General features: G+C 40.6%; 5 protein-coding genes across 7 annotated transcripts; 3 read left to right on the top strand and 2 right to left on the bottom strand.

Moving 5' to 3' along the window:
• Positions 1–23,704: 23,704 nt before the first annotated feature.
• On the top strand, positions 23,705–24,659 carry dio3a (iodothyronine deiodinase 3a; the record flags this gene model as incomplete). The annotated part of the gene is made up of 1 exon (XM_083997541.1): positions 23,705–24,659. The coding sequence occupies exon 1, from the start codon at positions 23,868–23,870 to the stop codon at positions 24,657–24,659; it is 792 nt and encodes a 263-aa protein (XP_083853667.1). The 5' UTR covers positions 23,705–23,867.
• Positions 24,660–32,252: 7,593 nt separating this feature from the next.
• dlk1 (delta like non-canonical Notch ligand 1) lies at positions 32,253–40,189 on the bottom strand (the record flags this gene model as incomplete). The annotated part of the gene is given in 7 exon segments (XM_083998664.1): positions 32,253–33,045; positions 37,830–37,971; positions 38,675–38,805; positions 39,324–39,387; positions 39,610–39,673; positions 39,679–39,689; positions 40,159–40,189. Coding segments are annotated over 7 exon segments (1,236 nt in total).
• A 46,306-nt stretch (positions 40,190–86,495) lies between these two features.
• Positions 86,496–110,653, top strand: begain (brain-enriched guanylate kinase-associated; the record flags this gene model as incomplete). Its single annotated transcript, XM_083998256.1, has 6 exons — positions 86,496–86,566; positions 89,942–90,103; positions 91,873–91,939; positions 103,228–103,335; positions 105,716–105,799; positions 109,115–110,653. The coding sequence occupies 6 exons, from the start codon at positions 86,496–86,498 to the stop codon at positions 110,651–110,653; spliced, it is 2,031 nt and encodes a 676-aa protein (XP_083854382.1).
• A 3,850-nt stretch (positions 110,654–114,503) lies between these two features.
• wdr25 (WD repeat domain 25) lies at positions 114,504–131,794 on the bottom strand. Its single transcript, XM_083997875.1, has 7 exons — positions 131,704–131,794; positions 130,271–131,109; positions 126,156–126,303; positions 118,563–118,693; positions 116,905–117,075; positions 116,058–116,198; positions 114,504–114,834 (listed from the first exon to the last, which is right to left on the bottom strand). The coding sequence occupies exons 2-7, from the start codon at positions 130,991–130,993 to the stop codon at positions 114,613–114,615; spliced, it is 1,536 nt and encodes a 511-aa protein (XP_083854001.1). The 5' UTR covers positions 130,994–131,109; positions 131,704–131,794; the 3' UTR covers positions 114,504–114,612.
• A 391-nt stretch (positions 131,795–132,185) lies between these two features.
• wars1 (tryptophanyl-tRNA synthetase 1) lies at positions 132,186–143,919 on the top strand. Of its 3 annotated transcripts, none has more exons than XM_083998232.1 (12): positions 132,186–132,238; positions 133,401–133,524; positions 138,986–139,009; positions 139,418–139,610; positions 139,958–140,066; positions 140,233–140,352; positions 140,464–140,646; positions 140,804–140,904; positions 141,857–141,969; positions 142,056–142,229; positions 142,328–142,468; positions 143,049–143,919. In XM_083998232.1, the coding sequence occupies exons 2-12, from the start codon at positions 133,411–133,413 to the stop codon at positions 143,205–143,207; spliced, it is 1,431 nt and encodes a 476-aa protein (XP_083854358.1). In that variant the 5' UTR covers positions 132,186–132,238; positions 133,401–133,410; the 3' UTR covers positions 143,208–143,919. The 3 variants fall into 3 exon arrangements, with proteins under 3 accessions (XP_083854358.1, XP_083854360.1, XP_083854359.1); XM_083998234.1 differs by lacking the exon at positions 138,986–139,009 and adding an exon at positions 133,836–133,860 and having other exon boundaries at positions 139,419–139,610; XM_083998233.1 differs by lacking the exons at positions 138,986–139,009; positions 139,418–139,610; positions 139,958–140,066; ... (5 more) ...; positions 142,328–142,468; positions 143,049–143,919 and adding exons at positions 133,836–134,052; positions 134,326–134,434; positions 134,606–134,725; ... (4 more) ...; positions 135,933–136,073; positions 136,753–137,549.
• Positions 143,920–144,179: the final 260 nt, after the last annotated feature.

Here is a 144,179-nt window from a genome sequence, read left to right as displayed (position 1 = left end):
TTGTAACAATAGCTAAAACACATTGTGACCATACCATAAACACATTTTCTGTTTTGCACTTTATTTACAATTCTTAAGCACAGTTTTTGCAGAACATTACACACAGTTTCCTACATTTGACACTTCACTCAAAAATGTTGTTATCATTTATTTAAAACGTAAAACACATCTGGTAATTGGAAACAGTTACATGCAATAAATCTCCTTAAAGGGATAGTTCAACATTTTGGCAAATTGGCCCATTGCCATAATCGCTAGTCATAGTAGGTTCGTTACCTTGTCGGTGTAAGCTGTTTTTAGAACGGCGGAGCGGAGCAGCAGGCTGCTCAGAGCTAAACTATGGACGCTAAATGAATTTCTTGGTTTCCCTCATCAAACTCATCAAATACACAATCCAACAACTCCAAAACGCTCTGGTGGACAAGTTGTGACCTGCACATACACCACGCTATGAGATAATAACGGAACGTTACAAGACAGAGTTGTTTTAGAGGTAAATTCATGCAAAACCGCTGATGCGAATTGATATGATCACCAACCACATGTCCACATGCCTCTTCTGCAATGTAAGAGGCATGGGAGCATATTGAGGTCTGGTCAATTCAAGGTTGGATTTGGTGATATTTTCCCTGTTTAAGCCAGGAACCATCTACATTTCTTTGCAATGTAAATGAGGTCTTGTGGCCAGATCGACATAGAAGGATCCATAACCATCCGTAACCAAAACAAAATTTACATTTCCCAGGAATAATTTTCTCTATTACTGTAATTGTTTCGGACACTGTTACTTACAGTATTCTATTGTTAAAAAAAGAAAAGGGGGAAAAAGTTTGTTGCAAAAAAAAAAACAAAAAAAACCCTGTCAGCTGATTACTGTAGAAATTCTACTTTTGAGCTCGACACAGAATTGTTTGAGAAAATAGTTAAAAAATAGCAAAGACTTGCGTGTTTTGTGTATGTACGTACATCAGTTTGAAAGTGATTTGAAATGGTGCATGTGTGTATCATTTTGTTGCTAGAATTACATTTTTGGAAAACGTGTTTAAGCAATTGGCAAAAACTGTATCTATTAATACATTTTTGTTTGTTTTTTCAGTGTCTGTTTCCAGAAACTGATCACTGAGATCTAGAGATGAGCAATTAGAAAAACACATCAGTGGTTTCATCATCGGTTTCATCTGTGTATTTTTCTCTCTTCTGACCTCAATACAATCTAAACAGTGAACCTCTCTTCTTCATGAAGTCATCCTATAAACGTCCTGATCTCACCTCGTTCAGTTGTGACTGAAACAGAGTGCAGTCTGTGCTGCAGGTGCTGGAAGTGTTTTGTTTGGATTTGTGTTTTGTTTGCATTTTCTTCTCCCCGCTTTTCTTTTTTTCTCTCTTTTTTTTCTCATCTTAAAAGTGATCTGGAGCTCATTTATGGGTTTCACTTCTCCCCCAACACCAACTGGCAAGATGGTAAGACAATAACAGACAACATGGCACCAAATAAATTTCAAACTGTGTTGAACACAAGCAGTTTGTTCTCCTTTTGAATCCTTAACTCACAAACACAGACGGTTGTCACATCAATTTTCACATTTTATTTAGGTTTGTTACAAATTCAATTTTTTCTTTTTCTCCAACCAATTTATCACATGACCATTAAATCAAATACCTAGCGAGATCAGCCCAGTTTGAATGATGGTAAACAGGAAAACCATGGTGATATTTGATTGGAAGTTGCCTTTGTCCCTCAGTTAACTGACTCAATCATTTCCCAGTATGACCCAGTATGAATTAGTCAATTGGTGAAAGTGAGACATCAACAGTATTTATTGTATTCATTGAAATACTTCACAGATGACCCTTTGAACCACTGACTTCCACTGAATTTGTTAATAGAGTTTATCGACAAATTCGCATGGATTAAAGCAAAAAAAATCTTTTGACTGAAATGTTCTTTCAACGCTGCCGTGTAGTCGGCAGTAGTCGAGGCGGTGTGTTTCAAAACTTTCAATGCTTCCTTTCTCCCGACTGTCCGACGATATGCGATGGAGCTGTCGGATGGCCGTCGGTTCGCGTCGGGGCGGTGTGTGGGGGACTTTAAAGGGGAACTATTCAGACCCGGTCACTTTTTTTCCCTGCTGTTTTAGTCGCTTTTTTTTCTCTACGGAGCTTCCCCTACAGTTTCAGAGTGCATGTTTTCACTGTTGTAAAAACTCACTGCTAACCCTCCTCCCTCCCCTCGTGGCCATGTGCATTTGTTTTCAACGAAGCTGTCAAAAAGGAAATCCATGGAGCGATGTCTACTGAGGAGGGTAACGTTAACAAGCGACCACAGATCACTGTGCGTGTTTGTGTAAAGCAGTCCATGTTTCTCGCGAGACGAGATCTGGGACACTGAGTCGGAGGCACTGATCGTGCAAGGTTGGTTTTTGGCCAAGAGATGCTAGGTGGGAAGGAAAGTGTCCATCCTCAGTCTAACAAGTAATTTAACCATCACAATTACTCCTGTTTAATTAAGGGGCAAATCGTGCACAGTTCCTCTTCAAGTACGTATAATAGTTTGATTTTATAACACTAAAACTGTAGCGTGTCGTTTAAAGTAACTGAAAGGGGACCTTAAGTAGAGGGCATCCTGTGTCTGATAGTTAAACTTTTAAATTAAATATTATTTGCATATTCATAACTTTTTTCGATTAGGCTCAATTAAGGCGAATGAGTGGGTGTAATTAAACATCTTCTGGAGAAAAAAAGAGCATCAGACAAAGGTCAGTGTCAAGCAGTGAGTTTCAAGGGTCTGGAGTGGACTGTAGATCCGCGCTTTCAAGGTAGTGCAAGAAGAGGCCCCAAATTTCATAGAATTCACCAAGTCTATGTTTGATACTATAAGTTAGCTTCTCCAAAGCTAGGCATAATGATAATTCTTTAAGCCAATGACTAATAGGGGGACATGATGTATTCTTCCAGTACATGGCAATGAGCCGTTTTGAATGGGAAAGGCAAAGATTAATCAATTTAATTTCATGGGATTTTAAGGAAAGATCTTCCGGATAGAGGCCTAAAATACAGAGTTTAGGGGAGACAGGAATAGGTCTGGAAATTATTTGGGAAATGATATGTAATACTTCCTTCCAAAATGTTTGCATTTTCTCACATTCCCAGATACAATGGAAAAAAGTGCCTTTATGAGTATTACATTTTACACAAGTGTCTGGAATATCTGGATTAAATTTATTTAGTTTTACTGGGGTAAAACTAAATAATATTATCAATAAGCTCCTCAGGAGGGAGGCGTTTTGGATTTACACCCTCAACAGTGGAACCACTCGGACTGAATGAAGAACTCAGTCTCTCATGTTTTCTTTAATTTTCTCTAATAGCCTATGTGTCTTGTATCAGGCTATTGTGTGTTTTTTGTTGCGTCTTCGTTTTGATCTTGCTATGTGCCACTTGCCCGTGCCGATTTATTGCTTAATGAAAGTGTAAATATTGTATACAGCGGGGAAAATAAGTATTGAACACGTCAACATTTTTCTCAGAAAATATATTTCTAATAGAGCTATTGACATGAAATTTTCACCAGATGTTGGCATCAACCCAAGTAATGCACACATACAAAGAAATCCGAACATTAATGTCCATAAATTAAGTTATGTGTAATAAAGTGAAATGACACAGGGAATAAGTATTGAACACATGAAGAAAAGGAGGGGCAAAAAGGTATGGAAAGCCAAGAAAACAGCTGGAGTTTGTCAGTATTTAGAATGTAATCCTGTCTCCTATCAGTGCAAAGTAATATCTGCTGGTTTAGTCCTGATTGATGCCTTTTAAAAAGGTTTCTCACCACCAAGGTGTCAGACAATAAGAATTGCATGGTGGGCAATGGCAAAGGGCTGTCTAAGAGCTGTCTAAAGACCTACACAACCTTACTATTGCAAAACAGGAGTCAAAACAATAATCAGAAGGGTTCCCTAACAGTCCAGGACACTGGTGGAGAGCTTCAGACAGACCTGGGATCAGCAGGTACAGTTGTTTCAGAGAAAACAATAAGTAATGCACTCAACTGCCATGGCTTGCATGGTGTGTGTGCATGGAGGCCATGATGGTTGAGTGCATTACTTATTGTTTTCTCTGAAACAACTGTACCTGCTGATTCCAGGTCTTTCTGAAGCTCTCCACCAGTGTCCTGGACTGTTAGGGAACCCTTCTGATTATTGTTTTGACTCTTCTGTTTGAAATCTTTGGCTGCGTAGGTCTTTAGACAGCTCTTAGACAGCTCTTTGCCATTGCCCACCATGCAATTCTTATTGTCTGACACCTTGGTGGTGAGAACCTTTTTAAAAGGCATCAATCAGGACTAAACCAGCAGATATTACTTTGTACTGATAGGAGACAGGATTACATTCTAAATACTGACAAACTCCAGCTGTTTTCTTGGCTTTCCATACCTTTTTGCCCCTCCTTTTCTTCATGTGTTCAATACTTATTCCCTGTGTCATTTCACTGTATTACACATAACTTAATTTATGGACATTAATGTTCGGATTTCTTTGTATGTGTGCATTACTTGGGTTGATGCCGACATCTGGTGAAAATTTCATGTCAATAGCTCTTTTAGAAATATATTTTCTGAGAAAAATGTTGACGTGTTCAATACTTATTTTCCCCGCTGTATATTGATGTTTGTATAGTTGTATATTTTGTAACAAATGAGCACTTTTGATTGGTTCGGAAATGATGTATGCAGCCACTCCCACCCTCCTTAACCAATCACAGTCGGGAGGATATTTAAATGCCTCGTATTCCGCACCAGAACCATTTGACCCTGATGAAGACGTTGTACGTCGAAACGTTGGTCTTGTTTCTTTGCACCAAGTAAACTTCTCGCATCACCAGTGACTCGTGTGCTCCAGGTTCCCTTTTTCGTTTCCTAAGTTGCTGGTCCTTCCTGAGAGCACCGACCTCCACCTGTGGAGTGGCTGCAGCGCACAGATACTCCTTTCTCTTGTTGATTTAAGATGTTTAAGTCTCGTCATAACCTGATTTAATTTAGATAGTTTCCCTAAGCCTCTTACGTTCCAAGTAGTTGTCTTTATACTTGAGTCACTATCCATCAATTATCATCTGAGTAAAAAACATCCAAAAAGAATATTCTTCCTCTAGTTGTCATGTTGTTTCCATAGGGCGTAAAGAGAGGAGGTAAAAGTAAATAAAGTATTTTCACTCAGACCTCGATCTCAGTCGTTATGTCCGTCATGGTGTAATACTGAGAAAAAAAAGAGGAAAGAAAAAGGAGATACGGATTCTCTGGTCATAGTTCTCACCTTCACCTTCACTCGGGGGACTATCAGTGAAAGTTACACATCATGTCAGTCATTGGAGAGACTTCGAACGAACGCCGCAGCATCCTCGGGGTGTCAAAGATCTGGGACCGACCTGCGTGTGTCACCCGGAGCCGGGCTGGGTGTAGGATTCCGTATTGGATGTTCCGGGCTTTAAGTTGCTGCTTCACTTCATCACTTCTTCCTTTTGATGTGTGTCTCCCTGGCAACATCTTGGAAGAATTTCACCTCCTGGTCCTTATACATCACTTTTCCTTTTGCCCTGGCTGCGCAGATCACTCTCTCTTTATCTTTAAAGTTGAGGAAGCGCATTATTAGCGCTCTGGGAATGTTGCGATCTTGGCGACCCTGCAGACGATGAGCTCGCTCGATGAAGAGCGGGTAAGGGAAGGAGCCAGACCCAAGTGTCTCAGGAAGCCATGTCTCCAAAAAAGTAACAGCGTCTCGTCCCTCCGCTCCCTCCGGCAGGTTGATGAGGCGCAGGTTGTTCCGCCGGCTGCGGTTCTCTTGGTCTTCCGTCTTGTCAGTGAGGGATATTACCTGCTTCTGGAGCACGGCAACTTTTTTTTGCAAAGTAGAAACGTCGTCTTCAGTGTCTCCAATACGCTGTTCAGCCTCTTCGAGTCTGGTGGAGAACTCATTGAAGTTGCTTTTGAGGTCTTTTACAGCTGTTAGGATACCTAGGCTGTAAAGTTTGCCGTAAACTCATCTCTCATGCTGGTTAAAGCTTTCATGATCACGTTTTCCCCGTCAGTTTCCATGTTAGCTGCGCTGGGTGTTAGCATAAATGGAGAGACAGAGGAACGACTTGGATCCGCTTCGGTGGGAATAACAAGATGGCTTGACTCCTTTTTTTGTTTTCTCGTTTCCATTACAGGTGCGGAAGTTGTAGCGAATCTAGTGGGATGTTTTTGGGGTTTTTAATGAGCATCTAGGATAGAGACTGTAGGATTAGCCGTTAGCTTTGGGGGAGCAACCGTTGACGTGTGTGTTCAGCTCGCCGCCATGTTGAATCCTCCCCATAAAACATTTCTTTGCTGTAAATTTAACAAATAATAATTAACTAAAATAATTAGTCGGCAACAAAAGAAAAAGTCATTTGACTCACGAGCTGAATCTGTCCTCAGATGGTCGCCTGTCATGGAAATTGACAAGAATAAATGTAACTTTAGTAACTTGTGATGTGGGATAGAATCTGGTTAGACTGAACTCTAACACACATCTTAGACTTGGCTGTGAAACAACCAGTGCACTTCACCAGAACCATTGTTATTTCAGCTGAGCGTTAGTGACTCACTGCGTTGTCAACCGTTCTTTGATGCTTCCAGTAAAAGTCTCTTGACTGATCCCAAGCCTCTACTGGAAATGCACTGCTTCTTCTACAATGTAAGCTGAGACGTGACTGATGCAACAGCAAATCACAAAAGCATGCATGTTTTCAAAAAGCCTCAGTCCAGCCTTCCAAATCCTGATAATTTCCTCTAAAACGGTTAGTCACAACTTTGCTCTTTATGTGAAATTACTGTTAATCGTTCCAAAAAAGCACATGATTAAACCAGGGTCAACCAAGTTACCTCTGAGGGTGAGTAATTATTTTTAGCACCATATGTCTGTGTAGGCTTTTCTGTCAGGAGTGTAGAAGTGTATTCTTTCTTTTACCACACTGGCTGTTTGAAAATGTTTTTGCAGAGCTCTGTTGGTCCTTCCTCAGACTCTTGTATTTATCTAAACTCACCTCACAAATGAAAACCTGCAGATTTTGGGTGAAAGGCTAATGTGGAAATCAACCGTGGGCTCTCATTCACTCGGGCTCTTTGCTGGTTATTTCAAGGAGCTGCTGGGCTGACATTCAAAGGTTGTTTTTTTGGCAAGGGAAAGCTGTTTTAGGTTAACGGCCACCCCCCTCCTGTTTCTTGGAGGGGTCCATACTGTAGGCTATATAGAAAGAGGGCCTCACTGCATAGTTTATAGAAACCTTAGGGGAATAGCTCAAAGTAAATGCGAGAGACATGACAGAGAACATTGGCCGGAATGCAGAAAGGCAATTTTCTGTCAATTTGTATTGAGTGTCAACATTTGGGAGCACAGTGATTGGAGTGTTTAGTGCTTTTGAAGCAACGTCTGATGAAAAAAATATGAGCAAAGACATTAATCTGTAGGAAGAGTACAAGGTCTAACATAAGCAACTTCACAAATATGCCGAGCCCTCACATATGCCGAGCACGTAGGAACCCTCCACATATGTTCTGCTTCTCATTACGCTCACTTACATGCTTCTCATTATGTCCAGGCCGTCCTCCCCCCATGCCTATAGCCTTTTCGCTATTTATGTGTCAAAGGAATTACCACGGAGAAGCGTCTCTGTCTCAGACCAACGTTTTCTCCCCCTTCAGCCCTTTGTTCTGCTCTGATGTGTAACTCTATATGTGATCCTCCCCTGATCTTCCATGAGCCCTAAAGATCCGCCTATAGGGCCGCCTATACATCCATTGTAAAGCTTAAACAGATGACAGCATAGAGTAGTCAGAAAAAAAGATCAGGGTTGAATTTTCTTTTGGCTCGTGTATTGCGTGTAAAAATAGCAAAAAATTTGTTTCATATTAAAGATGGGATGCATTTTATACGGTTGAAATTCAGCCCTGTCTGCTCCCTACTGAAAAAACTGTGGCTAATCTCAAGGCAGCGAGTGTACGAGTCTGTCCTCAGCTGAACTTTGGGTGGATGAAATGGCGAATACACAGCTGAGTCCTGCCGCTGCACAGCCTCTCTTTCTCTCTCTCCCTCCCTCTCCCTCTCTCTCTCTCTCTCTCTGCTCAGCATTAGCTTGCTTTGCTCCATTGCCTCCCGCCTGCTCACAGCATGTCAACAAGTAAGATTTGAGATGCGACTGTGTCAAGTTGGACTGTGTATCAGGTCTAAATATGTGAGAGAAATGTCATTAGGAATTCACAGCAGAGGAAGGAGAGACAGAGCTGCAGACAGAGATGAGCAGTCACACAGTCAGTCAAGAGACACGCATGTTAGATACTGATGCACACACACACACACACACACACACACACACACACACACACACACACACACACACACACACACACACACACACACACACAACCCCACACACACACACAGACACACACACACAAAGACTGACGTATGCCCATGTTGTATAAACAGCGGGCAAAGTTATCGGTCATCTCACTCCTAATGAGAAGTGCACCGATAACCTGGATGCACAAAAGGGGCTTTATTTCCGTGGCAACCGGTGCAATGGAAGGAGCAGGACGACCAAAAATACTGCATTGCGTCATAGCGTTAAATCCCAGTGACTTGTGTTTTCACGGCCACAGCCATCTTCACACTGCTCCTGAACCAAGTCCAAAACGAGGATGATGATACTGACGATCCCACAAAAAAAAAAATGATTTGGCCGGCGGCTTCGCAGGCCACCAGCAACATCAAAATAATCTGTTCAAGTCCCTCGAGTGCAACAAGGCCACAGTGACACATCACAGCGCAGGGAGTCGATGCTTCTCATCAGTGATTTGCAGCTTTCACTGTGTAATTCTTGAGGAACAAACTGGTCCAGCTCCAGATGTTTTATACACACAACAAGAGGAGAGTGTGTCTGCACCATCTTTCTAAAAGGAGAGTTTAATGCATCTATCAACAAATAATATAAATACTGATACATAATCTAAATAACAGGTGATTAAAAATATAATATTTACATCTTTATATCATGACAAACCAGAGTTTTTGTTTAGTTTACTCTGTTTGAATGTAGATCTTCCAACAAGTGATTAAAGGACAGCTGCCGTACGGCTGATTATTAAAACAATGTTTCAATAATCAGCCATTTTGAATACAAATTTGTGATTAGACTTTCATACACAGCACTGTCAACGCTCTTCAGAACAATATCAAACAGCCCTCAGGTCTTGCACAATACATGAGGTTAGCCGACCCTTTGCGTGAAATGAATGCGAGAAATTAAACACAACAAAAATGGCAAAGCACCAAACAATGGAGCAGACGGTGAACAACCCTCAAAGTGAAGTGTGTTTCTATCGGCTGATTTCTGTTCCACATTTGTTTGTGCAGAACAGGAAAACAAGAGGAGAGGTGGTCCGAAATCAAGGCTTTTCTTTTTAACGTATTCACTATCCTTGGAATGCAATAGTTTAATCAGTAATGTGCAGGGAATTTAGATTTTGAACATTTATTATTCTGTGTTATCGCTGTGAGGTATTAAGATTAAAATTAAGAGGCTGATGACTTTTTCTGACTTGTCTTTGTCTATGTGTGAATGTGGCATCGATGCATCATTCCTTTTTCTGGAATATCAAACCTGTTATGATTGATGCAGTATAAAGACTGCAACTTCAGAATTACATGAAGTATTGCAGCCGTAGTGGCCACAGCATGCATGTATTTGGTTGCCAGAGTGTCTCGACACTCGGCTACAAACAGACTCTGCTGGCTACCTCAGAAACACAGGAGGTCAGCGGACATTATTTTGTATAGCTTGTATCTGCCTTTCCACGAGAGAGGGTTTTTTATGACTCCTGCAGAAGGCAGCAGAAACAATGAAAAGTAATTTGTTACCACAACAATGTTTGCAGCTGCGACTCCTTCACCATGGATAAGCAATGTAAGGTCTGAGGGGAGTTTAAAAAAAAGCTTCAAAAATGATTTATGACTGATCTACTTACTTTGTTACAAATGTAAGAAACATATTGAATGTATCGTATTAAATTACACCTGACAGACTTTGGCTGAGATGTGATTAGTGTGAGCCAGACAGACTACCTCTGGAGGTCTGGCAGGCCTGATGACACTCTGATCACACGTTTAATTCCAATAGTACTTTAATACCAGGTGTAACTGTGGTCAAGTCAGGTCTCTCCCTTCTTCTTCTTCTTCTTCTCCTCTGTGGTTGAACGTACTCTATATCACAGCTGTTTGTCAAAATATATGGCTTTTCTTTGTTTCAGTTTAATAACAAATAGGTAACACTTTATTTGACGCCTATCTCTATAACTCATTATAAGCATACTTATGAGTTGTAGTGATGGCAGTGATAGCACTGTATAACTATAGTTATAAACACTCATAAATGATCATAATGCTTTATAACAATAATCGTAACGCACTATAAAGCTTTCTATCATGACTTATAAGGTTAGGTATAAGTTATAATTGTTACTAACTCGCTGACAATGACCACATCGATAATGCATTATAAATATACTTGTAATGTGTTATAATTGACTTATAAACGTGTATAACTATCATTATAAACACTCATAAATTATCATAATGCTTTATAACAATAAGCATAACACATTATAGAGCATTTTATAATGGCTTATAAGATCAAGTATTATAATAGAGTTATAATGTGTTGTGCTTATTGTTATGAAGCATTATCATCATTTGAGTGTTTATAATGATTGTTATACATGTTTATAAGCCAATTATAACACATTATAACTACATTTATAATGCATTATCGATGTGGGCATTGTCAGCGAGTTACTAACAATTATAACGTATTATAATACCTGACCTTATAAGTCATGATAAAATGCTATATAGTGTGTTATGATTATTGTTGTAAAGCATTATGATAATTTATGAGTGTTTATACCTATAGTTATACAGTGCTATAACTGCATTATAACTCATGATAAATATGTTTATAATGCGATATAGAGATAGGCGTCAAATAAAGTGTTACCCAAATATCATTTCTTGTTCCTTCTCTAACATAGATGATCTTATGCAAAGTGTGCAGTTTATGTGATACATCATCAGGATATTGATGCACAATCAGCACTCCACTGTAGAAATATACAATATATCATGTGTATATCACACTAAGAGACTTGATACTCTTCCCTCCACTACAACAACTTATGACAACAAATGCTCAGTAATTATGACAAAACTCAGTTTTGATGGGGCACATACAGCAGTTGTTAATATTACCTCTGAATTTCAGCATCTTTAAGAATGAGGAATTGTTGAGATTGCTATTTGCAAACTTTCTCACTTCCCAGAAACAAAAAATCTTTATTTTCAAGGCTTGATAAGTTTGGAAAAAGCCGTGTTTGATTATGTTTTCGACTGTTCCTTGCTGTGAATCCACTAATCCTCAATTGTTCAGTATTGTGCACTTTAGACTTCTTAGTTTGCATGTTTCCTTATGGCTCTTTTTTTCCTCCTTCCAGACAGCTCTAACACATTGGCTGGTACGTAGGTAGGTGTTTACTCCTTAAAAAACCTCTCACCTCCCCCACAAACACATTAAATATGGAATCACAAATTGAAAGTGAACTTGTGTTGACTCCTTATGTAACCAGACTGTCAGGATGTGATGATCTGAACAAAAAGTTTCTCTGTACTGTGTAGGAGGCTGAGGACATCGACAACAGCTTTTGCCAGACTGAAACTCATGTTTGGAGAAGTTTTTTTTCTCTCTCTCTCTTTCCGTTTTGTAAGGGAAGTCTAGTCATTTAGACATGTACAATATACGTTGTCGTCGTTCAGCTCATGTAGGTCAGTGGACCGGGTGGTCATTGTGCTTTTGTATGTGTGTTTTTCGAGTGGCAATCACAGATGCAATGTTGGTGATAACAGGGAGATAATGGTTCATGCTGTCATAGATGAGCACTGAAACGTTGAGCTCCTTATTTTGACCAGTGACTGTTCTCACAGTCTCCATGTGGTCTCTTAACAGCTGTGTGTAACCCTTATAAATCCCCGTGTAGTACGACCTGTGTTTATCTTTTCCTGACCAGTAATCTCTTGCGTATCTGTGACTAATGACTTCTCCTCCAAACATTATTATGCTGCAACATCTAAAATCAAACCATTCATATAACCATCACCTACCAGCATCACAATAAAATGTAACTAAAATTGTAAAACTAAAACATATCTAAACCTAACCAATCAATACAAACATACTTTTGGCAGATTGTAGTTTAGATACATTAACTTCTTTTCATCTGATAAATTAGATATGTGGAATAATTACCTTCACCTGACTGTTTTATTTAAGTTGGAAGATGCAAGTCATTTTTATTACATTTTGGGGCAGAGAAAGATAAAAAAAAAAAAAAAAAAAACTGCACTGCACTTACTAATACTTTATTTTTAGGATCCTGTGCTAATTTTCTCTGGGATTTGTGTGTCCAGCACCTCCTTCCCTCTTGCCCATACAAACATCTTTTCGTTGGCTCTTTGCTTTTTTCTCTCCTCTCAAAGCCTCAGCTGAACTTCATTTTTATTGCTCCAAAGCCTTTATTCAAAACACCTCGTCCTTTGCCTTATTGGTAAATATTATTCAAACAAAACATGTTCCACTCCTGCTCAAGGTCCTGAACGTAATGCTCTCTTTTTTTCTTTATTTCTTACTTTTTATTTTTGATGAATCGAGCTCTGGTCCCATTTATTCCATGTAGATATCTACCAAAGCTTTCTAACTGATGCTATCTATCTTATGCTTGGATGTCCCTCTTTTACTATAGTGGTCAGTAGATCACAGCCCCCCTAATGAGGGCACACTGTGTCCTTAGAAAACAAGAACACCAGTTCAACTTTAATGCAGTGTCCTCAAAAAACGTGCCACAGCCTCTCTCTCTCTCGTTTCAGTGTCTCTGTCACTCTCATATTTGCTCCAACTCTAATCTCTCCTTCTCTCTCTCTCTCTCTCTCTCTCTCTCTCTCTCTCTCTCTCTCTCTCTCTCTCTATCTATCTCTTTGCCTCCCTCTTTTACTTGTCTGAAACGGGACCTGAAATGACCAGCACACGTTCCCACTGGGGGGCTCAGACTGATTCATGTGGGAGCTGCTGCAGCGCTTCGTATTTCTTGTCTTAATATGTCCAGGCAGATGAAAGGGGGGAGCAGAGCAAACTGATGGCATAGACCAGTGCTGCATTTTCATTCCTTTGAAACCGGAGTGTGATGCCAGGATTCACCAGGGGGTCTTACAAAGCCAAGGCAATAATGAAGAGGAGAGGGAGGAGGTGTGTAGTTTGCAGAATGGGGAGGGAGAGGTGAAAATAAGGAAAGTGAGACGGATAGAAAAAAAATAAAGGGACTGCAGATGACGCTAAATGAAGTAATGCGCAACAACAGTCTGTTATGTGAAAATCCTTCATAATCCCATTTTATTTTATAGCCCTTTAAAACGGCATCATGAAATCTTGAGGAGGAGACGATTTCTCTCACTCCACAACTGAGGGTAAATAGATTTGAATTAAACACCTGCGATGAGACAGTTCAAAATCAGCTGGAGTCACTGTAAATCATCTCATTTCGTGGTTGGTCATTAAATGCTGCTATGTAGTTGGACCAAAAATTAGCCGAGCGCTCCAAATGCAACATGTAAAACACACCTTCTTGCGATCCCTCCACCCACACACCATCATGTTATAGCAAGCCTCACTTCTGTCAGACTTGAAACCTATTATTATTATTTCCAGCTTGCTTGCATTCATTCATCCAGATGAGCTTTGCGGACAGATTCATTTGTCAGGCGTGTGTGCAATGCAGGACTGAACTTACTGACTGACTAATCTCTCATATGTTTGTGCTTTCTTTTCTTCATTTTGTTGACAGAAACTAATGAGCTAATAAGGGACAGACAACAGCATGCTTTGACTGACATAAGGAATCATGTGCATCTCACCTAATAAAGTTATCGCTGAAGAGATCTAGAGAAGTCCAGTTACATGCACAGCAACAGTTTAACCTTTTATCTAGATTTCATCAGTGTTGACCATAAAGGAAATCACATTTAGTTTAATAAAAATCCCAAAGCACATTTTTATTACAATTGGTGCTTTTGTAATAAAAACTAATTGTGGGTTTTCATCTTGAAGTTGGAATAAACTGCGCACAGCTGGACTGTCTAACTGACAAACACTTGCACAAACAAGCTCGCTGACGTCGTTCATATTTTTGACTTAATTTAGATTCTCATGAACTTTAAATTAGTCATGACTTTTGCAATAAATGTCAGCGGTTGACGTTACTCACATCCGGCACAATGAAAATAATAGATAGCTAAAGTTAAAGAATCTGATTAGTTTCCTGTAAATCTTACCTGACATGATTATTTGTGGTTTTGTATCAAGTCTGTACAGCTTCCCTGCCAACAATAGCTGCTTAAAGGGTGCAGTCAGTTCAAGATTGTGCAATCAACAATAGAATAAACAAAAAATCCAAGTAGATAAAAAAAACTGGACTTCCTGTACTTAACTACTAGATATTTGTCACCAAATATGACAAAAAAAATTAGCTGAGCTGAAATGGATTATCATGGAGCATGATACCTAAAGTACAATTAAGTGGTTTTTAATAACCTCATAAAACAGTGTTTACAGAACTTTTCAAACATTTATTAGATATCCAATTGGTTGGAGTTCAAAATGCAAAGAATGTCACAATATTGCAAAAATAAATCCTTGAAACTGTACTGATTGATTGATTTATTGATTGATTACAAATGTTTATCAGGGGAAAAAAAAAAAGTTTTACCAATGACAGCCTTTCAGTTAATGATCCAGACAGACCTATAATCTGCAAACCGCCTCTAGAAGAAAAGCCTCCACGAGCTAATCACGTTTTACAGAGCATCTTAGTTAATGCTATCCTTGAGTTCTTTAACCCCCTGTGCCCACGGCTTGCCTGTAGATCTCAGCCATCACTGTTGTGCTTCACCTTCCTCTCCAGCATCACAAATGCTGCCAGTTGATGTTTGTCCCACTGCTTTAGCGGTATCCCGCAGAGACAACTCAGGGCAGAAAACACATCCTATTAAACACTGTTGAGTGCACAATGACCTTATGAGGACAGCACTGCTTTGATTCTCCTCCTAGGGATTTGGTGTTTGGTCAACACACAGACCTCACATTAACCTTTTCTGCTCTTCAAACGTGTACACACAACAAACTTGGCAAATATAGAGCGGTTCAATAACGAAACGAACCTCACATCTGGCTGGTATACATGACTGGCAAACAGATTAGACTGTGCTGTTGCTGTTGCTGCAGCGTGTCTGCAAACAGATTCATTTGTAAAGCCCTTTGCACTGCTGCAGGATCTCCTACAAATAGTTCAAACTTTGCAATATCAATGGTGAAATCGAATTATATCCTGTGATGTGGACAACATTTAGTTTCAAAGACCCCAGCTACTTTCAGTGCATTGTCAAAAATACAGCTCACAAATTAACAAGCACCGCACAATAGACCGTTCACAGCAGCTGTGGACAATTCAGCAGGAGAGAGACAGAGAGAATGAGAGAGATAGAGAGAGAGAGGTACCGTGTGTATGTGTGTGTGTGTGTCTCTCTCTCTCTCTCTCTCTCTATGTGTGTGTGTGTGTGTGTGCGTCAGAGGTTTTCTCACTCACCCTATCTTGCCACCATCTGTCCTGAGGACTGGCATCAATGACTGTACAGACGGGCACTCTCTAATAAGCTCAAACAGGCAGCATTGAAAGAAGCCACATGAGGACATCCTCCGACACGCTTACCATCATCATTACTCAGAGAGTGCAAATAAGGGCAGGGGCAACTGGAGACGTTAAGTTTGTGTGAAGATTTGCCAGGAACCCCCTGCAAACTACAGACAGTATATCAAGACAAGTTTTTGTGAATATTTTTGCAAGTATTTTTGCTTCTTTTTTTTTTCAACCCCCAAGAGAAATTAAACGGGATGATCATTCATTTATTCTTGCTCCTTTTGACACCATGCCTGCCCAAAAGTGTGTGATTCTGCAGAAAAGTTTAGAAAAAAAAGAGTTATCCTACTTTTGAGTTTTCCGATATTGTCCTTTTATTGAGAGGATGCAATAATTAGAGCATTATTTCGCTTTTCAGTTCCTATATTAAAAATCATAAATGAGTAAATCACACCGGATATGAATCAGCAAAAATGAGGTCAAGTCAAAATTGTGAGAGTTTCAGACCTACAGCTACTGTCCAACCTGCGCCACCTACAGGCCTGACGGGCAGATAGTTTTACCTGTCATAGCAGGAAATGCATATAGGTGTTATTTAACGAAGGCGTTAATTAACTCTTCCTCCCACATTGAATTCACAAGTCCTGCTAATCTGTGACCGTGAGAATGGGAACATTGCCCCAGAAACAGAAGCACCAAAATGAAATTCATCCTTTCTTCATTTGTCATTTATTTGCACTCGTGCTTTTCCCGCTGTGACTTGTCAAAACAGCAGCAGAAATTTAGAGTTGCTGGTGTTGACATGCAAGATGTGCACCATCTAAAGGCAAGGATGGTTATTGTCCCCACAGTTTTTGACAGTCATGCGCTAATTGTGGTGAGTTCAGACTGTGCAGGAAGCTGATTTTCATCTCATGTTATTCAAAAAAAAAAAAATTGGTTGCTGGAGGTTTTGTTCGGTCGCGGTTTATTCACTCCAGACAGCCGATAGAGCAGCTGTGCAGCTGTGCTGTAGCTAACTAGCAGCGTGTGCACCGACTTCAGCACAGACTGACAGATCTCAGAACAGACTCCAGCTCTGCTCGCCGTTTCCCTCCAGTGTTTCCTGTTTTCTTCCTGTCCGTGACCTAGACTCATAAAAACCCAGAGATAAGCAGAACATTTCCAAAATAATTTCAGTCCACATCAATTGGAGGAAATTTGCATCAATTAGTGCATCACTTGTGATTTTCAGTACATGCCACACCTCAAGTTAGCTTTGGGTTTTTATTTAAATGACTCTCAAAGCTGCAGAATCTCTTTAGCTCTTTAGTCTTCTCTTCTCTTCTCTTCTCTTCTCTTCTCTTCTCTTCTCTTCTCTTTTCTCTTTCTTCTTCCTGTTTTTATCTTTTAAATTTGCAAATATTATAGCTATCTATTGTTATTATGTATTAGTATGTATGTATTATGTGTTGTTATCCAGTGAAATAGAAATGTAATGCTCTGTCATGCCAATAGATCACAGATCAGTTTCTTTCTTGAGATTTGGCTCAGATGTGTGTTGTTTTGTTGACAGATGGTTAAACTTACACTTTGTCGTTCTCCACTTCTCCGGGTCTTACTTCTGACGTTATCGTGAACCCTTCAGCTGCACCACACACATCATAATGCCGCCAAAGTCACAGACTGTATTGTGTGCCAGTACAAGTGACACCTTGTGTTGTCGTGGAGAAGATGCAGCTCTTGGACTCCCCTCGCACTGGTCGGATAATTGGCAGCATTTACAGATTTTCAAACTCCTTCACTCTCTTTCAAAATACTCTTTCAACAAATTCCTCCCGAGGAATTGTGTAGAAACGGTGATTTGGCGTTTAACAGCTCCACATCCTGCTGTTTGTCATGCAGGTCTCAATCAGTTGTGCCTTGAAAGCAATGTCCGAGCTAAGATGCTACTTTGAATTCTCCCTCGCTATAGCGATGTGACTCGCAAGATGAAACAGATTGTTATAACATGTTAGTCCACCTCTTATTGGCTCGCCAGTTGCTGAGATACAAACAGCCCACAGGGCATGCAACGGCAATTCATTCAAGTTGAGCGTGAACACTAGTGCTCTTTGATTTAGTCGGGGTCGTGGAAGGTGAAGCGGAGGATGGGGAAGAGGTAGATTTTTATCCTCCATTCTATTCAGCGCAAGGAAAAAGATATCAGTGACTTGAAAGAGAGGGAGCCAGCATTGAAACTTATCATAAATCTGTTTTGTGGGTTAGTCTTTATGATATTCCATCAGTTGCGGTCTCTGGAAGCCCGCCACCTCAATAAGTAAGCAGCAGAAAAAGGGCTGTTTTCCCAGATCTGCATTGTCCTCAGATGAACCTGCAGCTGCTGCCAAGAATCCAGCAGAGTTTATAGGAGGTAAAAGTAAGCAGGTTAGAATACAACTCTGGTTTTCAGCCGCAACAACAAAAGAGTTATTCCTCAAAGCAAATTTAGGCACAGCGGGTGAGCCTCTCTTTTTTTTCCATCAAAACACTTCTGTTTTCTTGCTGTGAGAAAGTAAAGAGGGTTTAGATAATAGAGTGTTAATACAGTTTCAGTGCAGGCGAAAAAAAAAGAAAAGAAAGGAGAGGAGAGGAGAGGAGGAGCGAGGAAGGAGGAGGGAAAAGCTGCCTCAAAGTGAAAGAACGGCAGGACAAACAGATGACATATACGTTACAAAACGTCTGCCGCAGAAAGAAAATGGCAAAATGAGGAATGATGAGTCAGCTGTGGAACTCATTACAGCTCCAACAGTCATGTCTCTAAATGAGCTGCCCTCATAAAGACGCCTGTCTGTCATCACATGCAGGAATAGCAATAATGAAGCATACCAGACACATTGTAAAGTCAAATATGTTCGTATGAAGCCTGTTCAGAGAGGGGTGTTTTACACATATTTGAACAAGCTGAACAATATTTGAGTTGCATGTAAATGAGGTTATAGTACTTATCAAAATGTCTGTAAAAGGTCAGAAAATAGAGAAAAATGTCAGTGACAGTTTCCCAGAGCCTTAACTGACATCTTTAAATAGTTTGTTTTGATCCTTCAATCAAAACCCCAAAACTTACAATGATATAAAACAGTAATATGCATCAATCTCTCAGATTTTAGAAACTTAAGTAACTTTGACTTGATGCTTAAATGACCGATTATTGTCAAATTGTAAATGTCTGTCCATTGACTACAGTAATTGATTAACTAACAAATTATGCAATAATTAGTACTAAAACTAATAATTAAATGTGAGATTTTTATCCAAATGTTGATCAAACTTTACCCAGATTTCCAAAGCCAGGTATCACTGAAACTAGTAAAGAAGGACACCACAAAATTAAATATGTTTGTATTTTAGTTTGAGAAACATCTCGTTGTTATCACTAATCTGGTGTTTTTTTCCGTCACAGTTTCTTCAAGTTTGTGTTCAGCACACACTCTAACTTCTGCATGTCAGCCAAGTGGAAAAGTGCTTCTTTTTATGCATAGATTGAAAACGTGCCTAAAAACACATAGATGGAAATGCATTTATTGATGATAGATAGAGTAGAAGATAATAAAACAATGAGAATATAGGGCCTGTTGGACCAAAATCTCAGTAAGTTGTTTGTGTTTTATTACCGGTGCATATGATGTCATGGGAAATGTATTGGTTTAGTTTTGCATTTTGGGTTCCTTTGTGAATCCATGTGTTGGCAGATGAAGCGAGACAAATATAAACTTTCTGTTGGTCTCCTCGTCGTCTGTTTTCTGACTCATCATGACGACTGTGGGCCTTAGACAAATGACACCTCCTCTGCGTGTCTGGTTTACGGCCGTGCTGCAGTCAAATCTGACATGGATTTACTGTAACAGGAGATTAGGGTTTAACCAATATACTGTATGCTCACTGGAAACCCTTTGTTGAATAAGCACACCAGACCAGTGAATGGCATTTGGCCAGTAACGTCCAAAATGTGTGACCAGATGTTGACTCCCCACAGAGACAGATGCTGAACAGAACAATCTCCAAAACACAAGACTAGGCTTGTTAACATACACACTTTCAGTTTTCATAACATTAATCTTAATTAGTTTGTATAAGATCCATATTTATCACTATTATAATCTAATCTGTATACTGCCAGTTACTTATGAGAGCTGTATTATCTCTATTGTTATGATACTAAATACCACATAAAACTTTCAAATTATAAAATAAAGCTGTAATATCATTGTCAAAGAGGCAGCAGGAATAGAAGTAATGACTTTTCATCTTAGAAGTTTAGATTTGGTTTGAATTTATTGTAATTAAAAGTGTTGTCTTAAACAATTGAAGCCAAAGTGGTTCCGTTTCTTTCTTTTATTTGAGTTTCTATTCGGTTATAAAAAAGTCTCACGTTAATGTGGATGAATCTCCACTACCCACACTTGTTAATGGGCCCATTTTCGATAAATATATCGTTCTGTCTCTATCGTTATTTTGTTATTATTAGTGGTGGCGGAGATGCTGGTCGAGCCGACCAGCGTTTTTTACTTTCGGTTTCGCAACGAGTCATGAGAATAACGCAGCTGAATCGCCGTTTATGGTCGGAACTACGACGGTATGTGAACCTCTTTGAACCTCTGACTTTAATTCTTGATGAATGAAAACATGAGTCCGTCTTGCGCCGGTCAAAAGAATTTTACGGTGCGCGCGGAGGCTCATAAATGTAGTGTGAAAACGCTTCGCTTTTCCAAAACTCCTCGTTGTCCCTTTAATATAATAATTCAATCTTTACACCCTCTCTTTACACTTCCTTTGGTGTCCTCTGTTTTTGTTGTGTTTTTTTTTACACCATTTAAAGTTAAAGCAGATATCAGCTTCACGGCCGTTTCGGCTAATGCTGCGTTCAAGGCAGGCTTTTGAAACCGTAAGTTACAGCTTCAAGTCACAACTACGACTTGGTAGCGTTCCAGGTAACCCGTAGCTCGTGTTTTTACCATCCTGTTGTCTGTGAAAGTTCCCTATAACGGCCACTCGTAACTTCCGACCCGTGAACTCGTACCAGATCGAACTGGTATGACTTCACAGGAAGGAAAAACACAAAGTACGAGTTTCTTTGAACGCACCATGAGTTAGCAGCCCCCGCCCTTGTCAGGCATCAATTGGTCCTCGTGCTACGTCACCACATTCACGCGCATCCCTTGGCTGCACACACAGCCCTTCATGCCGTTCTCTCTCCTCATTGGATAACACTTGTATCCCACAAGGAAAATTTTCTCCTCGGGTTACAGCAGAGCAGAGTGACGGAGAGACTCGTGTTTAGGCTGAAATACTTCATGTAAGTGATTGCTGACGGAAAATAGGACTATTTAGGACTTATATTAACAAAAACATTCCACTGATATCTGCTTTAAATTTTTTCATTTCTCAGTCCAGTTCCACAGTTTAGGCAGAAAGAGTTTATATGCTACTGTGAAGCTCCCTGAGGCAAGGCTGTGATATTGGGCTGTGTAAGTCAAACTGAAAGTGAAGGTTGTTTCTCAGTTACTATCTCCTGTCTGTGAATGAACTTTGCACCTTTCACACCAGATGTGTCAAAAGTGTGACTAACAACAATCAATACACTATTACCCGTTTCCGGTATGATCATGTGTCAGGCCAGCCACTCTTCAGTATCCTGGGAGAAATCAATTTGGAGAACAGTGGGACTGAGCTGCGATAAATAAGTTTACAATGAGAGACATGTGTCTGTCAGCACTGCATATTATTGTTTTATTTCTCAAATACTTAAAGTCTTGTAACCCTGAACAACGTCTAAAGACTGATTTGATCCAGACTCTTAAAAGGACAACAGCCCAGTCAGTTATACTAATATTCATATGTGGTCAGTCATTTGTACAGTTACAGTAATCCAATACAGCAGATGAATGGATGGATGAAATGTCTTTATGATTGTTGTTTCCCAGGAACAAAAAAAGCAGGTGGCATGGTGGTGCAGTGGTTAGCACTGTCACCTTACAGCAAGAGGGTTCTGGGTTCGAACCCGCCAGCTGGCTGGGGGGCCTTCTGTATGGAGTTTGCATGTTCTCCCTGTGCATGCGTTGGTTCTCCAGCTTCCTCACACAGCTTAGGTTAATTGGCGACTGTAAATTGCCCATAGGTGTGAATGGTTGTCTGTCTATGTCAGCCCTACGACTGGCGACTGTACCCCGCCTCTCACCCGAGGTTAACTGAGATATAAGCGGTCTAGAAAATGAATGAAAAAATGTTTCTGTGTAATAATAATGAAAAGATTTGGACTTGAACAACCGCAAACAAGTGATTAATAGAACGTAACCCAACCTTTACCACATGTAAGATAAAAGTCATAATTAGGCATTATTTGTGCGTGTTGCACTGGAGGAGGACATGGACCCACGACCTATTTTATCTTGATTTGTGCGACCTGTGCGACAGGCGTGGTGTCAAGCTCCCAAACATTATTAATGTGTTGTATAGAATGAACTGTTCGCCAGTTGAGAGTTATGGAAATCCCATTAAGTCCAGACATCAGTTTAAAATATGAAGACAGCAGCTGGTCAAAGAGAAATTCAAACGTATAGGCTACTTTTGAGTTGCAGGTACAGCTACTTCTTCTTTCTTTTTTTTCATTGTTTGTTTTGGGGCTCTGTCTGAGTGGTTTACAGGAAAGTATTTTGAGAGTTTGTATAAAGAAAGCAGCTCTTCAAACACCTCGGAGACTGTTTTGAACATTGTGTAAAGTTTTATGAGCCTTCAGACACAAGCCAGGACACATTTAAAATGATCCTGGGCCCTTTTTTACAGACAAGTATAAATCTGGGAGATTCCTGACCACCGCAGAAGATAATGTTTTGTTACTCTGGACCCTAAAAGTTACTCATTGTGATTCATGCCCTGATGTGTTTTAGTGCTACATGAGCCCTTGTTGCTGCACATCTCCTCAGACGGGAAGCTCAGTGTGTGTGCGTCTGTGTTTTGAGGGATTTTTTTCAACACAGTAGAGCACCTGAGGAAGAGGATTATGGCCACATGAAGAAGTCGTTGAAAGGCTGAGATTAATTTGACGTCTCGGACCTCACAATTCTGAGAAACACAATCGTTCTTGTTTTTTTGGAACCTCTGCATCTGCAAATTCTCACTTTTATTTTCACTATGACTTTATGGCTCTAGCATTTTCTGGAATGAGCAACTTGTTTCTCTGAAGTCAGAACTGTTTTCTCAGAATTTCCTGAAAGTTGTGACACAATTTTTTGGGGGGGAAGATTTTTTTTTTTACACTTCTTATTCCAGATTGGTGTCTTTATGGGGATTTATTATTCTCACAGATTTCTCTGATTTGTTTTCCTCAATTTCTCCCCAAGTCTAATTTCTATCATGTGGCATCAACAGTGTTTCGTAACAGATCCCGTTCTGGTAAGACATTATTTACGATGAGCCAGACGCATGTGTTAATATACTACATCATCTGAGAGATAAATGAACCTCGTTAGATTGTGAGGTCAAGTGAGCTCACGCTGATCATATGGCCTGACTTGACATCAACACACACAGTGGACCGCTCACGTGCGCTGGTGTCCTGCTATTAGTTAAGGGGCAGAACAGGTCAGACTTGTAAGTGAAGTGCGTTATGAACCAGGCAGCATCTGCAGGAATGCGCTGCAGCAAAAACCGCTCATTGTCACTGCAGCCACACCAACTTCAGGCTGTGACCACACGACCCGTGTTGGTAGGATTTCCCTGGTCACACATCATAATGAGCGATTGGATTTTAACGCGAACTTTAACCACATGATGGTTTTCAAAAATGGTGAGTGACTCCCTCCAGACTGCGCACTGCTGTGGCGCACCCTTTCCTGCACCCTTGGCTTTTGGCTGAGATTCAAAGCTGTGGAGTTGACAGAAGGTAATCCCCACCATGTGAGGCCTCGGCCCCGGTTTGGAGGCGGGGTGTGATTCATTCAAATCTGCCGGTGCTATAAAAAGAAGGGAAGTTGCAAGTAACCCAACTTAAACCCACAAGATCGTGGCACAGCGCAAGACCATTCGGGTTGTTATTCTAATGATAATGAATACTATTAAAGCCATTAAAAATGCAATAGTCTGTCTCGTCCTGCTGCCTCGTTTTCTGATGGCAGCAGTCATGTTCTGGCTGCTTGACTTCATTTGCATTAGGAAAAAGGTCTTCTTCAGGATGAAGGAGCAGGAGGGCGATGCCATCGATCCTCCTCTCTGCATATCGGACTCCAACCGTCTCTTCAGCATGGAGTCGCTCAAAGCAGTGTGGCACGGACACAAACTGGACTTTCTGAAAGCAGCGCATCTCGGACAGGGAGCGCCCAACACCGAAGTTGTCCAGCTGGAGGATCAGCGGCGCAGTCGGATCCTCGATTACGCAAAAGACAAGAGACCGCTCATCCTCAACTTTGGCAGTTGCACCTGACCACCGTTCATGGCGCGCCTCAAGGCTTTCCAGGGAGTTGTGCAGCAAAACGCGGACATAGCAGACTCTGTAGTTGTGTACATTGAGGAAGCGCACCCCTCCGACGGCTGGATGAGCACTGACGCGCCTTATCAGATCCCCAAGCACCGGTGTCTGGAGGATAGGCTGAACGCTGCGCAGCTGATGCACCTGGAGGTGCCCGGATGCGTGGTGGTCGTCGACAGCATGGAAAACTCCTCCAACGCCGCGTACGGAGCTTATTTCGACAGACTTTATATACTGCAGGAGGGGAAGATAGTTTACCAGGGTGGCAGAGGACCCGAGCGGTACAGGATCTCCGAGCTCAGAGACTGGCTGGATCAATACAGAGGAAGGCTGGAGAAATCCAAGAATCTAGTTATTCACGTGTAGATTAATTTCCATCTTTCTAGAGCTGCTGTGACGACAACAAAAACAATGCTGCACTTTTTTCAGTATTATAACCCCAGTTAGACATATGCTCTCCCTCATTAATGGTTTGTATTTATTTTATTTTTTATATGGTTGGATCAAAGTAATTCGTTCAACATTGTATGTACTACAGTAGGCTCTTTCATTTCATATTGGACATATAGCCTGCGTCCTGTTAGGATCCTCTTTCTCACAAAAAAGGTTAGTTTGTTTGGACCTTGATTGTTTGTGAACAAAAAAAAAAAGTATTTTGTGTGTCAAAAGTTCTGTTTTTATTCCTTCTCCTTGTGTAAATGCGCCTTTGACGAGTCCGCCAGGATGCTGAGAAATGCGCATCACTGTGCTCCTCAGTGTTGTTGTGAAGTTCGGTTTTTAAACGGGATGAATCCGGAGGACCGACACTGATGTTGTTAACACTGAGGATCACAGTGAAGGTGCTGCTCTCTGCACTGCATGGCGCGGCTGTTTTGTAAATATTGCTCCGTTTTATGGATATATTTTTTCATACAATAAAATTCTTTGATCTACTTTGCCCCCTTTTTTATTATCTTAAACAAAATGCTTTTATTACTATGTGTGCATGTCTTTTTGCTGTAGATTTTGCTCTTTGTACTAAGAGGACAAAAAGGATAAATGTTCAATTTCCTGCACAGTAAAGCACAACAGACCTCCCCTGGATTCCTTGAAACATCCCTCCTTTTTTTTCAAGTGCCTCTAAAACAGTGGAGAAGCAGAAAATATAAAACATCTTCAAAATGGATAAGATCTCACCTAAACTCCAAGCTGAGAAAATCTGCGTAAAACTGCAAATATTGCATCATTCCAAGATAATTATTGGTTATCCCCAATTCAAGACCAGTTTATTCTCTCAGTGAAATGTGTTTTTTATTCAGCAGCGTTGTCTCAATTTGGCAGAGCCTCTTAAATTTTTCACTTTTCTCCCCTATTGTTTTTTAGGGTAATTTGCACACAGTGGATGCTCAGGTTCTTCATGTGACATTATGAAGACTTGAGCATCAGGTCTGTTCTCTGCAATAAAGATGAAACAGCTCCTGTCTAATTAATGGTCAGTCACCTTTAAAACTGTATAGATGGTGATTACTGTACAAGCCTTTGCCTTATGCTGCAGTGAACAATCTGTGCTTTTCTCTCCGCAGCCCCTTCCTAAGCTTTTGACCTCTCACAATTAAATGAGGATAATCACACTTAAACCTATTATGCTGAGTGATACATCCACCTATAAGGGTCTAAACACAAATGTTTTCAGGGCTTAGCACACGAGTTACAGAGCGGTAACAGTGTTAGAAGTGGAGGCATTTAACTGAATTCTCCTGGAAACTAACACAATTAACATAGCCCACTGAAATACCTGTAACTCTCTGAAGTGGTTTAATGCTGAATTATTGCTCCCATGAGGCTTTGACGTGGCTGAAAATGAGAAATCAACACCTTGAAGTCACCAAAATGAAAAAGAAGTGTGTGGGGGTTTTTTTTAAACAAAAATACTGGAGGAAAATCCCTTCAGAGGCTTCAGATACAGGTCGTGATGCAGTGAACATACAAGAGGGCAATGCCTCAGACACAGCCGAGCCAGCGAAACCACACAATGATGCTGACACAACCGGTGTGAGGAGCAAAATCTCCTCAGATGCCCCGGTTTCCTCCTGTGACCACAGTCCCATTATTCACAGTCAGCTCTGGAGACCAGAGCTGTTACCTCCAGCACGGACACAAAGTAATAAACAAGACAGAAATTATAGGGTTCAAGGCTCTCGCACACAGTGACAACACAAGGATGCTCATTGTTGGTAAAGTGGGTGATTTGTGATTTTCTTTTTCTCTTTTACCAGAAAACACAGCTTATGAATCACAGCTTTGAGACAAATTTGAGTCAGGTTGTCTTCTATAAATATCACTTGATGTTTGAAATTATTGGCTGTAATGAAGTTGACTGAAATGAGAGAAAGCTTTTGTTAAGGGTCACGGAAACAGGATTTGTGTTCCTCTTCAGATCTCAGATGAAAAGAGAAAAATAGATGACATCCTTTCAGCTTCCAGTCTCTGCTCATCAGGACTCTTGTCTCTGCGGTGGCAGGGGTTGAAATCTCAGCTGCTTCTGCGGGTAATTCAAGTCCAAGGTGGCAGAGTTGTTAAATAATGTTGTTTAACAGCAGACTGATATAACGTCTCGGCTTAGGCTCGTCATTAATTCATTTGTCCGTCTACCAAAAATTGTAGAGAAAACACCAAGATAACACCAAAGATAGGAAAGCTGAACTTCCATTCATTGTATTTCCCAGACATCTGTCAAGTCTTTTCTGCTTTTCCTGTAGATTTATAGATAATTTGACCCCCTCTGGGCTTTTAACATTACTCGGATAAAACAGGGGGAAATTCACCTCAGTTGACCTGATCGTAAACAACAGATATCCAGTTTGTATCTGGCCATGAGCTGGTGTTGCTTTCAGAAAAGTAGAACAAGTCCAACAAAGGAAAAAAAATGTTACTGGTTTGACTGCAGGGGTTTCACTGTGACCTTACTTTACAGCTCATCTGGAACTCATTTAACGCACAAATGCATGCGTATTTATATGGAGCTGTCAGCTGACAGAGGGGTATCTGCCTAAATGAAATATAACTTGCAGTGTATTCAGTGTGCACCCCTGAAAAGAAACCCTGACTGGAATGGTTTGAATCTGGATTCTTTCCATGTGCAATTTTCCATGGATGTCTGTCAGCGGAGAGGCAGACAGGAACAAAGGGTTAAGGGTCTCAGGCTTGGGGGAGAGATTTAACTTTTGCTGTTCTGTTTTGTTTTATGACTTGGAGGGAGCAGAGTGGGCCCTGCTGAGGTGGAGGTTTTTTTTCAGCTTTTCTGGTCAGCTTTGAAGGTGAGGGCCCCTCTTTCCCCTGGGTCAAAACTCCACAAATGAATGTCTGGTGGTGGGGAGCCGGGGGCCTCAGCACACAAAAAAGGTTTTCAGTGAAACCTGTGTGATTCAGCATGTTAACAGTTAACCATGCTCCAAACAGTCTTCTTTATTCTGGTACAAATAAACTTCTGAAGCTCAGGAGACAAGAGCACTTTAACACTGCGCAGCACATATACTGTTACAGAATGAAAGTTTATTCACAAAACTTTATTGGAGTCACAGTATTGACTGAATTAGCTGTGGTATAGAAGGCATTTGGGGTCAAGTTGCAGCATCGGGAGAAGACGGTAGTTAATACCCAATCCATGCTGATTAAATAACCAACATGCAGTTGAACTCTTAAGTGCTTTTACTTAGAGGGCTGCTGCCAGTCATGCAGATCTGTGGGCCTGTCAAAGATGTTTAAGGATGCAACACAGCAGGAGTCCCTGAGACATTTTCCAGTAATGTTCAGTCCAGAGTGGGAAATTGTTGGATGGAGCATGGGGGGAAAAAACAAACAAACAAAAACACAACAACAGTGAATGTCACCCAATCAGTGAACTGAAATAAGCTCAGCAACAGAGAGGAAAAATGATCTGTTATGTGGGACGGACAGCCGCTTGACTCCTGCAGGGGTCTCTGCACTTTTCAGACGCAGAGAAGTGAAACAGAAACTGGGAAATGTCTCTGATTTGTTTTCATAACGTTACAATGAACTATTGTTCTCATGAATTATAATCAAATTTTTCAGAACATGATGCTGGGAGCAAATGATAGTAACTAGAGACATTAAAACTCAGCAAACCTGAAACCAGAGTTCTGTTCAGGCATGTGTCTGTTAACTCCAAGTATGTAAAAACACTAAATTATACTTCAAATCAACTCGTAAAAACAAAATCCTTTGTTTTTAGAGTGATGATGCTCAGCTGCTGGCTACAGCCTCTCTCTCCTCTGTCCTCTTTTAGATTGATGACACCTTGTGGTCACAGTCTGACACTACAGTACATGATTTCTTTAGGAGCTGCATAAAGCGACAGGAAAGCAAAACCGCTGAGTCGTGTCTGCAAACTGGAAATATGCAAGTTGAAATCTGCCTGTGAGGTCACTGGAACTGTTTTACATTCAGTTTAATTTAGTGACTAGAGAAAACGCAAAACCATCAGCATCTTTTTTTCATGTAAACATACGATCAATGACCAGCACTAGCAGGATTTTTTTGGATCATTAAAATACATTTGATCAGAGGTGGTCTGGTACGCCTGTGTCCCAAAATGGCAGCCAGAGGAAACTTGCAGTGTTCCCGTAGTCCAACTGCACAGATGTTCTCACCTGTTGAGGCATCTGTCAGGACAGTGTGGCTGTACTTGATGGACATCTCCGTCACCTTTCTCCTAGTTTCGTTGCAGTCACAGTAGATTTCAGGTCAACAGAGAGTTCCCTTTGTGCAATGTCACATTTCTTTTTCTTTTTCTTACTTTTTTTTTTTTTTTCATTTTTCCACAAAACAAAACATTCACTGACATAGGACCCTATGAATTGAAATACAGGTAAATAAAATGCAGTAAAAATACCATAAAGAGAAATCGCACAGAGAATAGATATTTGCACCAAAGGGAGTAACAGCAGTAGGCTACAATATCAATCCTAGAGATACATGACAGTCTTATAATAACCCATGTTCCTCCATTAGTCCTCCAAATAGAGAGTAATACAGTTCCACCTTTGTTCAAAAGTGTCCATTTTCAGTTGTAGACTTGCAGTCATTCGCTCCATTGTGTACACCCTTTTCAGTGGTTTTGGATCCTTCCGATCAATTTTCTTAGCAATCAGTAAAAGTATCCGTAACATGTATCTTTGATCTTAACTATATGTTTCCTGAGGTATAGCTTCCAGCAGGAATATCAATGGGTCCAATGGGGAATTCACTTGTAAGATCTTGTCAGTTTCTTCCTTGCAATGTCACATTTCTAATGCACATGAGTGGACCCCAGTGATCTATAGTTTAGTAGTGTGATGCCTTAGGCTGGTGATCGCCCTTTCTCACACTGGATGTAGAAGAATCATGCAAATTGGTGTGTGTTAAAATTCAGTCGAACTGAATTTGCATGAAGAGAAACAGGTGGGTAATTTTCTCACCCTGCTCATCATGGAAACAAATTGGGAAGAATAATCCTGTTTGACTGTGGCCTTTTCCTTCTTATTAGTGCATGATTTAGTTCATACCACCAGACTAGACATCTAATCATCTCAGCGAATAAACACACCTGTGGAAGTGAGTAGAGCCTTGAATACTCATTATCATAATGCCATGTTGCTAAATTTATTGCAAGTCACAGTTTCAAGCACACTTCATGTAATATGCATGTCTGGGTTTTCAAGCTGGAATGCTTCATTTCCCTAGATACTTAAGAAAAAAGAGCCAATTAAGATTATTTTGTATCCCCCCTTTTTAGTTTCATCCACAGACAATATCAGACTTTTAATGCACATTGAAGGATGAAACTGAAGGTTATCTCTCAGGGAAACAATGTAGTCCTTTGACTTCATTGTGTTTCTGCGCAGAGATACTTGCTGCAGAGAACTGTAGCTCATGTCTTGGTGGTGTAGATAACTGGCACCACAAGGTGGAGACAGAGACTGTTATCTGAGGATGTCTTACCTTTGGGGACAGTGGAGGAGTGCTGATAAGAGTCGCTGCTATCATCCAGGTGATTATCATAGAGTTGGCCCAGGATGTTTGGGGTGGGTGGGGAATGGGTTATTAAGCTGCACAAAGTAGGGAAGCAGATGTTCCACTGATTTCGATGGTGCTCGTGAATTGGACGGATTCCACGATGTGAAGCAGTGGATGTGTTGTGTTGCCAAGGATCAGATCTTGTCCTAAACCTGTGTGTAGCTGTGTCAACAACAGCAACAGCAGAGGGAGATAGCCTCCGTATGAACCCGGTGTTCTTTTGCATCCTAAAGGAGATACAGTTGATGGTGATAGTAAATCAAACACAAGACTAAAGTCACCTTTGGGTACACAGATATGTATCGCTTAACGCATTTTTGTCAAGTGGACACTTTATGTATTTTATTAAAAGAAACAAATCGACAATAAAAGTCAAAGTACAACAACAAATAATCTCAGACTGGAACAAATACTGATAAAAGCTGCACAGTCACAGCTGCTCACCCCCAGTAGAAATGCTACTTGTAAATCTTTTTTTTTTTGTGACTTCTACATTATGCCATTGATGTCAATGTCAATTATGATAAACAAAGCCCTCCACAGTAATTGCATCTCCTCATTGGTTGGATGCTTCAGAAAGCCTCATATCAGCAATGAATGAATTTGAATATTTTTACATTATGAAAAATGCTTCACGTTTAACCACAGTTTATCATTGCTGGGTGACAAACATATGTGTTTTCTTGTTTTCCATATTCTCGTCATCTCCCGTGTGTGGCCATCTCATGCATGATGAAACAAACCAATAACACTTAGTAGACGTTACAGTATTGATTTCAGGGCTCACAGAAGCGTGATGCGTTCATGTGAATTTGCTACTCTAGAAGTGAAAAACAATATTAGAAATGTCACTGACAAATTAGTTTTAAACAAATTAATAATAGGCGTAAAAATGTGTCCATGGCATGAAATGGAAAGTGGCATTTCTGGAGAAACTGTGAAATAGCTCACATTTTTGAAAGAGAGTGTACATCTATATACCTTTTAAAACCAACATCTCAAGTGATACATCTACAGAGAGAGAAAATTTAATGCTGTTTGGGAAATGAAATTACTTTCAGGTACATGGAGTAAAGCCTTTACAAGAAAATGAACCAATTCTGTAGAGTGATGACTGGCAGGATTTGAAAGTACAGCTGTTTTGGTGGAACATAGTCATATCTATTCAAACAATTTAACTGCACATCTTGTACAAACTCACTATATGCATTTTTGCATCAATTGTGAAATGGCAAATTCACATTATGTTGTATATGAGGATGTTCAGGCTGCAACTAACTATTTTTTATTTTGTCATGATCACTCAGACGTTTTACCACTATCACAATTATTTCACCAATATCACGATTTTACCTTGTTTTATTTCCGAAAAACAACAACAAAAAAACTCAGTTTATTATCAGATATGACAAAGAAAATCCTAAAATCCTCACATCAAATTTTTGGCAGTTTTTCTTGTAAATTCCCTCTGTAATTGTTGTGATAGTTCTACAATCTCAGTGCAGTTAGTAAGTTAAAAACATACTGATAGAAGTGTGGTCCTGTTTGCTGCCTATTTCCAAATAATACCTCTCTTTTTTTGTAAATATTAACACCATTACTGTATTCCAAATCAGCTCGGGACAAAGTGTTTCTTATCAAACACCACACGATGACATCTTTAGCCATCGAGATGCTATTTGGTCGAAGGTGTTTCCAACATCTTCAACATTTCTAACCAGTAGCTGTTACAATCCATTGTCATTGTTTGTCCACTTCATCATGTAAACTATACATTCAAATATGTCCCAAGGTAAAACTTTATAAATACAACTGTACAACAGTCATAGTAAATCCTTCGCTGCTATTTTTGGACATTCATATTAGTAAACTCCTCCCAGAAGGAGCGAGGAAGAGGCAATTTAATCAGATGGAGGTGTAGTGTCTCCCAAAGCTGGTGAGTCTAATCTTCTCAGGCAGGATGATGTTTACCGAATGCTCAGACTCCTCCTGGTTAGCGGCGCCGGCTTCTCTCAGCAGGTGTTCCCTTTGCTGCCGAACAAGCTGGCTGTACTTGGCATTAGCCAGCCATGTCTCACAGCGGCCAAAGAACACAATGCCTGTGGTGCCGAGGATGACCAGGCAGGTGAGCAGGGCCAGTATGCCGAAACAGACGAGCTGACCCTGGGTGACGAGGACACCGGGGGAGTGGACGGTCTCCTTCAGGGTGATCTTTAGCAGGTCTCTCTCGGGCGGTCTGAGGAGCTTGTGAAAGGCGTGAGCGGGGAGGGAGTAGTGCTGCGGGGTCAGAGCGAACACCCTGTGGTCCACAGGCCTGGCTCCCACCGGCTTGGACCTGGCCTTCGGTCTGTGCTGCAGGGAACACGTTGGACCTGTAAACCATTTCTGGCAAAGGCACCGAAACGTCCCGTCGTTCTGACCAACGCACGTGCTCCCGTTGGCACAGGGCCGGCCGGCGCACGGAGAGAGGGTGGTGGTTTCGTTACAAGTGAAACCGCTGAAGCCGTGCGGACAGGCACACGTGAAGGCCAGCCCGTGGTTTGTACAGTTGCCACCGTTCAGACAGGGGTTAGGCTGGCAGCTGTCGACGACGCTGATCTCACAGAAGTCTCCAGAAAATCCAGGGGGACATGAGCAGGAAGAGTAGGCCGTTGAGCCATCGACATCCGCGCACGTGCCTCCATTCTGACAGGGCGAGCTGGAGGACAGAGCAGCGCAGCGTGACAATAGAGCAGGGAGAACAGGACCTGCTATCATGTTCACAGTTTACTGCAGAATATTCCACCCTGTGGTTACAAAGCAGCCATCAGAGTTTAATCCTCTTTTACAGCTAGATTTCAAAGGTGAGGAGATGATCTCTGCAGTGTACCTTGGCCATTATCGGAGAGAATTAAGATCGACCTGCTTATGCAGAAGATGCTTCATTGATAATGTCATTAAGACTGACATGCAGAGAACCACAGAGAACCACCACATGCTATTAATGTCGGTGATTTTTTATTTTTAATCTTATTAGAAAAGGTGAAGGGTTAAATGTCCTTTTATAAGAATTCCCGTAAATCCAAATAAACCAGGTAAGAGCCCAATGGATTAGTGCAGAGCAATAAATGGCTTAGCTGCTACAGAGCACTGCAACATGGCTCTCCAATGATTAACTTTCAGAAAATCCAAGGGTAATCTTTTTGGATCTCAAATCTTTTTTTCACTTTGGGTATGTCACACTGCAATTGCATCAAAAGTTACTCTTAATTATTTAGGTTTGTTTTGAGATCTTAGCTCTCAGAGGAAGATGTGGCACTAAAAGCACTTAATTTGTCAGGACTAAATTCAAACTCAAAAGTCGCTCTGCGAGATTGCACAAAAATTAATCTGTGGTACCAGTGGTACCTCTGCTTCAAGGCTTAAAATTATCTTATTGGATACACATCAGCAGTGTAAACCTTGGCACACTCCTCTATACTGTCGTTTCTGTCTGGACCAGTGATACAGTAAAGGAGACATCAGACTGATACAGGTTTCAATCATGGTAACAACCTAGACAGAAATGATCTATTTCATACATAACAGTGTACTGAACAGGTATAAGATGCATGTACATATTCAATATATTTGCATTATATCCTGAAAATATTAATATGGGATGAATATAGGCCTTATTAATCTGTATTCCTAATAAATTAGTTGTTCTTTTTCTCTGTTTCTCTTTAAAATATCATATGAAGCTTAAAATCATGTTATGTAATTGCTTGTTTTAACCAACCCAATACCTTAAATATTCAGTTTACTGTATCATGTGATAAAGAAAAGCAGCAGAACCGAGAGGCTGAAACAAGAGACGCTCCTGCTTGATCAGTTATCTAAATACTTAGCAGCAATCAATTCATCTACTAATTGTTTCAGCTGAAGAAATATTCTTATTAATATTCTGGTATTGGATTTTGTCGTATCGCCCGACACTAATGAAAAGCAGGGTGGCTCATTTTCAACAAATTAAAAACCTGTGCCAGTAATAAGATATGAAGGGACTCTTGGCTTCGTTTCTGCCATCATCTTCCCGCACCCACACGTGCAGCATGTGATCTGAGCAGCTGTGCTTCACCGAGTGAGCACACTGATAAAAACCCAGGATAAAACCAATCAATATCTCTTATAGTTGCTCATGTAATTACACAAGTTCTTAGCTTTCTGTCTCCGAGAGTCAAAAGAATAATAGCTCTGGCATAGTTTGCAGACATGTCCAGTGCCTAGTAGAACAGCTGATTAATGAAGCCTCATGCAGGTCTTTTTAATAGAGCTGAATTCCCCTGACATACGAGTGAGGCTCCAGTCATCTTATTGTGAGAATTATAAAAAAGACTTAAATGATAATTTTTTTTTTATGAGGGAGGAGAGCTGTCAGTTCGCTGACAATGAGCTGTGGGCTATTGAATTTTAGGTGTGTCGTCCAAGTCAATAACAAGGCTTCCTGACAGAATAAACATGGTGCAGTTCAGAGTCTGGAGGGGCTGTGTCAGCTCGCTTTGTCTCCAGAGACTCGTATATTTATCTGATGGGTAGGAGGAGGATTCCTGCACGGATCAGTCCTGTCAGTGGTCTAGCAGTGAAAAGGCTGACAAGAAGGTGATATCTAGAGGTCAAACCAATGTGTGGCTGTTTTTGTTGTGAGAATTGAGTCAATCTTGAATATTATGTGAAAGCAAATATTCCAGCTGGAGGATTTTCTTTTTTTAAAGTATAATTTTTTGGAGTGTTGCTCTTATAGCAGAGCATCTATTGTATTGGCTGTATTCAGAGGCTCTGTCACACTTCAGCAGTGTGCCACTTCTAGCGAGGCAAAGGAGGCGACCCATGAAGGTGGGTCCTTTTCAGAAGGACTCACTGTAGCCTACCTCCCCTCTTCAAATGAGAACAAAACTGATGGTGCATTCAGGTGATTCATAAAATCAAAACATGTCCATGAACCTCAGTGACTTCAGTAGTGCTACATGCCAACAATAAAAACTGTGATTTCATGATTACAGATACATTATGAGATTTAATCTTTAAATTTTACACAGAATATAGGAATTTCCCATGATGTTCTTGGTACAAATTCCTGTTCTAGAGTATCTCCCTGTGATGTACTTTGCACAGCCCATATCATATACATCAGGTGTGTGCTCCATACAGTAGCATAGGCAGAGGAAAGGCTGAGTTTCTGGTCACATACTGCAAAGAGGAGCTGGTGGTTGAAATGTGACAACCTTACTCAGAGATTATGATGTATTCAGTCTTGACTTCAAAGGATGTAGCCCCTGAACTTGGAGGCAGCTTATGATGCTGCCCAGGTACACACTGTCGGCTACTGTGTAAAAATGTGCACTCGACAGCAACAAGGAGCGCAACCTCATTCATGGCAGTTCATGAAATAGTTACAACATTTAACATCAGGACAGGAGAGTAAAATATCAACTTCATGTTTAGACTCACAGTCCTTGGAAAAACTGTGGTGTAGTTTATTGTCGACAAGGGTCAAAGTGTTTATTTATCTTTAACAAAACCACAATCCAATTATCCATAACCACAATTATCCACAGTGCAATTGCTGTTTAAACCTATAATAGCTACAGACAATGCTCTGGATATAAACTCTGGTTTCTGACAGTGTGTGTCTACCATCCATCACAACCACCACCAACTGCGGCTCCGCTGCTGTTAATGAATAAAGCATTTCATCGATCCCAAAGATATGTTTTCAGTTGACATACATTAGTCTGAAAGTCGTGATGAGTGTCAAGAAAAACTGAAAAAAAAATCATAATCATATAGCTAAATGTGTTGACTAATTCATGAGCATGATGCCAAGGCTAAACCTCTGCGATCATCTTAACCACCCCACAACTTAACAGCTTTGATTCACTCTAACTATTCTGCATTCATTTCAACTGCAAAAATCTCTAGAAATCAACTCTACACTAGCTGCTTAGCCAGAATGTCACAACAGCCAATAGCAAGTCAATGCCAAAATCCTGAAAATGTGACAGTGCTTAATTGTAACCAGTGAGATTGAAGGTGCCATAGCTGTCGTGGGTACTGGAGACACGATTCTTCTGGTACTGACAGAGGCAGTCTAATAACCCTACAAGCCTTCTGGCCTGACATCAAATTCTAAGGAGAAGGCAGCCACCGTAAACAATAACAACAGTACGTGGGATGACAACAGCATGTGTGGGTGCAGCAACAGGTCTGATGGAAAAAAAGAAGAAAATAACATGCAAAGGCTGGTGTGTGGAGATATACTGTATTTGCATTTGACACAGAAATGCAGGGACCAGAAATAGCTTGCATGAAAACACAAACCACGCAGAATTTCAAACACCTCTAACTCGTAAGAATTGCACAGATTTAGGGCTGAGTGAAATTTGTTGACTTTACAACATCATGTTCATGTCCTCAAATGTGACTGTTAAAGTCTGTAAACTGTGACAGCTGGAATGCTCCACACATTATGTTAGCTTGTTTAGGTTAAGGTAGCAGTGCTAAGCTCATATCACGAGCTTGGTGACACACCATAGATACTGTAAAATGATTTTTTTTATGACAGACCACTGCTCTACTTGTTAGTCAGTACGTGGAGGTGTGTGCACGCGTGTTAGCCTACTGGAGGTGCTTCTGTTTTCTATTTTCTCTGTGCAACTAAATTTAATATCAAGAATCTCGTAGGCTACAGACTGACACATTTAATGAGTATAGCTACCCAGTAGCGCAGAGAACCAGAAATTTCCCTCAGGAGTTGGTGGGCTTAAGAGAGTGAAAACTGGTTTTACATTTGCTCAGTGAACTGAAACGTGACTCCATATGAATGCTAATGTTGCTCCCTTTTGCGGATGTAGCTGTAAATGCTAACATATTCGCCATACTCACTGTTTGTTTCTGCTGCCCCCTAGTGGCGAAAGAGTAAATGCAGCTTTAATTCCATGATGCTGGAGTTTTTGTTGCTTGTTCACTACACGCACCATAGCTATTATAATTTTCCCTTTATAGAGGAGTCAGTCCTCAAAATAGAGACGTTGACTCACTGACTCAGAATAATGAGCTGAAGTTTTCTTTATGTGGAGTTTTTCTTCACAGACGTGCTCATATTTGTGGTGGAAGTGAAGGGAAGCGGCTGTTTGTGTTTGACTTGCGAATGCATAATCAACATACTGCCTGTTACAAATCACAACAACCAAACTCAAGCCCTCATTTTTCAAAGAACATCTGATATTCTCTCTCTCTCTCGCTCTCTCTCTCTCCCTGTAACCACCTATTACCACTGGCTGAGTTGTGGGTTGGTTTCAATTGGCTGCCTTGGCGACACAGAGGAAGCTGACAGACTTTGCACCACATTGCAATGCATGTATTGATTATTGCACCTAACGATAAACAAATGGAGACAAGGCTGTAAAGCACTGGAGTTTCTCCTTTGCTTAAAATAGAAACTCTGATTAAAGATGCTGGTACCTATTTGTGAAGCAAGCCCCTCGCTTCAGGTGGCAGTTTTCTCCAGCGTATCCATGGGGACAGATGCACAGGTATCCCCCCTCTCCTGTCTCTATGCAGGTGGCATTACCAGCACATGGCCTGGATGAGCACAGGCGAGTATCTGTTGTGAAAAAAAGCAAAACACATCATGCTGTTTTTAGCTCTGTGTGTGTTTCTATGTCTCTCTGACTGTTTTTCCCTCTCTCCTTTGTTTCCACTTTCTCACTCACACTCCCCACTGCAGCATCTTGTCACCAAGAGCAAAACTGAGAACATAACCAACAACGTTACACAAGGGCGAGCAACTCATATGCTCCACCACAGTAAGAGATGTACAGTGAGAGATGATGTGAGCCAGAAGCCAATAAATTTCTCTCTCTCTTTTTCTCCCCTCAAGGGAGCACAAGTAATTTTAAAGCCATAATATTCATTGAAGATATTAGAGGACTTATTACATAAGTTCTTAATTTAAATAGGGGCAACTACTGAAATGGAAATGGCCTTTTCTGAAGCTTTAACATTTGGATTTTCACAACCACAGCACAATACTTTCAAGGTTTTCTATATGCGTCATGCTACAAAGAATGCTAATGAGAATTTGTGCATTCATTTCGTGACCCAGATTTCTCCATCATTCTTTCCTCTACCTTTTCCCAGAAGTTTTCTCCTCCAGCTTTGCTCATCTAACAATACTACTAATCTCAAGAGTCCTGCCTTGTTTAGTAGCAACCTTTGTGTCCCTGAGGTTCTGTGACTCACCCTCACCTCTGGTATGTCAGCCCGTGTAGAGATAGTGAGCGTCTGGGGAGCTTAATGAGACTCACCTTGGTCACATAGGCTGCCCACCCAGCCTTCCTTGCAGAGACACTGCCATGCCTTCTCGCACGCGCCATGCAGACAGCCAGGAAAGGGCAGACACTGGTCACAGTTGTCTCCTTGCCACCCTGGTTTGCACCTGAAGGAGGGGAATAAGGAACAATCCAGACCTATTTATAAACCACCCACAGAGCTTTGTAGTCAGGTGCACTGTCCCCACAATGTCTGCAGGATTTACTCTCTATGTAAAAGTGAAATGGCAGATTGAAGTTATCTTTGATTGTCCAGTAATTGGCTAAATTCTCAAGCATTTTGACTCAGGAGCACACACAACAGCCTTTGCCAGAAAATCCCTTCACACATGGGCGGGGTATGTAACCAAAAGCTTTTGAGCTATCAGTTAGGATAACAGTGCTTTTTACTGTTCAAACAAAGGGCTGATTTGGCTCTCAACACAATACAAGCGCCTCACAAAGCTAGAAAAAACAGAAGGATCCAGCTGGCTGGATTGTGATTGCATTTCTCTGAGCGAGGAACATTTACAGCTCCAGCGATTTTTTTTTTTGATTTTGATTTTAATTTTTTTTTAAATGAGCTTGCAAAAGCCCACAGGACGTGGTCTATGATGCACACAGGAATCCGGGGTGGTTTCATTACCTGCACTTCCCTGGCTTCTCACAAAACCCATTTTCCGTGTTGCACCCTGCACTGCATTCCCAACCTTTGAGACAGAAAGAAAGGGACAGCAGCGTGTTTGCATCCCCCCCAAAAAATCAAAAAGACACATAAAACATTTACAGCAATAAAATATTCATCCTTTACACTTTCTTTCCACGGAGAGAGCAAATCCGTTCAAAAGAAGAAGACAAGAAAGAGTTTGTGTTTTGAGTTGATTCAAATCTCTTTGTCTCAGCAGACTGATCTAAATCTCTGATTACTGTACCTTTGGCGATGCCTGTCACGGCGAGAATAGAGACCACCGCTGTGAGATGCATCGTAATTCCAAGCTTGACCCTCCTCGTCCTGTAAAAACATGAAGAGAGTTAAGTCGCACAAAGATCGTCTGTGGTGGCGAGGAAACGATGTTGGTAATTCTAACAGAGAGCTCTCACAACTCAAAAGTTCATTTTTTTTACGAAAACAACTGACAGAACTGAGAGAGAGGCTTCGCAAACGTGGCTAATTTTGGATGAAGCTCTGGGATACATGATGATGTGAGATTAATAACTAGGAGGTTATCAGAGGGATATCACACTCAAACACTCTACAAGCCTGATCATAACAGGGATATTTGGTTTCTTTCTTAGGCAATTCAATGTGATTAGCGCACCTGAACCACATGCGTCTGCTCCCAAAGGTTTCCATTACGCACGATCATAGAGGAAAAGAGAAAACCCATTTAATTCCCAAACCAACACATTTATCCTATCAAAAACCTCATCAACTTGAATTATCTCATGGCACGCAGAAAATTGCCTTACCTATGTCGCACCCGCGCTGAGTTTCCAGGTGGCTTCGGTCATATTTAATAGGTTTGATTTGACCTCTTTTTTTTTTCTTTTTCTTTTATAATCCAAGCGACTGCGAAAGTGACACTACAGGTGCACCGGTGGTCCGGCTGCTGGTGCTTCTGGACCTGCAGGTTTTTGACGGGACTGCTGGATCGTGCAGCGTCCCAGTGCATCACGCTCCTCCCACTTTATGAAGGAGAAATGTGTGTCTGCTCTGACCCCCACGAGAGAAGTGATGTAGTTGTTCAATAGCCCACAGTATAGGTGCGTGGATTTTCACAAATGCATTACACAACGCTTTTGGAAAAACCTCCCATGGAAGTATAGGGAGGTCCCTGCAGGGAATTAACACAACAAAGCTCAGTTTCTGCTTATATTCCTGTTTTGTTTACCCATAATTCTCCACATAAGCACAATCCAATTAACTTCAGCCTCTCAGTCTTTCTCAGTGTGTTCACATCCTTTATTTCAGTTAAATTATCAGCACAATAGCTGACATATACTCAGTCGAAAGATTATTTTACTATAGACACATCAGGTAAATTAATTTTTAGTATTAAAACTAAAATTTCTCAGAATTAATCAGAACTTGCCCATTCAGCATCACATTATTATGTAACCACTGCTAAAATGTACACAAATGCATGAACATGCAGCTTTTACTGTAGTAGCTGTTATAGATGGAGCTACCACCTACTGCAGCAACACATGTGCAAATGTTCTACACAGTAATTATAAGCTATTGATTTCAGATACATGTAAGGGAGTAAAAAGTCCAATATTTGCCAGCGCAATGTTATGAAAGAGGAGTATTAAGTGACTGAGAGTGCCTGGGAAGTACAGTCATCCTACTTGTGGAAATGTGGTTATTAACCTCTGCTGGCCGTCAACCACTGCTCTCACTAAACACTTAAGGAATAGTAATTGACAAACTAGACCTTAACACAGGAATTCAGGATTGGTCCCTCCTCCTATTTTAAAATATTGAATGGCTTCCTTTACTCTGCCTACCTGTCATACATACAGTAATACTGCCTTATTCTATTCTTAGTCCACTTATTGCTATCCACAATCCCCCTCTATCCTTCCCAAGGGCAGCGGATGATATTTTCCTTCCCATAAAGCGTATGCCTCAGTGTAAAGGTCTAATTATGAGTTTTGCTTCACTCAGACATTATTACATCCGCAATAAAGATCCTGAAAATGGTGCACGAGCAACCATCAGGGGAAATCTGCTCCTCTGTCTCATTAATCCTCCTCTGTGATCAGTTGTAAGATGCAGCCTGTGCCACAACCAGACTGTGGTTTCAGAGAGCGAAATCCAAACTGAATATGTTTTTTATGATAAATGACGGCACTGTGAAACACTCATAACACCAGCCACTGTGAGCCTCGTAGCTCTACTTACTTTTTTTTTTTAATATAAATACAGTATATCATCTTGAGGAGACATTTGTGGATAAAACAGGTGTGCAGTTTTGCAGTCTAGACAGCAAGAACAAGGGATACATATATAAATGCAAATAAGCAGTAAATCAATGTTTCTTTTTTCTTCTCCTGGAACAGAACGGCACAAAGAAGCTCCCATCTTGCACAGAAAATGAGTCTAAAATGAGGACACGCTATAAACAGACAGGCCCGGGCAGATGTGAGTGGAGTAGAAATGGCTAAGTCTTGTGATATAATCTTTTGACAGGTCCCTCGTCTCATATCCACTGGTTCAGTTTTGATCGTGTGTTTATTTTCAAACCTCCAGAGATTGAGCTCGTAGTCCGGGCGTAGCTTTTTCAGCAGCAGTGTGATTCTCTCAGATCCACATCAGTCAGCCTTTTTTAATAAAATGTCTCAGGTTTGTGTGTGCTTGAAGATTAAAGTGAAGGAGTCATCCATCGATTTATTTCTTTTTCCTTCCCCAGTACTCGCCTCGTATCTGATCTTTCATCTGCTCCAGTCCAGCTCCAGGTTTGAACTGCACATTGTCACACACTGAATATTTTTGGCTTGGATGTGACCGTTAGAGCTGAAAGGATTAATCAGCTCGTCATTAGTCCTGAATTAATCAGCAGTCAGTGAGATATAAGTGAAGCTGAAGGGAGCGTCAAGGGAGCGCCAAAGACATTAGGATTCAGGCTCTGTGCTCATGGCACACATCCAATTATTGTTGCACCGTGTCAGTCTGGACCAAAGAGGTGAGCTGACCAAAGCCACATTGCTAGCATGGCTTTAAATGCAGCTTTTATTATTCTCTATGACAGTAAACTCATCATCTTATGGATCTGAGTCACAGCTGTCTGATATTCACACACCAGACATTCAATTAATGAATCAAGAGGTTGATCAATAATGCAAATAATAAGTTGCAACAGGTAAAGGTTAAATCTCACTGCAGCCAGACCTCAGTTCAAGTAATTATGAATGCGCAGGGATTGTGCATTTCACCTGAACTCAGTAATACTGCGTGCGGTTTTGCCTCTAATATCCGTGAAGGTTAGTCCCACTCTGAGCAAGTTCCTCCTCTATGCACAGGTGAGGCAACATTACATGCCACAGAGGCGCCATTAGATCTGAATATTATCGCGGTGTAGATATGTAATTTCAAGTCCACTATGGTTGGAAATAATTGCACCTGAATTCTCACGGCACAGATTCAACACAGTCTGTGATGAAAGAAAAAAAAATCTCCATGCTGTGGGTTTAGATACAGATCATTTCATTCAGACTCTAAGCTGGCACACCGCGGCTCACAGGAAATGAACCTTGAGTATTGAATTGTAAAAACACAATTAGCTGGATAATAACGCGTGGAGCTGCTGCCCACTTCCTCCTCCCTGTCCGGTGGCTTTTGGGCTGATCATTAGACAGGATGGATCATTAGTCAGGAGATGATGCCAGGAGGTGCGTGATGGGGTTATAGACACTTACGGGCATGATATACAACAATGAATCTGCCACTCCACCAAGTGAGAAAGTCCATCACAGACAGAGACAGGAAGTGACTGCTTTTTAAATACTGATTACAACATCTTGTTACTTTGGATTACACAACTACAAATGGTGTAAAGATATTCAACACACAGACTACCAGCAGGATACCTACACCACAATTACTCTTTAAATGACCCCAGTGCAAATTATGTAATTGCAGGCTGCAGAGGCAACTAACAGTATGTTGCCTTTAATTGTGCTTGCCTTCCTATTCTTTGTACCTCAAAAGATGTATTTACCTTTGTAATTGTTAATGATCTGAAGACGTGACTGGACATAAAGACTTGTCTTCTCCTCTCACCGGGGTTTTAATTGTGAGCGTGTTAACTTTTCCATTTTGCCTATGACAAATTTCATTGCAATTTGAGAATTGTTAATCCATTTCCCAAAGTTAATATAACCTGTAATTTAGTCATTTAATCATTTGATAGGTACTCATTTAAAAAACATAAGAAAAATGTGATTTGGTTCCACATCCCTTTTCAGCATGGATGTTACCTCATTTATTACTTTTTGCTATCCTATTTTCACTGATCCCTAATATGTAGTACTGTAAATGAAGAATGGTAATTTATAGTATTATAAAGCAGCGTATCACACCACTAGTGGAGATCATCCCATGTAGATTGAGTAAGATATAAATTGTACAAAAGACCTGGAACCACTGTACCAGAGAATCAGAGAGGCAGACATGTAACGCCTCATCACTTCAAAGGACTCAGAATCAGACGTAGAAATCTTCCACACTTGATAGGCTGAGGCAATTCCTTCAGTCAATTTGGTCTCTTGACACAATTTCCATTGTTGTGAAGATTTCATAATACCCCATGATTGCAGGACAGCATCATTACGCCAGCTCTCGCTTCTCCCGTCTCTGTGTGTGACAGGCAGAGAGGGAGGGATGTGTGTGACATGTCAGCTAATTCTATTTTCTGGCTTTTCGACTTCCAAATACATGCCGTAATTAGTCACAAAGGAGAAACCTGCCTCTGACTTCGGGGATGATTGCCTTATTTAATTGCATAGCTCGGTGATAGGTGAAAGATAAAAATGGCAGCGTCACTTTCTCAGCAATTTGGCTCCTCATTTTTTTCCTTTCTGCACTCGGAGCCCCATTAATTTAACTTCTACAGCTGCCATACCTATGATTGTTAGACAGGGAGTCATTGTATCTCCTTCAGTGATGCCCTTTAGGTAGTTCTGATACATTACTTGTGACTACAAAACACCATCCGCTCTGGACGAACAGTGATTTTAGCACCAAATACCAGTGAAAACATAGACACCACAGTCCAGATGCACTTGGACAATACATCAGACTTTTTATTCTCAGTATGCTGAGGAGAGGAAAAATACTTTTTCTTCTTAGCCTGAGTAACCCTGCAGAAATCTGGGAGAGCACATTTCTCTCTTTCAAATATACCAATTATATGGAAGGTGGAGGAGAGACGATCTGTTTCCCGCTGACTGGCGGCATACCATGTATTTTCCTGGCACTATCCTAAGGGCTAACTGCTCTGCCTCGGCCTCCGGGGTGCTGGCAGAACTTCAAGCACCTTCAGAGTCGGCTTTCATGCCTGTGTAAAAATCTACTCCAGAATATCCTCGAGAAAAAAAAAGGTGAGAGAGACCTTGGAGGGCAAAATATTAGCTTCAGCACTGGCCTCATTTCCAGTTCCTGCTTGTATCAGCAATTAAAAAGTCAAATGATAGCAAACCGATGGTGTTGATACCATTAGCAAATTAGGTGGCTCATCAGCCGTTTGAAGGTAATGGGCTATTTAATTGTTATATATGGATCTCAGGGGTCATGGAGGATGATTGATGTCATTTCAAATGTCATTTCTTTCACCATCTCTCTCTTGTGTTGTGCTAATTGTTAGAATCGCCTCATTTTACCTTAGTGTAGGCTACCTCAGCACATACAGTACATCTCTCTTCTATTCCTGTAGGACACAATGAACCTGGCTCGTGCCACTGTCTTGCACTGTTGTTACATCAACTCCGAGCTTTATTCTGTGCCAAAAAGGGTGCGATTATTCTTTTTATAAAAGGAACGTTTTTTTTAAATCTTTTCTTTTTTTAATGTCCCGAACAAGCTGCTTCTCTAGCTCCAAACTCTGTAAAGCAAACTATCTTTGATTTTCTGCTGCAACACTTTCTCTTAATCTCCTCCCATTTATCCCCAAAAAGCACTCTTCCACTTCAGATACATGCAGACACTTCACGGGCTGCTGAGCATCCTTAGTAAATAAGAGTGCTCCATTGATTAGTGGTGTGTCACTTGATATATATTCTGCTGAGAGTAAACATATCGACATGATGGGTCTAATGTCAGATTTGCAGAAACCACTGATGTACTTGTGAATGAGAATTTATCCTCAGGCAACCTCAGCGAGAACCTTGATCTTTAATATTAGCATAATTGTATATTATTAGGCGGGAGAAACTTTCAACTTTCAACACTGCAGAGCATAATTTTTCAATTTCTTAGAAGTACATTTATTGGATATATGTAATATAACATGGCCACAGTTAAAGTTGTCCAAGCACATCACGATATTGATCACTGCAACAAATCAGTCCAAGGCATTTATGCTTCTATACATCACATAGCTGCAGACTTCAAACACCACAGGAGGCAGAGCCCAAATGATGATTTTTGTGGAATTTGCCATCTGCTCAGACGGTGAACCAATGTGTAGAGATGTTGACTTAATTTCATTAATGGAGATAGTGTGGTCGTTATCTCCATAGCAACTGTAGCCTCTCATTGTCGGGAAAGCACGAAGGTCGCAGGGTGGAGGGGGGGGCAGATGCACAAGACTGATAGTTTAAAAGGGAGAGACTGGAGAGAGGAGTGGGGAGTGGGGGTTGGGGGGTAAATGTAGAGGAATGACTTCACCTGATGCCACCTTCACCTGCCATGCCAGTTATTCCCGTCCTGCTGTTACTATGGTAACAGGAGGACGATATTGGGGGGGTTGTTGCACCTTGCTGATGGCTTGCATCACCAGGATATAACAATCCAATCACCTTTTCACCCTGAGATAAAAGAAACTATGTAATATCCAAAAAGTGACAGATGCAGAGGGTCATCACAGGGTGAGGTCATATCCGATCAAATAAGGCAGAAAACTGTTGCTGCGCTCCTCTGTGAGTAAAAAGTAAGCATAGTGAGACTTAGTCACAGCGCAAATTGATGTCCTGTTAGCAGTTATTTAACGCTTCACTGAATCTGAATTAAGAAACGGACTCCCTGAGCACTGATGCGCAGATCAGGTTTTGCTCTGCTGTTAATGGATCTATCTGTGTGAAATCCTCCCTGAGCATCTGAATAACACAACATGTTTACTGAGGAGCTTACTTCCTTGATTTCTTTCTCAAACATCTGCTTTGGCGTCACCAGACAGATGTGTGTTTGTGCACATTTCTGCACACCTGTTTTTTGGTTTTACGGTCTGTACGTGAGTGTCCTCACGAAGAGACATCATGTATGTTAAAGCGTTTGTCTTCTTAACTGATCCCCGAGGCCCTTTTTCGCAGAGCTATCTTGGCTGAGAGCAAAATTGCACTGTTGAGAGCTGATAGCCAGGTATTGAAGAAAACAAATGTCAGAGCTGACAGACAAAATTGGTAAACCGTCCTACCAACACTTCGCTGACTTAAATCTGCCTCTGCTATAGACAAGTTTTACACAGACGCAGATTAAAGACAGCCAGCAGCATTTTATTCTGTGATTAATGTCACATGATCGATGGAAATGCGCAAATTTGTCTGTGAATTGTATTAAAGGTTTTTGTGCAGCTTAATGCAACAATACAATAACTCTACCTCTGTCTATACAGCTGGCACTCCTTCAGTTTTATTGTATTAATTTGAAGCCTGGGAGCTGCTCCGCTGCCACAGTTGTATATGTGTTTGCCTCAGAATGTAATGGAGATTAATGGTCTTGTTATAGCGCCTGGTTTGTTCTCCACCACTCTTTGTCTTCTTCTGCACAGCATCAGACGGCATCCTATTGTGCAACACATATGAAAAGTATTAACTGACACAGTGTGGTGTGTGGGATGAGAGCAGACAAACAGAACAAAAACAGGAAGCCTTCTCGACGATCTTTAAAGCACCAATCACTCATCCGACCTGTTCACCCGCTTTCCTGGTGTGACTCATCTAAAATGCGCCAACACCTTCTCTAAAGCAGCAAATAAAAGCAATCATTGTTCAGCCTGACAAAATCTTATTGCTGTTTAGTGCATCCTCGGGCATTTGAAGCTATATTTAAAATTGCAATAATGGACAGCAGCTTCTCTGGCTCCTTCAAGAAAGAAACTATAATGTACATCCTGCCCTCCTCTCTGTCACCAGATCCTGTCCAAGGCCCAGCAGCTGTCACTCATCATGATGAGATGTATATTTCTAAACAGCATCCCATTTCCAGTGGCTGATTTAATAGCATCTATAAAAGCCACCTGCAGCTGCGGGAGAAGTGGGCGAAAAAACGTGGGCAATCAGGAGGAAACTGTGCGCTCGGGGTTGCTGATGGCTGCGGGATCACCAGTTGTTTGGTCTGAGAAGCTGATCAGTAACAGCTGAAACTGTCAAACTGAATTATATGTTGCATTATTTCCAGTACGTCTTAACAAGCAGGCTGAGATGAAGAAGTGACCTGACAAGAGGAGGAAATCCTCATCCTTAAACTCTGTCATTTGTTAGATCAAATTATAGCCACAATAAGGAGACAATTAGCTGTGCTCGTATGAAAATAACCCCAGAAAAAGCCCAGGAAGTTTCATCCTACACACACGGCTGCTCTGTGATGTCTCCTCAGCAGGCTATTTAAGGCCTAATTGTCATTGCCTAAAGGTGCAATCAGAAATCAGTTAAGTATTTTATTGGCTCTCTGCACAAATTGGCCATAATATCCCAGCAGGGCTTCACAAGTGCCGCTCATCAATGCCTGTCATCGCTCTGTTACCTCAGTGTCTTCTGAGCTCAGCAACAGGCACAAGTGACTGGACACACATAGTGGTTTTACTGGAAATCCTGTCACTGCACCGGCATCCCTCAGTGTCCTACAGCGGCTTCATGGGAGAATAATTTGACACCAAACGATACAGAAGTGATTGACTTCTTTTTTTTTTTTTTTAACCCTCTGATGCATGAATTATGTTAGCCTCAGTCAAGATTTTTTTCTTAAGTGTTTTTTATCCTTCTTAGGGCATGAAAAAAAAGTAAAAAAAAAAATTTTTTTCAAACATGATTTTTTCAGAGAGTTACAGACATGTCCACTCCAGTGGACTACATGCGCCTAAGCACTCACATAAAACAATATGAATTTAATGTAAAAAAAAAATAATAATTTTTCATATTTTTTACACATTTTAACGTTGTATACAACGTTATACAACGTTAAATAGGCCTATTGTGTATAGGCCTGAATAAGAGAACAAACGACTCTCACAACTCTGAAGCTTACACCTAAACCAATTCTTTGTTTCAAAACATCCCCAACAAGAAGAACATTGTTATTATTAGTTACCATACTTCTTTAAGGATGCAGGACTGGTATTACCATGCCATTATACTAGAATTAATATGTTTTCGGCAACAAGAACTGAAATATTTGTCTCTTCATCTCCAAACACGTCTTTTGCAATAATCCTCACCTCAGTAATATGCTCAGTTCATCAAATCTATGCTTTATGAAAGGTGGCAAAGCATCCAGGGCACACTGGCACACAGCATTGCATGCAGATGTATTTGGTCTTGAGTGTGGCCAGGTTAACAGTATACATCTTCCACAGCTCCTTCGTCCTACCTCTGCTATCTGGCCCTACAAATTACAGCTAATCTGCACAGAAGTGTATATTTTTAAATGAGTAGCCTATAAATAGAGCAAAAGAATGTATTTTTATATTTATAATATAATTTACAACCAGAACAGTCACAAGAAAAGGTAACGCAATTACATGACTTGTGTTGGACTTGATGCATGATGTCCACTTCAGTGGAATGACTTTTAAACAGCCGTCCACTGTAGTGACCACTATATACCAGAGGGTTAAAGTATATTTTTGGGCTTTTTTGCCTTTATTTGATAGTACATAGTGAGATAGACAGGGAAGGGGGAGGCAGAGAGAGGGGGAATGACATGCAGGAAAGGTCTGCCCGACACGGGATTCGAACCGGGGACGCCTGCGTTGAGGACCATAGCCTCTACATGGGGTGGCCGCCTCAACCACTGCGCCACGCACCGCCCCGAAGTGATTGACTTCTAAATTGATTTTGGCAACTGAACCAGTCCGTCTGTAAAATGTCGATCAGATTCACATTCACGTGTTGCTTTCTGTGCTTTTAATGGTGATGTATTTCTGAGTATGCATCATTATTTATAATTGATTATCTGCTGCCACTGTAACCCTCTCTCATGGCAGCCACCTCTACTCCTCTAAGCCACAGTGGCGGAGAATTCATACAGGAGCAGGAGGGGGATAAGATATTCCTCCACTCGTCTAATTGAATGTCACCTTTCAGCAGAAACCTGTGGCTGCCTGCTCAAGGTTAAGGCCGGGTTGATATTGCCTCTCTGCCCGCTCTCATTCACTACAGTCCCTCGCTATGAATAATTCACATGGGCACAGTCACAGCTGAAAAGAGGCCATCGCAAAGGCAAGATAAACTCAGGCCGTGTATAGAAAACATTCTTCAGAGATGCACATACGCCTGTAGCATTTAGGATGTACTTGGTACTCGTAGATGATGCCCATTTCAGACAGTTTTACGCCCAAACCGTTGCGGTTCACTGACATTTAAAGATCGCAGTCATGACCTTCCTGAAATTTTCCATCAGTTTCCTCCCTCACACAGACTGGATCCAGATAATGAAAGTGTCACTGCTCCTCCGACTGTAACCAACACGATGGACCTAATTTCCTCGGTCATTTCCCATCTCCCATAATGCAACAGGACAGCCATTCTGTCAGCCCAGCTGAGCAAGAGTTATCATTTTTGGCGGAAACGACACAAACAGTGAAAATTATGGGACAACACGCAGCCCTTGATTCATTTCTCAACATCACCTTAGCGAAGAGGAAACATGCTGCCAACAAGGTTTTCAGACAGAATAAAAAAACAAAACACAATGAAACAAACCCATTAGAGTAGAGGAGAGGTGTTGAGAAACAGCTTTTAGAGCAGGTTTATTTTAACTGAATTAGAGAATCCATCTGTCCAATTGGGAATAATGTGAAACCAAGCTTTAAATGTAAATTGCCAACGCAATGTGAACACTGCACTAATTTGAAAGCAAACAAGAGACATATAATAGTGGAGGCACAGTTTGACCATGCACTGCTTATTCTGTTTTGGTCACTTGCTGTCTCTCTCTCGCTCTCTGGTTTTGTTTTCTTTCACTAACGATTTCTTTCACCTCTGTTGAAAAGGGAAGATGTGAGAAAAGACCAAGTGAATGGACAGAAGCTGAGAAAGGAGGCGAGGACGAGGAGGGACAGGATGAATCTGTTGTTCCGTGACACCACAGAGGGAAGAGGTTGTTGATGTAAAAATTAGGATGATGAAAAGAGACGGAGGGATGAATAGAGGAGAGGTAGTGAGGGAGGGATGGAGAGAGGCGGCTTTTACTACAGAGCTTGTTTAGTGGAGAGTGGTCAGAAAGCGCAGTCACAAATCCCCTGGGAAAAAAAACCCAATCAGGGGCAACAGTGCAGACGGGGGAACTCACCTCTAGCATGGACACACTAAGAGAGAGGAAAACAAGATGTGAGGGGAATTAACAATTACTCCTGTGCTTGTAAACATGCCCATTTAACTGACTAATTTTGCTGAATAATTTTACGATTATTCAATTAGTTTTTGGTTGAAGGAATCACACTGAAATCCCTGAGATATCTTAAAAACACAGCTCTGTAACTTCTATATCTCTCAGCTCAATAGTGGCCTACTGTATGTGCTCCTTTTTCTTATAAAATGAAAAAGGATATAGTTAATCACACCTTTGACATAAGATTTTATGTAATAAGTGCCTGTTGTAAAGACAAAAATGCATGAGGTCTGCTTTGCATCTGCTGCATGTATTTGTGAAACAGCAGTTCATTTAAATTTTTTGTTGCATTGCGCACTTGCACTTTCACTGCATACTGGATGATCTAATTAAAGAGGACCATTTGGACCTCAGATAACCTTTGACTATTTTCCCCTTAATAACAGCTGCAAGAGAACATTTTTGGAAGCTGCAATGCTGTTAAAAATGTTCCACAATATAAACTCCACAGCTCTGGAAGCAAAGCAATACGATGATATGTCCAAGTAATAGAGAACAGCAGCAAATCCTCATGATATACAGTAAATGAGAACCTGGAAAATGATCAGTTGAAATAATTGCCTTTTTTTCTGTTGTATTCTTCCTTGATTAATTGACTTATCATTACAGACAGCAGTAGTAAATGTCAGAGTAATGTGGTGCAAATAGAAATGATGAATTACTTCCCATCATTTCAGTATGCCTCTGGGCTCTGTAATAGAAACACAATCGTTCTTGACAATATTACAACATCATGAAATGCCAGTAAAGCAGGACAATGTTATCAGGACATAATTAACATCCTCCACATTTACAGCCTAAAAGGAGTATTACAAACATTTAGATGAAGAACTGTTATGAATGCCTATAGCAATCTTCTGGAGCTCTCCGCATGCGCGCTGCAGTTCAGGAACACATTTTATATTCATTAGGCCAAAAAGGCATGTTAAGACATGTTTTTCACAGTTTAAAGTCAATGTCACAAAAATTTACTTTCCTAGATCTCGAAACACAACACAGTGCAGAAAGTGCAGGATGTAATATTCAACATCACAGGTTTGTTATTTTCTATGAGTTTCAGTGAAAAGAATATGTCATTTCTGCCTCATCAAATTTAAAGCAGAAGTGAGTGATCCGGTCGTTTTCGCTAATGCTGCGTTCCAGGCAGGCTTTTGAAATCATAAATTACAGCTTCAAGTCACAACTTACGACTTTGTAGCGTTCCAGGCAACCCACTCGTGTTTTTCCGACCTGTTTTACCGGTGAAAGTCACTATAACGGCCACTCGTAACTTCCGACCCGTGAACTCGTACCAGTATGTCTTTTTGTACAGTCTATGTACCAGATCGAACTGGTACGACTTCACAGGTCGGAAAAAAACGAGTTTCCTTGAACGCACCATAACAGTCCTCGTCCCTACGTCGCCACATTCACGGCGTCCCTTGGCTGCACACACAGCCCTGCATGCCGTTCTCTCTCCTCATTGGATAAAAACTGTAGGATACGATAAATGTTTTCTCTTCGGCTCAGAGCAGAGCAGAGTGACTGACAGACCCGTGTTTCAGACCAAACACTCTATGTAAGTGATTGCTGTCGGAAGATATAACTATTTAAGACTTATATTAACACAAATATATCACTTACTTCTGCTTTAAGTTAAAGGGACATTGTGTAACTTCTCCTGTTATCTATTCACGAAAATCGCTTATTTCGTTCAAAAGTATGTTTTTCATTAATCAGTAATCACCCCCATCAACAAACTGAAGTGTTCCTGTAAGCTCTGAATTAGCCGTTCATATCCTACATTGAGCGGGTAAGCTCGGTGCTGGCTGCCATGTCGTGTCGCCATGTTTTTACGTTCAGTGGCAGCGTGACGGTAGGAAACCACGGAAACTCACCGGAGACACCGGAGCTGTCGGCTCAGGTCGAGGTGGCGTCTGTGAAAAGTCACCGTGGTAACGCAGTGAGGAGGAATGGAGCGTTACACTGATGCTGCATTCACGTGCAGTCGGACAGACGGCTGTCGGTAACAAACCAGATGTCATTTTAGTCACAGAAGTCGAGAGAAAGCCGGTAAAACGTGGGTCAGGTAAACAATACGACATCGCCATGACAACATATTGTCACGTGTATTGTTTTGCCTCGTGCCGACAGACCACTTGTTTACATAGAGGCTTGTTTATGCCGTTACGTGCAGTGGTTGTCGTCCGTCTGCCCAATTTCACGTGAATGCAGCATGAAAAATACGATTGAATTGCTTGCGATATACAACCGCAACGCTAGATGGGAGTAATTCCTACACAATGTACCTTTAATGTTTCCTGATGAGTTTGAGAAGTGTCACTGGATTTCTTCAGTACATCAATGGAAACTTCACAGAGAAATCTCCAATTGTGTCCTTGCCTGTGGACTATTTCACCATTTTTACAGTGGACCTGCTGTGCGATGATGAAAAGAAATCATGAGGAATTAATTAATTGGACCATTGGAGAACTGCTTCCATTTTACTCACAATCAGAGCCAAATTACATGGTTCTTTCCCTAACACTTTCTATGAAAATATTATGAATTTACCATGAAAGTTACTATGAAATCTGTTGGGAAATGTGAAAGAAATCTCTCCCCCTGCGGAGTGGCAACGTAAATGTCAGCCTTAATGCCATTTTTATTTAATTCCACTGTTTGATCTTGGAAGCCTAATAGAGGAGCCACATTTAGCCTGATCACTGTTCACGCTAACTGACAGGATGTTTAACAAAATAATTCACAGACTTCAGGGTTTTTGAAGCTTCCTTTTGTTTTTTCGGTTTTGTTTGATGCAAATATCTTCTTTCTAAAATGGCTCCGCCTCAGTTTTTGTCACATCAAGTTTTGTAAAGATCTCAGAGAGATGACTCATAATGTTGATAGCATCCCATACTGGGTTTTATGTTCTTGTCAGCAGTCACCCTGGCAATGAATAAGCCATCTTTTCCAAATGTCTCATTTTGGAAGGTACGTAAGTCTTCAGTTTCACAAACCTAATGTTCTGCTCATTGTCCCCTCATTACAGCAGATATTACAGAACAGCCTCATTGGTTACGAAGGAGTGGATTCAGCGCTCACGCTTTACATCCATCAGGTGTTCGACGAGCTTGTTGGTTTTTGTCTCTTGACTCTGTAATCATCTTTCTCTCAGCGAGCGGTGCATTGCTTTGGCACTGCGCCCCGCCGAGCGGCCTTTGAGTGTTTCCTCAGTGCTGATGCTGAAGAATCACAGACACTGCTGTGTTTTAAACAAATTTGCATTATCAGACAAGGCGTGGAAAACAGATAGTCATGTTTGTAACTTGCAAATTTGATTGCAAATGAGAGTCAACCTAACAAACTCTCAGCTAATACAGCTGTTGCAGTAAATGTTGTTATTAAGTCATTTCCAAATCCTTCACAGGAAGAAAGCTGATTTTCACCGCAGCAGGAAATCAGGAAAGCAAAGTCCACCACAGCAGCAGCACAGGTAGGAACCATCTTACTCACCACTAACCCCCACCCCCCTTTTTAAAATCTACATTCAGTTCATAATCACACACCACACACTATATGATTGATGTAATGTGATTGTCTTCCTGCGACTCACTGGCGAAGATGAAAGACAAAGAGCTCAACACCCAAATAGAAGACGATAATGATCTTGACTGAGTGTGTCATTTCCTTTGTTGTGTCCATGTGTTACGACTGGAATGAAAAGACTGATTTGATTGACGTGTAATCTAATTATAATCTCTGCAAAATTGAGACCATTTCATTCTGTTGCTTAGAAACAGACAGCTCTGTGTGGCAAGGCCGCCCTGTCAACTCCAGTAACTGTAGCAGAGGTAATTGTGCATGTTTTAAGTTGCACCTGTGTGAAAAGACACAATCTCACAGGGAAAAGTGTTGGAGGAGGAGACGTTGCAACTTTTAGAGATACAATGAAGGTGAGAGTGTGACCTCTCTTGAATAGAAATACGTATAGCGATGATCAAAGTCTGCTCATCCCGCTCAAGTACAACAGGGAATGCTTTTTGTAAGTTTGCTTTAAAATGCTCGAAAAAGTGCGCTCTCAATTTTGTGCAAATGCTTCAGAATGATTTTCAGTCATGTTTTTCCTGTGGGTGCTTATTATAGTGTGACTGTACACAAGCTGTAACACACACCCCACCCACCAACAGGGACAGAAATGCCACCCAACAAACTGACACCCAAATTAGACCAGAAACTGTCTGAATGCAGCTCTCACATCAGACAAAATATCACACAATTTACACTGTACATTTCTCTGTCCTCAACAAAATAGCTTTTGCAGGGAAGAACAGGAATAGTATCTCATTTGGTACCTGAAAGCTTGAGGAAAACCTATAGGGTCTGATTCAATTCAATTCAATTCAATTTAATTCAATTCAAACAACTTTATTAATCCCACAAGGGGCAATTAGTTTTGAGCAGCAGGTTGTTGTGGTTCATATAGCCTACATGGCCCACAATAAATAGTCAATAAATAAATAGTCAATACAACACATCAGAAAACATGGATCTTAGAATGGATAATAAATATAAAAGCTTGGATAGCCTACTGTACTGTATGAGTAGAAATAATTTACGAACCACATTGCTTTAAGAATTAAGAAATAAAGACAAAGAATTAAAAAAAAAACCTCTGAAGAATTTAAAAGTTTGAGTGCAGAAGGGACAAATGAGGCAACAGAGAGAATTCCCCTTACTTGGTCCTGGAGGAGACAAGTCCAGCATGATATGAGAGCAGTTCCAGGTGATTATTTTCTCTAGAATTAAATTTCACATGAAAAACTGAGAAATTCAAATTAGTTGGAAGATTATCCGTCAAAGTTAGCGATTAGCAGTGAATTTGCCCTTCCACATTCCACAAGGCCTGTTTGATATAAGCAAAAAGCGCTTCAACAATCATAACATTATATGTCGACTGCGAGGAATGCCTCAGTTGGAGCTTCAAAGATTACAAGCAGACTCACTCTTGCTGCTAAGATAACACATTGCAAACACATTCCCATTCTCACAACATAAAAGTAAGCGATGCAAGGGAAAAGGTTGCTTGGAAACGCATGTATTAGATTATATTCAAATGCAGCTCCTTGTGTGCTTTCAGCGTCGCGGCGGCTGTTGTACTTGTGAGATTGAGTGGCTCTTACAGACACAACATCACCACTTTGTAGCTGTAGCTCGTCGCCTCTTGAGAATTTTAATCCAAGGGGAGTGATGGGAAATAAATGTCTGTTTCAGTGCTGTGATGTTGATAGATCGGGGACACGGTGCAGCTGTCTTTGTTCCATGCCAGCTTCAGCCTGTGTTGGAGCTCCCTGGTTTGATCCACTCGGTATCTGTGAATTGGGAATGTGTATGTTCACAGAATCTGTTCAGTCCCATGAGGGGTAAAGAAAAGGCTGCACTCCTCATAAATTACATAGATTGATCTTGGCTTATCAAATTTCTCTCCGGTAACGGGGGAGACGCGGATGGATGGTCATGTCTGAAGAATGTCATGTCTTGGTTATCGCAGTTAACATTCATCGAACATGGCTGTCTCCAGCGTGAATGTAGAGAAATACTAGTGGTACAACATCTACTGATGGTCCTCTGTGATTCTGTGCTGTTTTGCAGTTTTGGTGCTCCTCGCCTGAGCCCTGTTTGCCCGTCCTTCTCATACACTAGATGCCCCTTCTCACCCTCTTAAACGCTTCTTCTTTACCAGGGCAGTCAGTCAGCCAGGAAGGGCATCCCAACTGTAATGAAGTCGGCCACTGATAGTCCTGCCTCCTCTTGGCTCAGCATCAAGGGCCAATTGCTCCTGCCTCACAGCCCTGAGGATTTAATGTTCTTTGCTCTCTGATCCGTCAAAGTCTCAATAAGTCCAGCTGTGGTGGGACCTTTCATGCCGAGGGTCAGAGTTCTTAGTGGTGTCCTTGATTTCATCAGAGTGGAGGGGATGAGATTGATGGTTTGTAGCAGGGATCCTCACCAGCCAACGTGGGTGTGATACCGTTCATTACTGGGTCTGAAACAACTCGTCTGGACATTGGAAACTTCCATCCTGTCGGCCAAGTAGGAGAAGATACTCAGACATTTCTCACAGCCCGGATAGTCAGAGACAGCCCTCAACAATATAGGCCAAGAGTTGAGAGTTGACACCAAAAACAGATTCTCACCTCTGCAATGAGCTGTGCTTATTGGTTTCTGGCCCCAGTCTTTGTGTGGAGTAGCTGGCCCTCCAGATGCGTCCAGGATAACAATTATTATCCAGGAGTATAATTTACTGGGTGATCCACTGACCCTATATAGTCAAAGATGTTGTATAATTCCCATGCCCAGATCCTCCATTAACCAGGAACCTGTGGGGCCCAATGCCTCCACAACTCAATCATCAAGGCTAATCTTAAGAAGTTAACCTCTTAAACCTTTTTTTTTAAAACCATGCTGTCAGTTTCAGTGCAGGTGAGACAGTTATCAGGCCAAGCCTTGTTAAGGGGCAGAGAGTGTGAACGCTGTAGCTTTGCCTTCAATTAGGCCATCCGACCTTCCATTTAATATCACTTTATCAAAGCGGAGATCAGGGCAGGGCTTATCTGTGGTGCAAAGTGACAGATTATTAATGAAAATGTACTCATCAGCAAAAAGGCCTCTACTCTAACCCCTATTTTGGAGTTAGGGGGTTGCATAATCAGTTAGTCAATACCCCAAGAGATAAATACTACAACAACAATACCAATGAGCTATAATTTTATGCAAAAAATCATGTTCCCTTCAGGATGAACAACAATTTTAGGGATTCTCTGACTTCTTCTCTAGCATTAAAATTCAAAACATAATTAGACGATTAACCTCTTTAATTGAACCATCTCGTTTTATCAGATTCCTCAGGCACAAAACACTGAGGTCAACACACATTTGAATTATAATAAATAAGCACATACAAAAACAACACTGATATACATATGAGGGCTCTTCACCTATGCAAACAATGCACCTGCTACATCTGTTACATTTCTTTTTACTAAAATGTTACTAAACTAAATGAAAAATCCTTGAATAATCACCTGCAGGTGTATTTATGTTTGTGCAAGCCAGAGAGGCTTTGCCAGATTTTCAGAAGGACACACATCCACCTGGAAAATGGAAATTGAAGCTGCTGCCCTAAATGAGTCTCATGTCTCCAACAGCTTTTGTTACAGTGCTGCTGTCAAAACATTACATGCAATTTACATAAAATGCCCATCAACATAATAACACAGACGTCTCCTCGTCAGTGTTTCCATTGGTTTGATATCATGTTGCAACAACCAGTGTTTAATGAGAGTTGATGAGTGTCTATTTATTCATGCAGTCCGTATAATGTTTGCTTTGGTGGAGGGAAGTCACGTGGCTGAATAACATGATCTGATTAATGTACAGCTATGAATTTATGATGCCTAAGCCAAAAGCGTGATGTTTTTGAGGTTGTCTGTCAGTCTGTATCATTCTAATTAATGCAGCAGCAGTATATCATAAACAACTGTAGGACATTGCTTCAAATTTGATTCCTGTCAGAGTGTGGAGGTCAGAGGTCAAGGTCACTGGGGCTGAGGTGATGGCATTTTTCTGTCAAATTCACCGTTCTGCAACAACACTTCTGGCCATTATTTAGTTCTATAGCTCATGAGGGGGGGTGATTGTGACCACAGTGAGCATGAATATTAAAGGAAATCTATGGAAACTGAACTGATAATTACTCTCTCGGGTCTCAACTCTCACCAGGGACAGTTTATGGACAATTTACACAACTACCACACTGTCCATTCACAATGAAGAAATCAGACTGGAACCTTTTTCCTCAAATTATTACCCTCCATATGTTCTCCTTATTCTTCTCATGCCAGAAATGTTTTCATAATCTGCACAATTATCAACTCATGAACTCCACTGAGATGTATCCCAGTTTGCACTGAGGATACAGCACTCCTATAGCCCACCTTTATTCAAAAAGAGATAATTGGTCCCTCTGTGGCTGCACACCAGACGTCACACTATATATGCACAGAGAGGCTCTGCTGTATCCATGGTAACAGAGAGTTGCACTGATACACCAATTTTATTTGAGCAAACATACATCAATAAAACCATAAAGCTGCTAGATCCCTCTGTGTCTGCGCTCTCTTAAAAACTGGCTCACTCACTGTGTCCATATGCTTCGTTTTTTTTAAGCCTGTTTGAAATAGTAGCACGTTTACTGGTCCAAAAAAGGAAGAAAAAATAGGTGATATGTAGATTTGTACATTGATGATTTGACTCGGACTTTGCTGGCGTCACTAACTGTGGAGCTGAAGGTCACTGCTGTTAAAATCCTCAGATGAGCAGAGACAGAGAGAGAAAGAGATGATAAGAGACAGCTCAGTTGCAGCCCTGTTAGCTCCAGCTCTGTGGTTATTAAAGTTACTCCTCTCCATTTATTTTATTTTATTACTGTTAAAATATAAAGATAGAATATCAATGAATGGTATGATAATGATTTCCAGGGTATCCTGTACAAATTTAAGGGATAATTCTACAGCTAAGGAATATTTTTGATTCATAATTCAGTCAAATCGATCTAAGTTATTATATAACACTGGTATTTAGAATCACCACAGCACAACTCAGCACTCAACTCAGCAGTTTATTCATTTGTGAACACACATGCTGAATAATGACAGCGCCATTTGCAGGAGTTATTAGTGGAAACATCACTGGAGTGGACACACAGAGACATCCTCCCACCCTAGACACTCTTCAAAGTACCATCACTGTCACTTTGCTGTTTTTAATGTGGAGCAATAAGACAGCTGAGTCCAGCATTACTGCCAGTGGAATAGACTGCATGTTATCGTGCTGTCCCAAATGTGTGGGGCACAACATTTCAGCTGGTGTTAATCTCCCTTTTTTGTACCACTAAATGTGACTTGTATATAATATTTAACTAAATGAAATACAGTTTGTATCACTACAGTGGGTCAGAATACTTTTGTTGATACAAAACAGTGCAAAGCTATTCTACAAAAGTCACGACCAGAATCTATACTTGAAAAAAATCTATTTGGTCTACTGTAGGTAACAGTGCAAATCTAATAAATTACACAGTGTAGGACAAGAGGCAGCGTTGTTAGATTTATGGGAACTTTCCTCTCCAACTTGTATTATACTGAGCTCAGAGTACAGTTGATGACTTGAGCACAAAACAGATCAATAACAATCTGTGGGAAAAAAAATCTGAACTCTAAGAGTTGCATGAGCTGCACCAAACTATTTCTCACAGATGCAGCAAGTCCAAGGAAACAACACACAGGAAGTCATGGTGCAGATTTACATTGGCAGCCGCTCTACTTTCATTTAGTCATTATGTCTCTTTAATGCAGATAATGATTATAAGCAAAGTCCCTCAGAGGAGGTTATTGTAATTATATAGTTAATTAGTGATAAACACACTCTAGCATTTCCTTTACCCCAGTGTGTAATTCACTCTTTGTAGTCGTGCCAGATGATAGCAGCTGCCCTTGGGCCTCATTTACAAAATGTGTTTTGGCATCTTGTTTGAATCCCCCAAACTATGATTTCAAACCTCATGATTAAAGGATAAAATGTCTCAAATCTAATTGTGGCGTTAATAATTGAGCTAATCTTGTGATCTTTTAATGGCGGAGAGTCACAGCACTAGACACCTGTTTTGAATTTTAATAGTGAAATGTGTGCATATTCAGATTGCTCAGTATTACTTTCCAAAAACTCGCTTCCTGCTCAGTGTTGCCTGCTTTCATAAGAAAGTATTGAGCATAGTATGTATTTTACAGTATCTATTTAAATGTACAGCTAATTGTTGTGTAGGAGATACTCTCAGATATTCTTTCATAAACTAAAACGTGGCCTGTAATTTTTTTAAATCTAATTTATGAAGTTTTGTTTTGTTTTACAAATGAGGCCCCAGTGCACTTGATAGTTTTTTTTTTTCTTTTGCAGACTGTTGAAACATCCCCAGTCTCAGCACTGCCATATGCATTCAGGCTGAAGGCTGTTGCTGTGCAAAAAGAGACAATCTGTCTTTAGATTATCATCACTGTGGTATCACTTCCGTCTCTGCCAGTCTTATTTCTCTTGTGTGGATATGCTGCACGTGATTTCCATATTGATATTCATGAATCCTGCTCAAACATACAAAGTGACCATTACCAGCTGCACAAGACAGGACTGAACGCTGGTGACAGGTCTTTATGCTGCATTTCAGGATTTATGTCTGCATCTTCTGCAGGTTATATTACCTTCCTCCTGCAAAGCTTTTCTTTACTCTGTCAAGTCACATCACACAAAATATGATGTACTGGCAATGTGGCAATAGTAATACAAACTACACATGTTCTCAGAGACAAAACTCACTTGGCCATGATATAAAAAAACCCAAAAACAAATAGGGCCTCATTAATAAAAAGGAGGACAGACAAAGCGTTAAAAACACATAAATGAATGTGTCATAAAGAAATAAAGTACAACCAATGTTTCAAGCAAAAGGCAAATATTACATCACTTATTAGTTTCAAAAGCTGCTGGCACTAATTGTTCTGTGGAGCATGTGGACATCTAACACGTTCTATGCTGCTCTTTCACTTTGAATCAGTGTTTGAACATCCTGGTTCTTTTTTCTGTAACTGTTTCTGATCATTCAAGCGCTAAAATAATTGTAGAGTCAGCCCTTTCAATATAATTTTTATATTGATATCAACAGTGCAGGTGCAAGTGGCCACAACAAGATACTTTAGACTTTTGTTAGGAAAAACAAACCTAAATGTTTAAAAGTTTTCAAACCACTTAGTTTTTACATCAATATCAATTTATACTTTAAAAATTGTGAAACTGAGGCATTATTGTGATATCAAACTGTGGTTTTGAAGCCACTTGACTGTGTCTGTGTCAACAAGCAGCAGTATACTGATCAATGAGCAGGAAGAAGCCTCTGATGCTGAGAGAAATGGATCTAATTATTGTTTTACCATGTGTGGCCACTAGAGAGCACTGTTGCATGCATAAACAATGGATGAGTGACCACAAATGAAGGCAGTACCCTGCAGATGCATATTAGAGTGTTATGCGAGTGTGTGTCTGTACCATACGCATGTCAAAGAATATGTGGTCCCATACAAGTATGCAATAGTTTGGTATGTCTCCATTATGTTAGTCTGACCTGTAACCTGATATCCAATGGCTTTCAGTAAACAGCAATGCCATCTATTCCCCATTTGAAGCCACTTACTGTCTTTTTCCCCTTAAATGAAAACGATGCACCACCACCGCAGGTCTCTGTTTGACATGGAAATAGAAATGAAAAATATTGCTCGTCATTGCTGTCAGACTCCATATACCCGGCCGGTCAGACAGCGCTGCTGACATTTCCTATAGGTGTCTGTTTTATTGCCTTGGCATTTAGAGTGAAAGCTGTGCAGATCTCCCTGGCACATAGCTGGACAGAAAGAAAACGGATGCATCTGGATCACAATCACTGTTTCCATGACAACATCAATGTTGACAACAGGGGGAAACGGGGGTCTGCCAGTGCTCATTAATGAGAAGAGAAGGAAACAACAAGCGGGTCCTGAATGGAGGTGGCTAAAATGACGTTAAAGTTGAATGAGTGAGTGTTGCTGCGCTCACAGTCGGCTGTTTTTCCTCTGCAGCAGTTGGAGGGGGAAATGTCTGATGCTGAGTTGAGCAGACGGACTCGCAAGTATCAATGTGCACAGGCTTAAGTGTGTTTGCCAGGGGAAGTCTCACAATGCCTCCTAATGCAGATTACTGCAGGCCTCTGTACAATAGACATAAAACCACAGCAAATAGCCATCTCTTGGTTTTAGATGAAAAATAAACTGAGATAACAGAACAAACACTTCCATGGGAATTGGAAACACTCCGGACACATGATACTTGTAGAAAACACTGCCACATGTTCATGCTCAGTGACAGAATTAACTATTAATCACTCTAAAGGCAATTTGTCTTGCATTTTAATAGGTTTGATGATATATGGTATTGTGATCAACAATGCTAAACATAGGGCACAGCAAACTCTAAATACTTTACTATTCCCAAACGATAAATGTAAAGCATCAGCAAGATGTCAAAGCATATCTTTTCAGCGTTCATCAGGCAGCCCAGCTGCTTGAAGAGATGAAATGAGGCATCTGATCTTTTTGTTTCAGTTGTGGAGGCTTTGGGGAATTGGGACACACTCAGAGGATATGATGAGCCGACAGAGATCTTATTAGCAAAGCCAGTGTGTATTATTCAAAGAGCTAAGGGATGCTTGTGTTGCAGCATCTGATTAAAATATTATTATCCTGTTGAACTTGATTTAAGTTTTGACAAGTAGAGCTTCTCTTCATCAGAGAAAGACTACATCGTTTTGGTTCATACTGTACTCGTCAAAATGAAGCCGTAGTTATACATGCCAACCAAAGTGACACACACTTCCTGCACTTCTCAAGTCATTTAAAGTTTCATAGCGACAGACAGTTTGCATGTGAGTCATCCTTTCTGTTTCATTTTGATTTATACGATTCCAAGCACCCTCTTCCTAATGTTAAAGAAAGCAGTGGTGCTTTGAGCTAAAGGCTAACATAGGATACTCATGATGCCACTGTAACATGCTGTTAGGAGCCATGTTAACAGTCTTAGGAGTCACCTTGCCTCGAGTGAATGCATATGAATGATCATGATGGTGGTCGGAGGGGCCGTTTGGTGCACATTGGCAGCCACGCTTCCGTCAGTCTGCCCCAGGGCAGCTACACACGTAGCTTACCACCACCGGTGTGAATGTGTATGAATGAATAATGGTTTCTGTAAAGCGCTTTGGGTGTGGGGAAAAGCACTAAAGTGTAAGCCATTATTAGTAGTAGTAGTAGTATAGATGAGGTTGTGAGGCTTTGAGTTGGTTTCTGATCAAATATCTGCTATATATTATAAAACACCATGCACCTTTAAAAAAAACAAGAACAACAAAAGTCTCCCATCTTAAAGAATAGTGAGTTATCAACGGTCTCTAACTTGACCTTTTTTCAGGTTTTTAATTTGTGTTCATAACCATGGGGCAAAATAACGCTGGCTCTGTGGGGTGTGACGGGAAGTAGGGACAAGATTTATTACAGAGGAGTTGATCTGCATATTGGTGATGGACGACTACCTTCTGGCTTATGAGCAAATTGTAATCAAAGCTCTCACCAGAAGAATTTAAAATTTGATTACTTTGAGACAAGTAGAGCCCTTCAGAGGTAGTGTTTAACAACATCAGAGTCACAGTAACTGTTTTAACAGACCTGTATCTAATTAGAAACTTTACTTTATATCATTCAGTTGTCCAACAGAAGCAGAGAAAGACAGAATTTATTCTTATGTTAGGAACCTCCAAGGTTCAATCTGCATCATCACTCTGCAGGCCTTCAAATGCTCCTTTTTACATTTTATTAAAGAGGGTACAGCTGTTGAAAGTGGTGTTTTTTTTTCTATGGTTCCGCCATCTGCCATGTGGAGTAGCCTCACACTGTTCACTGACAGTGAGCCAGTCTTCTTCCTGCTTTGGTTGAGTACCCTCCTTTGTGTCGTGATCAGTCCTGCACAGTGTGTGAGAAATCATACCCGAGGACACTTCGAACAAACACATGGAAATCAGAGCAAAGAATAAACTGATATTCTTACAGATGGTTTTCTTTTCCTGCAGCTATGATGCTAAATTAATTCAGGAATTATCCAAGATATTTATTGGCACCTCCAGTGGCAAAATGGTGATGATCTCAGTTGTTCTGTCCATCTGTCACAACAATATTTTGGTTCAGAGCTCAACCTCCACAGGTCATAACATTTGATCTAATGGATCCAGCAGTGATCTCTTACTGCTCACTATGGAATTTTTGACTCTTATTTGTGCATTACCTTTTCTTCATTGTTTCATTAAATCATCTGTTTTATTTAATCTCACTAGTATAACCATATGGGCTCTTTGCACAGCTCCACTATTTAATGAATTTAATGCTGCTCCTTTGTTTCCTGTCTTACATTATTGGACAAACTGATTAATCCAGGTGTGTCTGACCATTGTGACTACTCAGACACACCTGGATTAATCAGTTTGTCCAAAAATGTGAGACAGGAAACAAAGGAGCAGCATTAAGTTCAGGAAGTAGTGGAGCTGTGCAAAGAGCCCATTGGTCTGTGGTATGGGGTAGTGGCTTGCATTCAACAACAAATTATTGTCATCACTTGTCGTATAGTTGTATGGACTTTCAAATCAAATCCTAATGCCAATGGGTTTAAGAACATATATCTCAAAATTAGTGGCAAGTCTGTATAAACTAGGTAACTACCCAGCTAACAAATTCTGTGTGAAAAGGTCCAAATAATCCTCTCACAGACAATGACTAACATGAAGAATGAATAGTAATAATAAATGGACAAATAAATGCAAGTTTATAACTGAGCAATGTCTTCACTTGTTTTAATGGATAGAAATTGAATCTGTGAAAAAGGGCCTTTACTATGCAATTAACAAATTTAATGCTAACCTTTCCATTCAAAGTCTATTAATAGAGGCAAGGTTTCACCTTTGCACCAACAATGCAATTAGTTGCTCTGTGATTACGCAAGGCTGCTTAGGATGCTATTGATGTCCCACTTCCAAACCCTGTTTGTGGTCACACCGTAAACGTACAACAGAGTCAGAAAAGCAACAGATTCAGGGGATCTGTTTGTTCTGTTCCTAATGTGTCCCTTATTGCCTTTGATTTTCTTTTGTTCTTTTCTGGGTACATTCTGGATCTCGATTGATATGCTACTGTAGAAAACCCAAGATATGTCTATTTGTGTTGTTCTGCTCTGTGCAATATATACATTTTAAGTGTTAACAGTTGGCATGAAACATTGTTGTACGAGACTACAGCGAGTGTTTCAGTATGATCATTGAAAAATAAACTTCTGCACTACTTTGAAGTTGAACCAACCTGTATTACCCTTTCACAAAAAGGGCTGACATCTCTGATAGGAGTGGTATCCTTAAAGGCCAGGTGTCTGAGCAAGGTAACATCTGGTGGGGAGGCTCCTTTTCATCCAAGCAAGAGGCAACAGATGCTTCATCTGCACCACATCACCTCCATAGAGATGTTCTATCTTGAGATGAAACAGACTGTGGGAGTGACAGATTAATAGTATGCCTTTTGGGACATGTGAGCGTTAATGAACATAGTTTTACATGTTCATTTACTGTATGCACCCTAGCATTATAAACACAACAACAAACTACTGAAAATACCATGTGTAACCAATTGATCTGTGGCCACTTTGCTTTCCTGCTGCCGGCAAAGCAGATTTCACGTGGTAGCTCTGGTCAATATCTCTGACCTGGTTATCCAGCTGCTTTCCAACACCATCTGTGTCGATACACAAATTCATTAGAGATGATGCCCACAGACAAAGCATTGGTCATGCAGCTGTTGATCTATAATGCTATTTTAAAAAGGAAAAAATAGAATTGACAGCTCAGCATATGAATGTAGGTTGGTTGACTGACCAAATGACCATAAGTCTCTAACCTCTTTGGGATCTCATTGTATACTGAGCCGGAGCAGTGAAAGTGTGTCACACTGCAACAGCTTTGTGCACTGTCGGTGGCCTCAACAATTGGGGCATACAATTGAGATTGGGCAAAGCCAGAGGACAGAAAAACATCGGAAATCAGTTCTACTTTGCCTGACATGGTCCATTTGTGTGTGTCCATTTCAGACGATGGTCTTAGGCTTGAGTCTGTACAGAAAGGATCACCAAAGACTGCGCGAAGTAGGGGAAAGAAGACAATTGACATGGCTACTCTGCGACGCCAACCAAGATCCAGAGCTTCCTCAACTCGGCAGGATCGTGGTTCCTGCTCTTCCACTGCTTCTTGCCCTGTTTTCTCTGGACCATACAGTGACCAAGAAGAAGACCCTCCATTGCGACGCCTATCCTCTCCTCTACTCTCCTCTAAAGGCTCTCTTTCCAGTCTCCAAGGCTCTTCCAGCACTAAAGGTTCCCTGTCTAGCTTTCAGGGCTCTATTCCCTCTCTCCAAGGATCATTACCAAGTCTCCAGGGATCCCTGACCAGTTTTCAGGGCTCTTTACCCAATCTGAGTGGAGCAGTGTCTCGGTTGAAGAGGCTGTCGCTGTGCAGCCTTGACAACTCAAGCCCTAGCCCCAGCCCCAGCCCCAGTGAGCAGAGTACCAGCCCTGGCCCACAGAGTGGCAATGGCAGCTCCAGTGATGATGATGGAAGTTGGGACACAAATAGCTGGAGCTCAGGGGCCACCTGCCTGTTACGAACTCCTGCTAAGCAAGATAGCACAGAGGCATCAGGGGAATCAGATGGTAAGCCTTGCACCACTGACCAGGCGTCCGGTACCAAGTTAGCTGAGCCTGAAATTATTTACCAAAATCTTATCTTCTCACGCCCTGCTGCTAAAGCTGAAAGCAAAGATGATTCTGCTCCCGAGAGAGTTTCCACAGTGCTCAGGAAAGATGCAGGAACACAGAGTATTTCCTCACCTTGCCCGGGTAAGAACACTGCTTCAGCCTCGTGTCATCAGCAAGATGAGAAGACCGAGGACAGGCGCAAGTTCTCACAGTTTCTGAATGAGGTGACCTGCAGGGTTCTGAAAACTAATGGCGGTCCTCCTCAACAAAAGTCCACCCTTCGACATCGCCACTCATCTCCTCCACCGCCACCACCATCAACCCCATCTCATCCACCTCCAACAACTACTCTACATTCGACCCCAATGAACCACCAAACACCACCGCCGCCACCACCATCTGCATCGGCAACAAACCTGTGGTACAGCCCAACTAGTGTAAACCTGCAAACCATCAAGGAGTATGATTCAAAGGACATTGCCACTTCCATTCATCAGTGGAGCAAGACACTTCCAAGCTGTAAGGTCCTGGAACCTGGAGATGTGTTGAGGAAAGTTAAAGGGGAAAGTTACTCATACCAGGAGCACGACCTGGAACATTGTACAAAGATCCAGGCGCAGCCCTCCACTGGAAGACTTTATTTAGAGACAGACATTGACAGAGTGAGGCGGCTTGATGACCTAGTAGCTAATGGCACCCTCGGGAAGGAAAGGAATGAAAAAGGACCGGAGAAAGGTATGGAGAGAGGGAAGGAGAAGGAAAACCGGATTCAATGGGAGAGGAATGGAGGTTTGGGCATGGATAAAGGGAAGGAGAAGGAAAAGAGAAAAGAAAACCCCTGGGAGAGAGACAGAAGTGCACAGAAGGGAAAGGAAAGGGATAAAGGGAGAGAAACGCCCTGCTGGGAGAAAGAAAGAAAGAAGGAAAGAGGGAGAGAAAAAGAGAAGAAAGTGGTGCTTGGCAGTTATGAGCCTCCTCCTCCTCCTCAGTCGGCTTCCAGTGGACGGAGTAACCCCTGCCCTGTCTTCAGTTGGCCAGAGGGATTTCCCAGAATGTCCTACAGGTCTACCTCACTGCCCAGACCTGTCAATATCACTGTGAGTACCCCCGCAACAGCTTGTTCACTTGAATTGACAAAATAGAGGCTTTCTAACCTACCTCTTGTGGTAGAGCAGTGAAGTTTGGGTTGTATTGTTGTGACTCCCCGGTACAGTTTGAGTTCCAAACCTAGAAAAGTGCAGGTTTATTGACAGTTGGATCAGTGCCAAGTGTTTTGGGGTGAATCCACACACACAAGCGAAAGTTTGTACAATTGAAAAAAAAAAGGAACCAGCCCCATCCAGAAGGCCATTTTGATCATTATAACAGTAGAAATATTGTGGAGTGCAATGTAGAACAATTAAGACTAGTGAAAATGCAAGAAGAAAATTGTCATTAGATCAACATGAGTTAGTTAAGCCATATTTGAAGAACGTGACCCTGGTTGCACTGTAGAGTCCACAAAACACAACCTTGTCGCCAGACAAGATATCTGACCACTACGTTCAATTACATATTTCTGCCTTCCTACAATATCTGAAATCATAATTACATGTAAATTCAAGGGCAAAAACAACATTTTGGGATAGTTCTTTTAGAAAATCAACATTAATTGCAGGGTTGTGAGTGATGCATTACTGTACACATCCACCGTGGCCTCCACACTTTATTTATACTAGGGGTAGGCTATATTACTACCCGCAGTGCCAGCAAAATGTTGACACTGGAATGAATGAATGAATGAATGAATGGATGAATGATTGATTGAATTAATATTTTTTTCTGTGTCATGCCACCATTGTGGCCCATCCCATATGGGATTACAAGATACATTTACTAAGAACATCAAAAACTAGAAAATCCTTCCTGTTGGCATTACCCACCACACAAATACAGTACATACAACACAACGACTTACAGTAAGACTACTAACAACATATAGCTCTTCTTCTCATTGCCCAAGCCTTGTCAAGATACGAAGAAAATGCATACTGTATATCAAACTGCAAAAGATGCTTCAGCTTCTCTACGTCATCCAACCACACAAATTAATTTTTGGGGTCTATCTTACTAAATAGTCTTCATCTAACAGTCGTAGAGTGGACAGTATAACACAAAATGCATTTCATTCTCCACATCTTTGAGATCACACAAAGTACAAATTCTATCCTCTTCCGTTATGCCTACATAGACCAGAGCAGCTTTTTTATGCAAATGAGAATGACCGATGCATTCTGGGTAATTTAGGGGCAGCTACCGGCATTTTTACATTGCACTCAGTGGCTTTTTGTGTTTTGATGGAGCGTAGACTAACTAACAATTAATCTGAATGTTTTATTTTTTGTTTCTTTTGTAGCACTATGTCTCATAATTATTTTGACACCCTCTTTGAAACCCACCGTTCACGCTATCTTGAAAAATTACAATTAATGAATCTGCCGGTATGCTCATTTAGCCTCCCACAGTGATCAATGACCCCACAAAGTGGCCAGAAATGTCTTATCCAGACATCTACACGTATTTGGTGGAATCACCGGGTAGGTTTTGGCTAAGTTTTGTCTGTTAATAACCTGTTAATAGCCAACTTTTTTGTTAGTTAGTTTGTCAAGCCAGTTAGGCTGAACTTTTCAATGGAGGGATGCTGGTAGCTGCCCCTAAATTACCCAGAATGCATCGGTCATTCTCATTTGCATAAAAAAGCTGCTCTGGTCTACGTATACAGTATCTGCCTGTCTCGATATGAAGACCAAGTATACCGGTCCACTGGATGTAAATCATGAGGTGCAGAACTGTCCAGTGTGAATGGAATTCCTGGAGAAAGCCTCCCAGGTTACACAACAGCCTGTCAACAAATTGTATGAGGACTTTTTCTCTCTCAAAAAAAAGTGTGAATATTTGGCACTGATGTTGTCAGACTAAACTAGGTGATGTTGCATCCCACTGTCTTTCTCCCAACACCTCTGTTGGCAGTGGAAGAGTGTAAACTATACCATCTGCCTCAAGGTTTGCCAGCCGCTGCTTTTAGTGTGATATCAAAGAGACCAATAGGAGAACATGAAGACTATCTTTAGACTTATTAACATGTACCATATGGACATGCTGTAGTGAAATATGGTGTCAGTTAAATTATGATAAGTAAAAAATACTTGGTAAAAGTTTGATAGTGGTAATTTCTAATCGCCTAATTCTACATTTGAATATTTCAACTGCATATTTTTAGACAGTGTACAGGTTAGAAACAGTTGCAGGCTGTTTGCAGTTTGACATCAAACACTTGAACACACAGGATCAAGCAAGATATCGCCCACATCTCCAGTTGCTTAGATTTTATTACATCATATGCACTTTTACTTCATTATGAGTTATTGTGAGGAATTAAGAAATTATTTCAGAGAGAAATATATACTCTTTGCACAGCTGTGTGTCATGTTTCCTTGCAGTGAGTGGATGTAGATTGCTGAAAATCATGTGCAAATTGAATAAGATTACACAAGCCTCTGATGATTTCACTCTTTATTCACAGCTTTGAAATAGTGTATTGCATCACATTCCTCCTTGTTAGTTCAATATTGCTCTTCTCAGACTTATTAGAGGTGAATCATTTATGTGTGGTGTTTTGCTTAATTGCATCTGACACATCACCCACTTGCCATACAGAATAAAGTATAACAACATGATTATTCATTAACGTGATGTAAATGGGAAATCTGAATTTATCTTGTCCTGTACATGCACAGGAATGTAGTGCATGTGCACAGCATATCCGTACACAGACTCGCCCTATTCAAACACAAAATCAAAGCATGACCTGCAGTTTGAATGAATCTTTTCTCACTAGATGTGCACTTTCACAGCCAGGATGCTCTCAAAGGAGTGCTATGGTAAAGGTCTATATTACTTCTCATTTAAATGCATTAGCATCTTTCTGCCCTGCAAACATCCAACACGGAGTGTTAGCAAAGAGAAAGTACTGGTCCCTTTGGCATTGAGTATTAAAAATACATCCACCCTTATTTACTGTTTATTTACTCAGAGCCTAGAGTAAAAGAGAAAGGAAGGGGATTCAAACAAATTTTACTATGCTGCTTGGCTGCCTGTGTGAAGGTGGCTAATATATTAATAATTTAAGCTTCTTGTGCTTTTGAGCCTCAGGCATAGAAATGCCACTAGGTGTTATGCCTTCTCACACCACGCTCCATGTTTGTACCTGTGTTCTGCTGCCTAATGGGTAGACCTTGACCAATGTCCAACAGTGAGGAAGAAGGGAGATGTTTGGGATGCAGCTCTCTGATTAGAATTTATTCACTGGATGGCAGCTCCCATAGCAACTGTTCAGCTGATGAATGGGTGTATGCAGTGAAAGGAATACATTCGATATCACGGCACAAAACTGCTGTATGGCAGCCTTTCACACAGTGACTTGAGAGTGGGTCATTCAACGGACAAGCTACAGATTCTTTCAAGCAAATAAGGAGAAAAAGCCGAAATGTGAAGATTGTCCTTTGCACTCGGCATGTGTGCACATAAATTAAGAGAAAATCATGTTCTTTGACGTCAGTGATGACTTCTCCAGTTGTGCGAATTAGCATGACATATTAAATAGCAATAGATATTCTGTCAGTCTCTACATGAAAAGGTAAATACAATCAAAAGGAAAGAAGTTCAACATTAATTCTGGCATTTTGCCAGTAACTAAGCACGATAATAGTAACCAAAGGGTACCCAAATTTTTGCATGGGGGTACTCTGTCCTACTTTAAAGCGCATGAAAGAAATAAAGTAACAGTACACACATTTATTTCTGTCTGTAATTATACTTCTACTTCTACACTTTTTTTCCACTTCAAATATCAACAGGATTTGCCCTGCGGCGCCCTGATATTTGCATACAAATGACATAATGAAGAGTTATAATCCTCTGCTTTTCAGTCCTGATTGATTTGGCAACATACAGTATGTGGTTACTGATGGTAAACGCTATTGTAGGAGTGGCATAAGCTCCAGAGTTTTGTTGAAAAAGTCAACCCCTGTGGGCAGCAGGCAAACCCTCAGCAGCTTCTGTCTGTGAGACAAAAGAGCAACTAGTGTGTGTGTGTTTACAATGCAGTTAAAAATAAAGGTTAAAAGAAACAACGGCTTACAGGATTCATTCAAGGCAATACTGAACTCTACTGTAGAATGAATGCTGGCTTCCTGCGTTACATGAAAGCCAAGGCTGCAGCAGCCTTTTGTCTTCCTCGTTACATACTACATGCATGCGGTATTTTCAGTGAGTAGCAGCATCCAACAGTTATAATGAAGACTGCTGGTATTCGGAAATGGTGGTCATGAAGCTGAAGAGCTGAGTACCACTATTCCATCTAATTTAGTGTTTTAGGTCTGGCGCACCTCTGAACATGACCGGTGTCACTGACGGGTGTGGTCCTAACTGTGCTCTGTTGCACCAGTTAGCACCCGATTTGCTCATTCATTATTAGTTTTATCTTATCTTTTTATGGTTGCCAACTATCTTTAGTCTCAGCATTGTTGAGAATATGTCTGTAACCAGCATTCAGTTGGGGGTGTTGTGTTCTCCCTCTCTGTTATAGCAATACCAAAATGAAGGCCAACGTTGTACACTTTTCACTGAATGAATGCACAGCCATAGTAGCTGCGGCTGCAGATTATCATTCAGTGTTGCCTTCCAGGAATGCCAATCCACTCCTCCTCCTCCTCCCTCTCTCTCTAGGCGTGCCCTCCCCACACAGAGGGATGCTGGGATGGAGGGATGGACAGAGGGGATTACTGAGCGTTGTCTCATTCAGTAGCAGTATGAGTCATCCTGCTGTATCACTCAAACTGTTTGTAACACCCACGCAAACCACACAACATCACCAAGCATGGCTTACACGTCCTCACAAACACACACTGCACTCTCACAAACCACATGTCAAAATGCGGAATACCTGTGGCATTCATTACACCTTGCTGAATCCTTAAACTGTGAGTCCTGTGGCTGGCCAAAACCACATGCAACATGGAGCATGCACATACGTCTAGGCTACAGCTGCACACAAACAAAGAATCAATAGGCTATCTGACTTCCAGACCTCTATTTAGCTCGTGACCATCAACACATATTCAACAGTTTTACCACGTAGCATTAGTAAAGTAAAAAAAAAAATGTTTGTTTGCTTTTTGTGGTGAACCTTGCCTGCACATAGGTATGCTCTGCCATGTTGACTCTGGACACTAGGGACTGCACTGAGTAGTAATTGGTTCTGCACCAAAGAATTAAGCTTAAGCGAAAAATGTAAATGGTAACCGCGCATGTGAGATCCACGTCATACATAATGCATGTGCAACAAACAAATGTATGCAAACATGGTCCTGTTCTCCAATTTATCTCTATAGGAAGTTTACGAGGGCATGAGGGTGCATAACTGAGTAGGTGGTAGGTGTCACCTCCATCTCATCTCTGATATAGCTTATACGTATTTTTAGATCATGTTGCACGTGGGCCGTTTTTCGAAACATATTTATTTGTCTTCTTGCTATGACTTAGATGAGAAGATTGATACCACTCTTGTGCCTGTATGTTTAAAAAATGATAAAATGAATTAAGCTTATCTTAGATTAGCCTGTTAGCATTAACAAGACTAGAAACGGTGGGAAAAACACAGGAAACCCCTGTGTGACACAATGTATGAGTTTGTATTGTATGTACATTTAATTTTACTTACTAATTAAACCAAGGACATATATAATGAGCTTTTGTGGTGATGCTAGGCTCAGTTTTTCTTATCTTTAGACAGAGCCACGCTAACTGTTTCCACTTCACCACAGTAAGCTTTCCTGCTGTGGTAGCTGTGGGGAGATATTCTTTTAAAAATGATTTTCAGACATTTCGCTTTGTTTACCTTCATACTTTTCCTCCCCAAAACATTCCATGTTCTGACATTCATCTTTTTCTGTTTCTCTTGTCCCCTTTCAGCAACTACAATGTAAGGGCCTTGGGCACTTTCTCTGCATTTCTGCAGCACACAGCAATTTTCTTTAGCGCTGCTAATCTGTCATTTCTTCCTCTGTCTTTCTTTTCACTTAATGCTCTCAATACTGATATTGTTTGTGTGCCGGGAGTGAGAAATAATGGATATATTTGTTTGCTGAGACTCTGAGAGCTCGTTAAACACCAGATAAGAGGCACTTCACAGCAGGCAGTGGCAGCAGCAGCGCCAGATAAATCTGCTTGATAAATATATCTAATCATTTCACCCTCTCTTCTTGTCTTCCTACCAGGAATCTGATGGAGAGATGCAGCATGACACGAGGTTAGGCACTTTCACTCTCACCTCTTCTCCTCTCCGGCTGTGATACCACCAGCACCAGCACCACCACTACCACACCTCTCTCTCTTTTTCTTCTTCTGCTTTCCATCACTCCCATATAACCCCTCCTCTTTCCATACACCTCCTCCTGCTCCATTCAATTCTCAGCTCCCTCGCTCACTTGCTCTCTCTCTCTCTCTCTCTCCCCTCGTCTCTCTCTGCCTACCAGCTTGTCTCCAGTCAGAATTAGAGGAGGCTTTTTCTAAATGCATGCCGCTCTGAGGGGATGCACAGGCACATGAATATTGTGATCTTATCTGCTGAAAATGAGGCGAAAAGCGTATAAACGGTAAGGCGAGAGAGAGGAGAAGTGCATGCCATGGTGTTGTTAACTGCTCTGTGATAAGTGTGTGTACTTGCTCTACCACACTTGTGAAAATAATGACTGTTGCGAGTGCTCTTTTTTCTTCCAGCTGTTCTGCCGGTCTGTCCATGTGTTGCATAGTCTGTGAGGTTTGGCAAAAAAAAAAAGGGTTGGGTAGACAGTTGTGCGATCAACAGTACAGCATGTCTGGAAAACGTGAATACAGGTTGTGCAGTGTGTGAGTAAACTGAAGCTTTTTGTCAGTGTGATCTCTGCAGCAAAGGAAGTGAGGTTGCTCAGGACTATGATTTAGTTGAAGTAAATCAAGTTTTTCTTTTTCTTCTTTTTTTTTGCTCACTTGATTCAACTGTCAGTTGGATTTTACTGCCATGAGAATAATGGGGCGCCAAATGTTTTCACAGCCGTCAATTACGTAACTCTCATTTTCATTCATTGGATACGATGATACCACCGAGAGGCAATTATGGCTGAGCAAGCGCATCATGAGGGAGAAAGTTGTTCTCATTAAACTAAACTCCTCACCTTGTGTAGCCCAAGAAAGAAAGAGATGCATAATGTTGTCTTCCACCTGCTGAGATGAAAAAGGGCACGTGATGACTTTATGATGCAGTGAGTAAATCACCATGTCTTCCTCTATATGGCGCCTTAAGGTGGCTTCATAATCTGCATAACATGCTCAGAACATCTAGAAGTTAATTGCTTTCACCCTCAGTCTCAACTCCCAGCATGTACTGTAAGAAAGCATTGATTTTGGAGATGATCCCCGCTTCCTGTTATATAATTAAAGCAAACAGCACTTTGGATGAGGTGCTGTCCAGAGGGAAACTTTGGGTCTTTGAAGTGAGTTTCAAACTTCCTGTACAGTGGAAAGAGCTTTAATTAATCTGGTGGGGAAAAACGATGTGGAATGAACAGTGCGTGCTAACCCTTTCAGCACTTTGAGTTACGTTAGCTTGTAATTTACTTACTTGCTTAATTTACTTTGTGTCTTGGCGAATGTAGAAAGGTAGGCATAATGATCGTTGTCCTCAGCCAACTCCTTTTTGGCCTCATTTAAGAGTATGTTGCACATCACATTAAAGTATTGACAGATAGTTGTCCAGATGAAGATAACAGATGGAATGTAAAACAATTGTTTAAGTATTCAAAGATAGTTTTTTATTAAAAAAGGAAAAGGAAAAAATGAAGTGTAATGAATGGAAAGATGGCATAAAAAGTAGTAGAGTGTCAAGCTTTAATCGTGTATATGGAATGACAGGCAGTGCTCTTTTAGATTTATTCAATATCCCTTGTCAAAAAATGACAACAAAACAACTGAACGTATGACGTTTTGATGCATAATTCATCTTCAGTTTTATTTGGTGGTGGTGGTGGTGGTGGTGGTGGTGATGGGGGGGGGGGGATTTGGTGAGCCAAAAGTGCCACACAAACATTTGATTATTTTAAGAGTTAAATACTTAAAATGGATCCCAAGCTGTGAATTAATGAGTGTTGAAGGCTGTCCAAACAAATCATCAGCTCCAACCACCAGCAACACACCATGCACTGCTCCTCCTCGGTTTTCTGAAATGATTCTTGTCATAGATAATAAGCCATCGCTTATCACTGAGAGCTGTTTTGATCTTTACTTGTAAGCTCAATTAGATCAATGCCAACAAAATTGAGATTATCGCGCACTGACAAAGCATTTCAAATCCCTGTCTTCACATGCAGTACGAACAATGTGAACAGAACATGAGGGAGTAGGCACATTTAGAGAATATTAGTCAAATAAAATGCAGTTATGAGACTTATGACTTTTTGATTAAAGTAAATAGTTGAAACCTCGTTATAAGTCAATTTTTTTTTTCCATCTTGTGCTCATTTTCTGCGTCAAAGTTTCATGTATTTTGGATGGCTGTAGCTGCTGTTCTTCATTTATTTTTAGATTATTAATTTCTTCGTTATGAGGTGATTTGCTGAGCCTGTGCACTGGTGCCAGTTAGACCGAGGAAAATTCTGAACCTTCCAAAGACTAAAATACAAACATCACTGTCAAACTACTGTACAACTGGAAGCTAAAATAGGGATGCTGAAAAGTGTGTGGCATGTGCAAGGACAAATATTCCTCTAAAGTGAAAAAAAGGCCTATGAAGCTAAACTTTTTCTGTAAAGAAAATATTCTCATTGTGCCAAATAAAATTTGTTGAAGAATTCAATGAGTTTCCACAAGTCCAATAACATTTGAAGGGTTGGCATGGGAGCACAAAATAGCCTCTGAGAATAACTTTGGAAAAACCAAGGACAGAACAGTAATTAAAACAGCACAAACAGCCGATACGTTAAAAAATACATGAAAAAAAAAGTTACGTTGGCTTCACTTTCTGTGACTTTTAATTAGGTCTCTACAAATGTTTCAGCTTACCTTCATCAGCTGTATCTACTCATGATCCGCTTTGCCTCCAGCAACCGCCTCTGGGAGACATCACTAGCCCACTCTGCTTCACTCCTACTTTGAGGAATATGCCTAAAGAGGCTTTGTTTGTTCATCTCTCGTCTTTCCCTAAACTAGGCACGTAGCTTCCAAAAGCAGATGCTATACGAAGGCTCCCTTCAGGTTAGCCCAGAGCAGTTTACCACCTCCCCACTCCCTCATTCTTCTGTCTAATTATTTCCAAGACGGTGAAATCAGAGCTTTATGCAGGAGCCATTTGTGAGGGTCGACGAGTGTAGCGTGTGGAGGTAGTCGATCAGGGCTCTGCCTTGGAGCAAACTCAAGGGGTTGGCTTTGTCTTTGAGTGTGCACATGTATCTATTCTCTGATTTAGGCCCCTGTGAATCACATGTCTTAAGACTTAAGGCTGCTTCTCTCTTTGACTTCCCACCTCACCACCCTCATTGCTCCCAGGACTATTGGTGATACGCCTGTCTGCCACACAGCATTTATACGGCTCCGTCAAAGGCAACAGGACAGGGTCAGCTGAGCAACATAAGCCTCTGGAGCGCACATATACAGAAGATCTCAAGTGTCATATGAACAAGAAGTGTATTGTATATCAGGAGTGGAATGTGTAAGGAATTTTAATGTCCCATATACAATGGAGAGATAAAGCTCTTCAAAATAATGGTTTTAAGTTGATATCATACCCCACTCAGACTATTTGAACTCTGATGAATTATTTTTTCTTTGTTCATGCAGCTCATTAAGACCGATCTGTCTTGTTCAGTGTCATGGTTCACACACTGCTCCTATTACATCAATAATAATTTGTTGATGTAGCCTCTGTGTTGTCAAGGGGAGAAAAAAAAGAAACATGCTGTTTCAATAGACAGGACCCACATAAACAAGCAATCAGTGCTGTTACAAGCTACATGTTGAACAAACTGTGCACCTATTGCACCCCCCTTACACCTCAATAAATACCCAATGCACCCTGGAGGGCTGTGCCACGCTGCCATATGTTCAAAGTGCATGCACACGCTCTCACTTACCCCCGGTCCTCTCCTGCAGTGTAAAGCGTGGTGGACTTCCAGATGTCCAAGCTGGGCTGTGATGATAAAGAAAAAAAAACTCAAAGATGAAAAACGCAGGATTCTTTCTTCAAAGACAAAATTTGGTCGTCATGGCCTTTTGTACCTCTTTTTGCTCTGCAGTGCTGAACTAAGCTACTGTTCAACACATACCATGCTTCACAGGGGGAACAGTATCTATAGGAACTAAGATTTCTTCAATTCAGAGGCTGCAGTAGTTATATTTTAAATATATTTGTTCTAAGAATCAATCAAATGACTACTTGTAAGAGAAAGGAATCACTCAGTGAATTATTCAGTTGTGCAGCTTTTGAGCTCATTGTTTTTGTTTTACAGCCAAAAATCTCAACAAAATGAAAAAAAGAAAAAGAAAGAAAAATGCACAGAGTCTGTTGGAAACCACTTGGCAAATAATAATAATAAAGTATGAAGCCTGCTATAGATGTATTTTAAACAAGACTACGAGTCTACAGCTATGCTAGAAGCAGCATCTTTGCATCTGCTAATTCGCATTTAACAGAACAGAAAGTACAGCAGGGGCTGATGGGAAATTCATTATTTTCACATAAACCAAAATACCACACTAATTAAAATTGTGAGTTGGTAATATTTACTAGGTTAACAAAATTTTATACTATAAATTATTACTTGTATGTCAAGTATAAAGCTTAAAAATATTTCTCTCTCTCCAGTGTTGTAACCTAAGCAGACTGTGAGGCGATCACGCCAGGCTGGGAGCACAGGTATGTCACGACTGTGTTGTCGTGGCAACCTCAGCGAGGACTGAGCTGAACTCGAGATGGAGAAATTGAGAAATCTTAACTCAGGCTGCAGTCTTAACACACAAACGTATAAATTGTGTGAATCATCTGTCCAGTACACTGCCTCCTGCTTCTCTCTCTCTTTCTCTCTCTCTGTCAAGACTATTGCTGCTTGTTTGACGGGTTATGAAGGGGTGAAGGGCACAATGAACAATGTTTGCCTGCAGCACTGTGTTGGTCTGGCGCCACAATATTGTCAACTTATGTCAGGAACCACAGACAGAAAGAGAGACAGAGAAGACATGTTGTCAAGACATACAGCAACATAAGATCTTTATGTGGTTTATTAATTGTGCGTACAGGCAGCTGTCTGGAAAAGTAAGAGTCAGAATTAAAAGACATCACACAGTTGTGCCCTTGGCAAAGAGGAAATTAGATTTAGGTGAGCTGCAGTTGTTTTTCTTCATGAGAAAGTAAACATCTTGGGACATATGGCTGACTTGAACGTCATTTGACCTGATAATTGGGGCTGTTACACTGTCCAGGGATTCTGGCAAATAAAGTGTTGTCAATCCTCAGCAAAATCCTCAGAAAACCTTTTCCTCCAGCCATAAAGAAAGTAACCCAATTCTGAGAAAACTCTTCTTTCAAAATGATGTCATTCCTTTATGTTTTGATAAAAGTAAAAGTGAAATTCAGGCCAAGTAAGTGGTTCAGCTGTACCTAATATGTCCATCTTTCAAATCCTCTCTTGTGCAATTCTCTGCTCATTCTCACTGTTTTCTTTGAATTCTTCAGAATAAATCAGGGAAAAAGGAAAGAGAGAAATCCTTAAACGCGTGTTGAATTGAGAGGGAATTCTAGTTTAAAGTTTTTATTTTTCTAGGGCATGTTGTCTTCCCACAAAACATTTCTGCTGGATTATATACTGCAACATTAATCGTTGAGTTTCTTTGACAGAATTGTTGAGCGGAAAAAGAAGTTGGTGTTTTAGCCGAAGGCCAATCTTACATCGACTGCACAGTCACTGTCGCGGGACTGAGCAGAGCTAAAAATGAGGCATGAACCTGGCCAAAACCTGACTAAACCCAACTGGTACTGCCAAATCTTAGAAACAGCACCAACAGAGATCCCAAGCTGTTTTGTTTGTCTTTACTCCATCTACTTTACGTCTGTGTCTCTTTTTCTTTTATTCCACACGTGTATCTACTTGTAACATGCATTGACATGGATGGGACTGGCAAATTCAAAGGGACGGAAATTAATTCATTGAATTCATCCTTAGAAAATAGCCTAACCCAAACCTGAAGTCAAACCCTTACACAACACATTAATTCAACAGGCCCAGAGGTGTTTGTATCTGCTTTATATCTTAGTTTACATAATTAGTCAACTGGATGAAATCAATGTGAAGATTAAGCTAATTTTAATTAACTCCCCACAAACTTTCACTTGACACCACTGGATGCTGGGCGGATTTGTACGGTCAACTTTTGTGTTAACCACTTTTTTCATACTCCCTTTATCTTCTGTGGATTTTCAAGTCTTGGAATCCAATTGACAAAATGCACATTGGAGAACTGAAGCAGTTTGATATTGTGAATTCATAAAGTCCGACTTGGAAGAGCTCAGTTTTTGGTTCATAATTGTTCAATAACAAAAAACTGTGAATCCTATTCCTATAATGCAACTGCTAGTTTTGTTGGATTGCCTCCTTTTAGAGAACAACCAACCATGTTTTCCAAATGTTATGCCCTCTGTGATGATGTGTTGTCTCATGTTGCCCTGTCTCTATAAGACCAAGCACCTACCAGAATCTTACAGTGTGCTGTGACAGATGACGATACAGTCACTGTAAACATATACAGCACGATGCAGCTTAACAAAGTAGATTTAAGTTGGAGTGTGAGGATCTGTGAGCTGTCAGTGGTTTGGGGGAAGTGGTTGCGGATGGGGCTGCAATTTACTCCCTGTTTAAAAGTGCAGTATGCCACCTAAGCTGCATTTACAGTAGGTCAGTCATGCTATATGAAGCTCTTCCATTGGTTTTAATGTTGCACTTGTAGTTTGGTGAGATTTTATTCACTCACAGGTCAATCTTCTTGCCAATCTAAATATCCAACACACACATAGAAAAGTATGCAAAGTAACATACCAGCTTTGAGCAGCTTTGTGCAGAGCACACGCACAAAACACATTGACACCCACAGCAACACAGCATGATGATCCCTGTGGTGAGTCTAGCTGTGGCCCCCTGATGTGATGTGATCTGATCGGGAACAGTGTGAAATCTGCCTACAAATTGTCAAAATTGATTGAACGCTTGCTGTTTCCTCTGAAGCGTGTCACGCACACACACACACACACACACACACACACACACACACACACACACACACACACACACACACACACGCTTCTACTCACAAAAATAACACAACTTTCATTGCTATGACTGACGTGCCGTTTAAAAGGCCAAGGATAGATGAAGGAGCTGGAGGGAGTTTGATGAGTCATAGCTCAGCAGGGGAAACTATTCATTATCAGTTAATTTATCCCCAGGAGCTTTTTGTGTTGGAAAACAGCATTATGGTTAAAGAATCAGTGAATTCAAACAGATTGGTTGTTTGGCCCTGAACTCTGTTTGACATCACCTGCAACAACATGGCCAGGTCTGATATTTGTGTGTATAACTAAACATTGAGTTTCGTGTTTACTCATAATCATCATAACTATAGCCAAACACTGCAGTTGTCATCTATCAGCAACATTTTTGGATATTTTACTTCATGTGTTTTAGTAATACTAACACATCAGACATTTATTACAAGAAGTTGTAGTGCTCTATAAGTTTTGTTAGTTTCAAGGCCAATGAGTTCGTCCCTCTTAACCACTTCAGGTTGAGCGTCTTTTGATATGTAGATAGAAATTAAAGGGGAGATAAAAACCGTGTGGGGACGGCTCCTCAGTTGCAGTTCTTGTCTTCGGGCAGTAAATTGTGTTGACTAGTCATCATCATTGCTCTGGTGACTTAATCCACAGAGCTGTTTTTCTGGCCGCTGGTGGTGGAGCATGCACAAGAGACTGTTGTATTTCTGGAGTCTTGCATCAGAGGAAATACACAACACATGGCTCTCAAGCAAAGCTTCTCCCACTGTTGTATACCACACACAAGGGGAAAAAAACAAAACACTTAACTGTCATCACCTCCGCTTATGTTTGGTCACTTTTGGCTTTTGATTTATTCAGTATTTCACTTTTGGTCGTCATTCATATGAGTGAAATCAATGTAGTAATTAGAATGATTGCTAAATACTATTTGGAATGCAGCAACACCACCGAAAATAAGTCAAGTGTGGTGAAAAACATGGTTTCACCCTGGTTCTTCTGTGATGTAACCTACTACTTTAGATATGCAGTGCAATCACATAATATCCCCAGCATTTTAGATGTGCTCATGTCAGTATGTATAATTCAGTTAGACAATGGCCACTGGTGGCCGTGCAGATTGTGACTGATTATAATTTGGCAGACGATCAAGAGCAAAGGCTGAAACAGTGTGCCTTTGACACCAAAAACAGCTGTTTGCATTTTCTCTCAGCAGTCACTGGATCCTTTCAAACTTGATTACTACTGTATCTGTCTCTCAGTTTCTGTGCCTCAACCCAACATTTTTTAAAGCACTAGTTTGATATTTAGGGAATTAGGAAGTGTAAATATGGCAAGTTTTTTTTTTTTTTTTTTTTTTCAAGGGATGGGTTCAGAGATCTTCGCCACATATAAAGAGAGTTGCCTTGCAACTTTCATAGGTCATCATCATAGATAGATACCTTTGGACAGCGCTGGGATAATTGTCTCTGGACTGTTGGCTTACTGTACATGTAGTATTTAGAGCCTCACTATTTTTCTAAATCACAGCAATTACTTTGGTTAATACAATATCATTATGATCCAGGGAAATATAAGTCCAAAAAACAAAAACAAACATAACACCCAAGTTTCAAACATAAAACCTAGAGTATTGTAATATGGAGGTTATTGTTCATATAGATACGGTGCTTGCGTCTCTGTATGCCTTTCTTAAGTCTTCAGGAGAGATGGCAGTGTTGCCATTAAAGTTTAATGCCCTCATTTGGTCACTGTGAATAGTGTATCTGGCAGGCTCTAGCTCTTCCTCGCTCACCTCCCGTAGCTCATTACTAGTAAATCAACCTGCGGCCACTAGACGGGCTCCTTGTCTTAGATCTAAAACAAATGCTCGCTGGTGACCTTTTGTAGGTTTTGCATTAAGCTTTTCTTTCTGAATTAAACTGAAGTCAGCTGCTGTGAGAGCCATTCTCATGGCAGAGAGAAAGTGTACGGGCAGAGTGGTAAGTGGAAACTGCCTGCCTGAAGTAGGTTACAGTTTGCAGCATTACAACAACCATTTGTTGTACAGCCAGGAGTGTGCATTGTGTGATCATTATGACAAGTTGTAACACTTTGGGGAAAAGAATTTTCGGTAAACAGGGATTTCTTGTGTTTCCATTCACGCTATAGACTCCTCTTACAGCACATAACTTGACATATACTTATGAGGAGACTCTGAAGAGAGGAAAGAGTGTTTGATTTTCATATTGTTTGCTGTTTTGAGTTTCTCTGGCAGTGTAGAAACAGCAGTGAGCCTATCACGAGGTTCTCTAAGGACTTAAGATTTGTTCCTTCATGTGGATTGTGTTTACCTTGCCAAACAACACCTGAGGCGCTAAGATCTGCTGTTTATCCCCCTGGAAGGAGGTGTTATGATACAGTGAATGTACTTCATATAGGCTACACTGTAGGGGGGGTTTGTGTTGGTGTGTGTGTGCATGTGAGGATGGATTCTATACAACTTGCACTTCCTTACCAATTTAGCAACTATTTCTGTCTTCATTCTCCCTCCCTCCCTCTGTCACTTGCAGATAAGAAAATGGCTATAGCAACGGTATTATCAGAGTTTCCAGATACTGCCATTGTTTCCTGAGCAAGTGTTGAAGAGAGATTAAAAATAATAAATAATAGTGCCTTTAGAAATGGCAGTAGGCAACAAAAAAATCATTCCAGTTTGTTGTTGAACTGCTACCCTGCAACCTGTCCACATGATAAAAGTTATGCTGCTGGCAACCCCTGTCTAGTATTTATGCATTTATGCATACTTGGCTCAGTGAGGACCGAACATTGAGGGTTTTAAAAGTCACATGTATGGACTTATTACTGGGGTGGAAACCTTCTAATAAGTCCATGCATGTCAGAGATGTAATATTTAGATAAGATAGATGTGGTCATATGTTGATTATTTGCCAAGTGACATCCCCCAATTGTTGCTGTTGCCAAGAAACATAATACAGTGTAAAATGACAGTGGCAGATTTGTCACTCACAATGTGCTGTCATTTTTGAAACAATAGATTATTTGATTTCATTCAGTAAACAAGAGCAGCTTTGCATTTCTAGCTGCTAATTGTTTTTAGCAGCTGTAGCTAACTAACATAGCTAATGCTAAAACTCAAGAAATGTCCACTGCTGACTTTTTATTGTTTCCAGACTATTCAATAATAACCCAAAGACTTGTAATTGCAGTTAAATGACTGGTGCTCAAAGATCAAGGCTAAAGCTGGTTGACACATTCCAGGTGAAAAGCATTCTTAATAGTTCATAACTCAGCAGCATGGAAATATAAAGACAACAGTCTAACATTATTGTAATAATTAGGTCACATAATAAGAGCGAAAAGATATAGGCAGAGATTGGGAGATTTGAATATTTTGAAACATGTTTCTTTTCCTAACACAAGACGGAAGGGATTAGTTTTGCTTTTAAGATGAGGACTAAACGTTGTTTCATTATTTTGCAAAAAAAAAAAAAAAAAAAGTTTGGCTAAGTACAATAAAGAGCAGGATGGTGGTGGCCTGAATTCTGATAACATCATACAACACATACAATGGATGATCCAGTTGCAATTGTGAATAGAGCTTTTCTTACATCCCACAAAATGTATACAGTATAAAATGCCTCTCGGCCGTGGAAGTAACACATCATTAGGTTCCTGCAGTAAGCTAATTAGCTGGAAATATTAATTGTAGCTTTTGTAGAAGCAAATGTGCACACTGTTTAATATATACTTTTGTGAATGTGTGGTGAAAATGGTAAAGAAACCAGACTCTTTTAAGTATTTCTGTCATTGGACAATCACTGTTTGAGGCTCAGGGAATATGTTCCAATTATATCAACAAGACTCCTGAATGCAGCGGACCCTAAAGACACCTACAAAGGTTTATTTTGGCATTTTATGATTGCCAGTGGCAGGTTATTAAGTTGCTACAGAGCAGGAGACCTAAGTGCAAGCCCCAGCACCACCAAGCAATGATGAATGATGGAAATTGAAACATTCACCTATCATAAGACTGATTTATTGAGGAATAACCTCTGTGGTCAGTTGGTCAATAACTCACTATTCCATGAAGTCTGGCAGTTTGTGGTGGCAGTACTCAATTATTCCCAACAAGAGAGAAAAATGGTGATGAAAAAGAAGACTGAAGAAACTCTACATTCACTGTTCTTTAACCGTGTAACAACTTATGTTTTAGAAATTCAAACGTGCTTGTATTTTGGATAGAGGAGAAAGATATTTTACCAGAGTGTAGCTGGAGACGCAATCATTTGAAGTATTGCATACTTTTTACGTTTGCTTACTGACTTTATCTTATTGATCCCCCAGCTCTGGTCCAAACTGGCTCATTTTCTGAATGCACACAAAGTCGCTGCCTTTTTCTGGAGTCAACAGAATTAAATGCGCTGCTAAATCTGTGGGACTTCAAAGCTGTTTTTCTCTGCTCTTTTGCCAGGGTCATCACAGATAGCCAACTCCTATCTGCCTCCCCAGGCAAGACTTAAAGCTTTGACTGTTGGTTTGTGGTTAGAGTTCAAACTTGGCTTCAACATTCAGCCGACCAACAGCAGCAGCAGCAGCAGCAGAGGCAACAACGATACACACATGAGAGCCGAAGCAGAGCGAAAAATATGAAAAAGATATATATTGGTAAAACTGCCCTCAAAACCCAGAGAAATGGTTGCAAACATCAGAAAAGAAGGTAAGACGAGTCTGTCTTATTGGGGGATTCATTTAATTCATTTTGACTAATGGAAATGGATTCTCATTGGGAGGTCATGACCATTAAAAAGCCATTAAATAATGTGACATGTATTCATTCTCATCATTCCTCCTTCATATATCCTGAGCATGTATCAGCTGACATCTTCATCAATCAAAGTTAACATTGCACTGAATTTTAAACGGCAACAGTCTTACACCTGGACGCCTCTGAATGCCAACAATAAAAAATGGGTAACACAACATAATACAGGCCACGTCTTAGTGCGTACGTACCGTTCACTTACCACCTACTTTACACTATGTTCCACAGACAGATCCCAATCACGGGAGTTCTACTTTCCCGGACTTCCAGTGTAACTTTCTCCAGTCTCACAGCATAACTCGCGGCCACTTACTGTGTAGGCTAATTCACTAGATTTAAGGTGTAACTTCCTAATCATTTTAAGTATATTGAAGGAAGTACTGTACAATATAAATAAATGCTTTTGCTCATGGCAGTTGTAATGTGACAGTCATTTTTTTGTAAGTATCAACAGGTAAGCTTTGCTAAATTATGTTTTGTTTTGTACTTGTGTATGTACTTGAATATGTTGAGAAATGGGTACATATTATGGAAATTGTCTCATAACAGGCTGGCTGGTATACAAAGCAAACTTACTGTACCTCTCTCCAATGCACATCTATGGAAGTAGGTGAAACACAAACAATACATAATGTAATAATAGAGTTATAAAATGTTTTTATTATTGAATTACACAGAAACCACATAGCAGGTGCTTTTTTCTCATTCATACTTTGTAAATACAGTAATGTAATTAGTGAGCAAGGAGAGCCTACTTTCCCTGGAAGTACAGCCTAACAATGGGGAACTGGGCTGGATTATGAAGTCTGCTCTGTTCTCCCCTCCTTAATGTGTAGTTACACTGGAAGACCAGGCAAAGTGACCTAAGTGGACGGGAGGTACACACTAAGACGCAGCCTAGTTATACTGCAAGAAGCAGGAAAATATGTGCGGGAAATGGAACTTGGTGTAAAGTAGGTGGTACAGTAAGTGAACGGTACGTACGTACTACAGTAAGATGCGGGCAGTATTACGTATGTAGTGTTACCAAAAACTGTAATAGCCTGCCTAAAAAAAAATAAAAAAAATCAATGCTTGTGTTCTCAGATTTAATTAAACCGACATTACACACTGATAAGAGCCCAGAGCAATTTTCACATGTACTTACAATCACTCTGGCTCTTTGCCATGTGGTTTTACAACATCACTTGCAGCTGTTAGACAGCAGAGCATGGCAAGCCATCTTAACATTTAAAAGCCAGACTGGATATGTGTTGCAGATATCTGTAATTCAGTTTTGCCTAGTCAAAAAGAACATTTCAGACATCCACAACTACATTCTTCCTATAGGACAAATAACATCGCTTTTGCCATTCATGTGTATGGGGTTTGTCATCACAGATATCTACAATTCAGTAGCAGATATCCGCTATGTGAATTATGGCCATCTGTAACTGAATTACGACTAGTAGTAATACCAGTTTGAGATATCTACAATTTGATTCTGACTAGTCATAATACCAGTTCAAGATATCTTTAATTCACCTCAATTAAAGATATCTACATGCCCCTTTTCAGATATCTTAAATTAAGTTTTAAATAGGCGAAATTGGATCGTAGGTATCTGTAACTCGAATTATGACTAGTCAAAATGACGTTCTATCTATCTATCTATCTATCTATCTATCTATCTATCTATCTATCTATCTATCTATCTATCTATCTATCTATCTATCTATCTATCTATCTATCTATCTATCTATCGATCGTGTCTTGGTTTACAGTAAATCTGTTCCTACTTCAAGTCTTTATGCTAACATGTCCTGATTTCAACTAGCTAGACCTTTGTGGCAACCAACTAAGCTAAGCTGAGCTAAACTAGTAACAAACTCCCTGAAAACAGCTGCAAAGTTCACTAACTAACACAATCAGTTTATTATTTGTTTAAACCTTTACGTAAACTGGACACCTATACTATATTTCGATGCCCAGGACTATGCTCTGCACAATGTTGTTTTTGCTGACATATAGCCTTGTTTAAACACTGAAATGTTTCCTCCAGCTCTGTACTTGTTGCTCAGAAATGAGAGAGGTGTCAACTCTTGTTATCTAATCCTCAGCAAGTGTATCCCAAAAACAAAACATGGTGTGTTCTTCTTCAATTTATTTATTTGTTTATTTGATCTTCCCTTTGTCCTGCTTTGGCACGGTTGACCACACTTATGGGCTTTTTCTTTGCTCGGGTAGCCTATGCAGATTACTTCTATGCTTCATTTATGCTTAATTAGTGAAGATCTTAAAACCAATTGCCTAAACATTATGTTACTTCATTGGTTCCCACATGTATTGGCACAACAGAGTCGGAGTCTGTCTGCGGACACCATTTTCTCCTCCTTTAGTGCCAGCTTTCTAATTGAGGCTCTGGGCCGAGGTGAACTTGGAGGTGCTCTCATTGTGCCTGCTGGATGGCAGCGCTGAGCCGTCGAATCTCTCTGTGAGCCAAGTTTCCATCAGTTTGGCAAAATGCTAAATCCCTCTGAGCGTCCACACACTGCCCTTGCTCCCTGCCTCTAGTCTTTCATTACCACATCCATTCCTTCAGTCAAGCCTGTGTTTTCATCCCATCCATGTTCAAACCTGCATCAAACAGGCAACCAAAATATTGCTCTCCACCTGACATGTTGTTGTGTTGTGGTTGACGGTTTTGGTGTCGGAACTGCGGTATTCATGCACACTCTCTCTCGTTATTCTTTGCTCTTTCACCCTGTTTTTAAAGCTTGCTCAAACACAAAGTCATTTTATATTTTCACCTTTTCTTCAATGAATCACCTGTGGTCTGTGTCTGGGGGCAGACATCCTTTCCCTTTTCTTTCGGAGATTTGATAAGGAAGGTTGTGTGTAGGGGAATTCACCATTACACCGATGGGAGCTCCTTTCCCAGCCATGCTCCCTCCCTGTGAATGGGAAATGATTAGTATTCCTCCCCCATCCATCTCCTCCTCCCCACTGGCCTCCCTGCCTTCCCCCTGCCTGGGAACTCTCTCACTCCAAACTAAATTACACTCCAGCAGCACTTCATCCCTTTCCCTCCCTCTCACACACAAACACATGCACACTTACTTACTCGGTGGCCTGCTCTGCTCAGATCTGTCTTTGTTTTCTCCCTTCCCCTCTCTCTCTGCTCGGCTCTAAGAGTCTGACAAACTTTGACACCAGTGAATGTACATCATCGTTGTGCGTGCCTATCTTCTGGGAATCCCGTTCACTAATCTCTCTCTGCCATTTGTTCAGCTCTTTCCACGACCACAAGGATGACCTCCGCAAGCGCCTGTCCTACACCAGCCACAAATTAGAGATGGTGGAGACGGAGTTCGACTCTACTCGGCAGTACCTGGAGACCGAGCTGCGCCGGGCCCAGGAGGAACTGGAGAAATTTACTGAGAAACTACGCAGGTGTGGTGTGGTGTGGTGATGTTGCACAGATTATCAGCCATGTAACTCTCACACCATAGGTGAACTGTAACCTCTTAACCCCAACCATAACCCCTTTCTAAGTAAAACAACTCTTTTTGTCTTTAATCCTAACTATGATCTATCCCTCACATTCACTGTGTGTTGTACTTACAGTAATCACATCTAGTTTTCCATTGTTACCGTCTTTCTTTAAAACTAACCATATTACCATATATATATAGTTTATTTTTAAACAAACAACAACATCGAACTAACAACTTAGTATCAGTCTCATTAGCGACCATTTTGACTGAATGACCTGACCTAATTTTTAGCACCAGCTGGCATGTGGTTCCAGGATTGAATGGGCATCAGTGTACTAGTGTTTATAGATGTAACTTGAATGGTGGTGGATTAGATATACCCAATCATTTACATATACAGTAAACAAGCTGAATAGTGTGTGGGAGGTTCTGCTGCATTTCAATCCATAATCACAACCAGCCTCCGAAAAATACAGCATCATTATTTCACTGCATGGGAAGGATTGAGTGTATGACAGTACACTTTTAAAATGAAAGTACTGTTCTGGTGATAGCTGTGAAATCTTTTGGATAAGTCTTAATTTATTATTTGAATGAAGGTAGGGTATAGGCTACTGTAGCTTAGTAACAGATATGACATGGCCCCTGAGCTATACGTTTTAATTTAGTAAGGAGATTATTGACAAATACTGCGAACCTTCTGGTCAGACGGAACAGAGCGTTCTCTGTGGCCATGGTATAAATAAATGTGATAAATATGCTGTTTATATAGAAGTGAAACTCCAGAAACTTGGAAAGGAGACAGTATGTACCATGTTATTTTAACCATTTGAGTGATTGAGCCTGTTGTTTGACAGTTAGTGCTGCCTGACTGACTCATCTTAGAGACGGAGCTCCTCTTAAATCAGTAGCAGCTCTCAGTATTGCCTCTCATAATGCCTGGTCTCTCTCTATGCCAATCAGTGAACCACTCACTCCCAGCACCACTCCTTCATTTCCATTTACACTCTGTCTTTACCTTCTTAAATCTCTTTCAGCTCTTTGTTTTACGACTCGTCTGTCTCCATTGGCCACGCTCCTCGCATTGGACTGGTTAATGGAGTCATAAACGCTGCTTCATCAACACTCTCTTAGGCCCACGAGCTAATGTGAAAATGTGACACTGAACACTGAACACCAGACAAATAGACGGTTACTAATGCATTCAAAGTTTGCCAAAGAGCACGAGCGACAGGAGAAATGAAAGCAGAGGAAAATAGGAGGACGTTTTGAAGGAACACAAAAGCAAGAGGAAGTATTTTAAATGAAAAAGACACACAAAAAAGCTTTAAAAGCTGCAGAGTCAGTGCTACATGTCTGCTTCTGCATGTTTACTGATTTCTTATAATGAAATATTTAAGGATTAAAACTTTTCTTTATGATCACATAATATTTTTTCCCTCACTATCTCATGCTGTGGCACTTAAACATATCATCAACCCCTTGAAAAAAAACTGTAGCAGATTTTTATCCTGAGTGAGTTTCAAATCTGAGTCACTATTTAAAATGTCCTGCAAATCCCCAGCAAGATTTTCTGTGAGCACCCTGATCTAGTAATTTATTTATTCCTCCATCTGAGTTTATGTGGAGATTACCGCTGCTTATTAAGGCTTATGGCCAGTAAAACACTCTTTAGTCATCATATGTTGTGATTTTACATTTTTCTCCTCTCCTCTGTTCTTTTAGGATCCAGAGTAGCTATGCAGCCCTGCAGAGGATCAACCAGGATTTGGAGGACAAGATGCACAGGACGGTAAGAGACTCCTGCTGCGTTGTTTGCAGTTTTAATCGCTGGAACTAATATATCAGTGGCAAACACAAATCTTATTGGGTGTGATGATATAATCCAAATATCTTGTTCTAAAGTAAAGACATTGTACAAAGAAGCAACCAAAACAACCTTGAGAAGATTTTATATGGCAATACAAAGGAAATATAATACAGTAGTACCGGTATTATATAAGAGATCTGATTTTATAATGTTTCTCATAAGTTTTCACTTGGTACTGGAGATATAGAGACTACATATGTGCATTTAAATTACATTTTACATTACCATTTACTTTTTTACTTTTTTACCTTACTGTTCCTTTATCTTAGCTATGACTTTGAATTGAGGGCAACACAATATTTTTCTGTTGTGGTGTTACTATTTTTACAACAATATCTGATGTTACTACTTCATGGTAGGTGTTACATATTTAAACCTCTCTCTCTACGAGCATTTTCTGCTATGGTTGTTGATATTAGCAACAAGTACAGATTCCTAATGGTGTATGTACCACAGGGTTCTTACAGTACCAAGACTTTTATAAAAGATATACTGTAGAGGTGTTGTGAACTTATCCACTCACTGATACCACTTGCAAACACATGCACACACATAATACACACACAGCCTAACGGCTTGTGACCTTGAGCTGGACCTCGAATCATTTATTCAAGAACATGAAGCCCTGTAGTTACTAGGAAACCATTACTTTGAATTGGCTTTCATATGAAACTCTTCTTCTTTCCCTCTCTGATTACACCAGTTGTTAAACAAGGACAGCCAAGAAAAAAGTTGTCTTGGGAGCAACGGTTTCCTGGTCTCTGCACTTTGTAATCCCAACAATTTATTATGTTTTCAGTTAAATCTCAGAAATACAAGCTGCAAGAAAACACCTACAGTATGGCCCACAATAAGTGCAGTAGAGTTTGTTAGTTCTTGAAGTAGTTTTTGCTCATTGAAAATACCCTTTTAAAATTTCTCCTCTCTTAGTTTAATGATAAGTTTATTGTACGTTAAAAGTTACATCCATCAGTTTTAGTATGCATTTAGTGTATGAGTTTGGAGGATGGTTCGAAAAACTACAAACCTCATGAGTCCCAGCCTCTATAATACATAATATACTTAATGTGTATTATCTGGAAAATATATATGCAAACATTCACTAACTTCCTACAATCTATACTCTTACAATACAAAATCCTCTCATTGTAACTTCAGCATGAATACGTTTTCAATTTTTTATGGTTATGTTTATGCACTCACAGCACTAAGGCTGTTGTACTGGTTAAATATTGAACACAGCAACAGTGACTTGAAGTATGAGACATGTTCCCCTTGTTGACATTAAGCCAAATCACGATCCCCTAACATTAACCAAAGTGCTTTTGGTTCTGAAACCAAACAGCCTTTGGTATGAACACAATGTCTAGGACACAGAGTTACAGTTTCTATCACAGTTACTCATCCTTTGTACTGATGATTAAACCAATTGAGTTTTTTCTAAACGTACCAACTGTCAATCACAAACAATAGCGCTGCATGTACCCACTTTACATTGGAGATGCTCACTGCAGATAGACAAAGGAATCTGCCAAATGAGTGTAGTGTAATGTGATCACCACCCACACAGTCAAACATAATTTCATTACTATATTGTATTGAGCATGCTGAAAGGTCTCGGCCTCCATTGAAAGGGAAGATAACTGGAACAGTGCCAGAATGGAGTTTAAAGCTGAGGAACAGATAGAAATACAAAATATCAATAACCACTCAAGCTTCAGATCCTCAGATACAGTGATCATAATAAATGGCGTGATGATAAACTATGGTCTCCTACATGCCAGAAGATTTAAGAGCGATGATGACATTTACTCCCTGTGTTTTCTCTCCCCCTCTGTCTCTCATCTAAGAGATGAGAACTCTCGCTATAATCTATCTGAACACACCTGTTTAGCTGCACAACCACTCTCGTCTCTCGCAAAGCAATTACATGATCAAAGACAGGGAGCGCAATCAATGTCCAAAGTAATTGGTCTTTTCTGTGATGCAACCCTGTTAGGAAACGATTATAGCTAACTGCTGTTCTGGTCACCTCAGCAGCAGCTGTCCAATCACTTCAGGTTGAGAGGTTCCCACAGAGTTTTACCTGCTTGCCGCCTCAGCTTTCGGACTCATCAGCCAGAACCAGAGCAGAAGATGAGCACATACCACAGCAAGGTCCATCCTTATGACTTACACTACAGTATCTTGATTAAAGTGGATCGTAATCTCATCAGAAGTTTGATCCACGGGGCTTGTCTGCCCAACACACACACACACACACACTGAGGAAATTACACTGTGTGAAGTTATTAGAGAACCACCAGCCAGTTGCTACAATATTGACCCACAGTGAGCTAAATAGTGTAAACACTTAAAGTTGTAAAATGTGAAATATAATCTGTTGAGTTGTGTAGTTACATTATTCCAAATGTTTCCAGCAATTTACAAACCAATCAAGGTAACAGTCCGTTTAATTTGGTCGCCTGCCAGTGGTGCGATATCCCCTCTACACATGCATCAGCATTTCACAACACAAATAGTGTGCTCATTATTTAAAGAGGTGGTGATATAGTGGAACCTATGCCTCATCACAGACCTGCAGTCCGTGTTTTCTTTTTCAATCTTTCCCTGGGTTTGATTTTGACCGTTAACTCTAGTAAAACATTACGGGAACCATCACAAACTCCTGAAGGTGAAAGTTTTAGGGCTAAATAACTGAGAGGTATGAGACAGTAATGATGATAAACAATCACAATCCACACTCACACCACACAAGCAAAAAACATTACTGTAAAATCAATTAATCACTTAGTTATTATATAACTTGAATGACCCATAAAAGATACGACTGCTGCGAGTGCCTATATTTTTTATTTGTGGCAGATAATGGGGATTTTCTGGATGGATATTTCTGTGAACTCCTGCATGTGGGAGCAGCAGTGAGGCATGAAAATTGCAATAAGTCAACCTTGACATGAAACACAGTAGTGTACGTTCAAACAAAAGCCATATACAACACCATCCATCTTGCAGTATTTGCAGCCCATCAATTATTACATTCCATTGTGAACCGTCTTGCTTTGCCATACCCTGACACCCTACAGTACAGCGTCTTCCCTCATACAACAGACACACACACACATGAATATATTCTACTCATGCGAAACTGTTGGCTTTTCAAAGGGATTGTCTATGTAGCAGAGAACCTCAGTGAAGCAAATCAGTCTATGGCTAGAGACAGTATAGAAGTTTTTTTTTTTTTTTTTTTTTACAGGCAGCCCTCATTGGGATTGCCATTTCTTTTGATGTCCTGTCATGCAATGGCATTTCAAGGGGGGATGGGGAGGTATGTTCCTTTGTAGAAGACAGCCCAGGCAAGCAAGCAGTGACAAAGGCAGCTCCAATCAAATCAGACACATAATTAAAAGTTCTGAGAGGCCTGAACTAGCAAGTTCAACTGGATAAAAAAAAAGAAGAAGCAAAGAATCAAACTATTTCATAAAGAGCAAAGCAAGAGATTAACGCCTAGGAGAACTGACAAGATGCACGTTTTGATGACACTGGAGTAGCTGCAGTCAGTGTGGATCTGATGTGTAGATAAACTGTGCTGCAGAGGAAACTGTTTGCATGGATGACATTGTGCATTATCTGTATTTCACCGTGCTGAAATATTGCTTTGGCAGTGAAAGTGATGGACTGGTTATAGATTGGTGTCTCTGAAACTTTTTAAGGCAGAGTTCAAATTAATCTTTGAGCTAATTCCAAGGCAGTGTTGATTCAAGCAGAAAAGACATATTTGCATACAATTGTTAGTCAGGTAGCTGTTTTATCAGTGGTGCCTAAAATATACCATGAAGACTGCATAAGAATGAATTGACAGATTGGGACTGAAATACCGATAATGTGAGATACAGTTTCTATTAATATAATAATGCCATAATTTGTTAATAGAATATGGGTTATTTTCCTCCTCTAGTGTCCATCTTGATACACTAGTTGTGGAGTTGTGAAGGAGCTGTCCATGGTGCTGAAAGCCATTGTTTCTATTAATCCCAGAGTGAGTGTTTGGCAGGGTCAGTGAACTAACAGCCACCCTGGAACGGCCAGGAAATCAAGGTCTTACTCAGTGACTGTGTTGCTAATAAGAATAATTTCCACTTCAGCTGTCCCCACTTACGCAGTCCCACCGCACATCACTTTATTTGTAATCTTATATCGGCTTTAATGAAAAATCAGAGGGTAAGATCAAACTTTATACATTAAGCCTCTCTTAATGAATGTAGATGCTTAAGAAAAGTAGTAACTAATATGAGAGATGGTCATGTGACAAGTCACAGAGGTATTAAACAATGTAATGTTATAGCCCAGAGTAAGTCATGTTATATTGGTACTGGTACTGAAAGCTAACAATCTAATAGCTTGATTAAATTCAGTTTCATAATGTAATTTGAGTAACTTGTTTTCAAGTGTTTTTTTTCTATTCATATTCTAATCATATAGATAACATGTATGATTAAAAACCATAAGAGAAAATGATGACAACAATGTACTGTATGTACTGTAATAATGATTCAAAAGGAACTAAGGAACAAAGTAATTATAAGTCTGTTAAAACATGAAGAAAACACTGAGGCTCATTTATTCCTCCAGAGCCTCTGGGGAAACATGAAGTGGATTTTTAAAGTTCCCTACTTGACTATTGATCAGAATAAATAAGCTATTTTAAGACCTGTGATGGGAATTTGTCATTATTTTTTCTGATTTAGACTGAAATTGCTTCTCAATTTAATGATTGGTCAATAGGATAATCAATAGTGAAATATGAGTGCTCGTTGCAGCCCTCCTCCCTGTTTCCCCCTGAGTAGCTGCTTGGATTATACCTTGGTTCTTGGGATGCAGCTCAGTTCTATTCAGATTTATGGAATCTATCACCTGTCATAATCCATCTGAATTATTTATGTTTATTTATGAAAGAGAGGCTCAGTCTTATCTCTGGGGCTTCTGATCAGATCTTTCTTAGCCTCAGTCTCCATAAAAGACGCATTAGGATAATCAATATTATTTGATCCTGGATCAATGCATTTTAGCTGCTCGGTTTATCATGCACTGGCCATGACAGAACAGTAATTGTCTGTGCTGCTGATCTAAATCTAAAGCAGGGGAGTATAAAAGTAAGGAGTGTTTGGTTGGTGACACTGAACAGAGTCGTCATAGAAACCCGAGACAGGGAGGCATTTATTGTCGTTTTGAAGTCGCCGATTCCCCAAAGAATAACCAAATAACAAATAACGGCTTCTTCATCTCTGTTTACCAGTGTGAAAGGTGTGGATGAATAACAGCCCTGGTGGTAAGTGAGAGACATGTGTGAGGCGTGTGAAGCCTTTTGTGTCTTCTTGTGTTCCTTTGTATAGGCAGTGTGTACCACTGAGTGTACCATTGTATAAGTGTTGAGCAGCAACAAGGCCTGACTGCAGTGCACTAATTAATGCCATTAATAATACAGTTGTTAATCATAACTCCTCAGTGAAAAGTGCAAATTATACACAGGAGAGCAGCTCCTGCACAGTGAAACCAGGCAGATGTAAACACACATAATTATTACCTCCTGATTCTCTCTGGTGCTGAAAAGGAGCTTATAATATTATTATAGAATAATAAAAAGAAACACTAAACCCGGTGTCAAAGATTTCAGTGTTTTCTGCCAATACACAAATCCCATATCTTAGCTGATACATTTAGTTCATGTTGTTCAGTACAGAGATATGAAATTAGTTTTGAGATCAATATTCCTAACTTTTGATTTATTCTTGGTCATTTACTTACACTAAAATGTTAGTGATGATTATTCTCATGATATTCTACATTTTTTCTTATTGTCAACAAACCTATATGAAAAGATAAAAACCAACAATAAACTCCTACCACGTATTGACTGTGCAGCCAATTCCCTATACGGCTTATTCCTCTGTCCTATTGTTGTCCAAAAACTATTATAAACACGTTAATGAGCCACGCCGTTGCACAGGGGTGGAATGATAATGAAGCTGGACATTGTGGTTTGTTCTGAGTCAATCCCACACTCAATAGAGCAGCAACTGTGTAATAATCCGCAGCTAAAAATAGTCCCCCCGACAAAATGCTGTATTTACATCTGTATTTTGGTAACATTTGCTAAATACTGCGATGTCCTGCTGGTGTGGAAAAAAAATATAGAGCTATTTGTAAAAGTGGAGCTATCTATTTATGAGCCATTTTTAAACATTCACATTTTCAATAGAGCCCAGTGGATATTGGACGAAATAGCACAAACAGGATGGGTTTAGGTGTTTTATTAGGTTGAGAATAAGAATAATAACAGCATTATCTTTTATAAGTTAATGGCAAACAGAAACAATTTTAAGTCCACAGTGGCTTATATTTTTTTGCCTTCAAGGTTTGATTCCCCAATAAAAGCACCTCTTATCATCCGCAAAGCACTATCACATCACCAAGGAGAGAAGGATCCACCCAGTCTGTACTCACACCTGCATCATCTGCTACAACAACGCAGACCATAAGAAATAAGAAGCTTAATTAGGTGGAGTAGACGTTCATCATGATGGATTACCCACTGTATCTCAGGCCAGGTTTATGCTTCTGTGGTTGTTGAGTTGAACCACTGCACTGAAGACGACAGGACAATGGTGATGTGTTTGTAAAATGATCCAATTTCATCTTTTCATTTCTATCAGTCATAAACTGAGGCTTATTTATGGCAGTAAACATTGTTAGGCTTACACTAGAGCTCCACATGGACACTATAATCACTTGTGTCTGCCTGGTGTTTTCTCCCACCTGCAATGTGCCCACTGACAGACTGCTTGGGGTCTCCTCCACTCTGAAAACTTTTGGACAGATATGAAACTATCTTTCTTCAGGGGTGGCTTGTATCTTTTGTGCCTTGATTTGGAAAATCTAATTCATTTCTTTTCTGTTCTTTTTTTTTCTCCCCCCGAAAATAAGACCGTATTTAACTGGAGTGGAGTTTTCTGTTCTTGTCCGTGAACCAACTTTTCAGTAATTGCACCACATGGGATTTAGCCTTCATTTGTTGTCCAGCGTAGAGGCAGGAGAATAAAAACAAAATGAGGGTGTCTAAGAAAAACTGACTTATTTTTCATTTTTTATACACTGTGCACTTGATTCAAAAAATCTCCACGATCAATAACTGAACCAAGCTCTACAAGTTTATTTATTTATTTTTGTTTTTTCTGTCCGTTAAGCACTGGGATTGAATCACAATGAAGTGTCTGCTGAGATAGGATTTAAATATGTCCACACTGTTCAGTTCTTAGGGGACACTTGGAAGGTCAAAAGACAAAAAGCAGCAGCAGTAAGTCTCAAGAAACAATATCCCTTCTCCTCCTCCTGCTGCATTGGGTCAATTTCCTTAAGATATGATAGTCAGAATTTGCATATTAATTTTCCTTGATGCTGTTCTTTTATATGTGTGGTACCAAATGATAAGGACGTCTTGGTGACAGCCTGTGTATCCAACACAGTGTGACGGGAGGAGATAGCAAAAAATCAGTGTGCAAAGCTGTAATTCCTCCGATGGATCATAATGCTGTTATTAACATCACACTTCCCCTCACTCTCCAAAATACAGCACCAGATCATGTTCATCATATCAAGCCTATTATACAGGTTTCTCTCTGCTCATGTTCAGTCTGCAGGTAGAAAGTTTGGCATCTGATCACACACAAAAGGAATAATGTTTTGTTATAATTAAAACATAAGTCTGAAACCATGATTACGGAAAAGATTACACCTTTTTAAAATGTACAACACTGTCTTATTGCACACTGCACATACAGTCACCCCAAGTCTAAACATGAGAAGAATCAGATATTAAGGTTTAATGGTCTGTGTGAGTACTCTAGTCTAGGATTGAGGTAATGAAGGAAAAAGACACTGTTGTGCTTGTAAGTGTGGGGAGAAAAGTCGATACAGCACAGTGTCATGATATTTTGTGTGGCAATATTGCATCAATAAATACTGTATGTGTCAAGTTTTTTTAAGTTTTTCTTTTTGGACCTAATTTACAGTTGCGAAAAAGTGATCACAAGGTATCCCATTATGTTATTAGAATACTTAAACTAATGCAATAATATCGTATTGTAACTTAAATATTGTGGTATCGTAACATTTACAGCTCATCTTAATTGTATTTGAGTAATTTACTAAAGGTGCTGAATACCACTTCTGCCATTCTGTATTTATTACACAACCTATTTATTCAAGATCAAATCAATACTCATCACCTTATTTTTCTGTGGATTATGTTTAATGATACCCTAATGAGTAGCTTTACTCTCATCCATCATCTGAGCCAGAGGGTCAGAGGATACAAGTTACTCTTGTATTTAGAAGGCATCCGACCAAAACAGCAAGGCACTGAACCACAACGCTTTCATGCATGTTACTGTAACATCTGAGTGAGAAATTGTCTTTGATGTGATAAAACACCACGCTAACAAAGACAAAACAAGGAGCAATTATACATTTGAGCTTTAAAAAGCCCAGATGTGGTCACCCGCACAGTCAGCATTGGAGAAATATGAATAGAATTCAGAGTAATGAGCTGGAGAAAGAGCGAATGCCACAGAGCTGCATGCCTCGACAGCTGATTAATGAGACCATAACAGGATTGGATTTGAATATCAATGCTGGCCTATTGCTTAAACTGACATTAATTGCCACCTATTAGATTGGCTCCGTACCCCTGTATTTCAAAACAATCACTGCCATTGAGAGATTAGAAGAGAGAAGGGTGGGAGGCCAAGTGAATGCTCAGAGCTGTATCATTTGTCAGCTGATGCTGTGGTAGGTTTTACAATTACTACTGTGTGTGTGTGCGTGTGCGTGTGCGTGTGCGTGTGCGTGTGTGTGTGTGTGTGTGATTGAGTGAGCGAGGGAGAAAGAGGAAGAGAAATAGAAAACTCTTTCTGAGACAACAGAATCCATTTCTGGCCCCCCAAGGCTGCATTTTTAACTGCAGCTCAACGATATTAAAAAATAAAATGTTGGGCAGAATTAACAAACTAATTATTTAAATAATCTCAAATCAAGGTTTGCTTAAAGCAGAAGTGAGTGGTCCAGTCGTTTTCGCTAATGCTGCGTTCCAGGCAGGCTTTTGAAATCGTAAATTACAGCTTCAAGTCACAACTTACGACTTTGTAGCGTTCCAGGCAACCCACTCGTGTTTTTCCGACCTGTTTTACCGGTGAAAGTCACTATAACGGCCACTCGTAACTTCCGACCGGTGAACTCGTACCAGATCGAACTGGTACGACTTCACGCTCGGAAAAATATGAGTTTCCTTGAACGCACCATAACAGTCCTCGTCCCTACGTCGCCACATTCACGGCGTCCCTTGGCTGCACACACAGCCCTGCATGCCGTTCTCTCTCCTCATTGGATAAAAACTGTAGGATACGATAAATGTTTTCTCCTCGACTCAGAGCAGAGCAGAGTGACTGACAGACCCGTGTTTCGGTCCAAACACTCTATGTAAGTGATTGCTGTCGGAAGATATAACTATTTAAGACTTATATTAACACAAATATATCACTTACTTCTGCTTTAATTATTCTAGGGGGTTTCATCAGGAGACTGTGTTTGCTGCTCCATTACTATGAATTGCAAATGAATCTGAGATTGTCTGTTTATCATGGAAAACATCTCATGTCAAATCACTTTTTATGTCTTTCTTGTGTCCAAAGAGTGAATTTAACTAAAAAAAAAAATGTCTCAGTGTAAAATATTCGAGGAGGAATAATTTGTTCCAGGAATATGGAAACATATTTCTCATTTAAAGAGGACACAAGTTGAACTGTTTTACCGCGTTATTGTAATTCAAAAATTCAGATCCTGCTGTGGTAAATACTGCAGTATCATTTTAACACCCTACCAGCCAAACGCTGTTAAGAAAAGCATGAAGACTGCAGTTATGGTTAATAAAACAGTAAATGTTAATTGCAGGTTTATGATGAAATGTGATGAAACATGGAAGTCAGATGTGCTACAAACAGCTCCTCAGAGTGCACAGGACTTCCTCCACTGGCACTGGATGTACATTATGTCTCATACATTTCAAAGAATAAAGAAATTAAAAATGTACTGTATCATTAGGGCAGTGCTGGTCCATGGTCCATGGTGTCATTAAAGTTAATGAAAAGGGATCGGCAAGCACGCTCACAGGTTAAAGAAGTCGATGGGTGCATGGCTCAAAAAAGCATAAAAAGAGTAGAAAGGCCCGGACTCTCAAAATGTCCTTTTGGTGTTTTAATAAAGCAGGTGGCGAGGTACAAACGTTTCAACAGCAATAGTCTTCCTCAGTGTACAAAGAACCAGGAAATGCTTGGCGTTTAAATGCTGTCAGCTAATTATCACTTTCGCTTTTCAAATTAAAGTTAATTTAAAGGTTAAAAAAAAAGAAAAGTTTATCCCAAGTGTGGCCAGCTCATCCAATGACCATCTGTTTACTAGGCTTTATGGCATATTGGACATTGTATCATTAGTTTCATGTGTACAAGTAGAACAAGTAGAACTTTTTTTGGCTGACGATATTGGATGAAATGTTGGGGACATCGAGATGAACTGCAGGACAGTCTGGTCAACAGTTCGAGATAAATGTGTTGAGAGACACAGAGCCGGAGCAGTCAGCCGGCAGACATCAGCATCATTAGGCTCAGCTGTTAGTGGGTCTAAAATGTCACTCCAGCGCAGTCATTTTGCATTTCTTTGACAGTAATCACTAAAAATGGAACAAGTGTTTCATTTGTCTTTCTCAACATCTTGCTCCCTCCCCTCTTTATTTCTCTCTCTCTCCGCCTATTCCTCCTCTTTCTCTTACTCCCGGAGTAATTGATATGATATGAACTCTGGCAAGTGTAATCTTCTTTTAATTAAGACCTGCTGCTGGCGCCGACGTCAGACTGATAGTAACTCACCAACCCTCTCCTCTCATTTTTCCTCCCCTCCTCTATCATCTTATTTTTCCTCTATTGCTCCTCCAACTCTTGCTCCCTCATCTTTCTCTTGTTATCTCAACACTCAACTCTTTTCCTCTAACCCTGCACTCTTATCATCTACACTGTCTATACCACTGTCATCCCTTTGTTTTCTTTTTTTCTCCCTTCTGCAATTCCTCCTCTCCCCTGTCGATTCTTTCTCTTTTACTGCAGTCCCAGCACCATGAAGAGGAAAAGAGAGCCCTCAGCCGGGAGATCATCGTCCTCAACAACCACCTCATGGAGGCGAAGATTACCATTAATAAACTCAGAGAAGACAATGTGAGTGCTCAAGGCTGCACAGTGCCGACATCCCTGTCAGCAGTGTGAAATAACCTAAAGTACTTTTCCTTTTTTATATATATATAAAATGATATTTCTCCTGCAGGCTCACAAATTAAGCAGTAACCTGTGGCATCCAGGGCCACAGGGATGTACGTAGGTCCCTGGGGCAGTAGCTCTTCTTGTTTGGTCAGTGATCCAGCCTTGTTAGTACCTGAAACAACACTCGGTTAGCAAGAATGAAATGACAACTTGTCCAAAATCTGCTTGTACTGATGGAAACACCTCCTGTCCCACTGACAGCAGTCTCGCTGAATCTGCTGTCACTAAAAGATGTCTTATATCCACTGTTTTCTGTGACATCCTGGATATTTGAGCCAGAGCAGATAGAGGAATTAACTCCAAACCGCTGGGTGTTTTAGAGTGATTATCCTGAAATCAATGGGCATCCTCAGGGCTGCCAGAAGTTGGAGTGGGGGGCCATGAGGATCTGAGCTCAGGGGCATGTGGCAATCTGCTGCCTCACTTTCTTTGATGTGATTTTACTGATATTTCTCCAGGTTAGGTTAGATTTTCTCTCCTTGGTCCATGGCGGCTTTTAGCTCCTCTGAGCTGTAGCCTATAGAGTATTTTTTGACAATCCACCCCAGATCCGTGCAGGCTGATTGGAGTCAGGGTTCATTTTGAGTGGGTGCAGAATTTGTCCCTTCAGAGCCAGGAGTGAGGCAAGCACATCCTCTGGAGAGCGAGCTCTGAATTTGCTGCTTGTAAAAATGGAAAAAGCAACTCACCTCTCATGTGTGTCAACGGTGAGTCCTGATGGGAAAAGCAAATATGTCATATTAAATCAACAGTAAGACATTTTTATTACTCTTATATGATGGATGGATGGATTACTGAACAGACTAAGCAGGCACAGACTTTGGTTGCAAAGGAATAACAGACACCCTGGGTCAGAGCCCTTGTTTTAGGTGTTTTGATGGAAAGTCAAATGACAACAAAAATGAGCACAAAGTCCAAAATGAACAGCAAAATGATAACAAAGTACGATAAACAAACACAAACAGGCTCAAAATAACACAAAAGGACCAAAACAGCATAAAGGACACAAAGAAAAAAGCTGCGTCATTTCTAGTCATTTTTGTGTTTTGTTTTTTTCATTTTGAATCATGCTCCCATGTAGGAGAAGTGGGGGCCGCTCTGTGCAGGGGCCCATTGTCAATGCATGCGTTACTAGTATACTGCACAGATTCCAGGTTTATACAACACTAGTAGAAATTGTCATGCATTACTGTACATCAGGACCTCACCTCAGACCTCAGAGAAACAGTCTCACCACACCACTGATGTTAACGAAGACATCACTGAGGTCTATTCGAACCATCCACAAAACTACAGGGAGCCCGAATGTCCCCTGGTGACTGAATGAAAAGAAATAAAGCGATTCAAAAGGCAGTCACTGTTAACTGGTGGTGGTTGGGGGGTTGAAACTGTCAAAGAGGAGGCTTTGATGTGAGAGGAATCATTGTCAAGAGGAGGCTACAGTGCAGAAAGAACTGACCTTTATAAGCGGACAGATTTAACAGAGGAGGTGCATGGAGAGAAAGGAAACCAGCAAACCACCCACACAAACACATGGTTGCATAGCAAACAAAGGTAAACAACTAAATGGAGCTGCTGCTGTGCCAGCAGACCACCCTCAATCTGCTCTGAAATTTAACTACAAATCTGAAAACCATTCATTATGGAAAGAAAGCGCAGAGAAAGGGATAAATAATGCCGCACTCGCTGCCTATACTGGAGGGTGGAGATAAGTGGATGCACAACTCCAATAAAATTAGCACAGACTGTAGTGGGCTGATAGAAGATACATTACAAATTAAAAAGTTTAGTGGTGTTGTTAAGAGCGTCCAAACCACTGGTGAACCACCCAGAGAAACAATAAAGCCAAGGTGAAAAATACATGTTCAGTCATGAAACTCCTCCAGCTTCAGTGGATGAAATTGTACTTTTCAACACAGCACCCAATCAATGAAATGCTCAATCAAGTACCAGTGTACTAAGGCAATTTCAAATTAATCGCAAGAAATATTCCCTGTATACATTTATAAATTACATAATAGGCCTAATTAAACAATTGTTGCACCAGCTCTTCCATGTTGATAGTTTTGTTCTATCATTAATTTAGAATTAACTCATAAATAGTAAATTGATATATTTTACATTTAGATGGATTACTGTGTATTAGTCTGTGTTACTATAGCTCATTAGTGTACAGATTGTTCAATTCCCCTGTGTCAAAAGCTTATTTATACCATCAGGCTGCCAGAATTCAAAGCACGGATTGAGTGATTTAAGAAAATCTTTCTGCCTCTTTCAGGACCTGTACAGGAAAGACTGCAACCTGGCAGCCCAGCTGCTGCAGTGCTCCAAGTCTCACTACAGAGCACACAAGATGTCTGAGGTGAGCTCACCAGCTCTGCTGCTGCTACAACTGCATCAATGTGTCAAGTCGGATCTCTGCTGCAGCAAAAAGAAAGAAAGAAAGAAAGAAAGAAAGTCTCCTGACCGTGAGAGATAAAATCAATTCAAAACAGTTCCAATGAGAAACTCTTAATGTTTCAAATAGTGAGGGGTGATATTGAATTGTTTGTGTTTTACCCCTTGTATAGAAGCAGAGGGCTGAAAATGATCAATATGTATCAGCTTGATTAGAGTTGTAGTGACTATAAAGCACTGAGGTTAGCTTTATAAGTGTTAACAGCATATGAGCAAGGTATAAGTATTGATACTGGTGCCTATGAGACACCTTCCTTTGTGGTAAAAAAAAAACCAAAACCAAAACAAACATGTTTTTGATCAATTTCTGTAATTTAAGAGAAATAGATTATAGCCTGTATTAGAAAAGTTGTGTCACTGAAATCAGGAATAACAATATATCTGATGGCGGAACATTCAAAACATAGTTTGAGTACTTGTCTTTCAATACTGGACACTGAAAACCCATTTTGGTTGATGCTCAAAATGTGTTTTGGTTCAATATAACCCATCAATGGCTCAGCACATCATCGCCAGAATTTTATTCTTGACTATTTGGAAATGGCTTTTAAAGAGCTTGTTGGACCATATTATTCACAAATAAGTATAACTTAACCATTGGGTAAAATATCAACAAATAATACAAAATGGGGTGGTGTGCACTTTGGGGAAACTCAGTATCACTAAAATCCCGGCTACAGTATAGTCCAGGGTTTAATCAATAAAACACCACTATTAAAAGATTCTATTCATCACTGAGCCTAATGAAATTGAAATGCTCTCTGAATTATTCCTGTAATGGAGAGATGTTCCCTATGTGGTGTCGGCACACCATTAAAAGCCTTGGTGAGTGGTTCTCACAATAAGACGCAGTCAGACTGATGAAGGTCTGCTGTCTGAAGTGTCCTCTGTCTGTCTCCTGCCTGGGCAGAACAAGTAAATGAATGAATGAATGAATGAATGAATGAATGAATGAATGAATGGGGCTGTCCTGAGATAACACCTGACACACAGAGAAAATCTTTAAAATGGGGCTGATAATTAATTAGTGCTGGAAACAGATACATTTGACAACATTAAATTGTCAATGATGGGATAAATAAAACAGGACAACAGTGATATCAGTGATTAGGTTCTCTGCTTCTCCTGTAATTGATTATAATTAAGTAAACAGAGTAATGGGCATGAGAGCAAAAGAAATGGGTGTAAACCACACTAGGTAAAAGCAAGTCTATACAACTTTGATTCAATATAAACTGATGCAGTTATGCTTCTTATACAGACACAACTATCTTGTATTTTCTAACACTAGCCACCAAAACCCAGGAATCATTAGTTCTCTACAATAATTATAAATGAGTATCGTATTCGTATCTGACTAGTTCTCCCCTACAGCTGTAAAACAATGCTGCTCTTCTATTCCTATGTCTTGAACTCATCAGTGGATGAGGATGTCACTGATTGGGACACGTACTGTGGCTTCAGCCTCAATTACTTTTTAGCATCTCAGCCATTGCGTGCATAATTAAGACGAGTCATCTGGAAATATTGAATTAATAAAGCTAGAGATCAAGTTTTTTAAATTAATTAATTTGTCAAACTTCACCTTCTTAGCTGCCTGATAAATATTTGCAATATTTGTCTTTTCAAACGATAAAATCGTTGGCTGGAAATTATAAGTCACTTATGTTTACTTCTGTGTGAAATTGAAGATCAACTGTTTGGAGAATTACAGTAAATTTCTGTTCATGAATCCGCCATGTAATCATCAACAGAAATGTAATCAGGCATCAGTAACTGAGTGGGTGTGCTTTCTTGGTAATGAACTGAACTAATTTTTAAGAGAAAGAACCAATTGTTTTCTCTGTCTGACATCACGTAGTCTCACGGTAAATACAAATGGATATAACATGTGAAATCTTTTTAAATGTGGAGGATTTGGGAAATGATTTTACAGTGAAACACTAAATGCCAGTTTCATCATAAACCATTAAAACCACCAATGTCAATGAGATACTGTATGTAGACGTGTCTGCTGTCACATGGACTACCACTGCAGAACTGTGTGACTGTTAATTAAAAATTGCCTCATATAGCAGCTATTCCTGAGCTAGCTTACTTGGAGCACACTGCATATTATCTCGTACCCCCCTCCAGCCTCACCTACTTTCCATCTCTGGTCCCTCTGGGGAAGCAGCGGCTGCTAAAAATAGCCTCGACTTAAAAGATGCAGGTTATTTTATGCCTAGGCGAGCTGCTATTTCTTAACAAAGCCAAGTCAGTATTTTATCTTTTTTTTTTCTATTCCCAGCTGGAGACCCAGAGCACTGGTTTAATTTGAATCTAAGCTGTTCCCTGTGGAACTGATATGTGTTTGATGGTAGACAGAAGAAAGAGACACTGAGAGAAAAGGAGAGGGAGAGAGAGAGAGAGGGAATGAGGGCTTTTTGGTTGAGGAGGCAGTGAAGCAAGAAGAGAAAGATGAAAGGATAAAGAAAGGGAACAGAGACGAGAGAACTCAGTGTGGCAGGAACAGCTCCTACTGACCCTGACCAGCTTTAATAGGCACAAAGACCTGGTCTGTAATTGACGGGAACAGTTTTTTCATACACGAGTCAATCGGATAGATAATGTGTGACAGTGACAGGAAGAGAGGGGAAGGGGGGGTAGAGAAAGAGAAACTGAGAAAAGATAGAATAGTGGTAAGAGAACATTTGAAAAAACACACATCTTAAGTTAACTTGATATGTGAACAACTTACTTATATCACCATTTGTTTTTATTGAATGATAAATCTGAGATTAGTAACCAACAGAAGAAAGTAGTTGAAATAAGGTAAATACTGTTGTGTAGGGGACAAAGCAAATAAATAAACTTTCTGACAAGTTCATTAGTGGGGCCGAGCTGGGCAACTCCCCTGAGATACATCAACTTGTCTGGACTGTGTGGGCTTTGAGATAAATGTATTAGTGAAGTACAGGCTGAAGTCCATGAGGAAATGCTCTTAAATTACCTCTAGTGCAGGCACAGAAAGAATAAAATATGTTTGGGGAAGAGATTCATGTTGATTGCATAAATAATTAAGAAAAAGCTGTTGAGGAATTCTACAATTTTTGCAGCTTTATTGGCGTAATCTGCAGACTGGCTCACTCAGCAGGCACCACTGTCAACAAAACAAGTCTGTGTAGGTTTTAGCTTTAATTTCTCATCTTCATTTTTCTTTTGTCTATTTATCTTCAAGCTGCCGTTGGATTTCCAGGAACGCCTCAGTTCCCACATGGAGAAACATCGGGGCAGTGGAGCCACCATGGCAATGTGCCACTCCAATTACTCCGACGCCGTGCCCACGTCCGTAATTGCCAAGGTCCTGGAGAAGCCGGAACCAGGAAGCAGTTGCCCTGTAACGCGATCGCCAAGTCCGCAGCCGCAGGATGGGGACTTTCTGGCGGGAACAGGGAGCACTGATCACCTGAATCGCCGCATTTCGTATAAGACATCTGACCTGTATTGCAGCGATACGGCCCTCTACTGCCCCGAACGATGGCAAGACACAGAGCGCAGGCAGAGCGTCGATCTCCACGGCACTGCGCTCCTTCAACTGCACGCCCAGATCTCCACAGACAGCAACCCGGATGAGGAGGCCTACCACTCTGGAAGTTTCTCCCACCACGAGCCTCCATCCTCCTTCCACCACCATGACGAGTTTGGCACCGGTAGCCTCCCTGCTTCCAGTTCCTACTCCAGCTTCAGCCTGGCATCAGATGAGAAGGGAGGAGTTAGTGCCGGCTGTGGACGCACTGCCAGTAGCACCTTATCCTCTTCCCACCAGGGGCTCTACATGGACTGGCGGGATGGCGGCAGTGGGGACTATGAGCGCAAAAGCATGTCTTCGTATGAAAAAGACAGCCCAGGCTTCCCTAAGTCCCACAGCATCCAGCACATGGTGACCTCCAGGAGTCCACAGAAGGGCAGCTCACCAGCATACACACGGACAGCTTCATGCTTCAGTGAACCGTACCACTCCAGCACCCCTCGCCTGGCCTCTTCTCACAGTATGGGGTCCACAACTGGACTGGGCCAGGCTCGAGGCGGAGATCTGGACAGCCGAGGCGACGCGCAGGTCTCTGAGGACGACCTGAGCAACCGTTGGAGACAGCTCAGCGTGGAGGACATCAACACCTTCTCATCTTCCTATCGTAACATCCCGGGGCGAGTCTCTCCGTACAGTTTCTCCGAGCGCCACTTCGCCATGGGCCCCTCCAGTAAGGTCAAGGGGTCGCTCTACAGCAGCTTCCAAGAAGGAGATGACGTCTTCCATAGCCGCATGTTGGACCAGTGCTTCGCCGTGGGTCCCACTTCGCCCAGTCGTAGCCCCAAACCTATGGAGCGTCACAAGCAGGAGAAAAGCTCCGTGCTGTACAGGGCCAAGGACGACAGTCAGGACTCGGAGTGCAGTCTGTTCCTCTCAGGGAGCTCTAAAGACAAGGAGAGCAGCGGGGGAGCGACGGCAGCGAGCAGCGCCAAGAAGGACTATGTAAACCTGAGTGCAGACAGCTCAGCCGAGTCCTTACATCACAGCTCCCTGGAGGCCTCGAGTCTTCAACACTACCCGAGCCCCCGGCCGATCGTCCGGCCTCGCCCGAGCTCCAGCTCCGCTCTCAACATCGGCCCTGCCCTCCCAAAGAAGACCTCTCCAAGATACCAAAAATTTGGCAGCACGGGACTGACGAGGAAGGACAGTTTGACCAAGGCACAGCTGTACGGTACGCTGCTGAACTGACCGGAGAAAGAGAGCTTCTCATTTTATGCATGATGATGACGATGCTGATGCTGATGATGATGATTCCTAACTTACTGTACTGTACTGTATGTCTCTCTGCAGCAAACATACGTTGGTGTGATTGGGTATTGGGATGTTGCTGTTTTATGTATCTCTTAGCCAAGGCACGTTTCATGCAGTCTGCAACACCTTTTCTATTGTGTGTCATGATTCAGTGTAGCTACCTGAGACCAGCTCTTCAGTGTGTTTTTGTTTGAGTGATGATGGTAATTAGAGTCACTGGGATGAAACCCACTCCCTGAGAAATTCAGCACAGACCCATGAACATACTGTGCTTTTTGCTTTTTTTTGGGTGTTGAGTAAACCAGCAAAAGACCATTAACTCCTGCTTTAATAAATTCAGTACAGATAATAGACTAAAGCGTGTGTAATGGAGTGACAATAATTACTCAATGTTTGGGAGAGGTTTACCATTATGTACAGTGGGCCCTGCTAAGTGCAAGCTCTTTAAAAAGGTTTATCCATTCTCTATTTTCTGTTAAAGAAAATGCATGCTGCATAAGGCACATAAATTGAACGTTAAAACACAGTTCCAGCTAAATTGTTTCTCGTAGGGACATTATTTGTAAGCACCACCTAATAGAAGCAACATGTTTCATAAATATTCTTAAATTGGATGCATAAGGGATATAAAAAACAATTCCGGATACTAGACCACACTTGTTATTTAGGGAGTTAAAAACCCCTGTTTTTTTGTATAGTAGAAAGTAAGAAATGTACAAATAAAACAATTTAAACATTCAGTAGAAATGATTACACATGAATTAAAAGAGTAATAGAGAAGATTAAGATGAGCTTCTAGATTTTTAGCATTTACTCAGCTGGAATTTTTATTATTTTTATATCAAAACGAGATGAAGTCTGAGACTGAACTGCACAGTAGTCAACGTTATTCCAGGACACTTGTGAAATTGCCTTAATCCTGTTCAGTGGACTGAATGGTCTCCTTTACAGCATCCAACAACTGTGTACATAGTCTATATCTGCCGTATTTACTTACTGTCACTGTATGTATACACTAGCGCTACTGTTACTACACACAGCGTCTGTTCTTCCCGTCAGATAACACACACATGGCCAGTTTCACGGAGGAAGTTTAACTCTGTTCTTGGACCGGAGATATTTTTCAATGGAGATCTCCATTTAAAATGTGTTTTAGTTATAGATCACGAGGCTTAATCCCCGTTTAGAAATCCAGCACAAGCAACCGAATCTCTACCCCGTCTGCTCAACGCTGTTGGCACCAGTTACACAAACCAAAACAAAACAAAAGTTCTGGTTGTTCTAGTTTTCAGCAGATTAATTGGAAAACTCTGCAGGCCACTCTGCTGGCAGATCTGCAATGTGTGCACAAAAAAAGGAGGATAGGAAAGTTAACTGAACAGGTTGTAAGAAACAAAGCTGATTAAAGATAAAATGTACAGTCAGTGTGTTGTTTTTAAACCAGCATGCTAAATTAGGCTATTTAGAGAAAGCACTGTGAGAATAAACAAAGAGTGTGTGTGTGTATATATATACATACATACATAGAAAGTGGCAAAGACATGCTGTCCTGTTCCTTTATGTTAAATTACCAGTTGCAGAGAGGCTGCCCTGCTGCTCCACAATCACGCTACCACTTGCTGATGCTACTAGTATAGTTGGGGGTGAAAGTACAATGCTCCGATCTCTGTGTGTCCTTTTGGCATGGTGGATCTTGAAGGAGTTCTTCCTGCCTGTGTAGCTCTATAGATCTGAGGGGAGTGACGACATAGATACGGTAAATAACGGGAACTCAGCTTTGCCCTCGAGTAGTCATGCATAGATTTTTTTTCTTTTCTTTTTTTAAGAAGGCCATGCTTCTACCTCTCCCATTCCTGCAGATCTGGGAACTGGCTTAAGGCTGTTTATAAAGATTTCAAAACTGCTTCTCTTCTTTTTTGACTTTGCCATGTTTATGAGGGTGACACTGCACCGACACAGGCCACAACACAAAATCTCCAATCATATTCTTATTTGGTTATTTGATATGTTGCAAAAGGGTCAAAAGGGTTCAATTTAATCCAATTTAAGCACTGTACATGGGGATTGAGAGGATACATGGTATTTTTTGTGGTATAAAAATGTATAAAAAGAGATATAGATACTGCAAAAATAATTGTTATTACACTTTAACTATTTTTTATCCAGTTTTCAGTTGATGTTGTATTTATCGAATGTTTTGACCCTGAATGAAGAGGCTGAAGCGTTTTTGTCCTGTCCTACCTCCAGCCCTGTTCCATGAACAACAGGCCAGCTGTCTAAATGTCAACATGTTTTGTCTGATGCATGGTTATATATTTTTGCTGTATGTTTATTTATTTAATAAAGATGGCTGTTAAGAAATTGCAGACTTCTGTGGATATTATTTTACTTTACCTTAAACCTTGAAGATCCTAAAAAGATCTGGATCTTCTTGTGGACACTTGTCATGTCCCTTTGTGTTAATTTATCTCATCCCCTTTTTTAAGGTTGTTGTTGTCCTGTGAAGATGCAAGACTATCTAGCCTACATCTTTTTTTTTTTAACTTCCTCCTTGAGTAAAGGTCAGTGTGATTAACAGTGATTAGCTGTGGGAATGTTAAGTGTTTTGTCTTTGTTTTTTGTACCGAGTTTGTTACGTCTTCTGGCGTGAACCGACTGCCATACTCCTGATAAGTGGGTGGGAGTTGCCTGAAGTGATTCACATTAGTTTTGCACTTCACTGACACTTATCGGCCTAATAGCAAATGCAATGACCTCTGGCTGGTTAAAAATAAACAATTCGGTCGATGCTCTATTTCTTTTCAGAGAAGTCCTTCCAAAGTGCACCCCTATTTTCTGCTCTTGATGGGGTCATAGTTCATTATTTTGTCTTTTTTTCACTTTATAGGCCTTTTTTAATTGCCTCTTGTGTCTGACAGAAAGGTGAGGAATCAGTGGCCCTGAAGACGATTATGAGATCAATTTAACTACATTATAAACAAAAAGGGGAAAGGAGGAGAAAATAATCGAGCCATATGAATTTCCCTCACTGCCAAACAGCTGTGTGTATTTTAAGGACTGTTGTACACGATACTGAATAAAGATCACACGCTTCTGTCTATACTTAAGTGCTCTGTTGCTGAGTGGCAGGATTGTGGAAGAACCTGGCAGTGCTTTGACAGACTTTGACCTATTTCTTTTCTTAAGTTTTAAGATCTCTGGTTATCTCTGTGATGCTGTAAGCTGTCAGTGTGAAAGGAACTGGCATATCAGAGCCAGGGAGAACAAAAAGCCGTAGAGAAAAGTGATGTGTATGCAGAATGTTCAATGAAAAATACTTCTGATTAGAAAATGCCCAAAGACATTTTTTTTTGTTTTCTTTTAACAAAAACTTCAAGAACATGATGCTGATAGTGATGATGATCTCTCTAGCTGTATTTGGAGAGAAAAACTGGGTACAAAAGCACTGAGGTTGTTGGTGTGTGTGCTTCCCCACCGCCCACCACTTCAGATAAAACTTGTAACAATAGTTCACTCTTTGAACTGTAAAGAAACTTCCTTTGATCTCTAACTTTCCCTGGTTTCAGGATATTAAAACAGTGCAACACTGGCCTAGTATGACCAACATGTTTACATTCAGATTTATAAAATAGTGGCTGTTTTTGTGCTATTGTGAGTTCATATCAAGTGGCATGAAAATGTGGGTGGTTTTTAAAGTAATACAAAAACATTGCAAAATACTCAGTGTAAAAAAAACTTTTTTTTTAATGGAAGACATTCATCAACTCATGCTAAGAGATAATTGAGGATAAAGTCTCAAAGACGGATGTGCACGAGTTTGCAGCTTAATATAGTCCTCTCTTTGCAAACCTGCTATAACTTCTATCACTCCATATTTACATCCTTATTCACAGTCCTCAGTGCCAGACCTTGATCTCACCGGCCCAGTCGCAGGTGGCCGTGGTTGCAGGCAGGACGGGATGCTGGGACACACACAGACAGGGCTGGCTGTGGGCGTTGAGAGTGTGCAGCAGCCGAGTGTTGTGGTAGTCGTAGAAGTGAGCGGAGCCAGTGGCGCTCCCTGAGGCCAGGATAGTTCCATCCTGAGAAAACTCACAATGCACCGCGTATCCCTCCACCTAGCACAAAAATATATATCCGACATATTATATTGAATGCATTGACCTTCAACTAGGAGCCATTTTTATGTTTGCAGCATAATAAAATGTCAGCCTAATGAATGTGATACAGCTGCTTACAGACCACAGCAAGTGAAAGGTTAAAGAAGCTATGTGCATGTGATCACAACTGGTATCCAGCATAAAAAAAGTGTGTTGGGAAAAGTAAAACAGGTGCTCGCCTTCCATTACTATCACCTCTGAGGTGTCCTTGAGCAAGGCACTTAAACCTTCCCCACTTCAGTTGGGTGTAACAACAATGTGCTGTTCAGACACAAGGTCTGAATGTGTGAATCAATGTGGAACAAGATGTTCCTGGACAACAGCATGTGTGCTCAGTAGTCAATATACTTTGCACTATACACTCAGTAACCTCATGCCGTCTAATGCAACATCCTTGCTATAAATTATGCCTTCATTATGGTTTTAATGTTCAGTCTGTGTTGAAATGGTTCCAGAGTGGTGCTGATTAAACTTCATGATCGTGTAGGAGGTTGTACACTGTGGTGCTGTTGAACTATATTGCGTTGTGGTAAGTGGTATTTTGTGTACCCCATTAAAATCAATGGGACTAATAATGTGAGACAGATTTATGATCTGATGATTGATACATGGTGTTAAGTGTTAATAATACTAGTCATCAAAAGTTATGTGATAGACTGACTGGTTATGAACACGTGCACTATTAGACCTGAAAGAATGAACATTTCTTTTCTCTGTTTTGTTTTTTTTGTAATGTTGTGTTTTGTACCTCTGGGTCACCAACAACAGGGAAAAACAGATTGTGTAGTGTGAGATACCAATTTATTTCCTGTCCATGTTTGTATTTTTCTTGAATCAACAGTAAAGACACCACAGCAGCAGCTCAGCATGTTGTCAGTGATGTTTATAACCAACTGCCACATTCTGCTCTTTTGCCCTCAGTTGTTGAAATATTGTATTGTACTTAGTGTGTTTGTGTCGGGGAAGGGGACTGTAGAGGAATTGCCGCAGGCTGTATATCTACATGTGGTGTGTAGGTTGTGGCTGTTTCATCTGTGTGTATTCGTTTATTCTGCCTTTGCACAGTTTTGTGCTGAAGTGGTTTGTGTGGATGCGAGTGTACATCCGACTGCAGCACTTTCTGTATTGATCAGGCCCAGTGAAACCCCCTCCCCACCCCAGAGGCAACAGTCGTTACTGACCTTGTGTCCTTCGTATCGCCGCCTCTTGTTCATTCTGTAGGGCTGCTGGGAGGAGAACACCGCCATGTAGTTCCCATTGGTCTGGGCGACAAAGGACTCCTCCACCGGGTGGAGAGCCAGGCTCGGGCATGTGTATCTCTCCTGTAGGCCAAATGAGGAGGGAAAAAATCCAGAGGGGAATAAAATTAATTCATCCTTTGACCTTTTCTTGCTGTTACTAACCATGAAGTCAGCTGAATGTTAACTAGTCCATTAATTTGCAAGAGCCTTATGTTCTGAGGTGCAGTGGGTGGACAAAGTCACAGAAACACTCTAAAATGTAATGCAATCAGTTCACTGTGGTCAATTTTGGGGCCACACTTTGTCCAGTAATGAATTGTATTATATAGCAATGTACAAAAAGCTCCTGTTATTTTCTCCATCCTTTCATTAATATTCATAGTGTAGAGAATTTGCAGGTTTCCTGGGACTTCCTGAACTGCACAATAAATTACCAATTCAACTCTAGAAACACTGATTCAGAGATGAGAATTTATTCAACACAAAAAAAGCACAAAGGTTATATTGAAACACATTTTTTTTTTAAAATAGGTGGCACTTAGTCGAGCACACACTTGGCTCTGTGTAACTGTCGCAATATGCCGGTACCACATGCCTCATTACCAACTTGTTTCACATCAGGAGGTTCACACATTTTCATGATTTTCACCTTAAATTGGAGGTGTGATTTGCCTGTTAAGATTTAAACAGCTTTTAAACAGCCTTTTATTTGCTAATTTGTGCCCATCAGCTACAAGTTTCCTCAGGGGCTTTTTTTTTTTTTTTTAATTCACACAGATTTCCTTACATGGTAGATCTGGTTGGAGACTTTGGCTGTGGTCTGGTAATCCCAGGCGATGAGGGTGCGGTCTGCAGAGTCTCTGCTCACACAGTCAGAGCTTGTTATGAAGTCCACACCACCTCTCAGAAACAGGATGTCCAAGGTCTGCTGGATCCCTGCTTTGTACACTTTCACCATCTGAAAACAAATACACAGAAATTAGCATCAAGCTCTTTATAATTCAGAGTGGAAAAAATGGAGAGAAGCAGTTAAATCTACAGTTGAGTGGGTAGTAGTTATACTGCACTGTATATACCTTCAGTGCATTAGGTGCAATTCAATTGAACCATCTGTGATGTTTTCACAGCAGTGTTTTTTTTTGGTTTGTTTGTTTGAATATACTGTTCACAGCACTCACCTCTGAGGAGCAGTAACCTGGTTACAGCCCTCTGAATCACTGCCCCTGTCTTTGATTATTTCAGCAATTAATTCATGGAAATTTAGTCAGAAGAAAATAAATCAGGCTAAAAGAAAACGTGATTTTTCAGCGCAGTTAAACTCACATCCATGGCAACAGTATACTGGATAATGGTCCCTAACATATTATCATTAATACTAAAAACAGCTAGAAAAGCAGATAGAAAACATCAACATCTTCAAGTCTGTTTAGGTTAAGAGAAGAGATGAGAGGATGGTGAGATTTAGTCAGTCATGATCTAGAGTGGAGGGATCAGTTTATTTACTCCTTTCTTTGTTAGCCCAGTCTTATCAGATCAGAGTTTCACACTGTGTTTGATCGGATTAGGTTCAATGCCACTGAGCGAGCTGCAAGCAGCTCCGCTCTACATCAGACAATTTAACTTTTGACCCTCGACTACAACTTTAACTGCTGCTCTTCTTTAACTTTCCCCAAACTTTTAACGCTTGCCCTTTACAATGAGCTGTAATGTAACATTTGAAAGCAAGCCCTTTCATCCAGTTCAACCTGTCAAGTCCTCCTGGAAAGACTTCAGACCTCAGAGGGCTTTGATATTGTGCCTGTGGGTGGTGAGCTGGTCTCAGTCCTTTCTTATCTAGTGGGGTAATTTCGCCCCAGCAAAGGAAACACACAGCCCTGGGCTAAGACTGACAGGCAGTCAGGACGCTACAGCATTAACAACCTATTTGCTGAGGACAGGTGTCCGCTCACTCGGCTATTCTTACTGACACCTACTAGCAGAAGCAATCCCTGCTGTATTAAGTCTGCAACCCGGCAAGGAAACGATTCAGTTTGCCGAAGGGAAAAATTACATGTGAGCACCACAGATTCTGAAGAAGTGAATAGGATTATCATATAAAACAGCCTATTAAGCTTAATAGCAATATTAGGTTGCAGGTTCATGGGAGCAATTTATGAGCCCCGAATGAAATTAAAATTTGTTTTGAATAATTAGCGAGAAAAACCTGTAGTGTTACTCATGTGTATGCGGCAGTACAATCCTTTAGTGAAATATAGCACAGGTCACTGTGCAAGGCCAAGTGTGGACTAGCTTGTGTGTAAATCTGAGTGTGTAGGAGGGAGATGTGAATGAAGGAGATGTGTTCAAAGCCTACATACTGTAGCTTAGATTTATAAAGGTCAAACAACAGTGCCTGAACCTGAGTCAATAAAAATGATAAACTGGAAGGAGGTTAATAAGTTTGACCTTGCTGCAGCGAGAGTCCCAGGCCTTGACCGCTGAACTGTAACCTCCGCACAGGAATACATCTGGGTTGCTGGGATGCAGGGCCACACACATCACCTTGAACTGGTTGTCCAATTTCACTATCTGCCCCCCTGCAGAAGCGAAGAAATAAGAGACAGAAGAAGAGAAAGAAGATCAATGCTGCTTTGAAACGATGAGTCTTTGCAGCTTTTGTCAGCAGTGAACTCTTATAATAAGACATCTGTTTAATATGTTATATCTTGAGATGAAAGCTGAGATTCTTAGAGCTGCGACCAACCTACATATAAATGTTTGATTTGGGTAGTTCAGGACATTTTCAAAACGCAACAAGAAAAATTATATGAGTTGAAAAAAAAGGTGTGGAACTACTAGAGGACCACTAATATTTACACCAACCATGTCCTTTAGATCAATTAAATGAAAAGTGCAGTTTTGCATAATACAATAGAGGCCCCAGAATGTTTTAAAAAAGTAAGACTGTTTATATTTGACACTGTTTGCTAATCCTTTCCAGACGTAGAGTTGCGGAGAATAAAATTTCACTAATAACCTCCTGGAGTTCACAGACATTTTTGTCTTGAGTGTAGGTCTAATCACCCATGAGTTACACACAAAGCACGGCATGGCCTGTTTGTGATTCACATAGTGAGGAAACGTGATCTTTCTAGGTTCGACATCTTGTTGGGGAGTGTGTATCTCTGCCTGTGCGTTGTGTTGCTGTAAGGGACTCATGTCATGCTCAACCCTGACCCCCCGCTGGTTTCTGTCCACTAACGGCCCTCAACAATCCCAAGGCTGGCCGAGCAATCGCTTTACTGCTGTCATCCCTGCCTAGAGAGTATCTGTCTGAACAAACCAATAGACTCTACACATCTGAGTTTCTAAGCGTTGTTGTGTGGTATCTTCTGTGAGTTCAAAAAGAATGAAAAGATTCACACTTTTAAATTAAATGAGTAAATTAAGACAAACTGTTGCTGTTTGTGCTCCATGAAAAGCTTCATTAAATACCATCTCTCTCAGTTGTCAAGACTGAGCTAAACACAACATAAATTTCAACTACATTTTCCCTCCAGACGCGAATTCTGCTGAAACTTCTCTTTGGTCTATTAATTGCGCTGACTGAGAGGACCCAGGCCTCCTTGTGAAACCCATTACACTCCTGTGCAGTAAACACTGTTTGTAATTAATTAAATTGTGCCGTCGCCTTTGCTGATAAACCGAGTGATTTGAGAACAAGCGCACTAATAAAAGATATAGTAAATCTTGCTGTAAACCGCCACCAAAGATAGTGTTCCCTGCAACTCCGAGCGCCTTCAGAAATTCATGAGTGTTGAACTAAAAGAGAAGAGAAGCTTTCTGTGATCATTTCAGGAGCAACGCCTGTGTAAAGCTGCAGGTTTTGATCACATGTTTAAAAAATGCTTTGCATTATCTAAAAGGACAGCACTGAGAGTTTTTCATGATAAAATAAAGCTTTTATCTTTATCATTAGATGCCCATTGTCAACTGACAGCGACCGTATATCCCCACGTAACGATGGTGGGAGACAGGATTTATCAAAATAACAGCATTGGTTTGTCACATTGGTTTGTCAGAGCCGCTGCATCCCTGTCTTTTCCAGACGGCAGCACATCATGGTTATCAGTCTCTGAGAAGCCACTTGATTTAAATATTGCTCAAGACAAAAAGATAATCTAAACTGACAAAGATGTAGTGATATAGAAAAGAGGAACTACTGTTTTGGCTAGAGGCGGCTTTATCTAAATCAATTAAAAAATGTCGCACTTAAAAACAAAACAAAAACACTGAGGGGCTTAAATATAATTAAGCTTGACAGGGTGCAACCAAAAATTAGTTTCCTGGGTAAGCCATGAAGAAGGCTACACGGGGAGCCGGAGCCAGACTATGAGCCAACAGCTCCGTCAAAGGCTATGCAAAGCAGCATACCTCAGGGTTCAACTGCTCCTCATTAAGTCATCCAACAAACAACAAAGGACCACATCGAAAACAGTCTAAGGCAGTTAGCCAACAACAAAAACGCACTTCATTACACACTTGTTCTTGGATTTTCCCCACACAGTCTTTTTTTAAAGAGAAGAATGAGTCACAGCTAATAAAGTACAGCAGAAATGGACCTTCTTTCACTTAATGGTGGACCAGCACAAACCCAGATTCGATTGCATTGATCCAAAGTTTTAACAGGCAATTTCGTCAGGCTCACACTTCCAGCTTAATTGGCTTACCCGTAGCGATATGAAGAAGATGTGTCATCGAGATTTGAAACTCATGTTTGACGATGAGAAATCAACATTCTCCTCATAATAAACTGGGCCTTGTCATGTTTTAATTAAGCAAGATTAATTAGCTTGCTCGAGAGGGGAGATAAGGGAGGACTGTAGTGATCTGTCCCTTCCTTGCTACAGTATAGTTCACTTTGTAGTTATGAACAAGCTCCTATCATGCAGAAGAGCTGATGCACAGCAGCGGACTATAGACAGGAGGACATTAGGTGTGATCGGGACAGCAGGGATGAGCCCCTTAGAGCAGAGGGAAGCAGGATGAAGTGGATATTCTGCCTCATTACCAGATCCACCAAAGCAGGGTGCTGTCACTGCACATCAGGCGAGGTTAGGTTCGTGAAAAAAAAACACATACAAAAAAATACTTCTGGAAAGTCTTAATAAGCCTTGTCTATAACTACTTTGTATCTGTAAACATATTTCACATCCACTATGTGCCAAACCCTGTAAATGTGAAGGTGAAAAATATTTTTTTCATGTGGTTCCTTCAATCATCCACGACAGGTTTCATCAACAAATAAAGCCTTAAGACCTACTGTGGAGCGGCAGTGAGTCCCTTTATAGCAGACGATCACGACACCAAATATACTGAAGATTTACAACATTACAGGCAGCACAGGAAAAAAACCACTGGACTTTAACTGCACTAAAATATACAACTACATGTTATCAAGTTTCCAAAATACCATATATAGTTAAAAAGTCAAAACTGAGGACTGTTTTGTTAAAATTGCCATAAAGTAATATTTTTTCTATAAGGGAAATTCTGGGCCGATACCAATACCAATATCGATGTTTTTTTCCCCAGTGTTTATTCCACTTTTCCACTTTTAAAGGAAACCAAGAAATCTTCATTACTCACAAAAAACCTACATTTCCGCTCACTTAACTTTGACAAATTGAATGTGCATGCGCCCTCTGGCGTCTCGGCAGAGTCACACCCCCAAAAAGAGGAAAAAAAACAGGCTTCCCCTCCGAGTCAGCACAATATGCCACATCACAGATAAAAATCAGTCACTGCCATCAGTATTTTCTGATGGCCGATGGCAGTCAATGAAGCGAATATCTGCTCGGCCGATGCAATGGTGGTTTCCTAATTGTAATGTCTTCTTTTTCCTTGATTATTTGAGTAGGAATCTCTTTCAATTATCGTGTCCTTAATTAGCACCAGCCCATTTCAAAGCAGGTCAGAGGTTTCTGAAAGTGGAAGTGACGATAATTTTCAATCTTTTTCCCTAATAAAGAGTGATATATAACTATATATTGTAGTATATATTATAAAGCACAATTATGTATGAAGCAGCTCCAAAACATGGCATGCACAGGCCTCTGGGAACACTTCCTACTTCATGTTGGGAGCTTCTGAAGCGTACCACCATAGAAACACTGACAGTTTTTTTTTTTCATTATTTCACAAATGTATGTTATAAATGTACCACGTATCAAATGTATTGTCTATCACCCACAGATTTTTACTAATTTTTTAAATCACTTAGTCTTCTTTTCATTTCACATACAGTATCAGGGTAAAATGTGTGGAAACCAAGCAGGTAACCACTGTAAAATAAAGCTTTCAAACTAGGTCAAAATGCAGATCTTACCAGTGGCGTTTGGAGTAAACGCTTCATGTGTATGTGTATGTGTGCGCATGTGTTTATGTGTGTGTGCTGCTCCTGGCATGAAATGCGCAAGTCCTCAGTGTTTATAAAGCCAGGAAATAAATGTTTCCTGAGATGTTCAGGTAAAGTGACAGATATCAAAGAAAAGTGTATTCCAGGTTTGTTACACTAAGTTAAGTGATTATATCGGCGTTACTACTGTATGTGCAACGCAAACCCCCCTGTCCCAGTTCACAATATTGAGCTAGAGGCCTCTGGTGCACATAATAAAAGCACTTCTCTTGCATTGGATTGCCAGTTGGCTCAGATATATACTGGCATGTTTTAAACAAACAATTTCTGTGAGTTGACCCCAGACTTGACATCACAGTGCCACTCATTATTTTGCGACTCATTATTTTGCCCTTGCAATTAGCTTGTAGCTAATTTTTAAAAGTAACGCACTGCAACAAAGAGAAACAACATCTTACAACCAAACTTGTTGTAGCTGCATTCATCAACCATGACTCTGCAAAGGCGATATGAGGTGGAAGGGCAATGCACAAGACTACTCCAGTGCCTGGCACTGTCTTTGTGTATTATTGGTTTTTGGAAAGCAAAGACGACCTCCTTTTTTCTGCCAGCACCTGAAGGGATCTGGACAGAAAACTCAAGTTCTGCACACACACGCATGATCTGACACATCAACCTGTGGCAGCCCGTGGGCATATGGGAATATTTCCCTACGCCAACCACCACCAATCAGCTTTTCCAAGGACAGCCGTGAAAGCATTGGACAACAGCTGCCACTTCACACAAATGCCCTCCAGATGAAATTCATTTATTCCACTCCCCAACTCCTACTCTCTCTGTTTTCCTTTCTCTGAATATATTCTGCCTCTTTTGATTTTTTTTTTCTCTTGCATTCTTGCTTCCCCCCTACCTTTCTCTCTCTGCATTATGTCTCTTAACCTGCTCTCCCGCCCTATATCCTCCTCGCCCTCTACTATTGCTATTCAGCTGTGACAGCCTGCCTGTGGCCCACTGGGGACTGAATGTAAGATTCTACAAATTAAATTGGACACAGGAACAACTGCAAAGATAGCCAAGGAAAATGGGCCCACAACAGTACTCTGAATGCATAGGCCCCCCTATAATTCCATTTCTCTGTAAACATACCGATTGGTGCAGCAATTGTTAGGATTACTGTGGTGCACTAAGAGGTCAGGTGTCCTACAAGACTCCCACTATCCAAAGAGAGCACAATTGAGCAGAATAAGCCCAGCTGCCGCCCTTGTTAGAGTCGTGCGGCACAGCATTACTGTGAAGTGGGTAAAGATCAAATTAATCCTGATTAGTCTGACAATGAGTTGGCAAACACTCAGGTCCCTCAGCATCCCTTCACTCTTGGTGGGGATAGTGTTTAACATGAATGTTGGGACCATTAACTTTCCAAATATCCCTGTCACAATTATGCCAACACCTCGGCGTAGCCTTGTCATACCAGTCAGAAATATAAATTCTCTGGAAGCATGGGAATCATAGCTTACCATGTTGTGACGGGAAACACAATTATGTCAGTCTGTGTTTAAATTATTATGCGGCAAATTATGCATGCTGCTTAAGCTCTATGTTCTAGTAACTGATCGAGTATGATTGGTTTTAAAGTGCCGGTGCTGTGGTCTTAGCTCTACCACAGTAAATTGCCCCACAGTTGAGCAGAAACTGGGCTGGAATTCCTGACTCCCATATTAATATGCAACTAAATAAAATCTTACTCATCTCGTGCTACTAAAGGAATACATTCTTATTGCTCTGTCATGCCAGCACACATCTTCAGATTGTCACCCTCTGAAACAATATGGTTTATTCAATTTCATACACAAATAAGTAATAACAGCAGTAGGAATATGAGTAAGAATAATAAAATATTACTAAAAAATAGAAAGGCTGTTGCAGGATTGATTGGTGAGGGTTTTCTCGTACATGCTGAGCAAGACACTTGCAGCTACCAAAGTATAAGGCCAAAATAAACATTTGTTTGTTTATGGTTGTGCTAGGTGACGTTCCAGTATAAGGTCATGGTGGCTGCTCCTGTGGTGATGTATCCATTATTGATCCCCTTCCTGGAGCTGCCTGTGTGTTTAATGGGCTGGCCAAGCTATTATCCGGTAGGCTTTATTGGCAGTATTGACAGACATGCTGAGAGGGGAAGTGCAAACGGCAGCAAGTCAGCACAGCAATGTGTTGACCCTGGAGATGTAGATGCCACAGGGCTTCAAAACAATGTCTATTGTATGTCCGCAAGTCCCGCTGAGCCCCTCTGGTTTTTTTCAGAGTGTATGTCACTATTGCGAGTTAGTTAGTGAATGGACAGGAGGGACCAAAACAAGCTTAATTATAAGAGTGTCCTTGGTGACTCTTTAGTTTTTTCCAGAAACTCTTACAAACATTTTGGTCGTAAGGTGTCGAGAAAATCAAAGATTTCAGATGAAAGAAATTCTAGTTAGTGAAAGCAGTAACAGATCATGTTGTTGATTGTCTACATGAGTTGTTTCAATCCTTTCTGCCATGCCTATTACATGAACACAAAACAAGTAATTCCACCGCAAATCACATTATTGATGTCTCCTTGTCACCTTGAAAATGCTGTGTGAACACACAAAAGGGACAGCGACAGCCGAGCCTGTGGATTTGGCTGACATTGTTACTGTTGGTAAACAAAAGTTTCCTCACTTTAAAGCTTTTAAGAAAGTAAACATGTTTTTTGAACATATACAGCACGTGTGTCAGTGTGTGATATGAGTTTGCGATACTAGGGGAGACAGATAAACAGTGTCCCATTTTAGAGGCTTTTTTTTAGGGGGTTATTCACTTCATGTACACCTTTAAAGTCATTACATATATAATAATAGAGTTATGGGAGGCATATCACTACTGTACAAACTCTGTGGTTCACTCAGAAATGTAGAACTTTATGAGCTGACGTAGCTCAAATTTACAATTTAAAAAGTGACTGGGACCCAGCTGACTTTGGGACACCACAGGTTTAAAGGGAATACCAGTTGTTTCATTTAAATATTAAGGGAAGCAAGCCAGCGTTTCTTGGCTGCACTTGGATGAGTCTTTGGAATGAGTTAGTTGACCAGTTATGATGTATTTGCTCTAGAAATACTGATTTCGAAGGTGGTGGCCCTTGAAATGGGTCACGACTGCAGCGAGGGAGGGAGAGAGAAGGAGAGACAAGGCCAGACACAGAAAGAGAAAGAGTTTTGCAATTGGTACAATAAGCTTAACAGGTTTTGTGGTCCAAAGAATTTAAGGTCAGTCCATACATAAATTACTACACCAATTCTGAATTTGCATGAAGTAAAGTCGCCGAGAAGTTTTGTTTTTCAGCAATATGGTCAGAGAAAACGAACAGCAGCTCAATTAAGTAAGCGTATAAGATTTTTTAAAATATACATTTCCCCTTTATATTTGAAGGAAACACCACAGCTGTTCTGTTTCAGTGTACCTGGCTACAGATGAGAAGCACAAGACTGTGGAAACACAGCATTGCATTTACTGTTCAGTTCAGTTGAGGACAAATTCACATTGAAATACTTAATCTAGTGCTTTGTTATGCGACATCGTGTTCCTTACACCTGCAGAGAAAAAGTGTTGCTGTTCACCTGTCTCCGCGTCTGTGATCACAGCCGTGTTGTCAAATGAGCCAGTGAGAAGGTGTCGCCCGCAGGGGGTCCAACAGGCATCACGAACAGCTCCTGAATGGCAGGTGTAAACCCCGAGGCATCGCCCGCTCTCTGCTCCATCCCACACCTGCCAGACGTGGTCACATTGAATCAAGACAAAGTCACAAATTAAACCTCGCCTGCGGCAGCAAAGTCTTTTTACCATAAATAGTTCTGGAAGAAAGCTTTCATTGTTCTGCCACCACTGCATGAAAGACATGGTGTATACTACATAACAAACAACCCCTATGGAAAAGAACTGGTGTCACTAATGAGCAATTGGGAAAAGATTACATAATAAATATGTACTATGTCTTTATGGTACTTTTTATTTAAGTATAAGAATGAAAAATGTGATTTAAAAAAAAAAAAGTTTTCTAAAAGACTAAAATGTCTCCAACATGCAGTATGACAAAAAGAAGCAGAGGAAAAGAAGCTACATCAGACAGCACTGACACACTGTGTTTCCTTCACACAAACAAGAAGAAAGGACTGGAATGCTTTGGATGATGTTTCAAGGAAGGTTACTGACAATCAAATACTGCAGGTCAGACTTGGCGGCCACTGCACTCCCCACAAAAAGAAGAAAAGATAAAGACTTTTTTTTGCTAAGCCTTTACAAATCATGCATGTAAGGTGTCCTCCAGCACTGAAAATCCTTCCTGTCCAGACAAGTATGCAGTCTGTCTCTATCAAAGCTGACAGAGATGTAATCTATGCTTTCCTCACATGTCTTCTATTGTAATAAAACAAAATGGGATTATTTCACAAAGAGGCACTGGATAAATTGGAATAATACCTTTACAAATCAGGCTCATTTGCAGGATTTAAAAGCAAAACAACCTCTGTGATGAATTATTTGGACTAATTACCTTCGAGCGAGTCTATAAATCAGTTCCCCATGGGGTATAATGGCTTTAATGGTTTTATACTATTAGCGATTTCTCTGATTAGAGACAGAGAAGAGGAGAAAAGCACCAAGCTGCCTTCTGTTTGCCGTGCCCACTGTAACAATGCTATCTACACTTTGCCACTTTGAAATGCAATATCATGGTCTAAATAAAGTACAAAACAGGCTGTAAAAAGTAACCTGATTTATGAAAGAGGTGCTAATATGCAATGTAGCTCTATTGTCGATTTTAGCTTTGTCCTCTAATCATTGGTGTGGTGTTTTTGTGTTTCAAGGAAGATCACTTGGCAAACTAGTTGGCTGATACTGCACGTGGTTTTCATCAGATTCTGTGCTTGTAAAGATAAATGATATTCTGTCAGACATGTCAAAGGACAAAGGATTCTCCCTGAGGCCCGGCCTAAAAAAACAGTGGGTGGTCTGGTGACTGGTGTCCATTGAGGTGAGGTATTACAGCAATGATTAAGTATTTTTTTTTACTTCCCCAGCATTGCCAGGGCCACAGAGGATCTTTGAAGATCCGCGCTGCAGATCCCTCACTGCCTCTCTGTGTTTCATTATTAAATACGACTCCCTCATACAGCATACGAAACACACTGAGAAGTACTGTGCCACAGCTCCCACAAGAGACAGACAGGGAAGAAAGATGGACGGGGGAGAGAGACATATAAATCCAGCAGGCTGTGGTTTAACAAACAGAATGCCAGAGATGCCTTCAGGGTGGAAAAACAAGTAGCAAAGTGAGAAACAGAGGGAGGGACTCACAGTTTTGATTGCTAAAAAGCTAAATATTGGAGAGGTGCATCCATCTATTAAGAATATTTCCATTCATTGTGCAACAGGCTATTCAAAGTCTTTGTAAGATCTTAGGCTTAGGGAAACACTGCCATCTCAAGGTAACATGAAAATCTGTTCAACAGCAACTGATGGCAGCATCTATAGTCACAAAAGCTTTCAGCTAAACACAGACTTTTACATAACAAGTCCGACAAAGTGTTGTGTTGCCTAAGCTCCGTCTTGAGCCTGCTCCCTATGAATGACAGTGTTAATGATTATGCACCATAACAACACCATTCATTTCACACACAATTGCAATAATCCTGCACAATGTGAGACCTGTGCACGGTTGAAATTGAGCACTTGTTTATTTGCATCCCCCTTAATTTCACCGGCCACTTAACAGACACGCTGAGCGGATCCTCGCGGATGACTCATTGGAGTAATCTGCTTCCTAAATGACTCTCGGTAATTAAAACTAAATTGGTATTCGTGTTATCAACTTAAAACTGCTGCCTTACACCTGCCGTAGCCATGGTGACAACAGCTGCAAACAGGCTGGAATAATAATAGTCAGACTGAGGAAGTGACAGACAGGATGGAGGAAGAGGAGTCGGAGGCCTGAAGGGTGTCGGTGAAGAAATACAAAGAGTAGAGTGTGAAGACTTTATTAAGTGTAGCCTACTCCTTCTCTCAGTCTGTACTCAGCCGGACAGAAAAGCTCTGACAACGTGCCGAAATACATGATCACCGTCTCTTTACTATATGTCAATAAATAAACAAGAATGTGTGGAAAGCTATTATGTTACCAGAAAATAGACAATGCCACATTTTCACAAATGAGTTTTCTGGGGAACACTCCAGTGTTCCCAAACTGAAGTGATTTCAGATTGACTGGGATAATTAAAGTTGAACAGAAAGATGAACACAATCATTATGCTTAGCTGTGGCCCTAACTACATAACAAACTGCTTTTTGACAATTAATCAATGGGTCTACAAATAATCAATACTGATGTTTTCAAGTGTATACTTTATATAAAATGTGGTTGGACTTAATTAACTGGTTATCATAGTGAAAAACTAAAGCACTGTTGCTATGGTTACCTGCACTTTATTGTGGGGAGACTGGATCGCCTTGCCACGCAGGTTAGTTGTAACACTGGTCATGTCTCCCACAATAGAGGGAAACTGTCACACGTCTGAGTCAGCAGTGTAAAACTCAAGCATGTGGGAGCCTCCTTTCATATTTAATAGATGAGGGGACAATATCTGACAGTATCATGATGTGCCCCCCTGCTGTACAGGACTTTGGCACTTTGGTTAAAAAAAAAAAAAAATCAGGGAAAACCCTGGTTATGTAATATGTATATATATAACAACTGAAACTCCTGTGAGTTTATTATCTCAGTACGAACTTTAAGGGGGAAAAAAACCTTTTATTCAAAAAGAGAACATGACTCAAGGGGCTAATTCACAGATAAGTAAGATTGTTTTCATGCTTTTCTATCTTCTGGTTTGACAGAACACACCTGACACAGTTACTGGAGAGAAAGGGAAAGAAAGAGAAAGAGGGAGAGGGAGGGAGAGTGAGAGAGAGACTGAACGAAATTCCTTGTATACAAACAAACAAGTCTTTTTTTTTTACCCCTTCTTTTCTAGTCTTCACCATCTGCTCCAACCAGCCCGTTCTCAAATCCAGAAGAGGTGGCTGCCATACTGCTGCACGTGTACGATTATGCAAATGATCTCATGCATATTTAAATTATTAATTATTCAGAGTCCTCTTAGGATATTGGTGAGGTAGGTGATTTTGTTCAGGGATAGAAATATTTAGTCACTGGCAGGCACCTGCATTGCTTGACCTTTACAGTAGGGAAATGAGGGATTGTTTCCTGGTGCGTAACACAGAAAAAGAGGGGGAGGGGGAGAGAAAGGAAGAGAAATAGGAAGTCCCACGGGTCCTGACATACATTCAACTGACAGTGACAGATTTGATTCTAAAGAAAGTAGTTTATGGTGCATCTATAAATCGAGGCAGCAGGGCAGACATTATCTCCCTGCCTGTAACACCGCGCCAGTTACACTGAATGTCAGGTAAAGTGATTATCCTCTAAGACCTCCTTGATGCACTTGGCACCTGTCTGAATCTATACTAATAAATGGATTTTTGCGGATCAGGTATATCTTGTCACACTGAACTGATACTAATAAGTAAGCTTGCGAACAGTTTGATTTAAATAACAATTCAGTGCAAATACATGGAAGAACACTGTATCCCTTCTCTACTATTTTATATCCCCCTTGGCTAAGCGTTTAATACACATCTTTGCTGAAGACAGTGATAGCCTTATTGGGGCTGTTATTACCTTGACAGTCTTGTCCATGGATGCAGACAGCAGCAGGTGGCTGAGATGAGGCACAGGACACCATTGCACTGTGTTGACTGGGCCCTGGTGGCCCCCCAGGGTCATCAGAAGTTTTCTTGGTATGCCTGCTGTGCCGGGCTTGAGACCAAGATACGGCTTCACTATAGCCGAGACATCAGAGAAAATCTGCCCTTCCCTGGTCTGATTCCCTGGGTCTTGCTCTGCTGGACATGTTGGCTTCACAGTCTCTACTGAAGTAGCAAGTTTCTGTCTCTTGGGGATGTATGGTCTGACACCAGGGGGGAGAGGGCAGTGTCTCTTTGCTGAGTTCATCCCATCACCAAAGCTTTGTGGCACACGAGGAAGAGTGGGCTGTGGTGAGCTCGTCCCTCGAGTCACAGGTAAACACAGAGGAGCTGCAGCATCTCTAAAATGCTTATGCTGTGCTGCCCTGCCCCTGTCAAAACAGTTCTGTGGCAGCGAAGTCTGAGGTAGTGAGGAAATTGTTCTTTCTAAGACGTTCCCATGATATTCGAACAACGTATCCTGAGGGTCTTGGGTAAAACTTTGAGTGATGGTTGTTACATTTGAGTTATCACACACCACAGCTTCTTGTTTTTGTTCATAAGAGCCCGTTTGGACAGAGGCTAATGCTCCTTCTTCCGTTTGATCCAGAGATTCATCCTCTGACTCTGAATCCTCATAGGCCACGAGTGAAGACATCTTCAAAGGACACTCTTAAAAAAAGAGATAAAAAAGTTGTTGCTGTTGTGTCAAAGTGAGGTTATTCCATAAAACAACCCAAGTATGACATCTAGTGGTTGGTGGGATTTCTGCACCTGAAAATAGAATACACATTTGTCACTTTTAGGTAGATTTGACATTTCAAAAAAATAAATAACGTGACCTGGCAGTTTTACCACAGCTTTCTATACATTTGTTTTCCCTTCTGGTCACCAGTGAGATGTAGTGCTCACCCACCTCCGTGCACCAGACAAACAGCCTGGGAGGAAAATATAGAGAAGGGAGCAATATGGGTCCATCTTCATACACCAAAAGAAGCAGGGCAAGACAGTATTTGTAAAAAATAAATAAATAAATAAATAAAAAATAAGAGCCTAGACTTTCGATTTGAACCGAGCTGGCATGAAAGGCTAACAATGTTACGTGTAGTTGTCTTTAAATCTTGTTAGCTAGTCAACACAAAAGCCAAATCAGGCAGAGAGCAAACTGCAGGCTAGTCAATTTATACCACTGTAACGTACAGAGCAGCTACACAGTTTGTACTTGTTACTTGACTTATAAATGTACAGACTCGATGATGAGCTAAACCCTGAAGTTTAACGCCGTGTCTATCCATTGGCGTCGTTTGCATTTCTGACGCAAATATACTTTACAAAGGAATAAAAAGATGTCAGTGAATCTGCGTTTACCACTTTACTCTTGCAGTCCCAGTAAAACCATCAATATCCGACAGCAAAGGTACTCTCTGCTAGTGCTGACAGTCGCACACCTGGTCACAACATCCCGCTAAACCAACCGAGTAAAGCAACCTTTCAGAATAAAAGTGAAGATTCGATTTGGCCAATGGCCTCGTGTTCGTCAAACTAAGTGTTGAACTTTTATTTTGAAAGCGACCGGCAGGAACGAACGGGCTGTCCCACCCCGCCGATATACACCGCTTTAAGATTACTAACATTATATGTAGGCTTTTGGATTTACGTATGGTTTATCTGGAAAAAAAACAGGAAGCTTTATTTGATATAAATTTATATAATTCAGATCCTAACGTTGTTTTTTTTCGCATTATCGATTGTAAAGCGGAACTATTGAGGAATCCGTGTTGCGTCGGAAGAATTTAATCCGAGTACCACCTCGCTCAAGCTGATCTAATCTCAAGCTGTTAATATAATACATCCATGAAGCTGATGCAAGCTGTCAGTCCTCCTGTGTGAAGAGAATCATACGGTATGCCGGCTAGTTTTTGTATTGACTCTTATATAGTTGTTAGTCCTATTGTTTCCTTTTTTACAATTTTACTTACTGGGTCATATATGTACCATGGTAACAGAGATATAAATAACTGGCTGTATCAGACGCGTATCTCTTCAATAGCTAGCTAAGAGAGCTGTTCTGTGTTCACATATGGTAAAGTGATGTGGAAAGTAATAGTCTCACTTGAAGTGGTGACTTAGATCTAGATGTAATCTATCACATGTTTTTGTTTTGTTTATTTAGATCCCCATTAGCTTTTGCCACGCAGCAGTTATTCTTCCTGGGGTCTTTTCATCATAATAAATGACAAATACAAACCATCAACACACAACACATTAATACATAAAAACAAAAATACATACAGAAAACACATACTTAATACATACACATAAAAACAAAACATCCAAGACAAACACTTAAAATGATATATTACCCGCTCCTACATTGAATCACTACACAACAAGGATACCAGGACCCAATTTACAAATATAGGCTACTAATGGTCAAAATTGCGATCAAAATAATAATCTCTTAGTTTTTACTTTAAAACTAACCATGTTTCTTTGTTGTATAACATAATTCGGAAGGGCATTCCACTCCTTCATAGCTCTATATAATACTGTACCTTGAGAGAGTGCCCTGGGTAAAATAAAATAACCTCCAGCAGCATGTCGAGTTGAATAATGGGCTCTTTGCACAGCTCCACTACTTCCTGAACCTGATTAATCCAGGTGTGTCTGACCATTGTGATTACTCAGACACACCTGGATTAATCAGTTTGTCCAATAATGTAAAACAGGAAATAAAGGAGCAGCATTAAATTCAGGAAGTAGTGGAGCTGTGCAAAGAGCCCATTATGTATGTTTGAACTAAAAGATAATTTTATATACAAAATGTATGGCATTTTAGTTGTTATAATATTTCTAAGAAAAACCATCAACAAATATGACAATCTGTGCTTAACATCCAGCCAACCAAGACTGGCATGCATTTGACAAATATTCGACCTTATTCCACACATAAGTGCAACACGTGCTGCTTTATTTTGTATAAATGTCATGTCATGTCATGTTTATCTTCACCACAACTAATTGTTTTCCTTCTCTCTCTCTCTCTCTCTCTATGTCTTGGACAGCTTGGAGAAGATGACAGACTGTCAGGGTGACGGGGAAGCAGCGACAAGTCCAATGGAGCTGTATGAGAAACTAAACACACAAGGAGAGACAGTCAGAGCCTTGAAAACAGCTAAAGCTGAGAAGGTAAGTTATCGTAAACTACCTTGTAAAAACTGTATTTGTACCTCGTAATTTGTTAGTAAATGACACCATCGCAAAAAAAAAAAACGAGAACGCATTCTTCTTGTCTACATGGACGGGTTGGGTTTTGTTTGTTTTCTTCTTATGACTTTGCGTCATCTCTTTATCTTATCATCTGTCTGCTTCTCCTTTTGTCCTGCACTCCCCCACCCCCCTCTTGTGTGATTCAAGTGTGGTGAAATTTGTTTGCTTTCATTTCTGGGGTTTTGTTGTTTCTGGGGTTTTCCTCTGACAGCATTGTTCGGCTTCTCCAGGTTGAAATTGATGCCGCTGTTCAGTCACTGCTAAAATTGAAAATGGACTACAAACAGGCGACGGGTCAGGATTACAAAGCAGGATGTCCACCCTCAGAAAACTCAGCTGTCCCCGACAATGGGCCAGCAGCAGAGGAGGCAGATGATAACGAGACAGTTGACCCATGGAACGTCTCCACCACCAGCGCCAAGGGGGTCGACTACGACAAACTCATAGGTAAATGAGCTTTTACTTGAAGAACTGAAGCTGTATGTTTTATTCATACTTTAGGACTCTGAATATGAATGTCAGCAATGGGCTCTTTGCACAGCTCCACTACTTCCTGAACTTTATTTCCTGTCTGGTTAATTAATCAGTTTGTCCAGAAATGTAAGACAGGAAACAAAGGAGCAGCATTAAGTTCAGGAAGTAGTGGAGCTGTGCAAATAGCCCATATATGGTAGTGTACTTCAAGCTGAGTAATTTACATTCTGTCCTATGTTTCTGTAGTGAGGTTTGGCAGCAGTAAAATTGAAAAGGAGCTGGTGGACAGAATAGAAAAAGTCTCGGGACAAAAACCTCATCACTTTCTCAGGAGAGGAATCTTCTTTTCACACAGGTCAGCATTTTTAGGAACCGACAAAGTTTCATCTGTTTTGTTATGCAATTACTGTATCTTCTTCAATCTTTGAGCTTGACAACATCAGACGATGGCAAGAATGTGATGTGAAAACTCATGGGTTTATATCATGTCGAAGAATCACTCACCTCTAATCTCTGCTTTTGATAGAGATATGCATCAGGTGCTGGATGCATGCGAGAAGCAGCAGTCCTTCTACCTGTACACTGGCAGAGGTCCTTCCTCTGAAGCCATGCACGTTGGTCACCTCATCCCCTTCATCTTCACCAAGTGAGTTTTACCCATCAAGTTATGATCTCAGTCCTTCACTCATGTACCTGAATTTACCTGTTGATTTTAACTAATAACCAAAGTCTTGTTTCTTCAGGTGGCTCCAGGATGTGTTTGACATTCCTCTGGTGATCCAGATGACTGATGATGAAAAGTACCTGTGGAAGGATCTAAAACTAGAGGACTGCCACCGCTTTGCTCTGGAAAATGCCAAGGACATCATTGCCTGCGGCTTCGATGTCAACAAAACCTTCATCTTCTCTGATCTGGACTACATGGGGTAAAATATGACAGTTATCAACCTTATCTTACTGCCTGGTAGACCTTGCTGCTGAGGCTTCCTAGAATCAACAACGCAAGATCTACCACAGTTAATCATGTAACTGAGTTATAGTATATGGTTCCTTATTGTAGCCTGAACTGTTTTGCTTTTTGATGGACTAATTTCAACTTATTTTTCACAGATCATCCCCCGAGTTCTACAGGAATGTGGTTAGGATCCAGAAGCATGTCACATTTAACCAGGTCAAAGGCATCTTTGGCTTCACAGACAGTGACTGCATTGGTAAGACTGATAAAACTGAAATGTCTTCAATGATGGAAATCCTGGGTTAAATACTGTCACATTTTCATGTCTATAATTGGCTAAAATGTTTGGTATTATCTTGTAAATGTGGTTTTACTTTATCATGTCCTAATTCTGAAATGTGTTTTTTTTTTTTTTTTATCCAACCAGGAAAGATCAGCTTCCCAGCCATCCAGGCTGCCCCATCCTTCAGTAACTCTTTCCCACAGATCTTTGGAGGCAGGAAGGACATACAGTGTCTTATCCCCTGTGCCATAGACCAGGTCAGGACAGAATTTCAGTAATACATAAAGACACTAGGTGCTGGCATTCATTGTTTTAAGTTGCATGTATATCTGTTTCTGTGCAGGATCCTTACTTCAGGATGACCCGTGATGTAGCTCCAAGGATCGGCTATCCCAAACCAGCACTGCTGCACTCCACCTTCTTCCCCGCCCTGCAGGGGGCACAGACGAAGATGAGCGCCAGTGATGCCAACTCCTCCATCTTCCTCACAGACACACCCAAACAGATCAAAAATAAGGTTCTGCTACTACCTGTTATCACGATTCAGTAGTTATCAGTCAGATTCAAATTGCCTGTGTTTGCTGAGTGGCTGATTTGTGAAACCGTCACCTACAGGTCAACAAACACGCATTCTCCGGGGGGAAAGACACAGTGGAAGACCACAGGAAGTACGGTGGAAACCCAGATATAGATGTCTCCTTCATGTACCTGACCTTCTTCCTGGATGATGATGAACGTCTGGAGAAGATCAAACAGGTGAGGGTGCAAAGAAGAAAGGAATCAAATATGAATTTTCAGACCTCATTTCCTTTGATAGTGCCTAAGATATTTATTCAACTTGAAGATGATCTTGCATTCACTTTGAGATTTATCCGATAAATTTAGAACTAGTATATAGGTGCAGCTTGGACGGCTGTCTGCCTTAAAGGGACAACGAGGAGTTTTGGAAAGCGAAGTGTTCTCATACTACATTTACCATGAGCCTCCGTGCGCACGTTGAAATTCTTGGACCGGCACAAGACAGACGTCTTGCCCAGAATGTTTTCATTCATCAACAATGAAAGTCAGATGTTCGAAGACGATCACATAATTCCGACCATAAATGGCGATTCCGCCGGGCAGCGTCCGCGAAACCGAAAGTAAGGAAACACTGGTCGGCTCGCCCAGCATTTCCACCACTAATAATAATAACAAAATAACGATAGAGACAAAACAATATATTTATCAAAAATGGAGCCATTAACAAGTGTGGGTAGCGTAGATTCATCCACATTAATGTGAGACTTTTATATAACCAAATAGAAACTCCTCGTTGTCCCTTTTCTGATCTTTGTGATTAGACTTCACATGATCTCTTCATCTTGTTTTTCATTCTTCTCTCATCGTCATCATAAAATTCTTTTGTGCATGCTCACCACACCTCCTCTCTCTGCAGGACTACTCGAGTGGAGCTCTTCTGACAGGAGAACTGAAGAAGATTTTGATCGAGACTCTGCAGCCAATAATCGCTGAGCATCAAGAGAGACGCAAAGAAGTCACAGATGAGATGGTCAAGCAGTTCATGACTCCAAGACCTTTGAATTTTAAGTTGTAGTCTGCTGGAGCTTCTGGGATGTCACGGGTCATTGTCAGAGGTTGTTCTTACTATGAAATGAAATAATGCTTTTTTTTTTTTTTCATCTGAAATCAACGTTACTTTGAATGGGAAGATGGACATTGTCTCACTTTGCATCAGAACTGGAGGAAAGTGTAAATGTAAATGACTGAAGATGATCTGCTTCTCTGTGTCAAAACTAAGCATTGCATTGCTCCTGCCTTCACTCTACCTGTCATGCTGCTTGTCAAAGGTACATGTTTATCTTAATGAAGTGTTTGCAGCACTGCTTTCGCATCACATGAGCTCTGCTTCTTGTCTTGAAATCGGTTCAGAAGAGGAAGAAGATTAGTTGAGTACATATGCATATAAAAGAAGATGAAGAAAGCCATCAGAACAATAACTGTAACTGTGATTACCAAAACAGGTCTGTTAATTGTGGTGTAAACAGGGAGATGTGCTATGATAATATGATAATGGAATATTATAATTCATACAAGATACCAATAAGTCTTCATTTAAGAATATTAAAGCAAATGTAATAGTCACCAAAAGGGAAATGAATCAGCTTTCTCTCTAAGCCTGGTCTAAATCAAAATGTTTTGTTCAACTTATGTCCAGACTAAAATTAAACTGTACTTCATTCAACAAGAAAACTTTTGAAAGCAAGCTTTATTTGAATATCATAAGGCTATAGCTCATGTTTCACATTTTTATAATCATCAAAGTATTCACTGACCACTCTTTCTCAGGGTTTTCTTTTGTCACCTATATCTGACATACAGAAAGTGTCACAAAATGTGTGCATAACTAGTGATGTTACGTCTGACACCGAGGTCTTTGTCGAGCAAAAGGGGGCGTGTCCAAATGAAACCTGTGTAGAAGCACGTATCATTTGTCAGAATATCACGTAATCAAACCGTCTTTGATCAAAGACAAACGAGGCCCCGTTTCTCTGAAACCACGTGTGGTTCGAGTTTGAAAAAGCCGCGGTGTGTGCTACGTGATCTGAGGATCGTCACTGCACTTGCAGAGAACATGGGTCCAACAAAAAGGCTGAAGACATAATCAGTTGGTGAGCACTTTGACATGATATCTCCCAACTAAGAAGGTTAAACATAATGTATATCTCCTGAAATCAATCACATGGAGGATGGCAGGTGTGTTCATATGTAACGGAGGTCCGCGGGCATAGTCACAGCCCCCCCCCCCAGTAAATAGGATTCCTCAACAATATGTAGGCTGGCTAACAAATGTAATTCTTGAAACAACACTACCCATGGCGTTGAGAACAGATTCTTTTTGAATGACTCAAATTTATTACACACATCTCATCATCATGTAGCCCACATTTGACATCACAGGACTGCTGTAGGCCTACATCAAATGACCAGCAGATATCAGTACTCCCAAATGAGCTGTTAAAGGTGTGATCAGCCTTTTCGTGAAGCCATTAGCCTGAAAGATTCGACACATTCACGGGGCCTCATCACTACATATAACTATTTGTTTTTAATAGGTCTTCGCACATAAATTTTTGCCATTTTGGCATTTTAGGGTATGAGACCACACACCCTTCTTTTTCATGTAAGATACAAGTCATTGTAGAAAAAGTAAAGGTAGCCTATAAGTAATAATAGGCTGGATTCCAAGAAGCTGCTTCAGCCTCTTGGCCTTAGTATAGGTCATGTCATGTCATTGGTACTGTCACATTTTCATGACTCACTGTGACACAAATAGAATTGAGCCATCCTATTTTAATTAGTAACTCTTAGCATTTCTCCTGTCAAAAACACCTGTTCTCATAGAGACAACAAATCATTAAACAATGAATTTAGCCTTCTTTTTTCACGCAACCCTCTGACACTGCAGACGCACCTTCACCATGTCAGCTGGGGACACCAGTAAAACCTGAGAAAAAGACACAGAGGTATTGAAGTCTTTTTTTTCTTTTTTCAAGATTTGGATTTGACCTGAAAGTTTATTGATCAGTTAGAAAACTAATTTTCCGGGGTTTTGTTGTTTGCTTTCGTTTCTGGGGTTTTCCTCTGACAGCATTGTTTGGCTTCTCCAGGTTGAAATTGATGCCGCTGTTCAGGAGAGCAGGGTCGAAAGTAACGTGGGACGACAAAGCGATTTTCTCCGAGCCCATACAAGTCTGACATGTCTAACTTGGTCAGCATGTATATAATGCAGGACCTAACAGAACTGCAAAAGATCTTAAGAATATGTCTGACTTTGACCGAGTTACATTCAAGAACCTGTTGACAGAAAGTAAATTCGTTTGAGCGGTAATTTTTTTTTCCATCTCTTTATCTTGTGTGTCATCTGTCTACTCCTCCTTTTGTCCTGCACTCCCCCATCCCCCTCTTGTGTGATTCAAGTGTGGTGAGTTTTGTTGTTTGCTTTCGTTTCTGAGGTTTTGTTGTTTGCTTTCATTTCTGAGGTTTTCCTCTGACAGGCAGCATTCTTTGGCTTCTCCAGGTTGAAATTTTATGCTGTTAAGTTACTGCTAAAATTGAAAATGGACTACAAACAGGCGACGGGTCAGGATTACAAAGCAGAATGTCCACCCTCAGAAAACTCAGCTGTCCCCGACAATGGGCCAGCAGCAGAGGAGGCAGATGATAACGACACAGTTGACCCATGGAACGTCTCCACCACCAGCGCCAAGGGGGTCGACTACGACAAACTCATAGGTAAATGAGCTTTTACTTGAAGAACTGAAGCTGTATGTTTTATTCATACTTTAGGACTCTGAATATGAATATCAGCAATGGGCTCTTTGCACAGCTCCACTACTTCCTGAACTTAATGCTGCTCCTTTATTTCCTGTCTTACATTTTTGGACAAACTGATTAATCCAGGTGTGTTTGAGTAGTCACAATGGTCAGACACACCTGGATTGATCAGTTTGTCCAAAAATGTAAGACAGGAAACAAAGGAGCAGCATTAAGTTCAGGAAGTAGTGGAGCTGTGCAAATAGCCCATATATGGTAGTGTACTTCACGCTGAGTAATTTACATTTTGTCCTATGTTTCTGTAGTGAGGTTTGGCAGCAGTAAAATTGAAAAGGAGCTGGTGGACAGAATAGAAAAAGTCTCGGGACAAAAACCTCATCACTTTCTCAGGAGAGGAATCTTCTTTTCACACAGGTCAGCATTTTTAGGAGCCGACAAGGTTTCATCTGTTTTGCAATTACTGTATCTTCTTCAATCTTTGAGCTTGACAACATCAGACGATGTCAAGAATGTGATGTGAAAACTCATGGGTTTATATCATGTCGAAGAATCACTCACCTCTTTTCTCTGCTTTTGATAGAGATATGCATCAGGTGCTGGATGCATGCGAGAAGCAGCAGTCCTTCTACCTGTACACCGGCAGAGGTCCTTCCTCTGAAGCCATGCACGTTGGTCACCTCATCCCCTTCATCTTCACCAAGTGAGTTAACTCATCAAGTTATGATCTCAGTCCTTCACTCATGTACCTGAATTTACTTGTAGGTTTTTTTTCTGTTGATTTTAACTAATAACTGAAGTCTCATTTCTTCAGGTGGCTCCAGGATGTGTTTGACATTCCTCTGGTGATCCAGATGACTGATGATGAAAAGTACCTGTGGAAGGATCTAAAACTAGAGGACTGCCACCACTTTGCTCTGGAAAATGCCAAGGACATCATTGCCTGCGGCTTCGATGTCAACAAAACCTTCATCTTCTCTGATCTGGACTACATGGGGTAAAATATGACAGTTATCAACCTTATCTTACTGCCTGGTAGACCTTGCTGCAGAGGCTTCCTAGAATCAACAACGCAAGATCTACCACAGTTATTCATTATTGTAGCCTGAACTGTTTTGCTTTTTGATTGAATAATTTCAACTTATTTTTCACAGATCATCCCCTGAGTTCTACAGGAATGTGGTTAGGATCCAGAAGCATGTCACATTTAACCAGGTCAAAGGCATCTTTGGCTTCACAGACAGTGACTGCATTGGTAAGACTGATGAAACTGAAATGTCTTCAATGATGGAAAAAACAAAGCATACTGAATTTCGTGAAACTGCTTCCTGGGTTTAGTCAGGGGGCAAACCCTAAGATTGATAACAATGCTCACTCTTCTGGGTAAAGTTTGACCTTATTTTTTTGTTAGAAGGAACCCCTAGGAGTAATAATAGGGGTGTTGTCATCTTGGATTTTTTTTTTGCTGGTGACCACTAGAGGCGCTATAACATTCAAATACTCAATTCATGCATATGGTCACAATAATAGTCAAAATGTACAGTTTATATGCATAATTTTCAATGTTCAAGATTTTATATTTAGGGAAATGGATAAAACACCAATTGAAAAAGCAATTTTTAATTGTATTGCTATATTTTGGCCAATATTGGTTAAAAAAATATGACTTTTTTATAGGTGTTTTTGACATACACATAATAAGCATCTTTTATTTTGCAATTATAATATTCAAGATTCTAACTAGTAGGCTAATGGGATATGCTAATTTAAGATGAGGGTCTTCCAAAATTTAGCAGCAGCCCCCCCTTCTGGAGCTAGAGCTCTGCACCATGCTTTTGACATCAGTTTCACTTTCTGTGCTTGATTGAACATACAGTATCTCACAAAAGTGACCATATGCCTGAATTGAGAATTTGAATATTCTAGCGCCTCTAGTGGTCACCAGCAAAAAAAATCAAGATGACAACACCCCTAAAATTCCTTCTATAGGTTTCTTCTAACAAAAAAAATAGGTTGTCAAACTTAACCCAGACATGTGAGCAAAAGTCTTAACGGAGGCTCTTTTCTAAATTCGCCCCTTGACAAGTTAAATACTGTCACATTTTCATGTTGGCTAAAATGTTTTGGTATTATCTTGTAAATGTGGTTTTACTTTATCATGTCCTAATTCTGAAATGTGTTTTTTTTTTTTTTTTTAATCCAACCAGGAAAGATCAGCTTCCCAGCCATCCAGGCTGCCCCATCCTTCAGTAACTCTTTCCCCCAGATCTTTGGAGGCAGGAAGGACATACAGTGTCTTATCCCCTGTGCCATAGACCAGGTCAGGACAGCATTTCAGTAATACATAAAGACACTAGGTGCTGGCATTCATTGTTTTAAGTTGCATGTGTATCTGTTTCTGTGCAGGATCCTTACTTCAGGATGACCCGTGATGTAGCTCCAAGGATCGGCTATCCCAAACCAGCACTGCTGCACTCCACCTTCTTCCCCGCCCTGCAGGGGGCACAGACGAAGATGAGCGCCAGTGATGCCAACTCCTCCATCTTCCTCACAGACACACCCAAACAGATCAAAGATAAGGTTCTGCTACTACCTGTTATCACGAGTCAGTAGATACCAGTCAGATTCATATTGCCTGTGTTTGCTGAGTGGCTGATTTGTGAAACTGTCACCTACAGGTCAACAAACACGCATTCTCCGGGGGGAAAGACACAGAGGAAGACCACAGGAAGTACGGTGGAAACCCAGATATAGACGTCTCCTTCATGTACCTGACCTTCTTCCTGGATGATGATGAACGTCTGGAGAAGATCAAACAGGTGAGGGTGCAAAGAAGAAAGGAATCAAATATGAATTTTCAGACCTAATTTCCTTTGATAATCACACTAATTTGAACTTCAGTTTTGTGTGCCAAATCATACATTATCTCAAGGTATAACAGGAAGACCTTTTGGATCTTGGTGTAACAGGGTCTTAATGAAAGAATAGATTTCAGACCCATCCTGTAATCTGGTTTACCCTCTCTCTTACGTAATAATTCAACATGGATGGTGTCATTTTGTTGCTACATTTTTCTTGAATATTGTTATGATAACGTTTAAGATCTTGGGTCACTGTAATTACATCCTTTGCTCTGTTCAAGTGAGCCAGAACACAGCTTTATTGTGTCTAAGATATTTATTCAACTTGAAGATGATCTTGCATTCACTTTGAGATTCATCCGATATATTTAGAACTAGGTGCAGCTTGGGCGGCTGTCTGCCTCAACATGTAGGGATTTGTTTTCCCTGATCTTTGTGATTAGACTTCACATGATCTCTTCATCTTGTTTTTCATTCTTCTCTCATCGTCATCATAAAATTCTTTTGTGCATGCTCACCACACCTCCTCTCTCTGCAGGACTACTCGAGTGGAGCTCTTCTGACAGGAGAACTGAAGAAGATTTTGATCGAGACTCTGCAGCCAATAATCGCTGAGCATCAAGAGAGACGCAAAGAAGTCACAGATGAGATGGTCAAGCAGTTCATGACTCCAAGACCTTTGAATTTTAAGTTGTAGTCTGCTGGAGCTTCTGGGATGTCACAGGTCATTGTCAGAGGTTGTTCTCGCTATGAAATGAAATAATGCATCTTTTTTTTTAAATCAATGTAACTTTGAATGGGAAGATGGACATTCTCTCACTTACTTTGCATCGGAACTGGAGGAAAGTGTAAATGTAAATGACTGAAGATGATCTGCTTCTCTGTGTCAAAGCATTGCATTGCTCCTGCCTTCACTCTACCTGTCTTGCTGCTTGTTAAAGGTAGATGTTTATCTTAATGAAGTGTTTGCAGCACTGCTTTCGCATCACATGAGCTCTGCTTCTTGTCTTGAAATCGGTTCAGAAGTGGAAGAAGATTAGTTGGGTACATATGCATATTAAAGAAGATGAAGGAAGCCATCAGAACAATAACTGTAACTGTGATTACCAAAACAGGTCTGTTAATTGTGGTGTAAACAGGGAGATGTGGTATGATAATATGATAATGGAATTTTATAATTCATACAAGATACCAATAAGTCTTCATTTAAGAAAATTAAATAAAAGTAAATGTAATAGTCACCAAAAGGGACATGAAGCCTGGTCTAAATCAAAATGTTTTGTTCAACTTATGTCCAGACTAAAATTAAACTGTACTTCTTCAACAAGAAAACTTTTGAAAGCAAGCTTTATTTGAATATCATAAGGCCATAGCACATGTTTCATATTTTTATATTCATTAAAGCATTCACTGACCACTCTTTCTCAGGGTTTTCTTTTGTCACCTGTCTGTATATCTGACATACAGTAAATGTCACACAAATGTGTGCATATAACTAATATTTGTTTCTGTCTTCACACATATATTGTGCCATTTTCCCACTACTCACACACATCGAAATAATTAATTCCTTGAAAAATAGCACTTGCAACATATCCATTACTAAAGATAACCGATGCTCACATGAAACATGACTGAATGGTAATGATTGTTTTTTCCTGCCACTAGT

This window comes from Trachurus trachurus (genome assembly GCF_905171665.1).
Source record: "Trachurus trachurus genome assembly, chromosome: 22".
Classification (NCBI taxonomy): Eukaryota; Metazoa; Chordata; class Actinopteri; order Carangiformes; family Carangidae; genus Trachurus; species Trachurus trachurus.
The sequence above is the reverse complement of the archived record's forward strand: the minus strand, read 5'-3'. Positions and strand labels throughout refer to the sequence as shown.

What these genes read in the sequence shown, in the direction of transcription:
- wars1 (XM_083998232.1), top strand. Translation starts at nt 133,411, where the DNA reads ATGACAGACTGTCAGGGTGACGGGGAAGCAGCGACAAGTCCAATGGAG. An exon ending in ATCCCCTTCATCTTCACCAA is followed by an intron (nt 140,353 to 140,463) that starts GTGAGTTAACTC and finishes TCATTTCTTCAG; the next exon opens with GTGGCTCCAGGATGTGTTTG. An exon ending in CCAAACAGATCAAAGATAAG is followed by an intron (nt 142,230 to 142,327) that starts GTTCTGCTACTA and finishes TGTCACCTACAG; the next exon opens with GTCAACAAACACGCATTCTC.
- wdr25 (XM_083997875.1), bottom strand. Translation starts at nt 130,993, where the DNA reads ATGTCTTCACTCGTGGCCTATGAGGATTCAGAGTCAGAGGATGAATCT. An exon ending in TCTCCAACCAGATCTACCAT is followed by an intron (nt 116,199 to 116,904) that starts GTAAGGAAATCT and finishes TTTGGCCTACAG; the next exon opens with GAGAGATACACATGCCCGAG. An exon ending in GGCGATACGAAGGACACAAG is followed by an intron (nt 114,835 to 116,057) that starts GTCAGTAACGAC and finishes TTTTTGTGCTAG; the next exon opens with GTGGAGGGATACGCGGTGCA.